Genomic DNA, 144,179 nt, shown 5'->3' with positions numbered 1-144,179 from the left:
TGTTTCTTCTTAATTTTTTTGGTAAATTCTTGAACCTGCATATTTTGTAATGAATGAAAATTTTTATACGCCGCACATGAATTAGAAATTTAACGCTGCAACATTAAGAGCAAAGTGGCGGGTGCAGTTTCCTGGTTGATTGTTGATTCCTGCTGGTAACAGGGAATTTGGTGATGTATCCTCTTTTTTTATAGTCTATTCGAACTTAGATTACACGGGTCTTACATTATTAAATACTAAATCATTTTATCGTTAGGAGCGCCTAAATATTAGTTTTTAATAAGATAAATTATTATGACCCAAGCTGAGCCTGGCTGGTCTAATATTTAGTTATAGAATAATTCAATTTAAATAATAGTTTAATTATTTAAATTGTACCTGTATATATATATGACTTCTTTCCTTAGTTTACTAGTTTTATTAAGATAACATGAGTTTAGTAAGATGGATAAGCACAGTATAGGCGGGTAGATTGCTAATACATTAATATACTGTATTATGTTTTTTTAAATTAATTAAAAAGAATTGCTTGGGTTTGATGCTTTTCGAAAATAATTCTTATTAATAATGATGAATTACATTTATAGATCGAGAATAAAATGTTGAAATAAAAGTATATGTTTTGATCATACAATAAATAGTTGTAGAAATATAGTAAAATACAATTACTCCGGCATCCCTTAAGGCGCGTGTCATCAGATGAGATCTTTCCAACCCAACGAGTCAATGCGATCGGGATTCCAGAACCTGTCAGAGTATCCTTTGTGTGCGGAAAATGATGTAGAGACCGTTAGAAGCCGACAACACTTACATATGTTAATAATATACGCAAAAAGATATTTAATACCAAAAGCTTTAAAATTATTTGTTTTCGCTACAGTACATGTTGTAAATACATAATACATCGTCTAAGAATGTACCGTTTTTATCGATAATATTTTGTAAGACTGGCATATAGACCACCTGATTAGGCCACCACCATCCATAGACTAAGTGCTGTAAGAAATATTAACTAACCCTTACAACGCGAATACACATCTTCATCTTAGTACCAATTTTGGTATACATTGGGTACTAAGGTGATATCTCCCTTGTGCCTGTGCTACACTGACTGCACTGACCCTTCTAGCTGTAACTTAAAAGTACTAAGTATTGCTGTTTTGTAGTAGAATATAATATGAAGGGATGATTTCTAATGATTATGATATGTCTGAAGTGCATAGATTACGAGTTTAGTCTACTACGGAAATGACACATTTACCCACAGCACAGTGTTTAGCCCAGCAGGGAGAGCTGGTGTGAAGCTAAACTTTGTTTTTCTATGAAGCAGATTTTTTTCGGTCGGTGAATATTAATTTTAGAACCGAGTTTTAACTGAACATTTGATAATTTAAAAATGTTACTTTTTTATTTTTTTAAATAAAAAAAAAATATATCCCTACGACTTAGTAATAAGTAGATCATAAGTAATGAAGTTTTTAATGTCGGTTACAATCCGAAAAACCTAAGACAAGTCATAAGCTAAAAGGGCCCGAGTAAATAAGGCGATATGAGCTAAAAAGTCACTGTTTGCATTCCGCTAGTGAATTTCAGGGAAGATACGGCGATTGCTTCATCTAGCATTCCCTTTGCCCTCGTCTTTAGCATCGACTACGGATGAGTACGGGCGCGTGACACGGAGGACGACGCTTGGAATTCGAGGCACACTTTATTGTATGAAGAACTCCAAAACCAAATGACTTTCATATTTTTATGTATTTTAATAACTAATGTAACAAACTTGTAAACATTATATTCCTATTCACTACGGAGTAGTTGAGTCAAAATAAACATATGATATTTGATAATATTTATGTCTATCTGACCGATTTCGGCCACAGCGGCCGATCTCAAGAGACCAGTTAACTACGCAGGACATCTTATAGTACACAAATGTGTAAGCAAACACATGTTCCCTCTCTTTTCTTTAACTCTCGTAATAATTCGATGCAACGGCAATTTCGAGACGGTAAAAGTTCAGTTCTTTACGCGCTTTCCAAGGCATCCCGTCCCTTGTTCACAATTCCAACTTTAACATTGCTAGTGAGAATTTTGCAACAGAAAAACCCATTAATGTTTTATCGGACCGACCTGTGATATGAACCCAGGACTTCGGGATGTATACTTAGCCACTAGACCGACGAGGCAGTTAATAATATTACATAATATGTATATAAGTACGAATACTATAATTCAACAAGACGACAGGATAAACATTACAATTTTATTGTTATAAGAACCTCTTCACACTTTACAAAATTTAATTAAACCAATAAATCCGTAACCCCTTTATTTATACATGCCCCCCATAAAAACTTATAACGGCCACTAAAAACTATCAAACAACTATAAATTTTACAATAACTACTTCTACAAATTTTAGCAAAGCGTCTTCAAGATCGATTCTTTATAGCTTCCCTGACGTTTCAGACGCGCAAATGCACCCCTAGTGTTACCTTCCCTCGGGATTGTCCGTCTCTTTTTCATTCATAAGAAAACATACTTCTATCCCTTACAGTGGAAACGTCATTGCGTGGCGCATTGTCTGAACCCACACCAAAATATAATTTAAAATCTAAACACATATTCCTAAAGTTGAATTTTATTTGATCAGGAACTGTTGAAAGGAAATTGGCATTTACATCGAGAGTAGAAAAGCCAGTTTTCCGCGGCAGAATTTGAAAATGGAATTCAACTGAAAACCAAAGCCACGTTACCGTTGCTTTCCTTCGTCTTATGTTTACATTTATGGCCTTTGAAATAAGGGTTATATTTGTCAAAGGTATGATTTTAATAGTGCAATTTGAAAGTGTTGCTTTGCACGCTTGGAACACAAGCCGCCGGCCGCATTCGTTGACATGTACCGGCACGCGAATGTTTTTGTTTCATTCTTTTTTCGAATATTAGTTTTTTTAATGTGACGTTGACTTTTTGAAATGATAGAAATGGAGTGGCCAGTGTTTTCCATGTGACAATAGTGCAAATAGTTTTTGTTTACAGTGTTGGGAACTATTTTTATCGGTGGCCTGTTATTTGTATACGATATATTAACTTTAGAAAACTTTTTTTAGTAAAGTTTATAATAATAAAAACGAACTATAATCAACAATACTTTGAAATATTTATAAAAATAAAATATATAGACATAGGAGAACATAAAACTCAAGGTGAGTGTTATTTGAAGTATAAGTTTCTACTTTGATAAAAACATAAAGTGTTTATTATGAAAGTGATGTGCATTAGGTTCAGGTGAAGCGTGGGTCGTTGACCCCGTCGCTATGGTTACGGCGGCCAGCGTAGAGGCCTCGTCCCTGAAATGGGGCTTATTTCTGCAATTACTTTAGGGTGCCTCACTGGGTATACATTTATATATACCTACAGTTAATAGCAATAAGCGATTAATATCGCTTCACTTCACACTTCAATAAAGTTTTAAATGTATTGTTAGTTCTGTTTGTTACTCTACTAAGACAGATATATGTATATGACAGCTAGTAAATATCAGGCACTAAACTATGTTTCATAATACATAGCTCTCCTGTAAAACATAAATAATATTGCGACACCAGCTCTTAACAATCCTAAATTGTGTGACCGTATGTGTGTGTGTGTGTAAAAGATACAATTTTTCATTGTAAACCATAGCAAAATTGTCTCAACTAATGTTCTATATTTGACTACAACCGCGGTCCTCATAATTGTTTGATTTTACTCTGATTTAATGAAAAGGTTTTACTATTTTAGGCTTTATGGCTGTATACAATACATTTACATCAGGCAAATAATTGTGTATATTGATAAAGTTAAGACATTAAGACTGTTGTGTATATACATATTAAAGTCAAGTAAAGTTTAATAAAGGTATCTTCTTCTCGTCAAGATAAGGTTTTCGGTTGTTTCCACCACGCTGGTGGATATCGTTTTCATTCGAATCGTCCAAGTGTCCTCTACACGTTATTATTCAGCGTCGAACAAGAGATGAACTATAAGTACAAACTAAGCTCATGATGTAGTGCTTGCCCGAGTCTGACCCCGCAGCCTTCGGTTTCGAATCACGTGATCTAGCCGTCGTTTGTGCCGTATAAGCCTGTTAGTAACTGTTCATTGCTTTTATTTTTTATAAAAATAGGTTGGTTTTTTGATGACATAGGTCTCTCCTAAGTTGCGCCTGAACTTCCAGTTTTCCGAATCCAGTTGGATCCGACCAGCTTCTTCAGGTCGTCGCTGGACCCCTCACGCTTTGTTTGACGATCCGCAGTTTCTACTCTATGACTCGTCTGCTTCAACATCTTCGGTCCTTCAACATACGTGCCCATTGCCAGTTCAGTTACCTAATTTTGCAAGCTGTGTTGATATCTCCGGTTATTCTCCGGATAACTTTATTTCTGATATAATTCTTCGAAGATACTTAAAGAATATTTCGCTCCATACCTGTTTCGCACACCATAGTGCATTTGGATTTCTGTACTAGTCCCTCAGTCTCTACGTTCCATATGTCATTTTTTTTGCTCAGTGGTAAAAAAGCTACAAATATTAATAATAAATATAAACTTCCAGAAACGATTTAGCGAAACGTTGTCCTTAATACGACAGGTTAAGTCAGAGACGCAAACCGACGACGCCACTTGCGGTATTCTCAATATCTCCGCGACACCTTACCCCTCGCGAGACGCGCACCCTTTACTTATCATAACTTTTATTTTCATACGTGAGGGTGAATACTTTAAATAAGAGTTATCGTGAAGGCAACCTGTTAAGTATTATGGAAGGCGTTTCATATTGCAAAGAGTGTTTATAGCGTCTTATTATTTCTCGCTCAACTATATAATGTCCTCCTGACCGAATTTAGTTATGGCCGTCAATCTCAAAGACAAGTCATCTGCGCAGAAAATATTGTAGTGAATGTTTGTTGGATCATGGGTGCTATCTCTTATCTCTATAATGATCATGCAAATGTCTTTTCTCTGTCTTATATTCCGATGAAGCTGCAATCGGAATAGCCGTGGGGCCGGGCTTGGTAAGCCAATTTGTTATATTTAAAACTTCTAACTTTTAAGCTATTGTTATTTTGAGGATGGATTCGAACTTAGGTCTAGGCTCATATTCTGTGCAAGCTCACACATACTCACAAGTCACATACTTTGGCTCTCTGATTACACTTAAATGATCTCAGCTTAGTTGGACGCTCTCATACAATCAGGCGTCGTAACAGTGCTGATGACCTTATTAAATATAAATTTTAGTTAAATTATTTATAAATCATCATTCGTTAAAGCAAATAAATAAGGTCTGCGAAACTTTTGATGAAAACCCTTGTATCTTGTAGAAAGGATCACGTTATCAAATATTGCGCAAATATAGATAATATATGATGTACCAGTACGTAGATAAGGTAAGTACAATGCTAATGTCTGATTTGATTTATCGGCAAAACTAAATCCATCATTAGATATAAGTATGTTCGATAAAGCCCTGCCCTCCAAATGCCATAATATACTTTTAAATGTTGCAATGTTTTTCGAGAGGAAAGACATTGTAACATTTAAAAGTAAAAGTAAAGGTACAAATCCTAAGTCCTGAGTTCAAATAACGGAATTTTCTGAAAATAAATTTAATTTAGCAGTTGGAGACTAAAACTTGCCTCGGAATGCACGTGGTTTCGACTCATTGGCCCTGCCCTAACTCTTTCTTATCTTGTTGGATTTTGTCTAATCCGCCGTGGATGCAACTTCGGACAAATGAATTTTTAATGGTTTTAATTTATGTTTAATCCAATACTCTGTAATAAATTACAACTTGATAAAGCCCCGGACAATTCGGCCAACATTAAGTAAAGCGGTAAATTAAGTTTGTAATCTTATACGAGAAAACAGGAAAGATATTTTTGTCCAGGATTGAATTTGTTACATAAAAGTAAAATGTCAGCGTCCTATTGCTTTGTGTTTGCTCACTGTTTATTAAGGTGAAGGTCTTTAAGATTGTAATCTTAATAAGTCTATGGTTATAGTATAGGGAATAGAGATGGCTCGATACAACTCAACTTAATCTTATTGTAATAATAAGATATAAACTCTAACACCACACCAGTCGTAACTCATAACATTTATTCTAAAAATACATTATTACCTACTTTCTGAAAACGTATTATGAATACTTACTTTATTAATTATGAAGCCTCATCCGCCCCTATTTTAAACATTTTTATTTAGCAAGCAAGGGGCGCCGCGTGTGCAATTGATCGGTAACCGGAGCCATGGGGCGTAATGTGTCTATTGCTTCACACCTCGTGATTACCGGCTCGGTTTTCGTTCGTGTTCATGTCTTTTTAACGCGAAATAAAGATGAATTTAAATGGGAAGCTCTAAGAAAAATTAAGTGTTTATAAATATATAGCGATTTCTTTAATTTTTTTAAATTAGTTTATTTTAGAGCTGAGATGGACCCAGAGGCTTTAAGAATATTAACAAGTCCTTTAATAGTGTTTTAAGCACCTGGTGTTTTCCGGTAAGGCAATATTAGGAATTTTGCATTTGTATGATTTTCTGATATGAACTCACCAACTAACAACAGGCCTTTCCCCAGCGGGAAATATATAGAATGAAAAATACTTTCTGTGGCTTTTTTTTTTAAACATATTCGGCGCTTACCTCTACACGGTTAAATATTTGATAGTTGTTTTACAATCGGACGGTTTGAAAGAAACGGCACTTCCGTCGTTCTTCCTATTATAAAGTCCTTCGTGTACTTTGATCATTATTCGCCCCTGTGTGAAAAATATCCTTGCTATGCCTTTATACGACGATAGGGTGCAATATAAAATAAAATAGAGCTGATTCAGCGCAGTGCGCTGTAAACGAACTATAAATAAAGTCTAGGATGACCGCACTAAGCCACAAGCGCTCTATAAATTATGTCCCTAGTTTTTGCAGCGCTTTATTTAAAGATAACCCTGTAATATCGCACTGAACATTTGTCTACTTCTGATCCAATCTTATTAGCTATGTACTTCAATGTAAAACATAAGCGGTGACTCATTGTAGGAGGTTAGTACAAAAAAAATATCGGGGCATGAAACGAGAAATGGTACAAATCAGAAACGTCTAAATAGATCGCCGATAAAAATATCGAAAAAATTTATAATTAAAAATAATTATATAATAAATAATTAAAAACTACTAGGTGGTAAGGCTTTTTGCAAGCCCGGCAGTGCGAGTGGGTCATCCACTTGTTATATATTCTATCGCCAAGCAGTAATACTTAGTCGTTGTGTTCCGGTTTAACTGATGAGTGAGACAGCGTAGCTACGGGCAAGATGGATATATTAACTCAGTTCCTAAGGTTGATGGCACATAGGAGATCAAAATAATTAAAATTTCTTACGGTACAAATGTCATAAAATAAAAAAGTAAATTATAATAATCGAGTAAAATAAACACAGGGCTTCGTTAGTAAAAAAAATCATTATAATAATATTAGAGGATATCTTCGCCCAGCAGTGAGATCTTACGTTTTTAAAATCAGCTTAAAGCCAAATCAATTTGCTTTGATTACAAAACAAATTAAAACATTGTTTCGTGTTTGCCGAAACTTCATATAAAGGATGCAGATGCACTAGCAAGTTGAGAGTTGTATTTGCATAATACATAATTGCATTTGAGATAAACTAATTTTATTTTGTATTCAACTGCTATGAAATAACTTTACTGGTTTTGTTTTTCAGGCCTGTGGCAATAATAACTCTAGTTCTGTTTAAAGAGTGAGTAATCTATACTATTTTTAGCCTTAGCAGCCTGTAAATTTCCCACTGCTGGGTTAAAGGCCTCCTCTCCCTTGAGGAGAAGGTTTGGAGCGTATTCAACCACGCTGCTCCAATGCGGGTTGGTGGAATACACATGTGGCAGAATTTCGTTGAAATTAGACACATGCAGGTTTCCTCACTATGTTTTTCTTCACCGCCGAGCACGAGATGAATTATAAACACAAATTAAGCACATGAAAATTCAGTGGTGCCTGCCTGGGTTTGAATCCGAAATCATCGGTTACGATGAACGCGTTCTAACCACTGGGCCATCTCGGCTCAATCTATACTATATATAATATATATAATAATATTATAAATGTGAAAGTAACTCTGTCTGTCTATTTGTCTGTCGCTCTTTCACTACCAAACCAATGAATCGAATTTGATGGAATTCGGTATGAAGCAAACCTACATTTCAAGGAAGGACATAGGTTACTTCTTTTGCCTAACACATGACTACCAACCGCCGCGGCGAAGACTATATACAGATATATACACTTTTAACACTTTACACTAGCATATCCATGAGCTGGTCGCCTTTATAAACTTTAAAAGAAAATAATTTTCATCGATATAACCTGAATGTTAGACAAGTATACAACAATATCATTATTATTACCGACGTCATTAAACATATAAATGATTTACTTCTCCCTTTTTTTGTTGAATAGTTTGTACGAATTATTGACTTAATTATTTTAATTGTTTTGGCAGAAATTAAAGGTAATAAACATTATATTTTATGTATTTGATAAAGTCGGACGGTCCCGCGTATCGCACACGTGGCTCCGCCGTCGGCCGGGGTGCGAAGTGGGTGCAATCGGTAACATTGATCGCGGTGGCCGAGGGGTGGTAATGTGTATTGCTTCACACCTAACATTCCCGGTTCGCGTTACTTCCACGAAGTGCCTTGTTACTGAGCGTGGGGCGGCTTTACCTCGACGAGTTATCCATACTTGTAAGAATTTGTAAAATCTATCTTTTCAATGTACTTTTAAAATAATAAGTGTATACGACACTTACCTTTTTGTAATATATGTGTCAACGTAGAATTATAAATACCGTTAGATCTATTATCTAACTCGTGAAATTGTAAACTTTCGAAAGCTTGAGAACTGAAACTTACTGCTTATAATTTTACGTATTATTTTTCGGTAGATTATAATCTACCTAAAAATAATGAAGCTAATTTAAGTTAAATTATAAAAACTCTAACCTAACCGAAATATTACGAACTATCGAAATTGTTTTATTGTAAGTTGAATAACCGTATAATCAGATTATAATCTAACGGTGTATAGATTTTTGCGGTGATATATATAAAGATCTAAGCAAAGTCAGCGACAGGCTTAGACAAAGGTTTCTTTAGTACTTCACTGCTAAAAAATAATTGAATTTTACGAGCCTTTGTGATGAGGTTTTTGTAACGGCTTAGGTTGATGTTCTTCAATTGTAGCATCAGTTTTCTTATTAAAATGAAAAGGAATGTATAAATAAAGAAATGTATCACAATACTAAATGAATTATTTAATGGATGTTTATATATTTTTCTACTATTTCGTGAGGCTATAATTAAGTGATAATCATAAGTGTTAATAATACAAATATACATTTTCAAAGGATATCAACCGTACTAAGTTAATTCCCTTTAATGTTTCAATCGCATTAACAAAAGCTGAGTCATGAATGCTATTGCGATATAAAGGTGTAGTCGTACAAGATAATTTTAAATGAACATTCTAAGTGAAAAAAATACTTTCATACGACCTTTTTTTATGATGATAAATATCTTTGTACATTTTAATATTGAATAATGTATAGACATTTATATTAGGTTTAACGCAATAATATCAGAAAATAACAATCCGTGTTGAATTATAATATTTAGATATCTCACCTATTGATGATAGTAGATATATTATATAAAAAATTACATGTATATATAATATGTACATGTATATATTTACGTCAGCGAATATATCATAAATGTTCATAAAATTTTGTGATGTTGCTTAGAATGAACTGGCTCGTTAATTACACATATTTTTCAACTTTCTTTTGTTAGACGTGTCTGTACAGTTTTGTCTCGAATAAAAACAATTAGTTCGAATTCGTTAAAAGTGCAAATACACGTACACGATACAGATTTATTACATTGTATTCTTGAAGCGTTTTACGCTGGAAACCATTCCAGACGTTCTGGTTGAACGGCCCTTTGCACTCCGTTCGTTTGACTTGAAAATATAAATACGCTTGGTGTCTTCTGTTTCATGAATACTACAGATTTTATTTAGATAAATTATTCAGACCAATAACGTCACGCTAATACGATTTCAAAATAGTTCACTCACTCCTCCACTGGAATCGGAAAATTATTAATCAGCTTTAATCTCTTAGCTATAGATAATGATGAATGTTAATAATTACTCTCAATAATTTGTCAAAATGAACACATAGAATATCAGCATTGCTGATAGTATCGAAACTTTGGAAATCAAATTAAAGTGGATGTCTGTGTGGAATGGCATCCGTATTTTAAATTAAGAACTATTTGTTGTGTTTAATATAGCAGAGTTATTATCAAATCGCATTGAATATGTAAATCTAAGTTCATGTTTAGTCTTCCTGCCTTCGAAATGTAATAGAATAGTATCGGAATACACGGCACAGACGTACGTTTTCTCACGTCGTATCGTTATTTCTGTGTCGATAACAATTTCCCACTTTCTTATCGGTACTGTTTCTTTACACATATCGAAACACCATTAGAACCAATTAAGAAAGTATAAAAGTGAACACGCCATCTCAATCTCTGCAAATACGACGAGCGTCACATTTTTCTTATACTTAATAATTGTAGATTATTCGCGAAGCACACGCAATGCTGAAAAACATATTCATTGTTTATTTGCAGTTACAGTGGAGGTGACTTTATATGCATTTTTGTTTCTTATAATGGCGTACAGTCGTTTCGACAACTTGTACAGTTCACAGAAATTATTTAATGTAAATATTACTCAGATATATTATTTTTATGGTTCATCTCATTAAAAATAAAAAGTGCATCAGTGTTAAAAATACCAAATTGGAATTCGATCAAGATAAACCCAAGCTGATATGAGAAATTTGTTCTGTAACTCTACTTCCTACTCTCTGTAGGTAATAAATAAACATTACACTTTCATATTTATTTATTATCAAGTCCAAAAACTATCGATTCGGAAAATAAAATACCTTGACCTGAGTAGAATCGCCGAGAGAAACTCAGCGGGTATTTTTTTGTCAGTTAATTAAGATTAGCCTGGATACAATCATTTAATTCCCAAGGTGTGATATCAACCATGAACTCGCCAAATGTATAATAAACCTTTTGCACAGAAGCGTAATTTCGTAATAACAAACATTTTGAGTAGTATGTTGCAATAATATCAGTCCTAATTTATAGTACATATGACACTATATGCTTAGCAAAGTTTGATCATTTTATTTGTATTTGGATATATAATGCCTAACTCGAATACGGAAACATTTAGTACTTTGATGACGGTTAGCGGATATATTGTATATGTGGCATATAAATTAACTCGGCGACAAGCTTAAAACTAAAAACAAAAGTCATGTAATCAAAACATATAATAAATCTATCTTAAAATATAATAGAACATATTATAATATATAACACCGTAAGCGTAAAGCTATTTGTATATTCTCGTTGAGGTTTCTTTTCCCGCCTCACTCAGCGTTATCCTGGCATTATCACGTAGTTGTGTCTCCACACGTGACAGCCAGTTGACAAGGCTCTCGATGTAACAACTTTATCAGCTGCGTGTACACCGCTTAACTCCCTCGAGTGGTCACCAAGGCATAGTGTGTTCCAAGTATTAAAACTTAGGTTGGTGTAATATTATTTTGTTTATTTTAATTTATTTTAGTCTTCATGTAAAATAATGTCGTAAATTCTATATTCTAGGGTTAAATAATTCTAGGGTTTTATATTCGTACATTTCTACTGGATGATTGGGAAATATACAAGTTAAACATTCGTTTTGAATTATATAAAATTTGGCCCAACATCATATACAAGAGTTTTGTTAGTAACATAAACATACATTATATTCATAGTTCATTAAAATAATTGCTTCGAGCTACCCTTTACGAAGCTCACTCGTAAGGAGGCAACAATGTAATGTTACTCGTGTGTTCTGTAGAGTAAGCGACCCAGTCTGCTGGCAGTAGAGAACTGATAAACGGAAACACCATTTAATGCATATTAATGACATATATTCCAATTTCAGTTAACCGTAAGTTAAACTTTACATTGAACGTCTTGTTTAAATTTATCAATTAAAGTAAAGTAAAGTAATATTCCGGAGCTGGAACGGCTTTTTTTTCTTAAGGCGAAAATTTGATACTTGTTCCGTCGTGCTTTTCAATACGCGTCGATGGATACAGATGTTTTTCGATTCCGAGTACGAAATTAATTATAAATCCGAACCGAGCTCATTGTACATCGTTTTTATTTGTCTGAATTTGAAGTCGTCACTTTCAGTTACAATCTACGTGCGGTCATCTCGACTCTCGTAAATATATATTACAATTAAAACGATAACCTTTTATTGAACGAACGCCAAGATACCATTACCATTGTTCAATGGTCCAGAGACAAACGGCTGGAGCATAAATCCTCAGACTACGACAGGCAGCTGCGAGCTTACTCCAGCGCAGACACCGATCGCGCACTCCATGGCTTAACCGTTAATTTATGATTGCATTTTGAGGCTTCGGCTCGGCGATCTTTATTAATTAGACACAACTTACTTCATAACACTCGGTCGGGCCTCGACGTTGCTTTGTTTTCATCAAGGCCACTCATTCCGCAAACGAGGAAATAAATATTTATTCGACTCTTCAATATTCCTTCTTTCACTTGTTTCTTTCGGTTCAAGATCAAAACTTTCTTTGCTCGGAGATTATGGTTCTTGTGAATTTATTCAAGTATTTTTAATTAAGTCGGACAAGTCATTAAATTGTAGTCGGTTGCCTTTGTTTACGTGAAAAGCAGTGGCGTGCACGAGGTCGGAATGTAGACGAGACAGGTCCAAACGAATTACACGAGAATTACTATACTGTATAATAAACAGAGCGTTATTATTTTACGAAAACTGTAGACATGGCAGATAACCTAATAGAAGACGAAAACAAGACTATTACTACTAATATACTAACTATTCCACTGCTATATCTAGTCTCTGACTCTCGAGGAGAAGACTTGCAGCTTATTTAAAAATGTTTTGCCATGTGATTGAGCACTGAGCACCAGATTAATTCAAATTAAATACTTGAAAACTTGGTAGTCCTTTTCCGTCGATAAGGATTCTCTTGTTCTAGCAATTAGACTATATCGGCTCAATACTATTATTTGCATTTACATATATAATATGTCTCATATGCGATGCCACGATATTAACCGAATATAAACATTACTATTTTTTTTTTTATGTCAAAATGTGGCAAACGAGCAGGAGGCTCACCTGATGGAAAGTGACTACCACCGCCCATGGACATCTGCAACACCGGGGGGCTTGCAGGTGCGTTACCGGCCTTTCAGGAAAGAGTACGCTCTTTTCTTGAAGGTTCCCAAGTCGTATCAGTTCGGAAAAACCGCCGGCGAAAGCTGGTTCCACAGAGTGGTTGTGCGAGGCAGAAAATGTCTTAAAAATCGCGCTGTTGTGGATTTTCGGACATCTAGGTGGTGCAGGTGATATTTGGAATTTTGACGAGATGTCCGAAGGTGAAATTCAGCAGCCGGGATTAATCCGAACAATTCCTCGGAACATTCCCCGTGATAAATTCTGTAGAAGATGCAGAGCGATCCAACATCTCTACGCAAAGCCAAAGGATCAAGCAGATCGGAAAGGGCTTGATCGTCGATAATTCGAGCCGCTCTACGTTGGATACGGTCAAATGGAAGGAGCTGGTACTGGGGAGCACCCGCCCAGAGGTGAGAGCAGTATTCCATGTGAGGCCGAATTTGCGCCTTGTATAGACTTAGACGATGGAGCGACGTGAAATACTGTCTTGCCTTGCTGAGCACACCGAGCTTTTTTGATGCCACCAAACTATGTACAAATCAAAGCTGAAAATATGTCCTGAACAAATTACGACCGCATGGAATAGTGGCAATAATGCTAGAAGCATATTTCCGTTAAATCGCAATTTGATTCTTTGGGCAAAATAATTAACAAGCTACTTATCTATCTACTAGTGGAGACAATTATATATTTTAAAAGTCAATTTTTTTTCTCGAATAAATAACATATTATATAATCTCACTATAGTTAAACACAAACAAGACTTTCCTTTGTTACATTTTAGTTCCATTTTAAAAATAAATAATATGTAAAGATTATCTTTTTTTTTTAAATCCCTATTATAATAGTATTATATATATATATATAACTATTATAATTATAATAGTTTTATATAAGTGTGTGCATATATTGTTATATATTGTTAATTAATTTTTAATTACTGCCTTCATGGATTTTCTGTTTGACCTAAAGGTTGACTGGCAGAGAATGCCTTCAGGCATTAAGTCAATAAACCATTTAAAAAAAAATATATAATAAATAATTATAAGATATAATTTGTAATACAAATATCCTGTCTGTTCTCTTATGGATGTCGCGTGGACTAGGTAGAGTAGGTGTGTAACTGCAGCGATAGTTTGTAGAAAGAAAAAAAAAACTTAGCGCAGAACAAGATCACAAAATATCAAAAATAAACCAACATATAAGGATACGCGCATCAAAATAGTGTGTTACTGAAAGTTGGTTTTCAACCTATCACGGTTAAGACACGAAGTTAGCTCTTACAAAGCAAATCTGCAGAATACAACTATTTATAAATAGTTACTCAGTACATATGCGTGTATATTTTTAAAAATGAGTAGGGCTCATTCAATATTAATTACACCCACGATGTTTCTTGCCTAACTTCCAGTTTCTCATAGAAAAAAAAATAAAAATTCTGTAGCGACGTTTACCGTTTGCTCGTTTTTTTTTTATTAAACTCATATTCGACGAAGTGTCGCGTTAATTTCTTGTAAGCCTAATTACACACGGGCTTATTTGCCGCCGCCTCGCCTCACCTCTCCGCCTCTCCGCCTCGCCGCCTCGCCGCCTCGCCGCGTGTGAAGTGAGATGCACTACAAAAACCTTTACTCTTTCAAGAGTGAAATTCAGGTTTTCGTGCGCTAAGGTTGCTAGTTTTTAATTTTTAATTACTAATGCTTTTAATGTAATATACAAATTACGCGATACGTTCATGCGCCTGAAACTACGCTGCACGCTGATTCAAATTTAGCGTTCAGGTTCCTTTTCATATTAGTGCGTTTTCGTTTAATAAATATTACGAGTTACTCGATATTAATCTGTACCTAACACGAATGACATATTCAATTTCAGTACATCGTTTTTCGGTATTTTGTTGCAAATCAGAAGTAAAATAATTGCAAAGTTTAACGAAACCGAAAGTGAAAAATCTGCTAACCGTCGCATGTATATGTACGTACATAATCTTCATAGTATACATGTATCGTGTGCACTTCACACGAGGATGGAGTGTTAATCCTAACATAATTAAACCGTTAGAGGATCTGTTTACAGAATATATTTGGTATACATATTCAACATTAGGTACTAAAACCGTCGCTATAGTTTTCTTGATCGTTCTTGGTAATGTCGTACTTAAGATTACCATCAATATAGTATAAGAAGTATATCTTACGATTTAGTTAGAATAAACAATATTGGCCTTTAAAACCACCTTTATCGAATTGCTTAAAATTTATTTTTAAATAAGAATATATCACTGTGTGAATCAGATCGGAAAATGCCTAAATTATGGTGAAATCGAAGTTTAAATCTGTCACGTGTTCTGAAGTCCTTCAGATGCATTAAGAGACTTTATTTCAAACTTAAACAAAGTGTAATAAAATATATCCAAAATATAATTTCGTTACCAAAGTTTTTATTATCGAGCGGGACAATGTTAAAATAATGATGTAGTATTATTAGTGAGTCATCTAAAGTGCGAAACCAAACGTAAGAGATCAAACCAAATCAAAAGAGAAAGAGATCAAATCAAATCATAATATACTTTATTCAAGTAGGCTTTTACAAGCACTTTTGAATCGTTATTTAACAAACTATTTAAAGTAAAGCTACCAAACAACTCATTTGTTACTCTTTATCAATTAAAGATCGCGGCTTAGACGACCGGTAAGCAACATTGTCATTGTTAAAATGAGTTTTATTTTACATAACTTATGCTTATAATGAACACTCGGCGTTTAAAGAAAACATTTTGCCGAGACGTATATGTGAGAAGAAATTCTACTACATGTTTCTTGATAATCCTGCATTAGAGCAGTGTGCCCGAAATGTTAAAAACCTTCTTCTTAAAAAGACAATGTCGTGATCAGCCATTGGACCTTAAGAAACCTCAATTTTATCAAGTGAGGTTTATGTTACTCATTTTTTTTGATGATTCAATAATTTTACAAAATACCTCACAGATATTCGAAGTTTAGTGAAAATATATCGGAACTCACCTGTTAAGATTATTACCAAATGTTTAATGATTTTTTAATGTAGTCTCGGTAGATATTAACGTACCGATATGATGCCGATATCCTGGTAAAAATTAAAGGGAAGATTAAAAAGGTTAGTAAAATCATTGTATCTTAATATTTAAAATCAGCCACTTAGTGTTACTTACTAAATGTAACCTATCTATGTGTATTTATTACTTAGGAGTTTGCGGTGACAAAGATTCTGTAATTAAAAGTCCATATATATTTACTATTTAAATTCAAGGCATGTTAGTATAATTCGCTGGCTTTACCTCAAGCATAAGAACAAGACGCGAGGCGTGAGTCCGCGGCCGCAAAGCGACGGGTCGCAATTACTTTACAACGACATTAATTAAAAGATCCCCCTCCGCCTCGCCTCACCTCACCGCCTCGAGAAACGCAGTCTAAACTAGCCCTTACAGCAGAAATTTGTTTTAATTAAGGAGTCTTCTATTTTTTGTTGTGGATTTCGAATTTTTAATGACTGTCCCTCAGACTGTAAACCTTTTGTATAGGAACTTTAATGAATCCGTAAATCGTCTGCGGAATAGTTTTCTTACGATTTTCGTGTTTTTAAATGAGATTTTTTTGTTAAGTTTTATTTGTGAAAAAAAAGAGTTCATTAAAATGTGAATTAAAGGTATTTTTTTTTTAATATTAAGTTTTCTTTTGTTTGGTTAAAGGTTTGTGTTTTTGTAAATAATGTCTTGTCTCAATCGGTAACTTAATAGCGGATGTACATTACGAACAAACTGCGCGAGAAGAGTTTGAACAAGTGAGCACGAAAGTATTTTTGAGGATCCCCTTGAGAATAGTTTTCCGCAGTTGAGGATTTCTATGTGTTGACTTATGAGATAAGCCAACACTACGCTTCAGTTGAATTGCTGAAAGAGTTTAATATAAACATGATTAAAACCTGTTTTTATGAATTGATAATAAATGACAAACTGCGATTCGTTTTTAATTTATTTATTAATTTAACTAACCATATTAACTCTTATAATATATGAATTAGATTGTTACGCTTACTAAAAAAAAAACACGTGGGCACGTAAAACTAACGTCAATCAACACCATGAATGACATTCAAATACAGGGACAGTTCTTCGTAGATTTTATTATTATTAATTTAAAAAGAACTTATAAAACTTAAACTAATATTTTCATATGAAATACCAGTAGATTCAAACTATTCTGTACAAATCATTTGTTAGACTTATTGTACCTGATTCATATTGTTTTAAAATTACAGTATTTGTATGTTTGAATATGCTTCGTATAGAGAGTCTTAATTTGATTAAACTTTTGATTGACGGCTTTGTTTAATTTCAAAAGTCATTAAATTTCGAGTCGAGTAGAATTTTCATAAAATATTTATATTTTTGTCGCAAAAGGAAGCGTAAGATAAAATAAGCCGAGAGCTATAAAAGGGTGAAGTTATCAATAGGAGCCGCTAGTCTGGCGCATCGCCAACAACTCAATTGACTTTGCAATGATATACACGACGTACTGAGAAACTCTCAACTCACATAATGCGACGGCGCTGTCCGCGGCGACGAGTGCGGCGTGGCACAAGGAAATACACTTTTATTGATTGTATTTGAATAACTACAAATAAATAATTTTTATTTTACTGGTAGAGCTGTAATTATTGAATATTTATGTGTTTCGCTTTGTAGGGCGAGTGAGCCAGTGTAACTACAGGAACATGGGATAATATCTTAGTACCCAAGGTTGGTGGTGCATTGACGGTGAGAGGGCTGGTTAATATTACTTGATGTGGCAATGTGTCGTCTAGTTTCAGTTTCCTACAATATCAGTACAGTAGCAGCCCGTAAATGTCCCACTGCTGGGATAAAGGCCTCCTCTCCCTTTGAGGAGAAGGTTTGGAGCGATTAATACAATAATAATGCTATAATATACATACAATAATAAAAAAAATGCCTACTAGTTTTCTCTAAGTTTTAGTCAATTAATGAATATCACTTAATAAATTGAGCGACAAATATATTTGTGTCTGGTAAAATGATTAACTGAAAATCAGGTCTATAAGTTATCCATGCAAGACTAGAAAGGCATATAACCATCAGGCACTAGATACATACGGCACTATACAATATATTTATCGGTTACACAAAGTTCTTATTCAGAAATATTCCAACATCAATTATAGATTTAAATTGCCAGACCATCACTGCCAGCTTCTCTTAAATAGTTTGAAAAACAGTTTAAAAGAATAATAAAATGACTCGTCTAGGTAGTGCCCCCGGAACTACCGTGCACCCAGATAAAATAAAATAGTTGTATTTGTTTCTTAAAATATCATTTTATAGTTTCATGTATGTTTAGTCGATTATAACTGGGCAATGGTCGAAACTCAATGCACGCAATATTAGTTAATATAAATAGAAGGCTTTTTTTATATACGGAAAGATTGCAAGAATACAAAGCTAGACTAAAACAAAGTAGAAGAAACATAATACACACATTGCCTTTGTGTGTTCTTTGTTTCTTAAAAGACTACAAGGATCTAATTCTACCAAATTAAAATAAATAATCATTACAAGTAAAGGCTACGATGTAAATAACACAAATATAAATGACATTATTCTTAAATCATTGAAACTTTCCCATTTACAGTATTAGTAGCTATTTGTATACAGTTGAGTGAAAAAAAGTATACGTCTGCAAGAAAAACAAGAGATCCTTTGTTCAGATCTCGGGGTCGCTTAATTAAACAAGCGATTGTTATAACGAGCCCGCGGCGGACAATAAGCCATTATTGTTTAAACTGACCTCCGAGAGAGGTTGTCTTTTTGGCGGTTTTTCTTCGAGCTATTTTAAATGCAATTCGCGATGAGCGGGCTCGGTAACTGAATTACTCGTTTCCTTTGTTTTCACTCTATTGTTACCAATTATTGAGCATATTAAATTACAATGTGCTTCTTAAGTTTTATCTGAGGACTCCGTCAGTCGGCTGCTCGCAGGACGTCTAATATTATTTACAATTTAACAGATCGTTTGGAGTTGTGAGAAACCTGACTTTTTTTGTCGGTTCTTGTCATAATATTGGTGGTATGATTTTATGCAAGTCCGTTTGGGTAGATACCAGCCACTATGGCCGGCGATGACCACTTACCATCAGGTGATCAATTTGTTAGTTTGCCTATATATTTAGAAAGAGAATTGGTTTTTCTTGTTTTCAAAGAGACAACTTATATAATGTTTAATATTTTTATTTTAATGCTTTATTTTCTGTTCAAGAAGGAACCTTCTTATGACTGTTATGTTCGTGTGCGAGTGTAGTTCATACTGATCTCAAACTATCAAAGGGTGCAAGCATAACTGTTAAAACAAATTACTATGAAATTTCAGTAATAGGTTTAACTGACAGATGTTCAGCTGCTGAGTGTTTGGGGCAGATGACAATATCTCTATAAAATAAAGATACTTAACTAATCGGGTTGGCTCTTTGTTACCTACATACTATTTTAAAATACTATGCAACTAGAATATTTAAGTGAATATATCAGCTTTATAAGTGGATACATGTAAACACATATAGAAACTGTTGTTTTTTGTCTAAACTGATTTATATCCTTCAGTCATCATTGATTTGGTGGTCACTTTGTGCAAGTCCGCCTTGATAGGTACCATCCTCTCATCACATATTCTACCGCCAAACAGCAATACTTTATGTTGTAGTGTTTCAGCTTGATGGGTGAGTGAGCTAGTGTAACTAACGGCACAGGGGTTATAATAACTTAATTCCCAAGGTTGGTGGCGGCTTGGGGATGTAAGAAATGATTAAAAGCGTCAATGACTACGGGCTTTGGTAATCACTTACCATCAGGTCATTTACCCAATTTGCCCCGCCGCTTAAATATTAAAGACACGGCATTATATAACTAATTTTATCCTAAAATGTAAAGCCGTTAATTCTGACTTCATTATTTTTTACTTAAAAGTTATGTCTTTAATCAAAATAAGCAAGTATTCATTAACGTTCGCTATAATTCTTAGAGTTTTATTCAGCCTCATATTCTTTTTCAAAGGTTGTCTAGAAGTCAGCGCTTTCATAGCGATTAGACTGTTTTTTGTATTATTTTTCTTAACTCTCCGTATGATACTCTATGGTTTTTGATAAACAATAAGAGTAGGTACTCATTATCTTACATACACTTTTATTATTAATCACAAATACAAATGCAGACATAACTTTAATTATTATTTATAAGTTTGGTTTATTAAATATATTCCTGATACTTTCTTACTTTATTAGAATTATTTTCAAGCAATAGTGATCACACGAAGTGTTGTTCGAAATTAACGCCAAAGACTTGTAAATAGCTCGTGTCAGAACATCTCGTTCAAACTTTATCATACTCGGGAATTGAATCGTTTTATACCTCGCAGCCTCACCGACTCCAAACTACTACCAACGAAGTTATATTGTGATGAAATTACTTATCTTGTATACATCCATTGCCTCATAACTTATTGATTCACTGTGCAAGGTTCTTTATTAACGCGTAATGAATGATTTTGTTGTGATAGTGCAGTGCATTGTAGTGCGGGGTCGGAGGCTGTAAGCGATTTTCTGTGGTTCCATTTTAAACGACGCCACCGCGTCTTTATTGTTAGTTTTTATGACGGAAGTGATATATAAAATTACCTTTTCGATGAATCATAATTTCACTGTATTTACATTTAGGCTTTTTTCCTCCGCATCTCGTTTCATTTCAAGTGTTGAATATATATTTTTTACAACAACAATAGTTGTTTGAATAAAGTTGAATTAGGTTTCGCAACCTATGTGAAGTCATGCGCATTTTTTTTCCAATTCAAATGTAAAGTAACGATATTATATTTCTGTTACAGAATAAAGGAGGTTTACTACTGCGCGCGATATTGTTAGCAATAAAGTAAGTATTGCCTTAATTTAGTGATGCTGATGTATGAATGATATTGAAGTAAACTTCGAACGTTTATTCGAACTTCTGATCCACTAAAAATTGTTTCATATGCTGAATGTAATTTTTTAATTAAGAAGTGAAACAGGATTTTAATATCACAGTTATGAGATAAATATATCATAAGTAGTTATATAAAGGCACATGTGTTACGGATCTGTGTGATGCCAGTTACCTCGACCTTGTTTACTATTAACAAGGAATTCATTATTTTTAAATAAAATATAAATATTTTATGGTATTAGAAAAGTTAAATCGTCGCTTTACCATTACAACGAGAGCCCGACCCGCACAGGGGCGCGCAACCCCACTTCATTAGTCGTCCCTCGAAATTGCAGCGCACGTATGCAGCCTGCAGAGCGGTTGGTCACCCCTGCCGGATGCCACTGATGCTATAATCCACTCAGGGTTGGCCTCCCCTGGATTTCAGATTTCGTTTCATTAGAATATAAGAAAGACAAATTTCACTGCGCTTTGTTTGAAGTTTTATGTTTTTTTTCGGTTTAAGGAGAATTTTACAAATTAAAAGGCACAGGCATTTTACATTGGGACATCCTTTCATCAATTAGAAAATTTAATTTATTTTTAAAAAAAAAAAAATTTTTTTATTTAAATTATTGTTGTATATGTACGTAAACTAATAAAGTAAAAATATTTTGTTATATCTCTCACAACTTACCAATATTTTTATACTTACTACGATTTACCTGAAACAAGTAAACGCATACCTACTTAATTAAAAAAACAGCTGCAACTAAGACCTCAGAAATTTTTCTTATCAATATCAATAAAGGACGTCTTCATGTCTATGGTGCCAGTATATCGTACAGGATTAAGATAAAGTGCTCGTTACATGACACCAGTGCCAGAGACCATCTTACACTGGGAGGATGTAAGCAATAGGGTGACAGACACTTGCTGCTAAATTACCAAAATTACGACAAAATTGACATCAAAGATTAGGTTTTTATTATTTTTTCATGAACGAAAAAATTATCTCGTAATCTGGTAATATGCTTTAAGAGAAATTTGTTGGATGGAACTATTTTATACTGTAATCTAATTTTAAATTATTTTACAGATATGATTGATGAATGACTCATAAGATGGTTAAAACAGAATAAAATATCTCTAAAAGTATTGTTTTTGTATAATATATTGTAATTTGTCATAAAAAAAAATATGATTCGATAAACACACCAGTTCGTTTTATACTAAAAACAAATAAAAAAAAAACTAAATACCTACCATATACAAAAAGACTGCCTAAAGAAAGGTTTTTGAAAATACCGCCATACAGCCGCCATATTGATTTAAAAAAATAATATATAAAAACTATTGCTCGAGATCTTGTAAGGGTTCTGACGAAAGCGTGGAGTTAATACTTGTTGACTTCCAGGCAGGATATCTTAAATACATATATTATTGTATTTAACTACCATGACTGTATTTTTATATGTTGAAAAAGAGTAACTACTGAGTTTCTTGCCGGTTCTTCTCAGTAGAAACTACACTCTGAACCGGTGGTAGCTTCACTTAATATAGTTAATCAAATGACGATTTAAAAGTGCTTATGAAAGGCTACTTGAATAAAGTATATTTTTATTTTTATTTTGAACCCAAGCAAATCTGTCCAGGCAAATGGAAGGTATAGTGGTAAAAAGAAACTCACTCATAACACTTCTTTTGAGCAGTCGTGTGAAAACGATTATATGAATTTTTCGTATGATGCTAATTGTAATGGTTTTATAATTTGTACAACATTTGTCATGTAGTTCTATCGCGAAAAGAAGCCTTGTCCGTTGTGATGGATAAGTAAGATGCGACTATGCTTATCGTATGTGTAGGTAAACTTGGTGGTAGACCTTTATGCTAACCTATCTGGATAGGTACCACCAACTCATCGGATATTCTACCGCCAAACAGCAGTACTCAGTATTGTTGTGTTCAGGCTTAAAGGGTGAGTGAGTCAGTGTAGCTACAGGTACAAGGGACATAACTTGGTTCCCACGGTCGGAGGTGCATTGGTGATGTAAGGAATGGTTAATATTTCTTACAGCACCATTGTTTATGGGCGTTGGTGACCACTAAACATCAGGTGGCCCATTTGCTCGTCTGCCCACCTATATGATAAAAAAGGTTAGTATATGTCTTATACAATAGTTAGGCGGACGCACAAATGTGTCACTCGATGGTCACAAGTGGTCCACACCGGTCATAGAAATGACATCAGAAATATTAATCAATCTTTACATCGACACCCATGGTGGTGCATAGTGTACATTTTGGCAGTAACAGAAACTCTGGATGATGGTGACCATGGCCAATTTGTACGCCCACACTTCTGAAATAAAAAATGATGTTTTTTTTTGAATTGCATTCCGTAATATTTTCATCGCTTACTTTCAACCGAATAAATAAAAGGAAAATGAAAGTAATAAACGAAAAGGACAAACTCGTTTTAACTCGAGGCTGGGAAAAGATAATTTGTAAGAAAATTCTTAACAGAGTAATTAGTGAGAATATTTTTTACACACCTTTGAAGTTATAATTGACGAGATCCCAGTTTTCGAGTTAAGTTGTTAAGGATAATCCGATAACCGCGAAAAGGTGGAACTTGTGTAAGTACTTTGGAAAAGAGAAAATACTTTTGTTGCCAAATTGTTTCTTATTTATCAATGTTTGGTGAAAATACAAATCTGGGTCTCGTAATTCCATCTACAGACACCAACGCGAAATATACAAACATGCATGGTTTCCGGCCGTGAGGAGTAGCTTACTACTCCTCATAAGCTCAATTATACCCGGGACATAAATATAAACAGCCTTTTTCGAATTAACAATTCGACCGATCATTATGAAATTTTACATACACGGGGTTACAAAAGAGGATATATTGAACCTAACACCCCGCCCCTCACACGCCGGCGAAGTCAGTCTCAGGTGGAAACTAGTAATCAGGTATATATGATTATAATATTAATTAACGATCCCAAAATCCGTCTCTTATTCCAAATGATGTCTTAGTCCTATTTGCCGTTGAAACACTTGGAAACACTCCAAGGGGAGTAGTAGTGAAAAACCTTTATTCAAAGTATAACCTTGTTGGCTCTACTGGAGAATTTTTTAATTTTTTATTTGTAAATGGTTAAACCCTATTGTTAATAATTCATTTATCAATAAGGTTTTAACTAAAACACTATAAAAACATACTAAAAATGGGTGTATAAGTTTCAATGTAAATAGTAAAAGTAGGATGGCTTTAGTAAAAAAAAAAAAATCAATGAACTTTTTTTTTAATTCCTCGCCTATTATATGTATTTAATAAATAACATAATAATATAAATAACATAGATACATATATTATATTTAATGTTATAATGTAATATTCTGATCGCTGAAATCTGATAAAATGACGCTTTCCTCGTATCACTCCGCGGTTAAATTTTTAAACTCCCACTGCGTTAACAATACGGGGATCGTATTTAATATGTAAATATCTTAAGTAAAATTACGTACTGCGTTCTGGTCTGAAGTTGCAGTAGGAAATTAACGTGAAGTTAGCAATCCGTGCCTCTGGGGCGCTCTGACTCGAAAAAACTCTGCGACAATTTACATAATATTTGCATTGTTTTGTACATTCCTTTATCTCCGCGTTTCGAGAGCGTTTTTCTTTTTGACTTTACTTTATAATATTTTTTGTACACTTGACAATTTCACGTGAAATGGCTTTTCTCTCGTATTTTCTCTGGTATTCAGTATACCAGAGAATGTTAATTTGTTTTTAAATATTTCTGTAACTATTGTACAAAATTCGAATTCATTTTAGGTGTCGTCGGTGATTACTCGCCGTTAGTATTAAGTGAACTGGCAAACCTGATAGTACGTGTCACCACCGCCCATAGACATTGGCAACGTAAGAATTTTTAACCATCCTTCGGCAACAACCCTGTTAACTGGCTGTGGCTCCCGCACCATCAAACTGGAAAACAACCATACTAAGTTTCCCTGTATAATGTATATGTATAGATGTCAGCTTAGCCAACTGGGTCAGTAATTTTCTACTTGTTATTTTGTAAAAACTTGTTTGTACTACAGCGAATTTATTATATTATAAAATATATTATATATCGTGTAGAAACGCAGTCAGCTCATATGAACTTTAATATATTTATATCATATGAGTATTATATTGGCATAGGAGACATTTTCGGGCATGAGTTTCAAAATTGGGCAATATCGCATTTCGTGTAATGGTAATGCATCGGTGGTTCATTACACGAAATATTATTTTTTTATCTCAGTCAGTAGTATCTAGCTTTTAAGGATGCAAATCCCGACATTATAGATTTATATCCCAGGTCAAGTTTGAAAAAGGGATTTCTTTGCTAATAAATTTTCAGTAAAATCTCTGAAGTACGGAATTTGGCAGTATTTATGACTCCGTGCCTCAGAAAGCGCTTAAAGTCGTCAGTTCTGCACCTGAACTCTTTTCTGTTGGTTCGAATTCGCCATCCTGTCAAATAAAAAGTGCAATTGTGTTTATACACACAGTCGTGCTCTACAGTATGTAGTCTGTACTGCATAGTTGGATAGTCTCCTTCAATATTGAGACTTATTGCAAACATGACTGTATAATGTCACCAAATTATTTTTTGATACTGTCATTTATATTCATATAACAATAAAGAAATTTTGGGTATCAATCAACGAGATACTTTTCAGTCAAAGTTACAAAATATAAGCGTGTAATTGTATATTAAATCTAATTGATGTCTCTATGAAAAAATAAACTATTTATAGAATAAATATTAACAAATAATGATAATAATAAGTATTTACTAGAGCATAGACAACATAAACTTACTTAAATTATATCAAAACGTTTGTTATAATAAAAAGTCTGTCCCTTCATTTACGTTCTTTATATAAAGTATTAAAATAACATGAAAATTCTAGAACATTTTAAAAGTATTTAAGTCACGTAGAAGGCATCTATCGTGAGCTTTAATTCGCTAAGACGTGTATGCACGGTAATTGAAGCGAGCTCATGTCATTCATCAAGGTTGCGAGCAGCTCACGTAAGTAAAGACGCGAATTTTGACGCTTTCCCGTCAAACTCCAAGGGCTCTTTATACCCACGTTATACGCTTCGACACCTCCGCTAAGGTCGATGTCTCACAGTATAGCAGGCATCCGTTCGTTCTGTAGGATTTTAATACTATTTTTTATAAAAAATCCAGTGTTTTTACATTTCGCACTTTATAATATTTTCTATAAAGTCCTATATATTAAAAATTGAAATAAACATTCAATCTATATCTTCAAAGTCGTATAACGCACGTTGAAAGATTTCAATCACACAGCCAGCCAGCATTCCTGTAATATATGCTGCATGGTGTCGGTATAATAAAGACAAAATAAAAATAGCCTTGTAATAAATGGTCACGAGTTTCGTATCGTGAGAAGCATTTGTATTAAAATGTATCTATCCTTCCTGGGAATGTTCCGATTAAATGTGTGACATTGTCGATTTTATTTAGACGTGAAAATAACAGCCTTGTGCAAAAAAAAAAACAATATATACTAATCTGTACTGTAGCATACATATATATTTTCTATTAAAATAGAAGCGGGACTAAAAAACCTTTGACATTGAATGTGCCTAATGACAATGTTCGAGAAAAAAAATGGCGTTTTGAATTCTGAATTGCTGATCTTGAATGTTGAAATAGTTATCGGAACTCTACGTCGATATGTGTAAGTAGTTAAGTGTAAATGTTTTTTCTTATAATTAAAATATTAGTCGAGAAATGTTTGTGGTATAGAATAAAGGACAGGTATTAATAAAGCAAACCATTGCCCAATAGATACTAAACTCAAAAGAAATTTTGACAATTCCTATCAATAACAGTACCAATTCGCCATCAACCCTGGGAACTGAGATGTTGTCCCTTGATGTCCCTTGTGCCCTACATAACATTACTTAATTTTATAGTTTTCCAGTTTGAATATCACCACGTCACGGAAAACAACAAAATTAGGTACTGCTATTTTCGGTAGAATAGACCGTGGTACCTACCCAGACTGACTTGAAAATAAATATAACCCTTGTTAATGTTAAATTGTATATCTTTGTATATTAGAGCACTGCGAAGTGACGCCTTAAAACTAAGTGATGTATGATGTAAGTACAAAAACTACATTGTCATTCATAATCAATTTGTGCGAGTATTAATTTTATATTGAATACAGCTGCTGCCAAATAGTTCAAATTTAGGGTATCGCTGATTTACATACTGCTTGTCACGACTATGATTAATGTTTCAATAAAGTGCTTACGATCCCGGCCATGTTAAATGATATAGTTGTTTGTAATGTTGGCAAATAGACAAGTAATTATATGTGTAAATACTATTTGTTTAAATATATTTGCTATCTTTAACACTTATTTATGTCCTTATGCAAGCCTGCCTGGGTGGGTGTCACCCACTCATAGTTTATTCATCGCCAAACAATGATGATGTTGTGTTTCGATGTGAAGTAGGACTGAGCCAGTGTATCTACATGCACAATAGACATAAGATCTTGGGAATGTAAGATTGGTTAAAATTTCTAACAGTGTCGATGTCTATGGGCAGTAGTGATCACTGACTAACAGGTAGCCCCTTTTGCAAATCTGCCGATCTACCTGAGCGTCTGATTATGGCGATATAATTACAGATACAGGAGACGTAACATCTTAGTTCTTATACTTGTTGGCGTATCGGGAAATAGCTTATGTTTCTTACTTAACAATCTTGAACGAGTAGTTAGTTTGTAAGGCCGCAGATCTTGAGGTATTTGGTTCAAACATCGACTCGGGTCCACTGTTATCACATTTAAAAAATATATCAGATATAGACAGATAAGATGACTTTTAGTATGAAACTATAAAAATTACATAATTAAGTACATGAAACCACATAATGTTTGTTCGGATATTTTCTGTCTATCGGCTCCAGCACATAATACAATATCCACCTGATAAGTAAGGAATATCTCGCGGGCTTATCAGAGAAGTGAAGTCGTGCGAGTTTTTCCTTGACTGTTCACGTAACAAGTACTCCATCATAGGTATTGGTGCTACCTGGCGCTATCATCCGCCCCGGATGTGAGAAGTGTGCGTGCTGTCTGTGGATGCGGCATAAATTTGCCTTAAAACATTTGGAGATTCTTATGTAAGTTAAAGTTTTACATCTTTGGTGGTGTTACGAACAAAATATAATTAAGAAAAATTTAGTATTCTTATATAATATAGACATAATTTGACGCATATTATTTAAAAAAAAATGTGTTGTCAATGTATACTCGTGAATATTATCAGCTGATATCGTTTCTTAGCCATCTGCAGTCGTTTTTCTTTCGGTGTTAGATCTGAGTACACTATCAGCTTTTGCTTGCGATAATAGTATAACGCTTATACCAGTACAGAATATTGTTCTTTTACGATTAAGTAATCAAAATTTTACGAAAACTAAGACATGTATTTTTATTAAAAAAGTGCACATATATTTAATATACGTTTGGCCACCTCAATAGTATTATGTTTTCGTGTTCCGTAGCGGCTCTACGTAAAAGCCTACGCAGCGACGCTGCGGCCCGAGGGAACGGCGCATTGAAAAACATCGCGTGAAATATGACATGTACATGTTCATGCACAAGTGTAGGAAACTCGCATGGAAAGTGTATTAAAGTGTTTTACTCGGTAAACATTTAATTTACGTTTGTGTAACAGCTTCGGATTATTAATTTGTAAAGTTTAACGGAACGCGTTTAAGATTTTACTTCTATTAAAAGTTGGGTTATTTTATTTGCGAGATTAATCTTTGCAGTAATTAAAGTAGTTTTTGCTTTGCATTATTAAGTAATAATAAGATTTTGTACTGTTGGTGATTGACGCTGTATAGTATTTGTAAATAATACAATAAATTAAAAAAATAATTGAGCACGTTATACATGAAAAAATATTTAAACGCAACCCTTGTTCTCGTTATGATTACCAGGCGATATATCTTTGCATATAATAAAATTGGAGTGTCTGTTTGTAATATAAAAATAACCCATTTTTACTGAATGCATATGTATGTATACACGGTACATATACCAAAATAACATTTTTTAAAATTTTTGTCCGTCGGTCTGTCTGTCTGTCTGTCGGTCTGTCTGTCTGTCTGTCGGTCTGTCTGTCTGTCTGTCTGTCTGTCTATTTGTTCCGGCTAATCTCTGGAACGGCTGAACTGATTTCGACGGGACTTTCACTGGCAGATAGCGGATGTAATAAGGAGTAACTTAGGCTATTTTAGAATTATATATAGAATAAAAATAAAATCACCCTACAAGAAGTCGCGGGCACAACTCATATTGATATAATTTTCATCTTGTTTACGACACAAATGACAAACTTTAAACTAAAATATAGACACGATCCGTCAAGAATAGCTCAGCCTCATTGTTGCATTTACATTTTGTATGTAAATATTTCGCAAATATTATATAAATTTTTGATTTTTATTCATATTCAATAAATCAATTCTTTAATAAACGATTTCACACTAGCTACTGTCAGGTTTCATAAAGCCTTGACGGCACTATACTAGAAGTTTCAGTAGGCATACGCGACAAAAAAAGGACAATGTTCATTAAATTTTATTAAGTTATCTCATTAAAGTGAACGATATTGAAATACAGAAATAAGGATAACAAATGAAACAAAAAATCAAGCTGACGTCATAAATCGTCTTAATCATAACTTAAATGGTTTAAAAAAAAAATGTTTTATGTGTACTACAAAGCAGTTTTTGTACATTTACATATCTTATCAGATTAACTCGCCACAATATCATCATTAATATTCAATTTGTATATTTCCTTTTTAAGTATATTCGCAGGAACTACCTGAATAGAATAAAGTTTCACATCGTCCAAATAGGTCCAGCCGTTACCGAATAATACGTGAAAAAAGTAATCTTCAAACATATACCGACTCCTTTTTAAATTCAGTAGAAACAAGCATTAATATTTATATATAAGATTTGTAAAATTAAAACGAAAATGACGAAGTTTCATTGTCACGGAAGTATATTAGCTCGGAACAATTCGTTTTTCAAATTTCGCGTTTCCGACGCACACTTATGTAGCTCTTATTGAAATGCTATAAGAGCTCTTTTAACGGAATTCGGATAAAGCAATACATTTGAATTGTAAACTAGTTGCGTTCATTTTAAAAGCGTCACAATATTGTAAATGCAGTTTTGTTCTTTATAATTACGAGAGCATAAAGTTCAAATTTGTATGATTTTAACATAAAAATGTTGGGAGTTAATATAAAGCAGGCTTTGTGGCGGTCAGCAATAAGAGGAGAGGCGCCATCTGTCGGCCGCTTTCGCTTCCGACCGGCGACTTCCGGACTGACTGAAATTTTGAATGGTATTATGATGTGGTATATTACTACTCCGCTTATCTCTTTATGTTCATTGTGTCCGAAATAAGTCTCGGATTTATTTTATTTTATTTTACAATCAACGTAAATTTTAAGAGAAATGTTACAATTTTCATTGTTTTTATACCACAACATTATTATCAGTCATTCATATTTTTAATTCAATAATTTAAATATTCCAATAATATAATTATTTAAGAGTCATGTAACCTATTGCTAAGTCTCGGTTACCCAATAAATGTTTATTAAAACTATAATACTATTTAGTAATTATTTTTCTTGAGAAAACATTTTATTTCGCTATATAATGTTATCATCCTAGTCATATAGTTGTTCGTCTCTGATTGTGGAGACTGATTGTAAGACATACTTGTAGGTAAAACTATTCCAGACGTTATTGCCATGAAAAATAATCTTCAATCAGAAAATAACTCGTAAAACTGTAATCCGATTAACTTAACTAGCAAGAAGTCAGTCGATCGAATGATTTCGATTTGAACTTTCTTATTTCCCTGTTAAGATTGAAATTCCTAAAACGGAAGTGATCAAAGGGTGTGCATAATATTGTTGAGTGGTAATTGAATTACGAGCAGGTGAGTGCCTCCAATCTGAAAAGATAACTCGATTGTCTCTTCTCGCCTTCCGCAGGCATGTAGCCTTACCTTTCTACAACTTTTACAAGTATGATAAATTAAAATAATACAATATTCTTACTTACTTTATTAAAAAGTCTTACTTTTTCCTTCGCTTCGACTTTATTTTTGTATTTAATAACATGACTGTCAATATTTAGTCGATATCTGTGTATTTATATATTGCATTGGCATTTTTTCTACCTAAAAACTATTTAAAGGTGATGATGATGTCCACCTGATTGATATTGGCCATGGCTATCATACTCATGGCTAGGATATATCGTAGAGAATAAATGAATCTCTATTCCAAAACTACCATATTCCGAAGGGACAACAAATGCAACACGAACAGAAAGAGTTCAATCACATAAAAACGGGTTTAAATGCTTTCCCAGGCACAGAAGTGTAAGTAGCAATGCCGACTTCTATTCTTCTGAAAAACCCAATAACTTCTTATCCAACTCACAAGAGCAAAGATGCAGCAAAAATGCAAATATGATTTAGTAGCAAATATGTAGATGCAGTCGACTGTGTAGGTGTTGTCTACAAACAACGGAGTCACAATAAGCGGCCGCCGCGGGCTGTCATATAATGTGTTTGTAGAGCGAAAGTATTTGCAGTTTCTGCTCGTAATAAAAGGCGACTCGGTCTGCGCCGCGGTCAACAACTATGTTCTGCGTGTGGCAAATATTTGTTTCAAAAGTCATACGTATTGGTGCCAGACGACAGTATTGAAAGCTTTATATATTAACTCACTTTAACATGTTTTAGATTACAAATACATATTACTGTTACTTTACAAAAGTCTGGACTTCATCTATAAGCAAAAAAAAAAAAATATTTGGAAAAGTTATTTAACAAAATATACACATATTATTAATACTTTAAAACGGACTTCATTTTATAGTACTAAGCTTAGATTGGTGCTACACGCGGACTAGACGTAGGACTTAGGTGCTAGACATAGGACTTTATCCAGTACATGTAGGTTTCCTCAGAATGTTTTTTTTTTCACGTTGGACACGGAATTAACTACAAAAACAAATTAAGCGCTTGAAAACTCAATCGCGCTGGCACGAATTTTAACACGCGATCCACGCATTCTATGTATACTGTTATTTGTTATATTTAATTAATGTATTTTCTAATTATTAGTAACAGAGGAAAATAACCCATAATGACGTTTTGCAAAGCCCAAAACACACACGTAAAAACGTACGTAGCCAATAATAATCTTCAATTATCGTCATACTTATTTTGTGACTTTACATAATATAAGCTTCTTCAACCTCTTATATCATTTATTCTAGCTCTAGTTTGTAATTAGTAACTAAGAAGAATGAGCAATGTTTGAACAAACTACATTTTAGAGTAAGCGACTAAATTCTAGACAATTTATTGGTAAAGAAATAAAAAACCATCTCTATCGGCCCATCTCTGTTATTTCGTTTAAATTAAATATTCTAAAAACATAAAAAGCAAGTCATTAACTTGAGAGGATATTTAAATGTATTTTTTATTCTTGATACTTTACTTCTATAAAGCCTGTCCTATATTTTCTTTCTGTTATTACATTATTTACAGGGAGTATTGTCGCAATCACTTTATATAGTAAAACATATTCTCACCTCATATAATCTTAATCCACTATCGCTATTGCATTATAGGTCTTATAACAATTTACGATAACAGTCAAAATTCCATAAAACTATAAATAATATCAACTTAAAGAAAATATTCAGCGTCGGACATCGCGCGGTAAACGAACTACAAAGTAAATATACTCCGAAACAGGATCTCTTTGTCGAGTCACTCTGAAAACGTCTTCCAACTTATAACTTATTAGAAGTATGGACGTCGGGAACACAAGACATTTAAAATTACGATTGTCTGATTAAAGGTTCGAATAGTCAAAGGGTCATCGGCCTTTCGTCGTTTCAAAGTTGTGGTTATATACAATATATAATAATATCGCTGATCGGTATGTCAATATTGAAGACTGTAAACAAATTATAAAATTTGATAAAAATAACCAATAAGGGTTTCTTTCAGTTTTTCTTTGTCAAATTCGTGTAAATTTAATTATCACTATCAATAAATATGTGTAATATCGATTAATGGAATTAGAATATATTTTTAGGTTTCTTTAAGTAACTGTGATGCAAAACGACACCTGGTATAATTTATTACAATAGTTCTATTTGCATTTCTGTTAAAGAATAAATATCTGTAAGTAAGCCATGAATAAGATAGTATTAGCTTTATTTCACCTTCGACTTCAGTGTTTATACATTAAGTATTGATTATAGTGGAGAAATAACTAACGAAACCAAAAATAAAATACAATTATTGTCCGATCTATTTCTACTAGATTATACTCTATATTTCAAATTTTTCTTGGTGGTAGGGCTTTGTGCAAGCCCGTCTGGGTAGGTACCGCCCACTCATCGTATATTCTACCTCCAAACAGCAGTACTCAGTATTGTTGTGTTCCGGTTTGAAAGGTGAGTGAGCCAGTGTAACTAAAGGTACAAGTAGTTAGTTTCCAAAATCTTAGATCCCATGGTTGGTGGAGCATTGGTGATGTAAGGAATGGTTAATATTTCTTACAGCGCCATTGTCTATGGGCGGTGGTGACCACTTACCACCGGGTGGCCTATTTGGTGGGCCGCCTACCAGTATTATAAAAAAAAAGTCACAAAGATACTCATCTAATAATAAAGTTTAAGTATTATATACTCTATGTATGTATATGTATATGTGTATAGTCGTGTAGATTATATTCGCCAAACTCGATATAATCGAGAAAGTTAACGATGGAATTGTGAAATGCAGTGAGCGTGGCGTCAATATTGGTTATTTACCGACTGCGACAAACGGGTCTTGGAGTCCTTTCATCGTCGCAATTGGATTTACAGCTGTCTATCAGGTGGAGGCTTCAATCTTCCGTATTTAATTTCCAACTAGACTGCACACTAATAATGGCTCGGTATATTTCACTACTTACTTCATTTCCGCAGTTGAAATATATTCTATGGAAATTATTTTATACGATGTCTTACAATAGTGTTAGTGCCGGTGATGACACACACATACATAACAATTCAATTGTTTTTTATTACTTATGTAATATAACTGTCTGAAAAGAACCGGCTTATAACTCAGTAGTTACGAGTTTCATGTTGGTACTACTTAGAGGTTCTCTACTTACAATTTAATTTAGTCGTGTAAAAATATATTAGATTACTTGTTTATTTGAATACTGTTTTTGGCCAACAAAAACGAATGAATTTTAAGACTTACAAACAATCGGATTATAATGAATTATAAATTTAGCGCATCAATGTATTGCTAATTATATTAAAACAATTAGAAATTGCATTGCATTGACCGTAAAGGAAGCTCTTGCTGGAGACGAAAGGCTCTCAGCCATGTTAAAATCGTCATCAAAAATGTATATATATATAGTAATGAAAAATGTACAAGGTCACGGGAACTAAGTCTGTGCGGATTAAAAATTAGGAACGGGTTACTGTTTTTAAATATGTAGTCAATATGATGTCACAAGCACTAAGTAAAGACCATTTAATCCACAGCCGTGACACTCGTAACATTCTCAGACACGCAGTGAAATAAAAGTTGTAGACACAGCTCCCAACACCACACTTCAGTCGATATTGGCGCAGACAAACAGCCAAATATTGACAGGAGCTCGGCCCCTCAATCGAGGCTGTTTCTGAAAATCGTATGTGCAGTTATACTGAATTCGTCAGGCTCGTTCGTACGTTGAACTCTATAGTGCTATGTGCAAGTTGTACCTGAATATCCATATATCTAATAAAAAAAAGTAAATCTGACTATGAAAGAAATTAGATTAGAAGATTATTCAAATCACACCCAGCAAGATTAAGAAACATGCACAAATTGTTAGCGATTCTTGCGTTAGTAGAAATGTACCAGTACCTCGTGGTGGGAATGAAAAAGTTGACAAAGCAAGGTCTTTTTTAATTCACTTTTTTTTATTGGGTACGTATTTTTATTGTGTATTATAGATATGTATTGTAGATTAACGAGCGGATACTACATACAGATATTTATCTTCATGTCATTACGTCATTGTCCTGAAATAATAGTAAATCTACCCACAATCCGAGCCTGCATTGTCAGACGGTTTATGATAACAGATAGACATGTCATCTGGACGGATGACTTGGCAACCTTTGATATTTATCTCAGCAAACTCAATAATGTAACGGCTGTGTTTAGCATCATAAAATGAGAGATACATAAAGAACACTCTTCAAAAATCTCACATTTATATGTAAAATATATTTACATTTTAAAAATGTATCACACTGTAAAAAGCCTTTAGGCGACCCACTGTTGGGCTAAGGCCTCCTCTTCCATTGTGGAGAAAGTTTGAAGCTAATTCCACCACACTACTCCAACGCGGGATGGTGGATGCACATATGACAGAATTAGATACATGTAGGTTTCCTCACGATGCTTTCCTTTACCGCTGAGCACGAGATGAATTATAAACACAAATTGAGCACATGAAAATTTAGTGGTCTTGCCCTGGTTTGAATCTGTTAAGATGCACGCGTTATATCCGCTTGGCCATCTCGGCTTTCGGCAAAAATGTATCACATAAGAATAGAAGATAAGAACAAAAGAATATTACTCATGCAAAAATAAAGTCAAAACTTAAATTAAATATGGCGTTATTTGAAAATGAAGTTTCTGTGTAAAATATAGGCATATTTCATATCTTTGTTGGCGTGGGACAAAGAACAGCGCTGATGTATGGATATTGCTTTTGGTGTTAAATGTTAGCAGTTTAATGGGTTTAAATCATTCCTAATTGCTTTGTAGAGCTAATAAAGATTTTGTGTGTGATCATAGTGCACTGGACTACAAGAGAACCGGTTCAACCGATAAGCCTTATATTTAATACATGCTGTTTCGTTCATTATTTGTAAAAACTAAATTTAAGTTTATTATAACGTTAAAATCACTTTTATTTCGGGTTTTATCACTTTTGAATCATAATTTTGCATGATTTTCTTAAATGTATCAGCTCGGAAAACACAGCTTCTTCCTTAAAGAATCGACAAAAACTCGCAAGCTATTTTATCGATTATAATATAGATATTCTAATTATTTAAAAGTGGTCAACACCGTCCATAGACAATGGCACTGTAAGAAACATTAGTCATTCCTTACATCGCCAATGCGCCGCCAACCTTGGGAAATAGGATGCTATAACCCTTGTGCCTGTAGTTACACTGGATCATTCACCCTTCAAACGGGAACACAACAATACTGAATATTTTGAATTGAAAATCAACATATTATACTAATATGTACTTACATGATTGTAATTTGAGAAATGTGAGTTTGTATATTTTTTTTTAAATAAAAAACATAACTATAATAATCAAATATTATCAACTGAAGTGGAGTCTGATACTGCATTATAATTTGTGGTGTTCTGCTGGTTTTTAATGACGTATTTGAAAACGTTTAGCGTATTAATTTAATGGCAAATAATTGACTCGGAATTGTTATCTGACAAAATGCCTAAATACTGGTCTAGTTAACGGCCACAGCATGGTATAAATGTGGTACAAATTACAATTTGTCATGGTTCATAAAATGGCTTTATTGTTGTACGTACAAATCATAGATGATTTATCACACGTGTATTGTTTATTAAATATTTTCATATAGTACTGGTTAAGTTTATTAAAAACTACTGGCCATAGTATACATTGAATTCGAAACTCAAAATAATTTTGTAATAGGTCTTTATACAAGCCCGTCTGAATAGGTACTACCAACTCATTTTATAATATTCTATCGCAAAACTATAATTGGTATTGTTATGCTCTAGTTTAAAGTAGTAGTAAGCCAGTGTAACTACAGGCACAAAGGACATACGTCTTCGTTCCTAAGGTTGTTCTTGCATTGGCGATGTGAGGAATGGTTTTATTTCCAACAGCGTCTTTTGGTTGTGTGCAGGTAGGATAAAGAAAGCAGTTGTTTTTGTCGCCGCTAGTTTTTAATTCGACATCGGTTTTATGTACCAAAGATCGAAATTGCGTGTTATTTTTTGATATAAATATAAGATATTTTTACAAATACGAAATACATATCTGGATCTGAACCAAAGACCACAATTCCGTATTCATCGTGATTATTTTGGACTCAGTGATAAAGGAGACATCGTGAGGAAACTAATGTGTCGGATAAAATTCTGTTATACATACATATATCAACCAATCAGCATTAGAGCAGCTTTGTGGAATAATCCAGTCTGCTTCTTAAACCAGTCCGTTCTTCTACTATGGGACTATTTACGGATTACGCTTATTTTTTTTTTAATAATATAAACACTAAAATAATAATATGTCATTCTCTGCTTAATTATAGTTAGTTAGTTCTGTAATATAATACTTAAACAAACTAACCGCTTGTCATGACCAAAACGGTCCAAACGACCGGGACCAGCGAATACATTTAAAAGGTTTCCCTTAAAGGGTTAAGTGAAAAGTTAATTACATAACAGAGGCAGGGGTCATGCAGACCGGTAATTAGGATTGTTAATCGTATCACAGTAAAAGAGACAGATATAACTTACTGAACGAGAGGAAGGGAGATATCATTTGGAAATGATGATGGGACACGACAGTTGAATTAAAATGTTTTCTTTGTACACAAACTTAGGTGGGGTTTATTTTAAAATTACTATATAAGTACATATACTAAGAACTAAGTTTGTTTAATAAATATAATAACAACAAATCAATACGATTGGTAACAATCATTTAAGGAATTAATTTAAATTTGAGACTATACATAAATTTTATTTTCCCGGCCATAATTTGATCTTAACCTGCAGTTCTATTTTTAAAAAATATTTTTTTGTTTATGATATCATGCCCGACTTTTTTGTTGACATTTTCATTTAGTTTAATCTAAAAACTTTGCTAACTTATTAAAAATATTAATTCGAAAGTAATCCTGAACTTTGATGCAGTTTACGAGTCCGCCAGTGTAGTTGCAAGACTTGCCTTACACGTACTAATAGTTTTAATTAAAGAAAATCTGAAAAAATATATTAAATTTTATTAAGACCTCTTTCCTATAAAATCGCTATTGCTCATTATTATCGGATTGTTTTTGAGTTACGAGTTCAGAATATTTAAAGTCATTTGTAATTTATACGTCAAACACACGCGACTCCGACATTTAGGAAATGATATTTTATTGACAGGTTTTTTTAATTACTTCTCGGCGACAATATAAACATACGTACGTAAAACTAATTGTCTCCTTAACATAGTAACCGGACATAATTAGCAACTCGTCTTCGAGTCATACTAAAACGTCATAGTTTTTTGTTTTCTTGTGTGTAAATATAGTGAATATTCAATTACATAGTTAAATTACTACTTAAAACTTCTTAGTTATGACTACTACATAAAAACATTAAAAACGAGTCCTACTTTATATAGATTCAGTTTCAAAAAATGAACATGGAATTTCAAAAAAAAAATCAATGAAACGGCATTATTTCCCATAACAATGTACGTTCCAGAAAAAAAAAAGTTAAATCAGATTCGATAATCAAGCGTTTTACAAAAAGGCCTCAAAAATGGAACGCCATCGTGAAAAATAATTATGCATTAAAATTCAAAGGCCGCCGCTAGCTGACAGCGCTCTGGCGACTGGTCCACTATAAAATGCAGCATGTTAATTAGTCCATGCATAATGCTAGAGGGTCCTCTATCGAGTGCTCATACATCAAAACGGGGCCCATTAATGGCTAAAATTATTCAGGCTAATAAGTACCACTGGGTCTATTAAGCCCACCGCGTTTGACGGTTATTGAACTGCTATCGAGTGCTACTGTCTGCAGAGCTCTGTTTTATATAAGAAATATATTTAATGTTATGTAATAATAATAATATGTATCGATTCATATCTCATGTACATATATTTCTATCCGTCTTGTAAATCGATGTTGGTATATCAGTATGAGATTTATAGTCCAGAATGGAGTTTCTTTTCTTCGTTTTGTGGCATTTCTTTTTTCATTTTAAATAGCGAGGCGGATCTGTTGATAAGTTGTCACTACCGCCCTTAGACATTAGCACCGTAATAAATAATATAAACTATTCCTCACAGTGCCAACAATCTTGGGAACTAAGATTTTATTATGTCCCTTGTGCTCGTAGTTAAACTGTTGAAAATATGTTTTATTGTACAACAATGAAGAAAATTTAACGAAAAGATTAAATAAAACTTTAAATAAAACCGTACAAAATGCGGTCTTATAGTTTAGAGCGATCTCTCCCAGACATGGCGTAGACGTCTCTCGTCTATCCGTCACGAATCGTTCTATATATCTTTTCTAATGCTAGACTACCGTTACAAGAATTATTTCATAAAACAAATAAAATTAAAGGTAACGACAAATGTCCAACACCTGGGCAAACTCCATCAATTGACAAGGTTTCCGCTTAGAAAACAGGCGACAGAATTTCATCCGGTTCGTGTAGATTTCCTTACGCCATTTGCCTTTAATAAAAATAAAATTCAAATCACAAATTAAGCTCATGAAAACTCAGTGATACGTGTTGATGTTTGATTTGAATCGCGATTTTCGTTTAAGACCACGTGTTCTCTCCCCAGCTATTTAAGCTCTCATCTAATATTATGTATACTAATAATTTACTCTTTTAGTTTCACTTCTATGTAACTACAGCGCTATTTATTATTTTTAAACAAATGAGTTCTAAGCCGATATATAGCTGAGCGAGAAGTAGTCGCTATCGTTTCATGTTTAAATTAACTTGACTTGATTTATCAGGACTAATGTCAGTACAAGTACTACGTTTTAAGAATGTAATATGAATTTAAATATTATTTAAAATAAAAATACGAAGTAACTGTAGTTCTTTCATTCGACTGCGGATTCCTAAAAAATCCAATCAATCGCGTCTTCCCTTACCCATGACTTATTGCCTTTTTTTACAATCCCCGAACACGGCGCGCCCGGAGAACGCAGAGAACTCCCTACGCTTTTTGTATAAATGGAGATCGCCTAATGATTGCCAAGCCATTGCAAAAAGAAGATAGAAATGCTAACACACGGAACATACAAGTACGTATGTACGTCCATACAAAGAACTCTTTCAGCCCGCCATCGGCGCAATTAAAGACAGGTTGGATGCATTAGGTGCATTCTAGCGAAATGTAGGGGGGAGAGTGGAGGTGGCTACTAACTCGCTTATGCACAGTGCGCTGCCGTTGCTCTGATTCAATTTGTACCGTTTTATTGAGTGTAAATTGCTACAGACGGTCGGTCCTGACGTCTATGGACATCGCGCCACCTATAAAGGCAAATTCTGTTAGATTAAAAGGTTGACGCGGAAGCACGAAGTGAATTATTGGTTGCGTGGGTTGGATAGTTGCATGGAGTTAGTCGATAGAATTTACAGGAAAATTTAAATCTAAATCTGTTGCTTGAAGAGTTGGGTGGATTTAAGATATAAAGGTTATTCTTAAAATATGCGTTAAACGTAGTTTGTCATAAACGTAGTTGTACATTACTACTACTCGACATTGTTGGCGAAGAAAATTTAAGAAATACAAAAACATTTTAAGAAAATTCTATACGTAAATTTTGTAGATATACAAAAATACACAGATCTTCCAAAAATAAGTATAAGTACTAAAAGTAAGTAAACATGTATGTATATCTTCAATAAAAAGTCGATATAAATATTAACGAAATAAAAAAAGAATTAACAATAACATTAATGATTATGTGTTAGTCACACAGTATTAATTCCAATCAATACACTGAACATATTAATATCAATCGTTATGTGTAAATTTTTTCTACGCAGTAATAATACTTTATCATTATATAACTATATACTACTCTATCATTACTAAAAAATAATCCAAAAGAAACCGTTCATTTGTTCCGTGTGAAAGAAATACCCGCACTTATATTTCTAGCAGAATGTGTTTAATCTTACAAATCAATTAAATCGTAAAAATATTTCTAAACGTGTCCACGGTCCGATGGAGCTCATTGAAGAGAATTTATACGTTGCTGGAATCGTTCCGACTGCGTGTTAGGGAAAGGGCGTAAAATACGAACTTAAATATAAATACGGGCTCATATTACGCATCGACTCGCCTTGTACTATTATTATGAGAAAATATCAAAGTAATCAAATCGTAAGAATTAACAAAAATTACACGGCTATATTTTTTTTTGATGGTAAGTGGTCACCATGGCCTATAGATATTGGCGTCGTCAGAAATATTAACAACATTATGCATTTATATATTTAATATGTTCTGTATAAATTATCTGTTTGACAGTAGACTATATATTGAGTGGGCGGCACATACACAGACAGCTTGAAAACAGCCCTACCACCAATATTTAAATGTATTAATTGTCACAAAAAAAAACGTATAAAACATATACAATTATAAGCAAGCATTTATTAATTTAATACGGATTAAGTAAAAATTATATAAGTAAAAAACGATGGCAATTTGCCTCACATGTATTATGTGAGGCAAATTGCCTTAATGTTGTCTGATCTATATGAACTCTGTATATGTTTTCATGGCCCCATACATACAAAATATATACGTTTTTATAGCAATATATATAAACGCGGTTTTAATGGAATTCAAGTTATCGCCCTTAAGTTGGTAGTCGGTAAAATAATGACTGTGTCAATCGGGGTTGAAGACAAATGGGGTTCGGCCCTTCCAATGTCGACTGATCTCGGGAACGAATAGTTTTACAAATTGCTTTATGCATTTATATTTTAATATAGTCGAGGAGTCTTTTAAAAGTACGCCATTTGATATTTACAGCTATAGATCTTTGGTTACATGGTTTTTAATAATCTTTTGTTACATCTTTATATTGCATCTTTATCCGTTCCTCAATTTTACATATATTTACACGGACAATCATGAGGATAAAGTTTTGTGAAAACAACAATTTTTTATTATTATACATAAAGCGGATTATTTTGTGCTATTTATTTTGATTTCATCAAGCATATATTACTTACTATCGTAGAAGAAGTTTCGAATATTGTAATTAATAATTAATGATAACTATGATGTGATTAGCAGAGACGTACGCGACTACACGAAATAAACATTAGTAAAGTAATTTATTTACAGCGTTATCTAGTTAAAGTAATAGGGCCCATAAAGCCATTACAGTTTATTAGCTTTTTATGTGTAAAAACTACACTTCGACTTCTGTTACACTTGAGTCTTATTAACGCAATAAAAATATACTGTACGGGCACGGAACTGTACTTGCGACTCCGTGCGCCCGGAATTACAAACTTTATTAGCATATTGTTTTATTTAAGTAGATTATGTAACTTCGATGGGTGTTATGGGGACTCGAATTTTAAAATGAGACTGCTACGTTCATATTATAGGAAAGTTTCTGACGTCAACACTTTCTATTTCTTATTTTTTTTTCTTTTTAATTATTTTTAAATGTATATAGTATATGATTTTTTTTAATTTATAACGTCACATAGTTCAAAGTATTTGGTATACGGGCCCTCTAAATATTAAACTCAGAGGTTCGATCCTTAAGCATCGGGCTACTCACTGCTAATACAAATTAAAGCCTAACTGCAACGGGGGATTAGGACGATGAGAAATTTATCCTATAACAAGTTTTCCATAATATTAAAAAAAAAATCCACAGAATAGTATTTGAATAAGGATGATAATTATTTTAACGATAAAGTACATAATACTAAGTTGTTCTAAAAGGGCTTAATACATTATTATGTATTAAGCCCAGTACAGCACACGTAGCATTCTGAACTTCGAAAATTATACACATATTAAATTTGCGTTTCTAGAAAGCATTCAACTCTATATAATTATAATTTAACAGTACCTAAAGTTACCGCTAGTTTGAAATGTAGGATCCACTGAAATAACGAAACCGAGCAATTAAAAACGTTACATATAGAAATGTGGTATTTGAGTCATTGTTTCCAAAGAGGTTTCACTTCAATTTCATGACGATTTCTTCGTGACATTGAAATTATACAGAATCGTATACAACGAAATATCAAAACGGATTGAATCAATAAATAACGACGGAGCGAAGGTTACGAGGTGGCAAGATAAATTATAAATTAGACCCTCGCGCTAGTTGCGACCCCACGCGTCGCCCGACTCACGAACCATAAAACGATACTGGTTTACACCCTTACGGTAGTTAGATGTTTATACGTGGTGTATTTTTATTACAATCGTTATGCGACTCATTTGTCTATTATGTATTTATGGCTTAACTATTAAGTTTTCTGAAAACGTGTAGATAGCCGTTTGTGGCGCTTAAAATATATAGAAATATTTGGTTTAACTTTGGTTTGTTGAGTATTAAATAAACTAACGTTAACTCTTAGCGTATACGTTTTAGTTATTTTATGTATTTCTACATTAATAACATTTCAGTTTTGTAATGAAATAAAATTACAAGTTTTTTGACTTATGATCACAATGATATATGCTCCTAGTTCAATCAATTGACTACCTCCGTGGTCGAGTAGTGTGTACACCGGTTTCATGGGTACGCCACTCCGAGGTCCCGGGTTCGATTCCCGGCCGAGTCGATGTAGAAAAAGTTCATTAGTTTTCTATGTTGTCTTGGGTCTGGGTGTCTGTGGTACCGTCGTTACTTCTGATTTCCATAACACAAGTGCTTTAGCTACTTACATTGGGATCAGAGTAATGTATGTGATGTTGTCCAATATAATAATAATAAAAATCATCATTAGGAATTCTAAGTTTTGTACCACTTTTTTTTTATTATATATACATTTTCTTTCTCTCACCAAATTTAAAACGAAGGAATCTCAACATTCGATAAATCGGTTATATGTTCAAACATCGTTCATTCATTAATGTTTTTGTATTATTATTATGCTTCCTCGAAGGAATATAATAAACATACTTTAACTCAATCCGTGAATGTTTGAGAATATTTTCAGCGATGTACGAGTGATGTCCGTTGATACATATGCCAATCGAATCTATGCTTCATGACACATTTAATATGCGCATGCTGTATCCATATTGTTTATACTGTAATTAGTAAGCCAATATAATTTATCAAATAGATTTATGTTCTTTGCTAGTAATGAAATAAAAAAAAAAAAAAAAAACTTAAAACAAATTGTGTATTTTTGCTAGTGTACTGATAAACTTGCGGTTATCCCTTCGGTCTGTAATGAGCTTACTCGCCTCTCAGCACGAAATAAAACAACCAGATTATATATATGCTCAAAGTGGATCTTCAAATTAAAAGTCGAAATATTTATTCCATATAAATGCTCACTTGTTGACTGTCAAAAATCTGCCGCCGTCGTGTCGGAAAGAAATGCAGCTGAGAAGAACCGACGAAATGTCCTCGGCCGTCTGTATTTTCAAACTCTTCACTAGTCGAGTCATCATTAGCCGCTATACATGTAAATGCGATTAATATTATAATGTACGGTAATAACTAAGCCATGTTTAACATAAATTTGCTCAATCACGACATCACTCGAGACAGCTCGAGCTATGCACCGAAAGAACTAGAACATTCTCCGGGGGATCTCGAGCTCAATTGTGAATTTTGGTAAAGTTTAGGAACTCCGAGGCACACAACTAACTTACTCCAAGACGCAGGTAACTTACTCCGACTCAGCAACGATGCCAACAAGTTTTTGAAATACCTGAGTTTTGCAAATGGAATTTTAAGTCTGAATAATTTCATTCGAATTTAGGAAGCGCAGTATTTTATTTATGTCCGAATGGAATGCAGTCAAACAACAAGTTTTGACAATGTCTGGGTGTTGCGGGATAGAAACTGATTGTTATTTATACTAACTACCCGTCCCGACTTCGAACGGATGAAATAAAATATTTTTAAACCGAATCCATATTAGTACTTACTTAAATACACACTAAAATAATATTTAATTCGGTCCAAACGTTTAGGAGTTCAGTAATATGCACGCGTATAGAATTAGACTATATGTAGATTAGAAAATATTTCATAAATTAAGAGCATATACATTTTTACACTTTATACTTTATTGTACAATTTTGGTACATAGCGATCTCTTCCAGGCAACCAACGGTATAGCTTAGGATAGCTCATAGAATATGGGGGTTTTCTTAAATTAAGATATGAAAATTGAATATAAATAATTATCTTGCACAGTAAAATATTATACTGAACGTATTTCGGGAAGCAGGTTCGCGTGGTTTTAATATAATTGTAATCAAAATGTCAAAAAAATATATTAAAGCGTTGTGTACCATTTTTACGAAATATTATTGCTGCTGACCGAATAAAATGATATCTTTTTTACACTTTTACCACAGAACTGCGAGGCATCGACAAGATCTGTACCCGTACGTAGTTGACGTACTTAAAAAACTGTACGAAACGATTTGCTACCTAAGGTCTGGAATACCTTCCCGACCTTCGTATTCCCCACCTACAATATGGGTATCACCACCTTAGGCTGTATCGTCGCTTTCCATCAGTCGTGACAACAGTCAAGCGCTACTTATTAAAAAAAAGTTAAATAATTGATCAATTTTTTTATTTTTAAAATGTGAATATATTTGACTAAAACTAATATAAAACACGTGAAGCCATAGGCGAGTAATAGTATCACAAAGACAGACAGTCAGACGAAAGTTAAGGCGGCAATGGCTTATACTTGAATTAAAGATGCGGTTTTTATTTACAATTTAATCGTTTTCATGTTTGAATGCTTAATGAGCTCGTTCAGATGAAGTACTTTGTTGTGTACTTGATTTGTATATTTTATGAAGGAAAATATTTTCGTAATGAAGGATTGGAGAATTAATTCACGGTGTTTCAAAAATAAGCTTTGTCTGATAAAATGGCAGAAAAATGTACGATTTGTTATTTCATACAAAATTACTTGTAATATTCATAGTCGTAATATACATATATTGATAGGATCTTTAGCGTCGGCAAACAAACGTTCGTACGTCTTTAAACTACAACTTACTGTAACTAATTATAATTTATTGTATTATGTGTATCCTTTATATTCATACATCAACGTTATAGCGTGAACAATACAACTATAATATGTAATATATTTTAAACATTATATAAAAACTAGCGCCCGCCCCGACTTCGCACGGGTGCAATGCTGATACTAAATAAACTACAGAATATCTTTATATACAACGTTCACAGCTTTTTTGTCATTAGACAATACTAACTATGTATTTGCATTATAAATCTGTAATATGTTCGAAAATATTCATTTAAATTACATATTGTAAAGGGCCATATTGATCTATATTAAATGCACAATGTATTTAAGCTACTTACAAGGAAAAAATGCTTGAAACAGCTTCCTAAAAACCCCATTATTTCTTGTTAGTACAGTGTTTCAGTCGTTAAATTGTACAAGACAAGCAATTATTTTAGCATTTTTATGTTATCAAGGATATTTAAACAAATCTTAGTCAAGTAAAGTCAGTCGAACAAAATGCGTTCAATAGTTATTGTGAGTTACTCCACCGTACAAATTTTCATATTGGAACAGATTAAAAATATTACAAAAAATAAAATGAATATTGATATTTCAGCTCGAAATAATGCGATGAACTATAAACAACAAGACCCTTCTGTCCGTATCTTATCGAGCAATCGCAACGATACCGAATAACTCGGATGGCGAAAATGCATCGGAGTGAAAAGCATGAAATCCGTATCGGACAAAATCGTCGAGCGAATCGATTCGAATCGGAATAACCGTCGAAATATTCGCCTCGACCGTATTTTATTTCTATTCGAAATTCGAACGCCACGATTCATTGGACAGTCATAATAAAATAACTAAGTTTCGTCTTTACTTCGCTGCGTTTTAACATTTCACGGAAAATTTTGTTTCATTAAGTTCGAATGGAGTTGAAATTTTTCGAACTTAGTCGACGGTGTTTGTTTTAAACATTCAGTAAGATTCAATGAAACAGGAAAGGTGGTCGCGAACTTCAGTTTTCTATTTAACTAATTGAAGTATTACTGAAGATTTTGTTTTATGCTTTTTAGATGACATTTTTGTTTACCCTCGTCTATACGTTCAGCAGTTGACGTTAGAGAATTATTCAAAGAGTTTTCTTAAATAAAAATATTACTATTTTTATTTTTAATGTTTTAATTACCAATTTTAGAAACCAATAACTATGACATGTAATTAATAACTAGTTTGTAATTTGATCAACTTCACCTTAATAATAAATTTCCTTTAGCACGTTTAATTAACGACTAAACTACAATAAAACAAATATCATAAAAAAAAAAAAAACAAAAAAAAAGTACGAAAAAGAATGAATATAGCTGCTAATCTACACCTACTAGTCCAAATGCTAACATAATATTATTCATACAAGTGTACATTTTCTTAACAACATAAATATATATCTATGTACAACAGTAAGTTCACAAGATATTTGACAGTTATTCTGTATTGGTTTGGTGCACTTTGTGTTCCCACAGAGGTAATAGAATGAGCTCGACGTTTCTTGCTGCCGTGTACCGGGGAAAGATGGACCGTCAAAAGACAATAAGAACTATAGAAACAGTAACTCTTCTGTACTTTGAGATCGGTTAAGCAAAGTAAAACTGAGTACCTGTCCTAAAATATCATTGACGATATTTTACTCCAACTCCAAGCACGAGTTGAATTTGGTTGTGAAATACTAACCAATCAAGCGCGTTGACCTTTCATGAAGCAAATAAATTCAATGTTTTGAAATCAATGAATATATAATTAACTTAAGTACAGAAAATGTTGAAGTCGTTTTATGAAGGTGAAAATCCTAATAAGTTCAATGAAGTAGCTGGTTATTGTCGTAGCGACGATTTTATTTATCGGTGTATAAAATAAAAAAAATGAATTCAGCGTTCGCGTTCGAGTATTCTTATCAGCATAAAGGTTCATCAGCATCAGCCTTTTGTTCCAACTAACAATTTTGGACAAAAAATGTATATTTTTAAATAATGCCAACTAACTATTAATTCAATAAGTTAATTACACATGCAATATTGAATTAATTTCGATAATTAATAATAATAAACATATTTGTAATTTTTTTTTAAGTTAATTTAAATATAAACTAAGTTTGAATCACTTAAAGTTATGGAAAACTACTTTGTATTGTATTCAATGGCACTCAAAACGCGATCAGTGGTCACGACGACTGCGAGGGTCGGGCATAGGGGCGTCGTAATGGGATTATAGCGGCTATCAGCTTTACTGATGGACGATGCGATCCTGCGAACTTTTGCCTCTCTATTAAATAACACCGAAGTTACGATATGACCGGACTGTTTATAGTTTTTTTTATATTTATTTATAATAGATGTAGTGAACTTCAAATGATTTTTCAATGATTTTTTTTTATTGAATTCCCAGCAACTACACATATAACTGAATTACTCTCGCAAAATTAAAAAAAAAAAAAAAAATGTTCTTTATTCAAATAGGCTCAAAAAAGCACTTTGAATCGTCATGTTACAGTGTTAAATTAAATGTAAAGCTACCACCGGTATAGAAAGTAGATTCTACCGAGAAGAACCGGCAAGAATTTCAGTTACTCTTGTCCACCATTTTAATTACAGAGTACGTCAATAGAGTACAATTATATTTTACATATCCTGTCTAGAAATCAATAAATACCAAGTCCAAGCTTTTAATCTTTAATATCTTGTATTGAGTGATATGCCTCTGTATATGATATAAAAATATATATAAAATAAATCTTTAGAAGTATTCTAAGTTTCTTTGCATTTGCAAGGATCAATTTTATATAAAATTATATTCCCTTACCAATCAATATGTCAGTTACTGAAACATATTATATTAGCAACTATTCAGAAAATGTATACATTGATTATAATGAATTTTCTATGCAGTTAATAATGAGTACAGCTACAATAACGCAAGTGACATAGCGCTACGTAGCTAGTCACAAATGCCTCTGACCGTGCACCGCTCTAAGCGGATTTGTTTTACCTGTAGGTAAGTTAATACACAATTAGTCAGGGGATTACTCTGCGAAGGCTGCGCTGCATAGATTAATAATTTATCTCATAAAATTCTATATTATATACATAAATGCTATATAATATTAACCATATATTGCATATATCTGTCTATGGCATATTTTTTCTATTCGTGTATAGTTTGAGATTTAAATAACCGCTTTGAATTTACATTAAATCGATTCTTTTGTTTCGTTTAATGCGCGTTCACGCGAATCGATTTTGTTCGAGCAAATGCGAAATCGAAAGGGATTTAAATTGTATGAAAATACTTTCAATAAAATCGAAGTAATAAAAAATAATTCAAAGGCAATTTACTAATTACAATTATTTATTTATTATCGGATATCAAAATAGTAAAGGAAAATGCTAATAATAGTCGAGTAAAGTTAATCAACCAATTACTCGTTTGACTCTACCTGTCTTATTACTACAGATTAGTTAACACATTTAAAAAATATATAGTTTGTTAACATCTTATAGTGTCAACTAATATCATACTTTTTAAGTCTCTAGCAAATGAACACATTTTTATAGATTTTGTTTAAATTAAACAGCAGGACAGTGTTCACACCACCCGTAGACATTAGGTATTATACTTGGCTTTAAAATCAAAACTTCTATTAATGTTCGTATAAATAAAGTAAATAATGAAATGACTTCAGTGTGAAAATATATATTTCTATGTAAATAGTTACCTACCGGAGCGAGGTGCATGACAGTAGACACCCTCGTTCAATCGAAACGGTCTCCAAATGGAATTAGAGTTGGCGTGCGGCCGGCGGCGATCCCGCGGGATTCGACGGGATCCGACAACGCCGGGATAGTCGGTGATTGCTTTACTGTTTACACTGCCACGATTGCAGATAGAATTGAAACTGGTGTGTAAGCGGGTTTAGAATCAAAAAGGGTTTAGAAAGTCTCTTTTAATGGTATGGTGAATATCGGTTTACTACGAGAAAAAAGTCGAATCCAATATGGGTACCGATTAAAAATTGCCAACGTTGTAGCTCGTTGCAATGTTCGGTGATCGCGTCACAAAGCACACTTTTACGTCGTATCATTTTTAAAATATAATCATTAAATTCGAATAAAAACTTTTTTTAGTGTAGTTTTTTAAATCCCTGCATACAAATATTTTAAAAATGTTTTTAAAAATTGATATATTTTAAAATTGATACATTTTTTAATATATACATTTTATCGAACAAATACCTTTATAAATACTTAAATAAGTGTATATAAGAAAGCATAAATTACGTTTGCCACAAAAAAAAAGTGATTAATATAGAATTATTTAAAACGATCTTTATACCTACAACATCTCACTGAATTCATATAATTTAAAACGAAATTGGAAACAATAAACGACCTGCGTCACGTAAATCATAAAAACAAAGGTAATCATATGATCTAGATTGTAATATTTGCTGAGTTTAGTCCTTGATAATCCCATGCACACAAGACGTCTTGTGAGCACAAGTGTCAATCGAGTTTCACTCAATTCTAATGACAGCCGGTAATTTAACTAGGTGGGCGCGCCTTCGCGAATGAACAGATTTATAGCTAGTATGGATAATGCTGGATAAAAGATAAAAACAATTACATAATGATTCAATTGTCGAGAGTTCAGTTCAATGAAATAATTTAACTAGATTGGAACAGTTCTATCGATATTTCCGATTTCCCCGACTCGTAACGAGTGCAGGTCTTCGGGTCCACCCGCAGGCTGTAATCAATCAGTTGGATCCCGGATCCCGGTGATCCTTCTTTGTGAGGATTACCTTTCACCCCGCGATGGGGCTTCGCTAATCAACCGATATTTATTACAGTGCACTGCGGATACTTACATCGTCAAGAAATCGTTCAATCCTTTCTGGTGATTTAATCGATTTCATTTTATTAAAAGTATTTTTCAATATATAACTTTTCAAATTATCTATGCATGTCAATATTTAAATGATATTTTAGTGTCATTATATGTATATGTATTAGTAATTTAGTCATACTCTCTATTTTGAGCCACATAACATTAATTTCAATATGATTAATCGAGGAATCACTTACTAGCGATTCTTCAAGTCACAAAATTTCATAAATACATAAAAAGACAAATATAACACCACATATAACAGATACAGTAAAATATACATTATATATAACATAGTTTATGATATACATATGTATATCATAAACTATGTTACCTAAGGTAGACGTGTTCGCAGAAGATATATCTCATATTGAGATTAACGATTGCGTCGTTGATATCATTAATGCCGCTTCGCCGTCCCCGTGAGTATCTCACGAGACGGTCGACTGGGAACCATTGAAATGGAATTATAAAAGATTTTTCGGTAGTCACGCCAACATAATGCAGGGGGTCACAGAACCATTCAGAGCCGGTGCTGGAAGCGACCCATTCAAACACCTACGTTAAAATTGTAAAGAGGCGAAAATAAAAAAGGCAGTCGCAGTACAATGCGGGAAACTCATTTTGTAATGTTTTTTCACTTTTTATCCGCAAAAGGGCATGTGGGTGATGAATCGTTAGTTTTTTGTTGCTATTACGCCGTGTAATTTATTCCTACGCAGACTTGAAAGGATTATTGTATAAGATTTTATGATGAACTTGCTCATGACGCTACGCCGTTTCAATAGAACCGCGCTGCTATGTTATTATCTGTAGGTTTTATTTTATTTTAAGAGCGATATAGTATTAGCTTTGTACATGTGTGAATAGCTGGATAGCATGGATAAAGAGTATGTTTCAATTACAACTAAGGTGTTATGTCCCGTGTGCTTGTAGTTACACTGAATCACTTATCATTCGAACCGCAATATAATAATACGTATTGATGATTGGTTGTAGATTATATGATTAGTGCGTGATATCTACCCAATAGGGTTGCACAAAGTATATATCGTGAAAACCACGTTTTTTAAGTACTTTTTTTTAGTTTCTTTTGCCACAATCCCGTGCGGTCACGATTTGTAGAGTAACTATTTCTAATTTTTATTTATATATAACTAAGACTTAAATGTAAATAATTATTTTCATATTGGAATGACATGATATATAACTAATTTTGATATCTTCAATTAAATGTTGCCTTCTCCTCAAAGGGAGAGGAGGCCTTAGCCCAGCAGTGGGAAATTTACAGGCTGCTAATGTAAAATGTAATGTAATAATGTAAGTAAATGTGGAACTTAGAGGTACTTTTACACGGAACTTATTATTTTCAATTGAACAGTGTTTAAGGCTATTAAAAATTATTAGATAACAAATTGGACAACCGATGTTTCAAGTGAAAATAAGAAAATGTCCTAATATTAAAACCAGCCACTGGCATCTTACATAAATGTATTATGGGGCAGGTTACGTGAATATAAAACATGTTTTGTTGCAAATATTCTTGAATAAAGCTAAAGCGCTCAAAAAGGCTCGTGATCGAGTGTCGGGCTTTTAATTACTGTAAACATCCACGATGTTTGTGTGATGATCAGTGAATCATAAAATGCAAATCAAATGCACAGGATAAGAAAAAAATTTAAAAGATGAAGAAAAACAAAATCATAATACATCTTGAAATTTTTACATTTTTGTTTACGGCATACGTATGCGGACTTGCAAATGGACCGACTGATGGTAAGTGGTCATCAACATCGTCAATGCCAATCAGCCGTGGGAAATGGGTTGTTATATTGTAACTGTAGTTATACTGGTTCACACACTCACTCTCAAACCGAGACACAGCGATTCTAAATAGTTCAAACGCGCTTGTTTGAGATCACGAATGAAATATATTTCTGATTTTGCTTTTGATATTTGTCCTTTCGTTCTGTTATCATTATAAATAAGTTTATAAATATGTTGTCATTTTAAACTTTCTGGACAAAAGTAAACCTATGGCATTAGAACAGTCTCGAAAAACTTACCTATATAAATATCGAAGCATTAAAAAAGTTTAATTAGGATTTATTTATTTTTTCCCGTACATGCTGGCAACGTCAGTATGACGTAGAGGAACACGTGACAATCGAAAAGTGTAATAGTTGATGTGAATATCGAAAATAAATTAAGAACTAGAATGACTACATAGACTTACATTTCGAATATCATCATGTCTGATAATGAGTTGACCTCAACTCCCCATCAAATATATACATAATAAATAGAAATTAATAACGTATAATAACTAAAATGAAAACATATATCTAAAACCATGTTAAAATCTAATTTTAACTGCACATTATTAACGAAATGTAATTGTTATAATCCCCAGCGACACGTATGGACCCGGTACAATCCGCCTAAGCGATTTATGGCTGCTTCACACGACACGACGTGGCGCATAATCACCATTAACTATGCGATGACCTTTAAATCATCTTACGTGTGTATTCAATTTACATTAGTTGTATCACATGTTTTTTGTTTATACGCAAACAGATTTCGTTAACATTGTAGTTATCACATATAATTCGTTTATTATAAATAATTACAATTCTCAACGATAACATAACAATTATTTGATACGTATAATGCTGATAAAATTAATAGCCATTCCGTAAAAGGAAGATCTAGTTCTTAAAGGTTTTAGATATTATGTGTTTTATAAAATGTAATAGAAAAGTATTAAAAACGGAACGTTGAAAATCTTATCCGTACGAGAACACATATCAGATTTCTTTATCCGTTTTGGTAATAAACTTGTAACCCCTACTTTCCGTTTGCATGCGGTACAGAGAACGTTTATTGACAATGGTATACGCATATATAATAAGATACCGGGAAATATAATCAATCTACCGTTTAAATTATTTTAAATTAATAAATAAATCTTAGTAATTAAAAAGATACTCTTTAGACAAAAACGACTGGATTAAGGCTCCATCAAAGGACTCTAATTGTGAATAACAGTAAATCTGTTAATTTGAAAAGAGCAACTATGCGAGTTTCTTTCCGTTTCTTCTCGCTGGAGGTTGCTTTCCGAAACGGTGGTAGTGTTTAAATATTGACGATTCAAAAACGCATCGTTGTGAAGTTTACTTGAATAAAATACATTTGATGTGATTTGATTTATTATTAAATGCTTACATTAGCAGCCTGTAAATTTCCCACTGCTGGGCTAAGGCCTCCTTTCTCTTTGAGGGAATAAATAATTGGAGAATAAGAATAACAAAATTGGAGAAAAATTGTGTCAGAAGCGGTTATTTATTGTGTGGGTTTGTAGTGGATAAGTATTGCTTTTCTTTGTCTAAAGAAACAATAATTCAAATAAAAAGTATCGGATAATCAATTATTGCACCTTATACTATGTCATATGGAATATTCTATAAATATAGTTCCGAGGAAAAAGTGAGCACGAGCATTGGCATCACATCTGTCTGATGTTTTTTATTCATACGGCTGAGTCCTCACACTGAGTACAACGACAACCTCCTTATATAGCGAACTAATAATTCGTTCACAGAATTACGTACATTAAACGTACTGTTAAGTATATTAGAAAATACTCTACTATATACACCTTGACTATAGTTCTAGTGTATGTACATATATATAATAATGACGACAATACACGATACTCATAATGTTTGCCTAATTTATTCACCAAATAAATCCATTTTATAATAAATTCATGAATCACCTTTTTTTTTGTTGTGGAATTACAAGTCTTTCAATGTTCAAATACGTCGCATCATTTTTTTTTTAACATATATTCGAAAATTAATAATTTAAAAAACATTAAAGATTTCACATTTATATTTTACATATAAGTTTGAATCTCGTTTAAATACAAAACTTTAAAGATTTTAATGCACTAATTTATGACGATGTACAGTGCCGTAAACTATTTATCCCGTAATCCATAGCACGAGCTGGAGTGGGATTACGACGCGCGCGCCGCTAATCCCGTGCGAGGCAGCGCATCTGCGATCCCGGACCCCGGGAGTGTTTACACTGCATATTGGGTGCTGGGAACATCACCAGCCGGTGTTTGTTCTAGTGAATCCCGTGATTGCTTTTCTTGGATGATTTTGCATTGTGACGCATTCATTATTAAGATGATCGATACACGCTTTAAAAACTTCTTAGTTGTTATAGTGAAAAGAAACTAAAAGTTTAGGCGATTCTATAAAATTATATATAACTTAGAGCATTTCAAGATTCTAGCCAAAAAGCAGTCAACAAAGATCGTGGCTTCTGATCCGAGCAAGCACAACAGACCTTCCGCGTGCTTATTTTGTGTTCATACACTAATTTTAAACCAACTTATGTTAGCGCATTACGGAGAATAATTCCTATTACTTATGTTTATCTCAGTACCAATAGCGTAGCGTTATATATCCGGTTTCAAATAGATCTTTGCCCAGCTGTGGGAAATTTACATTAAATTACTGTAATCAGACGCTAACTTAAGATTCTTAAATGAGTAATTTTATTTATTATAGATTGATCTGTTATCATTTAAAAGAGTTCGCAGTTGTTGCAATTCATTAAAAAAAATATATGTTAAATTATAATATTAATAACATATTACTTTTTGTTAGATGTCAGCATCTTAAGCAAACTATTGTATTAAAATTATTTATTTAGATCAAACTCCTAAATATTTGCCTTCCGAGAACATTTCTACAAAATTTACAATTATTATTATTATTTAATTATTAGGTATGCTAGCAGTTGTTACATTTTGATGATACAATTTATTAATTTACATACTAATTACTTTCTAAATGTACAACTATATTAAAGCAAACACGGCCTGTTACGATTAATATATACATTCTGTTTAAGTGGTTCTTATTTGACAAAAATGTAAAAAATGATCACATGGTAGGAAAAATTAATAATATTACAATTGTAACAATTAAAATAAAGTTAAAACGATTTCTTACAATTTAAAATTTAAAATAAATTGGTTATTTAGATTACAATATATATATAATATAATGTAGTAGACCAAGGCTTCTAAATACTGAAATCAACCATCGTTCAAATGATCAGACTAGACTAGTGCGAGCGAGTCAGCGACGCGTAGGTACTTCCGGTCGCTTATCACCACTTCCTGCACTCAGCGGTCCGTGATCACGATACAGCCTCCAGTCTAACAATGTACTGAAGCTACATTATAAGGCGCCGTTCACTTGTGTTTTAGATGTACGATGTGTTCTGTTAATTACCGTCTAGGAAGCTTATTTTTAACTTTGTGACAAATACACTATTTTTATCTTATGAGTTCACTGCGCGCACAACTTATTATCTATTCTATACAGAGCTCCATGGTGGAATTAGCTCCTTATTATTATTATTATATTAACTTATTTTATTCGTATGTCTTTATTTCTTTTATTCTGTTATCGATGACAATAAAATAAAATAATAAAACACAGCTAATATAATGGCTGTGGTATGTTTTTCATCAATATTTCAATGTACTTCGGCACTTGAAGAGCTTTTAGTACTTCTATTTGTGATGAAAATATTTTAAGAACTCACATACCACCCCCTCATCAAAACATCTACAACTTTACCCCCTAGAAGGAAATAAAAGTAGCCTATTTCTGTCCTTGGGGTTCTAGTTTGCGTAGTAGCAAATTTCATCGACGATGGTACATTATTTTAGCCATGTAAGCCTAACAGATACGGATAAAGAAGAGATACGGACAGAGCTACTTTCTCATTTATAATAATAATATAGATTAAAGGGTTCAATTGCAATCAAACAGATGTTAAATTGTAAAATATTTAAGTGCTCCTATTTTACCAATTTTGTTTAGGAACAAATGCCTAGATTAAAAATAATGACTGTCGTATGTAATCTAAATGGCACCTATATAACTGGTGCGGGAGTGTCCGCCTTGCAGTCGATGGCTAAAGCCACAGAGGCGAAGCGTCTAAGTGGCATTAATTAAAAACATGTCAGACGCCAGCAAGAGATTATTGCAGTGGGATTCAGTGTTACGGGACTTTAGACCTGGGGTTACTTGTCTCAAATGTGTTTTCTAATACAAGTTCATTAAAATTACATTTTAATCCTTTAGCTCCTCTGTATTCTAATCGTCAATAAATCAATTTACTTATGATATATAGAAGTACAACATTACCATTATGGTCGATATTAAGCAATTTAATTTGGTTATTTATTTATTTAATTCACGAGTCTCCAACAAAAGATACACCCTAAATACACATTTTTAAAATTAAACAATATAAGGGTTAGAAGTTGTGTGCTCCTTCAATTGTCACATTAAATTGAAATAAATTAATTAAATTAAAGTCTATTTAAATTGATTTAAAAGTAATAAAGATCACTCAAGAAAATAAATCTAATAAAAGTTATGCAAACTTAACTTCCAGTAATAATAGCTGGGATCTCTAAAATCTGAATTCGCTTAACAGCAACTTGAAGGGTTCGTATCGTAACTTAACGATCAATATATAACGTTAACAAGGTAATTAAATAAAAATTTAATACACGCATAAGTAGTTAAGTTTATAACACTGTATCAACGAATTAGCAATAAAACTTCGCCTAAACTTGTCCAGCCCGATTAACAAATCAGCCCGACAAAGAAATCATTTTTATATCGGCCATAAAACGAAGGGTGAAGGGCGCTTACGAAGTTAGTCCTTCATTGCATGCAATAAAACTACCGTTTAGATCCCGAATCGAATTAAAACGTTGTTATGGCTTGTATTCCCTATGATTTCACCATTACCGCCCTTCAATTAACGTAATAATCGACACTGACATCGAATATTTGACGCGAAGACTTACGGGCTATAAAAAGGAAATAAATATATTCATCATCTATGCTACAAATCTCTTGGAGTATTATTCAGCTATTTATTTTTTAAGGTAAAATGTAATAAAAGGAAAACTTAAAGTCATACTTCAAGTCTGGGTTTACAACAGTTACGATGATGATGATAGAGTATATAAGATATAGGAGATGCAGAGGATAAGAGTGAGTATTTGAGTTACTTGTCGGTTCGTCTCTTTAAAATATACATGTGCTAAATTTATTTAGCTTTTGTCTATCTTTTGTTCGAGACGTAATCATTTTATCAGCAACAAATTGCAACACGCCTAAGAATCTAAATCAGTGATCTCGTTGTGAAATCATTCGTAGCTCCTCTACAAATCTCTACATATCTACAACCGCTATTCGTAATACAGCCTTCTATTCGCAAAGTGCCGTAGTACGATCCCGGCGTCACTCGCTAGGCGAACAGCGAGCGCGCCGCCCGCCTTACGAGGCGCCAGTACATCGGAACTTTACGGTGTAATGTAATCTTAAACTTTTCATAATTCGTTATAGGTTTTAGGACATTTACGTATTTAAATGTGAATTTTAATACTTGATAATACTTTATTCTAAGTGTATTCAAATAGGCAATAGCGTGACGTTAATTATTAATCAATTTATAAAATATACTAATTATTAAATTTACTCGTAACATAAATATATGTAGGTTTCATGTTCAACTTGTAACTTTATCTTGCACTTAAACTTAAACCTTTGTAGAGTGAAACCAACCCAATAAAGTAGTCGACTTAAGTAATAATAAATATAAAAATAGCATTAACAGAACGTTAAAAATAACTATCAAGTTAAACAATCGTTAACCAGTAGTTCGTATGTTCGAACAAAACAAACAGGACAGGGGAATGGACTTACCGCCATCGCATTTACGACAATAGACTTAATGTAAACGGGATAAGGATTACTTTCGATTAGCCGGTCGCGTGTAATAAACAATTTGGAAGGTGTTCGGGTGGTAAATATTTACACTGGAGACTGAAATCGATGAGGTGCACGACATCTGGCTGCAAGGTAAGATTTTAGTTGAGATTTATATTTAAAGTATAATTTTACAAAAGGTCATTAACATTTGCTGATAATTATATTATTATTAGTTCTTCTCGTGTCATTTGTAATTAATGGAGAAATAATTGACATATTTAGTATGTCAAGTTTAAGATTGACAACTTGCTTCAAGAAGAAGTTTGCTCATTTAGTAGATTTGTTTTGTTAAATATTTAATTATAAAATAAGATTTTACAAAGATTTTAAATGAATATATACATTTACTTTAAATATTAATGTTTAACACGTAATAAGATATTTCATTAATAAAATTTCGAAATACTCACTTAAAACAAAATAAATCATAACTGTAATATTTACACGATACAATTTCGTACAAGTTAATAACAGAAAGATTTTTACAAGATACTTTGCGGATTCACATTTCGACAGATGCGTTGCAAGTCGTTGCTTGCATCCACTTTGTGAATGTCTGATTCGGAGTAATTTTTCGTTTTCTAGACGTGCCTCGAATGTTTAGTGGGTGATCTACGGCGTGATGTGTGGCCGGTGGATTGCTTTTATTACAAACGCTTGCATGTTATACTCGCACAGCGCATAGCTACCTAACATTTTACAAATATAGTATTTTCTGAATGTTACGGGTATGGCTTTGTAACCCACATTTTTGCATACAAGGATACAAGTAACACTTGCGTTATAAATATAAGTCACCCCACGTTATTCGCGCGTACTTGTATACGAAGATAAGAAAACAACCTGCCAAGTACGTGATGGATCCGCATTAAAGCAGGGTTCAGTAAGCAAGCGCGCTCGTGTCTCGCCCGGATAAAATATTGCTTGTAATATGTTATAGATACGTTCAGATCTCAAAAGATGTGTTTGTACAACCGTATGCATGTATTGTAGTCTTGATGGCTAGTCGATTGAGCACGAATTTAAATCGAAGGAGTTCTTACCCAAATAAAGATAACTCAACTGCCACCTACTACTGTATACTTGGTAGTAGGGCTCCGTGCAAACCGGTCTGGGTAGGTACCACCCACTCATCATATTCTACCGCTAAGCAGCAGTACTCTGTTTTTTTGAGTTCCGGCTTAAAGGATGAGTGAGCCAGTGTAACCACAGACGCAAGGGACATAAAAACTTAGTTCCCAAGATTTGTGGCGCTTTGGAGATGGAAGAAATGATTAAAATTTCTTACGGCGCTAATGTCTATGGGCAGCGTTGACCACTTACCGTTCGCTTACCTTTTCCATAAAAAAAGCTTTATTTGTGCTTATATTTCAAATCGCACTGTATTGTTATGGAAAATAATTAAAAGGAACTTGCATGTATAATCTGCCATAATCCACCTACGTCTGGCTGAGGTACATCTTTGTATGTGCTGTGGACATATTATGTACGTTCAATCCACCTATGTTACATTCTTGTAAGCAACTTCAAATATTTTTCTTAATCGCTATGAAAACTTTGTAATGTCCTTTTAAGGAACCGTTCCAATAGAATGGACAAGATTTCGTACCAATACGATGCTGAATAAAAAGTGAGTATTAATAGTCGCTTTTCGTAAATATTTTTATATACAATACAGTCTTCGAGCAATAAGCTCAGACCCTGAGATATGGTTATCCTAAGAAGATTTCGTTTTTTCATCAGACGTAAGAAACCCTAAAATACGTATAGATTTATTATATCTAAATATTTTTTTAAAGAAATGATTGTCATTAAAAATTCCCTTTATATAGTTTTCCACGGGGTTCATGACAGATTTCCATCTTATTCATGCGCACGAACAAGGGCATTTTTCATTCGTTTTTTGTTTTTGTTGAGCTCTAAGTGGAGATAGACTAGAATTTTGAACCGGGTTCGGCGACCCGCCTCACGTGACTAATTAGCCAAACTAAATGACTGCTTAGTCATTTAAAACCTTTTTAAGTATACGCTTAAAGAGCACATTATACATTCGTATTGAATGTATTCCTCTTAAGCTTTACAAAATATTTTCAACTTAATTCAAAAATAAATGACGATAAACTAGGAATGTATCGCATTTGTAACAAATCTTGTTTATATATATTTATTTCGTATTTATTACATCAGTTAACGCCTAAATTATTAACGTACTTTAGTTAACGGTATTTAGTGAAATACTAATCTCTCTTTCCCTCAACTTTGATTTGACCTTCAAAAGAAGAAGAAAGATGATTGTTTCATTAGTCACATTCTAAATAATTATAATATTGGAAAAGAGTGATAAGTAATAACTGAGTTTCCAGCCAGTTCTTCTTGGGACCATGTTACATTAAATATAATTGTATAATATGACAATTTAAAAATGCTCGCATATGCCTTCTTTAGTAATGTAAAGTCGTAAGTTGTAATGCTTATAAAATGAATCACATAACTTAACGCTAGTTTTTGAAACTGTTATGAAAATTATAGTCCTATAAGATCCAATAGGACGGCCGAGGAGAATTCAGGCCCAGGACTAACGACTGTACGTGCTTGCCAAGGCACGATAGTGGCACAACACTGCCAGTTTCTGAACTCCAAGTTGCTCCTGCGAATTTCTTGAGAAAAAAACATCAATAAGTTTCTTTCATCCAGACTTGGGGCTTGGAAACCTTCGAGATTTTCCTTCTCCACTTTGCGTGCAATCAATAAAACCGATATAGATAAAATTTAATTTAATATCAGGATAATGTTATTCCTTTGAACAGGCGATGGAGTTTTCATCTAATAGAAATCCCACAACAGAACTCATCATTCTTTCGTCCCAAGCATTCAATACAAGCTGTAAGACTTGGAAAACTCGGAATTAGGATTCCGCCCGTGGTCCAATCACGCGGTATTGTGGCTCATAATTAAGTTACGCGGGTTCCGTACGAGCAGGGAATGTGTAGTGAGGGTACACTTTGTATATGGAATTAATTCGTGACTTTACGATTTATATTCGGACCGTCTTAATAAATGGAGGAAAAGAAACACTGTCTCTTTCACGCTTAATTAATTATCGTGTATGTGAGACAGAGAGTGGCAATCGTGGTTGTGCTGTCGTCTAAACACATCTTTAAGCGACGTATAATATGTTGGGTCTAATTGATTAATAAATTTAAATAATATTACTCAACACAAGATTATGTAGACGATAGAAAAAATGGAGCTAGTATTCGTTGACTTTGATTGACATAACTTTGTATTTAAAATGTTGGATAAGACTAGCTACTGAGTTTGTTGCCAGTTTTTGGGAATGTTATCAAAGTAAGAATACTGACACACAATTGTGTTACAATCTGTTTAAAATAATATTTATATTCACAATAATATAAATCAATTTGATATTCTCAGCGACAATATAATATAATAATATAATATAATCATAATCAAGACGAGTAAATATAATCTTACTCTACCAAGCTTCCGATCTTAAAGTAAATTCATCCTTCATAGTACCTTTTTATTTCTATATTAAAATTCCGTAGACATTTTCCAATTAATAGATGTAAGTCTTATAAAAAAACATTATTAGATATTATGGCTCATTACATATTACAATAATATATAGGTAGATATCCAACAATTGTGGAATAAGTGCTCTAAAATTTCATTACACGATATATGAATGATACGTATATGCACATAAGTTGTCTCTACAATCTCATTTGGGTGAAGGAGTAACTTCTAAGTACGGCCTGTTCTTCTAGTTAGAAACTACTTTCCCAGCGTGTGGCTACTTTCAAAAGTGCTATTTAGATTATTTTTAATTAAATTTAATTTTGATTTAATTTGTTTATCATTCTGATTTAACAAAGTATGTTTAGATATTGAACTTCTAAAAATTAGAACTCACACACAAATGTAAACAATTTCACTGACATTATTCATATTATTTACAAAGTAAATAATTCTTGGTGAATAACTTTATGAAATTATAACAATATTTATAATATTTACACACAATACGATTCCGACATCTGCTAAACGTGCTATATTTATACAATAAATTCGTATTAAATGCACCCACTATAATATAACCGATAGATCAATACATCTGCGAATGTTGAACATAATGTTACAAATATTAGTGCCGAAGCAAAATCACCTTTATGTTTCACATTTTAGAAATCCTTTTAATCTTTCAATGGTATTGGTTACAATGCAGTTTTTGTTATCACTACATTAAAGGAAAGTAGTTCTTATTGTATAAGCAATACGTGTCATGTAAAATGCATTATAGAATTTGGTAATTTTAGACGTGTCTGACAAACGAGTCTCATCAGCACAGATGTTCACATCTCGTCAATCATATTTTGCAAATGTTGTGAATTGTATTCACATATATAAAAGGTATGTCCTGTTCGTCTGGTTGTCAACGCACAAAATAAACTACAAGAAATAAAACTCAGAGACCAAGTGACTAGACTAGTGAATGTGAAAATTGGACAAATTTTAAAATTTAAAACCATTAATAAATCAACTCGATTACATTCGTACAAGAAGCTGAACTACATATTGCGTAGGTCATGGGCAGTTTTGGAATGATACCTACCAATGGGCCTCGACGCGGCGGGTAATGCTAGTTCAGTCTTATGGATTATTTTCAAAATAATAAGTCACCGATCACATTTTTAAAATTGATAGAGGTGCAATAAAAATTGTATTTTTATTGATTTTATATCGAGTTTTATTCGCTATTTCTTGACACTAATCGTTTAGACAGAATAGTTGGCAATTAAAATATCCTGTAAAGTTTCTGAGAATAAGATATTCAAGCAAACCAAACGAGTACCACATTTATACTTAATTATATCGATATTTCCTTCAATTTATATCCTTATTACTTCCCTGAAGAAGTATTTTTATAGTAGGTATAGGTTGGCAGACTTGGAAATGAGCTCTCTGATAGTAAATGGACACCACCACCTATAAACGTTGTTGTTGTAAGAAATATCACCATTGCTTAGATTACTAGTGCACCACTAACCTTGGGAACTAAGATATAACGTTCTTTGTGTCAGTAGTTCCATTAGCTCACTCACTTCAAAACCGTAACACGACTATAGCGGGCTCGCACACCGCCCACAAAATACACTCATTTTTGAAGAAAAGAAAAACTGACCAGTCCCTAGATAAAGTTAGCTAGTCAACCGCTAAAATATATACCAAAGGAATAGAATTTATTTTTCACTTATAAAATATATAAACAAGAAAATAGTTATAAGAAATGAACTTATCGCTTGCACGACGAATAAACTAAATAAAACTCAAAACAAATATTTAATGGAAGTAGCTGCATTATTTATTATTGAAAAATATAAGGTTAAAATATACAAATGTCTATATTTATGCATTGTTTTCATAATTATTATTATACTAAATAATTCATTAATATTATTCCTATAGAAGGCGTCCCAATTCCTTTTATGGCTTCAATTATAGTTTAAGTATTTAAAACGGAATGTATCATCGTAATAAAAAATACGATTAAAACGACCATCTCGTTAATACAAAAATTATCATTTTAAATTATCATTACAGAAGATAATAATGCATTAATTACATGAGTAAATGTCACCTGCACGAAACGCTTCGTACGAAAACATTGAGCACTTTATCAATTAAATTCCGAATTGCACCCCTAAAAATTCATTCATACAAAAGTCGTATAATGAAATGCATAAGCAAGGGTCCGATGCCTTTATTAAACGTCAAGAAATACGAAAGACAATTATTTCTTATCGCTTTACAATTTCACGGGAATACGGCGCTTATTGAAAGACAATACGGGCGAAAATTAAAGGCTATCGCATTTTTGTTGCTGACCGTACTCGAAGTAAATCGAACTTATTATAATATAGATCGAAAATGAAATACCCCGTGACTGACGTACATCCACGCCGGCAATTAAAAGGGGTGGCTGTCATCCATCACGAGGGATTACTGGGGACACTATTATTATTAGCGGCCGCCGATAACCGGTTTAATCCGGTTTTTGTTCGGCAATTTTCGCCGAATCTCGGATTGGGTATTGTTATACAAATACGCGTGATTTGAGATATAAATTAGCTACGGCAGCTTTTGTTTGGTTTTGTTTAATAAAAGAGCCATTATTCATTTATAAACGCTGAATATTTATGATGAGTAGACTAAATGCTTTCAGTTACAATATGATAGATTGAACTTTTAAATACTGCCGTTTACACAATTAAAACCATTCATGATTAAGGCGTACGTATTACACGAAATGTCGCGTGGATTTTCGGGCAGGATTTTATAATAATTGAATTGATAATTTACTTACCTAATTTGATTGATTGAAAAGAGTAATAAATGAGTTTGTTACTGGTTCTTTTCGTTAGAATATACATTCTGAATTTTTAGTCAATGAAATATTTATTTTGACCTTGTGATATGAAGATCCAAAATTCTCGAAAGAACCAACTCGACGAGAGTATATTTCGATATAATTGAATAAAGTATTATGAAACTAATTTTATCGAATAGAAGTAGTCAGCTAATGCGGTTTCATTGGGAAATAAGATAGAATTGTTGTTTTTTATAAGATCCTGAAGGAGACGTAACAAAATTGAACCATTTCCTGCCTCTTCCCGAAGGTAATCCGTATACATGAGGAAGCGAGTCCAAATTAGATATTTCAATAAGAAAACGTCGTTTATTTCACGTAATTTTTTGTATTTCGCTAAAATTGCCAATTCTATTCCTTCCTTTTCTTGTTTTCATTTATTTCGTTTTAATATTTTTTTGTACAATATTTTGTTTTAAATTTTTCAAGGTTTAGTTTGTGAACAGCTATTTAAGATTAGAAAATATATGTTTTGCCTGTTAAATTATTAATCGTGTAAGGGATTAGTAAATAAAGAATGGCGCTAATATACATTTTACGTGTACTTTTTCAAATAGGATTCAACGAAATCACGGGCTGAATCATCTCTGAGCGCGAAGCGGAATAAGAGCTGGGAAAATAAAATAGAATACGCTACTCAGTAATATTTCGGTGTCCTTGTCTCTAAGTCAAGTGCGATAATATCAGTTACGAATACTAAATTACAATGTTAAATTAAAATCTATTAATAATATCAGAAATCAAAATCCTTAATCAATATTGAACCGTTAAACTTGTCTAAAAAGTGTCAAAAATCTACAAACGGTTTCGAAATAAACACCTTGTACCTGAGAAGAACCGGCGAAAGAAACTCAGCGAGTTTTATATAATTTTTTTCAACTCAAACATAACAATTGTAAATAAGAATAACAAAAACCTTTTTTTTAACTAGACAGGATGCGATCGTTTTATTCCCAAGGTGTGCCATCGTCTAAAAAATAATTAGTTTTATAATATCCTTTGGCACACGAACGTTCCTTAACGATTCTTTTAAACTTAAGAATTGAATACGTTAATTTAAGTTTTAATTTTCTGGAATTTAAAACACTGATCACGGTGGAAGGCCTTCAAATATATTTTATTTAGTTGCTATTTATTTTTCTTATTTATTTAATTATAACGAAATCGTTATCGATGAAAATATTTATATTAAGATTTTAATTTGTTTGTACAAGAATTTTCTATTCATATTTAGTTTTTACTTTGTCTGCCTTTTGGCTTGGATAAAGTATTTCTTAATTTCCAATATAAATAAAAACAATACAAAGATTTTTACACGTTCCAATTTACTGACAAGACGTTGTGTATCTCATGAATCGTCATTTCACGAAGTTAATCTAATATTAAGCTACCGTTTCGGAATGTAGATTTTACTGAAAAGAGGTAAGAAAATCAGGATTTACTCTCCTTCAACAACATAAGCGTTATCATTTACAATTCATATAAATGTACTGATACCGTATATAATAAGGCTACTAAGCCTAAACTTCACTAAGTTTCAATATAATATAGGTAGATAGTAAAATGGGCCGTCGGATGGTAAATAATTGGCTTTGTAAGAAATATTAACCATTCTTTACATCGCCAATGCACCTCCACCGCCTCGGCAACGAGATATCAGGTCCCTCGTGTCTGAAGGAACACTGGATCCTTCGTTAATCGCCGTTCAAGAAATTTATAATTTTAATTAATATTGAAAATTCGTATCGCCTTTAGTTTTGAGTTAAGCCTTTATAATGCGTTTATGTAACGGAGCACAACGATACTGAGAATTGCTTTTGGCTTTAGAAATAGTTTTAATTGATATTCAAATATACTAAATTTCCATTAATAATGAATGCATCTTCTCGGAGCTTTTGTCTAAATAGAACGCTCCGTTCAACTGTCAGACCGGCCACCAATCCGTCCATATAATCATATGGTCAAAGATGTCTCATCAGTTGTAATTAAACTAATATTTATAATTTTGTCATTAAGGCATATTCGCTCGGTTCGCTTACGTTTAACTGTAATTGGAGCGTAAATAAAGTGTTACGCTTACGAGCGCATGAATATCACTTAACACCCGACGTTCCGACACTCGGTTGAATTTTTCTTCATTTATATGTAGGAGAGGATTTTTCATGTTTATGGCCGCTGTTTCAAACTCGTTCCCCGGTGATATATTCGAGACGAGCTCTTGGGTTCACAACTTATTCTCTTGACTTTTTCCAAGGAACTCCTTCTTATCACTGAATAAGATATTTATATATACTCTACTTTATACGTACCGTCTACTTACGTACCGCTGATAACTTATTCTACCGCTAAGTAGTTATACAGTGTACGTACAGGTACATCGGACGTTTCTCAAGGTTGGTGGAATATTGGGGAAGTAAGGAATGTTTCACCATTAGGTGCCCCATTAGCCCGACCACTAACTACGTATAATATTATATATGTATGTGTACATACGTATTTGGTTCAATATGTTAGTATAGGAATTCAAATAATTAATTGTTCTCCAATTCTTTTAGACATTTTAAGCTAGATTAAATATGATATAAGTAAATTCCTCTTTTAATTATTCTTGGTTCTGAACAACTTTATTTGATATATCAGAAGTACCTAGAACCAGCTTTTAGATCATAACATTTTATGTACATGAATTATCATAAAATAACTATACCGAACTTATTTAATCGTGGTCTCTTAAAGTATGAATTTATTCTTGTCAACATTTAACTACAAACCGGATTAAGAACAGTCAGCAGGATATGAATAGGTCGACTTTAACTTTGTATGCGAGTTATTTGCTCGTGAAACATAGAATTATATATAAATACTGACCGAACAGACGTTGTCTCCGAATTTATATCAAAAAAGTATTGTTTATTGTCATAATGCTTTATTATACAAAACATTATTTTTTGAACAGTTTTGTTGGTATTACGACGACATACAACTGGCCTTGCGAAAAACATAAAATTTCAAGATCGACGCCACAAACACTTAGCGACTGTCCTTATTCATCGACATTGCAAATGGTTGCCGGCTATGAAACGTGTACCAAGAATCGATAAATTAATAATTTTATTACTACAATTCAAACCGAAGCATCTCTTTTACATCATTTCAATTGTACTAACTGTCAAATAACTGTCAGTTAAATCAAAAGGTTACATTAACGGTGGCGTAAGGTTACTTTAGAAAAGTTAATATCATTCTCTTCTTAAATTTTCTGATGTTCCGAGCCGCTTTCTTAATTTTTTCTATTGTACGAAAATACTCCTGGCAATAATAAATATAAAAAATCATTACATACATTTATACCGTGTACGTGTATACTATTTAACAATAGTAAGTTTAAAAAAAGAAGTACAAGAAAATAGAAGCAAATCATCTCAAATGAAGCAATTTTCATCCGTGAACGCTCTATCGCACATCAAAAGCCGGTAATACTTAAGGCCAGTAAGAAGATAACGTCCATAACTATGTATGTGTACATATATATTGAGAACCGTTTTGTCTTTGAACGGATATAATTAAGGTTACACTTGGTAGGGCTTTGTGCAAGCCCTTATGTGCAGATACAAGCAACTTATCATTTATGTATTATACCGCCAAACAACAATGCTTTGTGTTACCGTATCACTGTGTTCCGGTATATAACGTGACTGACCCAGTGTCACAGGCACAAGGAATAAATATAACATTTATTTATGTTGAAGCTGCACATTTAGTTTTATTTTATCTGTCCGCTAACAAGAAATCACTGTCGTAGGCTCCTGAAAATGTTTTTCTCTATACGTTTAAGACTAAGATTTTATTAAAGACAGAAATCACAGAATATATCGGAAGTAAATGTAAGTGAGTAGTTACATTAAATTTTATTCAATGCAATATTTTTTATGTAAACACATATTACATAATAATGTTGCATAGTATAATAAACTTTGGTACGTAAATAATAGGTAAAGAATTTATTTACATATTTCCTTATTTTATGATTAGAATTCCTTCTTCACATAACATTGGTGTCCATGTATGGTGACGTTGATGGTGTTAGGTATGGTTTTATAGTGTGGATGGCAGTGACCGCAAAACAGCAGGTGACCCATTTTCTAACACAATACTTTTTTTTATATAACAGAGGAACATGCTGTGCATGACGCGAGCGTTTATACCTTGGACAATGACTATGTAAGTAATGGTTAAATGAGAATATATAAGTTTATAGCCCGAGAGAAGAGCGTGTTAGAGTTTTAATAGAGAGTTCATACATTATGTCAGGATATTTTAAGATAATTCCTATTTCTTTATTATACTTTAAAGTTTTAAGACGATAAATATATATGAAATACAAATAATTATTTAACCATTATAATAGCTGTAGTAATCGTAATATTGTATCAATTAATGTTAAAATTAAAATCAATTACCTTAATACTAACTTTGTATCTTCATAATTGCATCAATAATTTAACAAGCAATGACAATTATACCACACAAAATTATATCGTACCTTAAATGTTAGCACCTTGCTGCTCCAGAAAGAGTAAAGTGTAAAGTATTCTGTACGGAGCTTCCATCACTTACATAACCCTCACTACAAATCACGTGACTCACAATATTGAACAGAAAAGTCAAATTGCCCTCTTATTTAATATCAATACAATTAAAAAATAACTTAAATTCAATTATTATTATTACAGAATTGATTAAAACATACAATACATAGTGTAAGCCTTGTTTGTAATCGTCTAATTATTTATTTATTTCTTACTTAATCTGTCAAGCGCTTATTCACAATTACACCTTGATAAATTTAAATTTAATTTATATACATATGTAATTATTATTACATATATAAATTATGTTCCTCTATTTAAACATAGAGGAACATATAATTATGTCGAATATTAGGTTAAACAAAAATAATATTCGTATATAAATTATAGATAATACTCACCGTCCAAGTGATTGTCCTGTGACGGACGCGCACGCTGTTGCTTTCCTACTAAGAATTCCTTGAGTTGAGTAGGTCTCCAGAAGTGAAAATTAAAGAATCAGATGTTAATCCATAATTGGACGTCGGCTTTTACTCACTTACTTATAATTTGAAAACATGTGTTTACTGTTAGAATGAAAACAATACATTATTTTATTGATACTTCTTATTATTATTCTTATTTATCCCATGTTAGTGTCACAAAACAACCTAACACAACTAAAGATAAAAATCATCATCCTCCTCCTGCCCTTATCCCAATTTTACTTGGGGTCGGCGCAGCATGTCTTCTTCTTCCATACTTCTCTGTCAGACGTCATCTCACAAGTAACATTCTTTCTAACCATATCGTCTTTCACACAATCCATCCATCGTTTCTTGGGTCGTCCCCTACCTCTATATTCATCCACATATAATCAATATATAACACGTAAAATAAATATTTTACGGACTAATTCGAATGAATTTGCGTACATAAATTCAAAAGTCCGCTTATAAATCTTTTACAGCGAGACTTAATCTGACCAAAGCCGTAACGAGTTTGTATCTATCAGCTTGACTAAGCATTTCGTTATAAGGCCGATTTCAAACTAACGACAGCGTTTACCTTCATTTAAAAAGGATATAATATCTTGTTACCTTGTCGAATAATCGTTATAAAATCAGACACATGAAGACTAAAAGTTAATAATAATATTAATACTTCCATGCTAGTGAAACCGTTGGCTAAATCTACTAAAGCAAATATTTTTTTTACGTCTGTGAGAGTCCTTAGTGTTTTTTATCGGCGCTTCGCAGCAGAAGGGAAGGTTTGGGTCCATTTTTCAGCGGCCGCAAAGGACGCAAGCTAAATTATTCACGTTCAAGGGAGATGAAAAAACGCGGAAACAGCATCCCGTGCCGAGACATATGACTGCGCCCGGCACCGCTATGAATCTGAAACGGGTTTGCCGGTTTTAAGATACATATATTCGTGTGTTTTGATTTAGGTTTTATTCTATTTATTACGACTTTACTTGGTGGTGGTGCTTTGTGCAACTCTTTGTGCTTTGTGTGCCCGTCTGGGTAGGTACCCAAACATTTTGTATTCTACCTCCAAACAGCAATACTTAGTGCTGTTGTGGTCAGGTTTGATGGGTGAGTGAGCCAGTGTAACTACAGGACAAGTGACACAACATCTTAGTTCCTAAAGTTGTGTAACATTAGCGAAGTAATGTATGGTTAAAATTTCTGGCACCAATGTCCAAGGCTGTAGTGACATACCATCGGGTGGCTCATTTGCTCCTCCAACCAAATTAAACAAACCAAAAAAACTGTAATGTTATGTAAGGTATAATTTTACTTACCTACAATTTTGGCTAACACTCTTACTGTCCTGGTGGAACAGATAAAGATGAGCAGCTCTGAACACTGTGACGGAAACAACGTACAAAAAATATAATTATGTTGAAGTTTAAAACCGAATATATGTAGGTAATGTGATTTTATTACGACCTCAAACGAATTACGCTTTATTTTACTATTAGAACCATATTATCGCAAATATTTTATATCCTGCATTCAGATTCGAAAGTTGAATAAGCAATATTTGAAACGTGGATGGCGATTGCAGAATAGTTTTAGCGTTTGAACACTTTGAAAACTGTTAAGAAAGAAGTACATAATAATGGCTCATTTTTCTTTTTTTATTGAGTATGTACGAAATAAGAAAAACACGTTGTCAAAACATACCCAAACCATGTGATAGACAGTGGCCGAATAGTTCCGTAGAATGTGATATGTATTTGTAGCATTCTATATAAAATTTACCAATTATTTTTCATCTTTCGAACAAGCAGGTTTTTAATTATAGAGCCGCACACGAAGCATCAGTTTTCCACAGACGTCCAACTAGCGGAGTATATATTCTATTTCATTATACCACACCCTGAATATAATAATTTCCTCTCTAAATTCATACGGTTTTAATTACAGCACGTAAAGCTACCCTACAGGCGTTTCCTTGATTTATGACGTCCCTGTAAATTATTCCCTTCATCTGATTTACTACATATTTACCTGTAATATTTAATTCATGCGATTTTAACACGTATCTGTTATATGTTAGGTGCAAAGTTGCTTGCGGCGTTATCGCGTGCGAGGACCTCCGATTCGGTAATTTTATTTTTAATTTGTTGGATGGTCCAATACTCCTACAAACTGTTTTAGCTTAGCTGCATTAATTATTACACTTAAGTATTATTAAATTAATTGCAATGAAATACTAGTAAGACTTAGAAGAGAAATAAAAAAAGCGTGATAGAATATTCGATTGAACACGTGGAGCTAAATTGAAGAGCGCTGGTCTAAAATCAGCTGGTACCACTTAGTTTGCCTTTCCTTAATTGTGTTTATAAATCATCTCGTCCTCTTTGTGTAGGGAAATCTCAGCGAGTAAGTAAGCGTTGATCAGCGCGGTGGAATAAGTTCAAAGCCTCGAGAAAAGAGGAGACTTTTCCCAGCAGTGGAAAATATAACTTTACTATATCAAACTACTAACGGACTAAAAGGTAAATAGATTGCTAAATAAATTAATATTTAATAAATAAAAAACGATTTGACATAATTTTATATACAAGCAAAATAAAATAGAAATGTTATATCTATATATTATAACAATAACATAGTTTATGCTATCTCTCTATAAGTATATATATGTATGACTTGTTAATCGGTCAACGTTTTAAAAATCCATTGAATCCAGCAACCAACGATTATATCTAGTAATCTTACAAATACCTTAAAGTTTAAACTGACATACGAGATTCCTGTTTAGGGGAAAAGAAAATGTTTTCACAGATGCTAGACGTGAGAAATACTGAAATGGACACGTCACAACCTTAAAGACTTATAGGTTGTCCATGTGAGAATATAGTTTCGATAGCGTTACAAAATTATATACATTAAACGAAAATAATTTAACAAATTTAAATTTAATCGAACGTAATAGAGTTCAAATAATTGGGAATTGTAAAAATCACTGTGTTTAATTTGCATAAAGTCGTTACTTTAAGTCGTATAAATACATTCTTACAAATATTAATTTCTCATAAGATTCCAAGACAAGAGTATGAGTCGGTTAGAGATGGCAGAGTTCTTCCCAGATGTGTCTAAATACACATGAAACATTTTCGAGATTATCGATTTATTAGGAAGATAAGTTTCAAACTAATGAGAGTTGAAATAGAGCATATTATTGGAGAATAAAACGTACGCAAAAAGAAAAATGGAGTAAAATTAATAACAGCCCAGTTTCATTAACAAAATAAAGTAAATATTTATTCTTATACGCGCTCACACGAAGGAGTTCACTCCGAGCGACGTTGTAGGGAATCAGAATCAAAGAGCATCATGCCATTTCACGTCACGGCTCACGAGTCTTACGCTCATAAAATCTATGACTTGATTGTCTTAGAATATGCAATAATCTAATCTAGAAAAAACACCGCGAATATAATCGGCAAGCGGATATTTGCTTCACAGTTTTTACGTGACCTCTTTTCAATTTCTCCTTTTTATTTAAGTTACACGTTCAATGAAATAGCGAATATAGGTAACCGAGATTTTTGTTAAATAGGAAATACAGTACATTGTATAAAACATCGTGTGTTAACGTGGATGTATCGGATGATCCGCCATAGGTGTCTATACCGAATTGTGTCATGGTGAAATAAACTTCTTCACAAGAGGAAGCTGTTGCAATGAACACAGTGTTAGCGCGATTTAGAATTCGGGTATACGATTTAAGGAATTCAACTTACATAGAAAAAAATGTTTATTATCTTTTTGGATATCATATACACATATGTACATATTGTTATTTAAATAATATTATATTGTAAATTCGCAGCTGTCTTTGATATTAGCATCGAGTTCTAAGTTTATTTTTTCCGTCTTTCTGATTAAGGTCCATACGAGGTACTCATGAACGCTGCTCGCGATAAAATAAAAACGAATATTAAAGTAAGAGATATAAAGAGTGAAAAAAAAGAGTAACAAGTGGAAGTTTGACTTTAAACACCTAAATGTCTTCCATCTCAACGTCTCGAAAAATGAAGAAAAAATACTCCTCGCCCTCGTAACGACTTGAGATGCGACGCTATGTACCTCGTGTGAAGGTTCACATTCCGTTTTATTGTCAAATAGATGTTCTTTCATTTAATTTATCATGAGATATAAAATATTTTATAGTAAAAGCTTTGCTTTTATGTTTGGTAATTTAGATTTTTGCGGTTTTTTTTTTTATTTATGTCGTGTAGTTTCCCAAGTGAGTTAAATATTCTGCTAATGGCAGTAAAGAAGAATGAAGATATCGAAATCGTCACTTGAAAAAGATAAAGCTATTACCGTTTCGGAATTAAGATTCTACCGCGATAAACAACGGAGATGGCATAGTGAAACGATGGTTGCGGGTTCAAACCCAAGGAAGTACTGAATTCTTATTCTCGGCAGTGAAAGAAATCATCGCGAGGACACCTGCATGTATCTAATTTTGATGAAATTCTGCCCTTATGAGTATCCACTAGTATGCATTGGTGCAGCAAGGTGGAGTAGACTCCAATCCTTCACCTCAAAAGGGAGAGGACGCCTTAGCTCAGCAGTGGGACATTTACAGGCTGTTACTTCACATACAGTAAAATCTTTATATCTTCAGCAAATCAACGAGTACAATTTGCTCTTATATCGTCTATATAACGACCTCCGTGGTCGAGTAGTGTGTACACCGGTTTTCAAGGGTACGCCACTCCGAGGTCCCGGGTTCGATTCCCGGCCGAGTCGATGTAGAAAAAGTTCATTAGTTTTCTTTGTTGTCTCGGGTCTGGGTGTATGTGGTACCGTCGTTACTTCTGATTTTCCATAACACAAGTGCTTAAGCTACTTACATTGGAATCAGAGTAATATATGTCATGTTGTTCTCTATATATTTATATAAGTTTGTTCAGTATATGCCTTGTTTACTATGAGAAGATGAACTTAAAATTTATTTAACACCTGACGTTCTTGCCAGTTCTTCTCGAAAGGATCTACATTCCGAGTGGGCGGTAGGTTTACATTTAACACAACCCTGTAAAATGACGAATACTTGTAAAAGCCAACTTGAATAAATTATATTGTGAATTTATTGGTAAAAGCAAAACGTAGGAAATCAGTTTTATATTTTGGAGTATTTAAGTGAACATGTACGTACAGCTAATGCCACACAACAATATATTATCCGGGAGAGTCTTCTACGACTCGCCCACCCGCCCGGCGACGCTGTAGAGGCCACTATGGCCAACAGCTCTATCAGTTCAGAAAAAAGCAGTACATATCTGAAACAATATAATAATAACAAAATTAAAATCTGTACACATATGTTTTTATATTTCCACTGTCATATGTATTTTTTATGAAATTTATTTGTGCCAAAAAGGCACAGATTATTTCGCCAATGTCACGTGCGATGGAGAAGACACGAAGGAAATTGATCGGTACATATGTATTTTAAAGATCGTAATTTTATATGTGACATTAACAGAATATTTTGTGTTTAACTAGTGTATATAAAGACCATACGAGAAATTAAAAAAGGCTCGTTTAAAGGTAATGCTAAGAGCCCTGACAGGTAAATTGTATATATTTTACATTTACGAAACGTCTGTGAACAGAAACAGTCACATAAAAACCGAAACCACAGACCACAAGCACTCACAATCGTATTTTACATTTAAAACGAACCTCAAAATTAAAACCGGCACAATGCTAATTGTTCGTATTGCAACAAAAATACACTTTTCGTGAAACGTTATTGTTAATTTTTTTCTCAAAAATAACATTTTTGATGTGTTTTAACGAGTAGTGGAAACTGGAACAATTGTCGTAAGTTTATGACGTGTTTTGTTCCAGGATACCTTTATAAAGGATTCGTATCGTCTCCTCTTTTATTCGAGCTTTCCTGCTTTCAGACAGACAGACGGTAAAAACGTGTCGTTTTTCAAAAGATCATAAGGTTATTGATATGTACCGAGCGCTCTTTGGTTATGCCTCTTTGTAAAGTTAATGTTTTTGAATGTAGTATTCGCCTTAAAAACATTGTTTTGGGAAAACAGTCTTTTAGATTTTTTGGACAAGCAAGTTCGGGCTCATCCACTCATCTACCACAATAGAATGGTATAATACCATTCTATTGTGGTTTGGTTTATGAGCTAATGTAGACAAAGGCGCGAGGGACATAACGATTAAGTTGCCAAAGCTAGTGGCGTATTGGCGGTGTATGAAATGATTACTTACATCAGCTAGACACGTTTGACTGTCTCCATAAATATGTTATAATAAAAAGAATTATTGACTGATTTTTAATATTTTATACTTGGTGGTGGGGCTTTGTGCAAGCCCGTCTATGTAGGTACCACCCACTCAACTCCCGTCAACTAGCAGTACTCAGTATTGTTGTGTTCCGGTTTGAGGGGTGAGTGAGCCAATGTAACTACAGGCACAAGCAACACTTAACATATTTGTTCCCAAAGTTGGTAGCGCATTGATGTAAGCAATGGTTAATATTTCTTACAACGACAGTGTCTTTGGACGGTGGTGACCACTTACCATCAGATGGCCCATTTGTTCTATGTTCTATATCATAAAAAAAAATTAAATGACTTAAAAGAGTAAGGTAACAGTCTGTTTTCCCACTTTTGGGGTAAGGTCTCCGCTCTTCTTGAGTATATCATTTAAGCTTATTCTACTATGCTGCTCTAAATTTCAGCTGCTAAATAACATTGTTTTTTTTTATTTAATTTTTTTAATTATTATTTAATAACATTGTTAATATTTATTTACATATTTTTATTCTAGTAAGTTCTTAAAGACGAGAAAACTGTGTCGTATAAGGACACATAAAAAGGTTTAGGTATTTAGCCCAGTTCAAACGAGTTTTAATTATTATTACGTCATTTAGTTTCAATTTCATTTAATACATTATTATATACATTACTAAAAATGTAACATGAAAATGTACTTTTTTCAAGTCAAGTTTGAATTATTTTACTACAAGCTTAAAATGTAATGGAATATCTCTTAAAATAATAACATATTATTGTACATTAGCAGCCCGTAAATGTCCCACTGCTGGGATAAAGGCTTCCTCTCCCTTTGAGGAGAAGGTTTGGAGCATATTCCACCACGCTGCTCCAATGCGGGTTGGCGGAATACACATGTGGCTGAATTTCGTTGAAATTAGACACATGCAGGTTTCCTCACGATGTTTTCCTTCACCGCCGAGCACGAGATGAATTATAAACACAAATTAAGCACATGAAATTTCAGTGGTGCCTGCCTGGGTTTGAACCCGAAATCATCGGTTAAGATGCACGCGTTCTAACCACTGGGCCATCTCGGCTCTGTTATTATTATTATTGTAATGAAGTCCTTATTTTTAACCCATATCGTATGAATTGAAAGAAGTGAGAAATTGTTAATGTATAATATAAAAAGAATTTAGTGGCCCTAGGACTTTAGACTTTTTGAATACTGAAGTGAACGTGGGTTGAACAACTTTAGAGCGTGAAAGAAATGGATAAAATTGCTCTACCAAAATACTCTCTATTTTCATAAGCTTAAGAGGTAAAATATCCTGTATAATATTGTACATTTTTGATTCTATCGTGTAAACAGAATAAATATTTCATGGTTACGTCGGTGAAAAGATATATTTTAGATCTTATATGGCATTTGACTTTTTAGGTTTTCTCGTAAACAAATATGAAATCGTTTTGTTTTTCTTCACTGAGATTAATCAATATTAATACTCTATAATTAGAGTCTTTAACTAACAATACGATTTTAAAATATGATTACATCTTTGTTTGTCTGTGTTTTATTTTGTACATTTACATTTTTTGCCAAATTGAAGCAAATATTACTACTATTTTCATAAGGGAATAATAAAAGAAATGCCTGTGTAGCTTGATGTTATACAGCCTGTCACAGATGTTATATAACCATATCATTATGGGATTATGGTATACACATGCTACAACTACATGGTAAATACGATAAAACAAACGTACCAGAAATGTCCACTCTGTATTTAAGAAGTTGAGACACCAGCGTTTAATTGTACTGTTTTCCATAAAATTCATACAAATTTAAAATACAATTTGTAACATTTTTTATGGATTAACGGCAAAATAGTTGCTCAAATCGAACTTGTAGTTCAGAGATTTTAACCATGCAAGCTAACCAGTTTTACAATTATTATTTTTTTTAATAATAAATATTGGACAACATCACATACATTAATCTGATCCCAATGTAAGTAGCTAAAGCACTTGTGTTATGGAAAATCAGAAGTAACGACGGTACCACAAATACCCAGACCCAAGACAACATAGAAAATTAATGAAATTTTTCTACATTGACTCGGCCGGGAATCGAACCCGGGACCTCAGAGTAGCGTACCCATGAAAACCTACATACTACTTGACTACGGAGGTCGTCTTTATATAATATATTATATAAATTAAAAGTTGTAACTAAATAATGGATTTTACTAAGATTTAGTCCAAAACTACATTCATAAAGATACAGTATTTGTCATTGTTTTATGTAAAAAAAAAACACCTAATGAATATGTTATGAGCAGAAATAAAATACAGAACGCGACACAGACGGTCATTCGCACAAGCTTGTCATTTATTCAGGATGGGGCGCCATAAGTTGCCACACGTAGAGCACACACGATGTACACTCTTAACGATCGTTGTTTTATTTTTATAAAAGTAAACCTACGTTGTCGGTATAATAAGGAAATAAGAAACATCCGACTTTTATCTGAGCATGTAAAAGTGTAACGACGATGCTTTTTGCTGAAATAACTTAAAATTTTACATTTTGTTACGTCTATACCGATATGAGGAATTATAAGAAGGTAGAATCCAGTCTAATCTTGTTTCTCTGGTTAAGAGCTACATTATTGCACCCGTGCAAAGCCGGGGCACGTCGATGGTTTTGGATATTATCGATAAAGAATATATAATACTATAAATATTCTGTTAGCTATTGTGGTTGCGAGCCGATAACTGTTATATAATATGATATTTCTCATTTTATTTGTTAAGAAAACCATCACATATACAGACGCTTTTATTTCATAGGTGGTTTTCGTCTAATTATGACAGCGTTTAAATATAATTAATATTTAAAATATCTTTAGATATGTAAACAAAAGTCTTTGTATATATTTTTTTTAATTTACAGGAAATAACGCTATTTAGTCCTTATTTTATCAATCAAATAGAAAATGAACATATTATTATCTAATATATAAATCTATAAATCTCAATGTAAGTATCTAAAGTACTTGTATGGAAAATCAGAAGTAACGACGGTACCACAAAAACACCCAGACCCAAGACAACATAGAAAACTAATGAACTCTTTCTCCATCGACTCGGCCGGGAATCGAACCCGGGACCTCGGAGTGGCGTACTCATGAATACCGGTGTAGACTACTCGAGCACGGACGTCGTTAAAAATCATCGTTTAAACATATATTTTAAAATAATGACTGGAATCTTTATAAAGACATTACACTATCATGACATGATATTGTGGTATCAATATACAATAGATGGCGTGGAAGGAGCGTTGCAATGCATGCAGGCATTAGCTGGTTATAAATAAAACACATAGACAACGATTAGACGGCGGAGGCGCGCGCTCGTCATTTATTCAACGTGCAGCGGACACGCGCGATGTGCATTGCCTTCACATATCGAATCGTAAGCAGGTAATACATTATTTAATCCCATATTTATATTAAGAACGCACAATTTAATACTTTTATGTAGGATATTAGTTTTTGCCAAAATACAACAGTTTTATTATCTCAGTGTCGTAATATCTTGTTATATATTAATGCACGTTGCGTGTGCACTTCGGTTACTTTTTAGATGATACATAAAATTATCTGTAATTGTTTAATATACAATTATGATAGAAGGGTTCATTTACAGAGACGGGGAGGGTGCCCGATGGTAAAGCGGAACATATTCGTCAATTATTACTAAGTCAGCACGTGTTCCGTTCACATAGTTTACATTTTGTTTACATTTTAAATAGTATGTAGAAAGTTTTAGACGTAACGCCGTTTTACTGTAATCTGACAGTCTTTACGTTCCAGTTAATATTTCACTGCTTGGCTAATCTTACCAATCCTGTAAATGGGAAGGATTCGAAGCTTATCACCAAAGGATATGTCGTAGTTGACAGGTGGATTAAGGTATCTTAAATATTTTATTCATCTTAACTATAGTATCGTATTATCCATATATGCAACTACAATTAATTTCAAGTTAAAACTTAGTAGGCAGCGATGTAAATGTTCTGGCGTCAATAGAGTACTACAATGACGTTTCGCGTTCGAAGTGAGCAATATTTTTGTATTATACAATTTTTTCTCGTGTATTCGTTAAATTACTCTTTGTGTGAGCGAGCATGTAATCTATGAACGTTGATTACGACAAGGTATAAGAATATTACAGGCCGAAGTCGGAGTAATACTTTTAATTAAACACACGGTCACAATAGCAGGTATATTTCGGATTACCCAAGCAATATTTCGTAGCGGCTACGGCGTAGCACAATAGCGTAGCTCGTAGCCACAATACGTGAAAGGCTTGTTTGGAGCGTCGCCAGATCGATGTGAAATGGACGGCTTAGAAAAGGCTTCGTGGACCAAATTCTTTGTTTGGTTGATAAATTTATAACAAATAAAGAATATTTTTGGAGCGGATTTGTAATACGAGCTCGACCACCTCCCACTGTTTAAAAATTAAATTATTTTTATGAGGTTTAGAATTTACTCATTTATACAAGAAGGAACATAGAAATATATCACGATTAAATATTGTTACACTTTTGTTTTGAAATAAACAAATAAAAATATCATTTTTCTTTTTTTTATTAGAAATAGTTTGATAGACTAGCAAGGGGGTCATCTAATGGTAAGTGATCAACACTGCTCATAGCATTGGCACTGTAAGAAGTAAAGCCCATTATGCGCCATGAACCTTAGAACCGAAGATGTTATTTCGGAAGAACCAAGTGTGTTGCTGTTTGTGGTAGAAAATGAATATTAAAAAATCTAGCGTATTTTTATTTTAACCTACTTCTAAATGTCGTTTCGATTTGACGTATTCATTTAGCTCCGAAAACAAAACACGAATTAAATCGCATTTCAAATAATTTGACTATTTTTATGGAATTCCGTAACTTATACCATTAAATGTGTAAATTTGATTTTGAACCGTAAGTAATTTTAAATACGAAATAGAGAGAGTTGTTAACGCGACGACTATTATTTCTATTAAAATATATTATTTGAGTAACATTAATTTCATGACAAAATGACATTCACGTTCAAAACATTAGCACTATTTGAATTTGTATTGAAATAAGTATTTTTGTAATAATCCAAATTAGAATTAAAAAAAATATATTATAGTATTTTTTTTTATTATACTATGTAATCGCTCTAAAGATCGTTAGTTTAGTTATATACCTAAGAAATAAGGCACACAAATAGAGAAGGACAATGTGTCGTGTCGTTGCCAACTTATTTAAAAAAATACGCTTATAAATAGTGTCATTGAAATTTTAAGATTATTTCACAGTAAATATATTTTATACGTTAATCTTACCGAAGCCAAACAAAGTAAATTTCTGGCGGCGTCGATAACCTCTGCGGTATTCAAAGACTGCCCCCCGAGGAGCCCTTCGATTTTCCGCGATAAAAAATATCACTACTCTATATCGAGACAGAACAAATGGTTTTATTATATAAAGTCCAAAAAAATAGGACTACAGATAAAATATCTTTATTTATACGTGCGTCTTATTATTAAACTTATGACTTCATATACATGAAACAAGTATTTATAATGTTAAGGCTTATTTCAAAATTATACGTAGTCAAAGTATATAGATCTTTATATGTATAGATTATTTAATGTGATAATAAATTTGCGTATAATTCGAATGACAATACTTAAAATGTAATGACAAAATTATTACAGTCGTACCAGTTTCTTAAACGCTGATTAAAGTCAGATTTATTAATGTGATTCAATATAAAAATATTAAGCGCTCACTGATCATTATTGTGTCATCGGCAGCCATAAAACATATAATATGTATATTGTACATATATATTTATTATTTATGAGATGGATTGTTTTTTATTTGTCCGGTGTACGTTTTGCCATCGTAAATATTCTAAAATAATTATATAAGTAATAATATCCTGATAATGACGTACAGCTAGGCTAGGCTCCAGTCGCCTTTGAAGAAGTGGTGGATAAACATGACGTGGCAGATTTTAATCCGTTACTTGCATGTTTTCTCACGATGTTTTCCTTAAACGCCGCGCATGAGATGAACTGTAAATACAAATTGGGAACATGTAAATTCAGTGATGCGTGCCTGCGTGCGTTTTGAACCTGCAATCATTGATTAAGAGTCACGTACATATATGTGTATTTACCAATAATAATTCCTATTAAAATAATGTTTTTAAATTTTCAATTTGACTTCGATCAGCGTTTCAGGAAGTGGAGGTAATAACCATTTGTTATTCTAAGCGACATGCACGCGGAGCGCGGCCGAAGTGTTTATCTTACTGTTTATCTCTCTACGTGAAATGATTTCGGTAATAGCGCTGCCGAGACGTATTTTGAACATCTTTATTTCTTTGTTTTCTTTTGAAATTTTACGAGGCATATAATTTTAGACAAGATTATTCTTAGACTACCTTATACGGTGTTAGTTAAGTTTATTTGTTAATTTTTTTTTCAATAAATTGTACAATCTATAATATTCGTTTTAACGATTATAAGGATGCTGTGTCCCTTTTTTGCCTGTTTTTTTTCTCACTCGCACAACTTCAAACTTGAACACATCAATGCTAAGTATAACTGTGTGATGGTAATTAAATTACACTTTATTTTAAAAAGCACTTCTGATCATTTTCTTTTTCAGGTTCAATGAAATCTAATAATTAGATACTCTCTTTCACAAATCATCATCAACTTTATGCAACTTAATTAATTTAATTTTTAAATATAATTTAATTTAATTTTTAATTAAAAATCCTATACGAGTGTTATTGTGCGCCACATGAAGCTACAATTAATTTGAACTATTCGTTGACTCACTGAATAATCTTCACCGGTATCCAATCCATTCTATGACATTCGTCTCAATGTAATAAGTCGCTAATGATAGCTTGAATCGAGGCGGGTATTAAAGTCATACCGAGGCATTGTTATTGAGAATTGAAAATTCCGTTCGATATTGATGCTTAAGTAGTTTGCGCTGGCTTTGTTTCGCTTTCGAATGAGGCTGTACGAACTTGTAGCGTTACAAGACATCGTTTGCCCTTTCGAGGGTTTTTCTTTTGTATTGTTTGTTTAAGTTGGAATATTTTAATGAATGTTATACATTAGTAGAGGAATTAATTGCTTGTCAAATATTTTTTCGAAAGCTTGTTAGTAGAAAATGTTCAGACTACCATGAGCTGCACGTAGTATTCTTTCCGGATATGGTTGTATTAAATGAAAAGTTAAGTGCGTAGAAGTTGTGTTCTTAAGGGACATAAAATATCATATAAAATACCATTATATGTTTTAAATTCAATTTGAATGAAAGAGATGATTGGTTCTCTGTTTTTATTTTACAAAAGATAGCAGTCCGTTCTGTACATAATTTTGGGATTAGAAACACCCTTCGGGATGTTTTTAACAAAATAGGAATATTCACTGTTGCGTCAAAATATATTTACAACAATATTATGTATATTCACAGTAACATTGCGAGTAAGATTTGGTCAATTTGGTAGAGTCAGTGATAATAATCATTGTTTGTACACGAGAAGTAAGAATAAGCTTAGAACGCCAAGTTTCCGACTCCGCAAAGTCAATAAATCATTCTTGGGACAAGGTATCCTTTTCTATAATAATATTCCGCAGACATTTTTAACTTTGCCGTTTCATAGATTCAAATCATTTGTAAAAAATACATTGGAAGGCATATTATTCGATACAAGATTATATAGATGATAAAAAAGCGTGGAGTTAATGCTTGTTGACTTCCAGGCAGGAGACATAACATACATATATAATTGTATTTAACTAACATGACTGTATTTTTAGACTTATTATTATCATTAGACGATATTTTAAAAAATAGTAACTACTCAGTTCTTCTCGGTAGAATCTACATTTCGAACCGGTTAACTTAAAATAGTTTGTTAAATGACGATTCAAAAGTGCTTGTCTTCAAAAGCCTACTTGAATAAAGTATATTTAAATTTGATTTGATTTGATTATATCTTAGAACAGATGGAAGGATGTGGATTTGAAATGGCTTTGGTCTCACCGATCTTTTATCGCCATTAAAGTTTTTGGAAACGCCCAAACTTATATTTTTATATCAAATATATCTTATATGAAGCAGTTTGCTGTTATTACCAAATACTATGATGTTAGTAGTTGTATGTTATATTGTGGTAAGCTACAGGTCAAACCCAGATTTGTAAATAATGTATTTAATTTTTTTAATTTAAAGAGTGGCCGAACACTGAAAAATTATTTATTTTACGAAAAAGAAAGTACATTTGGAAAAAAACATGTCTAGCAGTACAACAAAAACATTAGTTGTACTGTGTACAACAAACATATAAGTTGTTTGAAAGTTTTTATTTCTGTTGTTTATGATCATATTGTAATTTTAATGTTATACTCACAATACAATAAACAGCTTTTATTAAAGTTTTATCTATACGAATAATATTGCAGGTAAAGGCTAAGCAGGATCATCCTAGTTAAGTAATCGATTCTGCCCAAAACATTTGGACACAAAAGTAACGGCAATCTAGGAAGTTGTATAATTTCCCGCCGACGAAAATACTAGCAAATATTGTCCATGTCCATTGCAATTCACGTGCAATAAATACGAGAATTCTAGACGGTTCATTGACCTTATCACTCAGACGGTTCTTCAATTGAAAAATATATATACAGTTTAAGCGTGTAAAAATGAAAATCTTTCTAAAAGCAATCAATCAGGCGCTCTCCGCTTTGGGACACCGCACGAATATCTAATTTTGTTTGTTAACCCCTCCGCACCCTCCTTACCCCTAGTTTTACCCCCAGGCTACCGCGCAGGCGTCGAACACCCTAAATCCTAGCGGACGTTTTGATGGATCACCCTTAATGACAAGCACTGAAGGGGCGACGTAGGGTTGTGATGGATATCGATGTTTTATGTCGATGGAATGCACTACTATTGAAGAAAATTGACGCGATAACATCTAATGGTAGGGTCGCGGTGTATTACTTATTCAATGTAATTATATTTTATGTTTTACAATAGCAGGGAAGAATACCAAGTACCTATAAATGATTTGATGCAATGTATCGCAGTGCGCAATATAGATATAAAATTTGAGATTTACATGACATTGCATTTAGATGGATATAATTTACAATAACAAATAACTTTATAAGTTTGATATATCACAATACACAAATAGTGTACAAATAAATTGATACACTCAGAGTACAACGATGGTAGATAGTGTAATCATAAAAATTAAATCCAAAAAACACTATAAAATAATATTTATTTATTTATTTATTTTCGGGAAACAAACAGTACAATAGAACAGTAACATGAAAAAAACAATAACATAATTCATAAACCAATCAAGTTTACAAATCAGAAGCAGGAAGTAATAAGGACTAGAATAGTTTTCGCGACATTTTTACGACGGGCATCGTTTACCTATAACATAATTATTAATGAAACGCAATAATTATTCGTGTTGTTTTATTTTATAATATTTAGGCAAATTAAATTAAGGAATATTTCTATGAGTGACATTAAATGTCTCGACAAAACGTTCGATAAGTATATTGACATCACTAGTCTCTCCGGCATACGCCCTCCGCTATATGAACAGCACTCGCTACAATTGTATTAGACATTAGCGATGCTGCTTGCTTTTATTGTGGCTTACCCGACGGCGGCGAGAGGTGTTGTGTGTTTTAATTGTCTTCACTCGACGCTATTGCATTGATTCTATTGAATCCTCATCCACTGGCTCAAATCTATTGTTGTTCTATCTTATCGTGATTTTTTTATTCTATTTTCGTCACCCCTTTTGTTTTAAGTGCTTTTGTTTAGTTTTGCGTTTAACTTTTCATTTGCTTTTTACAATATTAGCACTTAGTGAGGAAATTATTTACGATTCAATGAACAATTTTATTGTTCTGCGCTTACAGTCTTGGTGAGAATTGTTTTAATGGACGTTGACGCTTATATGAAGTAAATAAATATTTATTTTAATGTTATTTTCGATTTAATAAATTATTTAAATTTAAAAAATACTAAATTTAACCAATTAGTATATTACACTGTTATGTATATACGCTTGTGAATATATAAACTCATCTACAGCAAAAGTGTCGTGACGGTCGAACTTCGAATCTTATTTTAGGCTTATTTTAAGTGCGCGATTACGAACTCAAAAATACAAACTAAAACATTAAAATTACGCACATGAAAAATATATCCGCTCATAAGAAATGTCAATCGTCTATCGAAAATAAAAATCTACTGTAACAATTGTTTCACAATTCACATTATTCCAACACTCGATAGACAAATCGACCACGGTGGGATCTAACATAAAGTACGCTGGAATATTTGAAATACAAAGCAATAATGGCATGAGTCACGACATCGACTCATCAATGGGACAACCATTACGTGTGTTGGTACCTCTATCGATTCCGGGAAAACAACCGTTTTAATAATAGAAAGCTTCGAACATTATGTCAGAATTATAAGTTGAATGCATTTGCACCGTAAATTAAATATTAATAAAAGACTGATATAACTGATATATTAAACAATTCAGTATTGATTTATCTTCATCTCAGTATATAATATCAATTAATTGATTATTTATATGCCGGTAATGTAAGATTTATAAAAAATAAACATGCTCAAATCTATTGTGACATACATTGCTATATACTGGTGTGATACACATTTTTAGGGTTAGAAATGATACCCTTTTTTCTGTTACCGTAATAACTATTTCAAATGTTAGTAAAATCGATTTCAATTAATTAAAGAAAGAGACAACGAAAGATGAAACTAAAATGACAATAATATCTAATAAAACTGTCTAAACTAGTATAACTAATTTTAAAAAGAAACTAAAAAAAATTATAAAGGAAAATATATATTAATAAAATTAGTAAATATCTTTCATGTATTAAAAACACAAATTTAATATTGTTGAAATTTAAAATTTTTACATTCTTTTTTTTTAATTTTTTATTAATTTTGTTTTTTCTTTTATTTTTTGGGTCAATGTGAATACTGCCACAGATTCTACCACTAAAACAAATTTTATTTATAAGTTATATGTATTGCTCATTGTAAAGTGAACTGTAAGGTTCTTTATGAGTAATAAAGTTCTTTAACCTGAAATTATTTTTTAGGTATTTCTCGTCTAAAACGTTTTATAAAGATTCTTTCAACTCTAAGGTTTTCCGCACGTCCTTTGATTACATTCTTAATAAAATCAACCAAAAAAAAAATTGGCTGATGTAAACTTATTTTTAAAATGTTAAAGAAAAATTTACATGTGTTATTTATTCATATTACACGCTGCTCAAGTTTATTATTCCACACGGTATGATCGTTACATAACATACTTGTGGTACAATATATAAAATAACTGTGATTTAATTTTTAAAAAAATTTAACTCATTTTTGTAGTCCGCGTCAGCCAATGCGAGGCGCTACAAATTTATTCGTATATGAACGCAATAGAATAGGGTTCGTATATAAATAATGAACTACATATTCATATATCATATAAATTTCATGTTAAGTTTCAATATTACTTTAAAGATAAACTAAAACAGAAATTCTAACTGTTAAATTATATGGCAAACGGATGACTATTAAAAAACCTACCGCTCAAATAAGATACGCTCTTGACGATTTATTTTTTCTGTCCAGTACCAATTTCTGCTGAATTTATATGTGAGATAGTTCTAATAACGTGATACACACATACATATTGGATATTTTAGTTGAGAATGAATGCCATTTCATATACAATGTCGTAACATTGTGACGGAGATGCATCTCCGTGAACACTTGCTCATTCCACGAGGTAGAGTACTCGGGTAAATTGAAGGCGTGCGAGTGGCGACGTCTAGGGACTTTGACAATTATTCTAAAACCGTCCTCGAGGTATCACCCGACGGGATCCGTTGGCTTCAGACCAACATCGTCTGCCGTTTATATCGGACTGACAGTTTGATCATACCTCAACTAATGCATTTGTGTATAGGGTTTTTGTGATTCATAGCTATTTAAAATCAAATTGAAAAGAGAGAGTAAGCTGCTTCATACCAGATGTTTATAACATACTGAAAATGTAAATTTTTAAACTTGAATTACGAAATTAAATTTACGTAAATTCTTCCTATGATAAGATATTTTAAGTATCTTAGGTATCTGAATTTAAGCAAAATAACACTTTTAATTTGGCAAACGAAAATATGCGGTATTATAGTATATAACTTATAGGGTTGGATGTACAATTATTTATGTCATATAAATTAGAAACTTTCCTAGGTTTATATAAATAAAACAGGAATTGATTATATATTTTAATGGTGAATTTGATATATTAGATGTACCACCAACGATAATAACAGAACAGATATAATTATATTTATATAACCGTGTAGGAAATCAGGGCAAAAAGTTGCATGGATATAATGTGTTTCTTCTAATACGTAATACGGGAGCGTAACGTTTTTTCCTTACGTTTAACGTTTTTGCCAATTGTAAGCTACGTAAAATATTCCAATCCAATAAAAAAATCTGGCTTGTGTATTAAAATGATAACCTCAAGATCATCTTTTACCAAATATACTGACTCACATATTGTTTAATTCAACGAATCTAAGCTAAATCTAAAGCGACCTCAAACTTGTAATCTTTGATGTTGCCTCAGCGAGAGATAATTCCTGTCTCAGAATATCACATTATTTCCCTTTGTCCTTTAGAACTATAAATATTAAAACAATCACTAGACTAATGTACTATTAACAATAATACGGATGCAAAATTAAAATGTATGTTACGTATTTATATTCTCCTCTTGTTACAGAATACGAAAGTCATCTTGTAAAGCCGTCGGTGAGTATGATCTTTGATTCACGTTTGCTTACAAATGCAAAATGTATGCATCTTAACATTCAACGCACTCACACATCAACCTTCATATACACTACCAAAAAAGGCGACGGAAATTCTTAGGCCGATTCTAAAACTTACAAATATATACATGTAATGTGGTAAATGCTTTGACTCCTATTATGATCGGGGTAAAGTTCAAAATGAGACACCAATACAAAGTATACTTAGCACCGCAGTAAATCGATCGTCGCACGCATTTCGCTGTCATCGCAAACGCATGCGCACGCCTCGTCCGTAGTACTGTGACAACGGATCGCGGAATTTTTAGAGACGAAATTTTACACTTATTATTTTTTTTACGATTCATGCAAAGATACATTTAATGTTTAAATATATAAAAAAACATACAAAAACTCGACAAGTTTTACTTTATTCCAAGATCATTCATATTATATACACTAGTCTCGTATAAGGTGTATGCTATTCCCTAATATTTTGTGTAATTTAGTAATGAGATTATAATTTCCAATTCTTTTTATTAGCTTTACGATTTGTTTATTAAAATTTTACCCATTATTAAACAAATTGGATCGGAATAATTGACTCATAATTATACATCTATAAAAACATTTCTCTTGTTATTAATAAAGTTAAAAAATATAAAAGGTATTTAAATACGATTATTCAAATTTTTTGCATAAAATGATTAATTGAAATGTATTTATTCAACAATGTCCCACCTAAGCCATGTATATTCTACACGCGCACTCCAACCAAAAGCGTCCGTCGCAACTTACTGCGCGCGCGCACTGAACAAATTTACAACCGGACAACTTGAGTTATTTCCACGTGGGTGGTCACCACCCCGCTACCATTTAGCAACAATGATGTAAGAAAGTAATCATCATAAATATGTGAGCACAGAACACAATTAAATGTATTTTCTAAAACTTTAATGGTACTTTAATGGTTAGCATTCAGTAATACTTCATGTATCTCTGATTGTTTTTTATAAACATTTCTAAAAAGTTATAGCTTTTATTAAAAATAAAAGTTTAGTAATATTTTAAATTTTTAATGATTAAAGTAAAAAAAATCTTGCATGCAGTTCAGTGCACGTGACAGGAGTGAGTTACGTCACATATTTCTTTTACGTTGCACTCCAATTCGATATTGCTCTCATCATGTACCAAGAACTCATTTTAAAATATCGTTTCTTACTTTGTCAATATAAAGTGAAAATTCTTACTAAATGCAACTATTTTTTAATGGTTACAACGTTTCAAAAAAAAAGTATATTAAAATAACAATAGTTCGAATAAATTAATTACTTTATGCAATAAATTGTTTGGTAATTTATATTTACACATATACTTGTGTTCATTACGTCTCAAATTAAACGGATGTTACTGCGGTGCGGCGAGTCATGCGACATATCCTATCTGATTCAGACTTGCTTACAATCAGAAAGCAATTAAGACCTTTTAATCGGTTGACAATAACTGAACTCAGACGTTAACTGTTATATAAGTATTTATTTTAATTAATCTTTGATAAATCGTGCAATGAAGAAACAAAACACGTCTAAATAATTTTAAACAGATTAGTATTAATTGAGATGATGTAGTACGCAAGAACCTCGTAAATAAATTTAAAAACAAAAATTTAAAAATAGATGAACAATGAACATATTATTAAGATTTTTAGTATCACTGTTTGTTGTTACGCTTAAAGTGATACCCACAAGCCCTTTCCCATAGATTGATGTAATTAACGTTCAATACAAAGCTATCTGCGTATACTCATCGAAACTCAATGTCCATTCATCGTAGTACCTTGCGCAAGCGCATGAGTAAGACCACGTGCTAAGTGCCTTAATCATAGTCTCTACTAATTAAACTTGCCTTAAATAAAGTTCTTCATTTTGTTTTCAATTGCATACTAACGTAATATATGCAACATTTATAATATTTAATTCAATTAATACTCGGAAAATGACCTTAAAAATAGTCTTTGAATTGCTAAGAAAGGGAAATTGATCGTATGATACACATCCAAGGAGCTTTATAGCGTATCTTTTCGCCTTTGGCTGCCAAGACTAGACCTTAAATTTACTTAGAATAACTTAATAAAACTTTTAACTTGAATATATATTTTAATTAATTTAATTGGTATTTCTAAATATATGCTTATTAATGAACTTGTGATAAAATCTAATTCCCTCAAATCAAAACTAAGATCTATAGATACGGCCTATAAAGCGTGCGCGTACGCAGCGTGTAATCCGATCCACACGCTGCAGTGTTCTATGAAAACATTGAGATGTTCTATCTGTTCTCTATCTTTCTTATCTTTATTGGATCATTGTAATTGATACGGGGCGTTAACAAACCATACTTAACATATTTTAAAGTTACAGACGCTTGTACGCTTGACTGTTTGTCCGTACACTTGCTAGATATACAACAATACTTACATTTGTCAAGTGTAATTACCAACACTTCTAAAAACAAACAATGTAACTTCGTATTAAGTTACATAAAATTTCCATTAAATATTCTAAATAAAGCACAAAATACAACTTCGTAGATATATTTAAATAAAAACATAAATGTACAAGATTAGTATAAAATTACGGTTCCACACGAACGTAGTCCCAATTTGTATCGTTGTCTGTCGTTAAGTCTATTTGCCTGCCCCGGACACGAGACACTCAAACAAATAAGATGTTCCCTTTTTCAATAAGGATTGATAAAATACAGATAGCCACTAGTGAAGCACCACAGCACAAAATATCGATATGACGATATTATTAAAATTTTAATCGGTAAGTTAATAATGATATTATTGTGTCTTTGCGATCTATTTTTATTTCATCGATATATCTGTCTGTTGGTCTTGAATTATTTTCATGTAATAATTTATGCTTATAATAACTATTCATCTAGTTCTCGGTGATTAAAGAATACGTCAGATACATACTTACGTCAGATTGGCAAACTATCAAGGTCCTCATCTGATGTAAAGTGACTATCTGAGGCTTGCAGGTGCGTTGCCAATATTCGGCCACATGGACGTATATCTAATTCTCCTTCTCTTTAAGAATATAGTTATATTTGCCCAGCTTTGGGCTGTGTTAATATGATAGAAAACCCTCACCAATATCGTAATATTTAATTTTATAACTTGTACCCTACCCTTTTGTACATACTTCTTTTTATTTCTGCCCATCTTTTACAACACACACATACATACATTAACAGCCTGCAAATTTACCACTGCTGAGCTAAAGCCTCCTCTCCCTTTGAGGAGACAAACCTTCTCCTAGGAGCATATTCTACCATGCTGCTTCAATGCGGGTTGGTGGAATACAGATGTGACCGAATTTCATTGAAATTAGACACATGCAGGTTCCTCCTCACGACCTCACGATGTTTTCCTTCACCGCCGAACACGAGATGAATTATTACGGATACAAATTAAGCACATGAAAATTTAGTGGGTTTGAACCCGAAATCATCGGTTAAATACTATAGATTGTATATTATCTTGCTAGTTCAATACAACACTATCGGCTACCTGAATTCGTCGCCGTGCGTCGCCGTCTCGTCGCTTAACTGTCGTTCACTTGAATTTGTCTCCTACGTAAAAAAATTAATGGTCTACTGATTGATTTGTTGCGCACTCGGTGGTACTTGACTCGTAGTCAAGTAGAACCATAGGACATGTGGCGTTTGAGTAGTATTTAATAAAAAAAATATGATAAATTTCTTTAGTTAGTAGCAAAGCATTTTAGATGCATAGTTGTGGTGACTCTATTTCTACAATTTTATCTACTACTTACTTATTTGTTTATTTCATTTTTTTAGTCTTTCAATAAACAAACTTTTCGAAATAAATCGCGGGCATTTTAATTGTTAGATTTAATTGTACAAACCAAGATATCAATAATAATATTGTAGAAACTAAAAATGAAATACCTTACCGGTGCAAGGACTTCGTGCATAAATTTTTACCATCTTTTTCTATCAGATAAAGCAATACTCGTATCAAAATGTATAAGAATTATAACATCTTAGCGCCCTTGGTTTGGTATAAAAATAGGTTTATATTTCTTAGAAGGCAAGTTTCCTAACCCGGTGATTCCGAGTTCGAACTCGGGCAAGGAATAAATGTGCTTAATTAGTGTTTATAATCCATCTAGTGTTCGGCGGTCGTGGTTGAGAATCTGTCACGCGTATCCACCATCCCAACATGGAGCAACGTACTGAAGTAAGCTGCAAACCTTCCCCTTAAAGGGGAGAGGAGGCATTTGCCTGGCAGTAAGACGTTGACAGGTTGTTATATGTATATAAATAAAAATACTTATGTTCTTATCTTAAAAACATCAACCAAAACAATAAATAATATATAATATTAACACCAACTTAGTCACCAAATGTTAAGGCCATCTCATATCCCGATAACAATTTCTCCATCCAACAGTTACTTATCGTAACAAAACAATCTACAAATTATATCCTGTATTTTTCGAACCTTATCTCAGTTGAGATCATGGGAATATTCCAGAGCGTTATGGTTGAGGCGACACTTTAAGATATTGAAGAAAAAAATTGACGTCGCAAAAAACTTGGGACCAAATTTTTATCATGAGGTTTAAGACGCATACCAGAGGTTGATAAGAGTTCCAGAATGTTTGCCTTTTAAAGCTTGAATAAGTATGACAAACATTAGTATTTGGTTAATATTTATGTATGAATATATTTTTCAATTAGTATTAGAAATATTTAAAGGTATCTTATTTAGAGCTGTTTAACTATTACATATAAAATATATGTACATATATAGTAGATAAGTAACAGTAGAGAGGATTAGAGTGGACTATCTTACTATCATACTCGTATATAGTATCGTAAAAGCAATGAACTTAGCTGAGGAAATACACTAGTATTACTATGTATATAATTAAAAATATGTATATGATTATTGGGTTGAAATGTTAACATATATGTATATGTAACAAAACGTGATTTATATTCAGATTAATTTGGTAAAAGTTTTTGTTAAAATCAGTAAAATTTATTTAAACGATGATACGTTACTCATATCATATCTGTTAAGGCGGATAATTTTGGACTTAGTATTTACTGACACAGATCATCCTTTAGAATCTCTCCATGTTTATTTTTAATTTAATTACACTATTAATAATAACTACACAATAACATAAATTTCCGATTCTAACCAAAATACTCTCAGATTTAGCGTTAAATCAGCTTTTAATTAGGACTTGTTTGTACGAAATTTACTTATTAAAATGTGAACAGTATTCTTTAATCTACACATATCGGTAAAGTATTACTTATAATTATAAAAGTGTTTGGTTTCAAATTTATCGATATCGATATTAAGTGCTATTTTACTATCATTATGATAAGTTTATGATCAAAGTGACCTTGAAATGCCAATTATGTAGGTATATTAGATTGCTCACCTTCGCCGTACTTCTCTACTCCTCTAAGTTTGGTGAGTTCGAAACAATACAAAATGTGTAACATACGTTACCTTTAGGTAATCCATGATTAGTAACACAAAATGTAATTTTAAATACATACTATGTTTAGCGAACTAAATATTGTACATTAGTAACCGATAATTTTTAGTTACAAATAACAAAGTGTTTAATTCGAGTCTATAAATCAATATATTTGTACATATAAGCGAAATAACACAGACGAATTAATTAATCACGAAATCTCAGAAACTACTTACGAATACTTACAAACTTGAAATTTGGCAGGTAGGTTCCTTATAGGGTGTAGACATCCGCTAAGATTTTATGAAACTCCACCCCTAAGGTGGTATAACGGGAGTTAGAAGTTTGTGTTTTATACATTTTACGCGGGTAAAGCCGCAGGTTCAACTAGTCATCTATTTGTGTTTTTGTTATTTATGAAGACGCCTTTGAATTAAATTCCGTTTATTATTCTATTATCCGTAAGCAAAATGAATACTTCATCGAAAATTACACCAATATTCATAAGTGCTTCAAAGAGTCCACTAAAATAATATTTTAAACTAATTTTATTGAATTGAAAATTGGTAAATACTAAATTAGAGTGCATTACTTTGATTACTCGTGAAATTCAACATAAATAGAAAATAAATACATAAGAGTTTTTATGGATCTTTGGACTCTGTAAAGGAGATCCGTTTCGAATCACAATGGACTTCAGATAGCCCGTAGGAAACAGGTCAAGAAATCAACGACTCCGAGAGCACTTGACACGGCAATAAATTAAGAGAAATGGGGATGAATCGTCCTTTAATATAAACAGCCTCCCTTTACGACTGTAATGGGATTCTTTTGAATCTTGAGATGCGATTTTGTGATTGGGTCCGGATGATGCCGATTTCGACTGTAGCGTTGTTTAATTGACTTAAATTCCCTTCAATAACAACTAGAGTATAAAAATCGTTTAACGATAAAATAAGTTTAAAAAATAAATATACCCAAAGTTTATTTAGATAATTATTTAAATGTACTATTTATGAAATTTATGAATCATAGCTTCACTTAATATAATTTGATAAATGGCGATTCAAAAATGCTTGTTAAAGCCTATTTGAATAAAGTATTATTTGATTTGATTGTACTAAATATATTGATAATCAAATGGCTCTTGATATTGTTAATCTTTCGCTTTGACTCGGAATGAATTTGATTTCATAACACTGAATAATATTAATGTTATTTATCTAAATAAAAGTATAAGCCATCATTCATTCAATTACGTTGAAATTCCAGTTGTTGATAACACACTCGTGAAGTTGGCGCGCGAAATTCATGGTATATATGACGTTCAACTGGTTCATTTATATAATAGTGTGTTTAATTCACTGGATATTTATTGAATTTATTATTTACTTTCATTATTTAGATATTTTATTTTAATATACACTCTGTACATAAGTGTAACTAAATTAATTCTCTTTGTTTAAACTTTTAAGAAAAACTCAAAATGTATAAACATAGATCTAAATAATATCAAAGATCAGATAAACAATACATACATCTGTCTCGGTGACTTTCAATAGTTCATGATGGTGTTTCAGAAATCTCAGATTTTTTTGTTCTCGACATCTCCTTAACGAAGCGGGGGCAAATTAACAATCAATCAAGTCGAGCACCTCCTTAAGTGCTTCTGCCCCCGATGTGAGCCGGCCCCATTTTCTTGCGATACGTTCACATTATTGTTGTTTTTGAAGCGACATTTTCTTCGTCTTTATTTCTTTTTAATATCGAAGACAAACGAATTTTTTAAAACTCCATTCGTTATAAAACATGAAATGACTACATTGCGGATCGTCTTTTTATAAAGATTTTTTTTTCTTTAACTTGCCTTTGTATGTAACGGTATTTTGGTATTATATATAAGGTTTACTTTTTCAATTCTTATCCAAGATACACACTGCAAGCATACAACTCCAGATTACCTCTAAAAAATTTAGAGAGAATAACTCATTAACTTTTATTAGTTCGGAACAGCAACGACCAGCCTGCGACTGCACCAACGAGGTGAAATTCGAGATTTAAATTTAGCTGTGATTTTTTAAATTTCCAAATCAATTTTGTCGTATCGTTTATAAACGAACCCAAACTTATCGGAGCGCGCTACAACTCGTCTCAAGTCAATTTGCCGAAATAAGTCCTCCCTCGTCGGCAATTGTACATTGTTCTACAACATTTATTTGTATAATTAATTGTATTATGAGCGGACCTACTTTTAGTTTTCAATCATTTTACTTTTCCACATAAAACATTTAGAATATTTTGACCCACTTTTTAAACTCACTTATTGTGTTTAGGTTAGGCGAATACGAGTTCATTTAATATGAATTAATCAACGGAGAATTTAAATGATTATAGCTTAAGCGATATATATTTAGTAAACACTTACAAATAAAAGAAAAAATACCAATTTTTACATAAAATGAAATAGAATACGAATGTTTCGAAATGTAATTTTATTTCAAGCTTCGAGTGATAAAGTCTTGAGACATCATACGCCGGTCCAGGTCGCATGTTTCCAATTGTATATTCAGATATGTGCGAGCCCCCGCACGTATCGCTACGGGATAGTTGTCGTGTGGCCCAAGTGGCAATGCTATTTTTTTTTCACAACGTTTTCTTATCAAGTAAAGTTATAAAAGCATATTTAACGATATTCTTCGCTTCGCACCCAGTCATTCTGACTTAAGTCATAGAGCTTACGTCAGCTACGGAGCCACGAATAACGTGGATATTAATGTTACTTGGATGACGAACAATCTAGGATGAACTCTGATGAGGCAAAATGCAGTAGATAAATATTACCCATAAAATATTTAGGATTTTATTAACCATGTCTCACTGCTAGAATATAATCTCGTGTGCCTTTTAGTGAGGAGGTTTTGGAGGTTATTCTAATCAAATACAAGCAGATTTCTTCACGATGGTTTCCTTCACAGCATAAAATAATGAGTATAAGATTTATATAAATATATAAATTAAGCATATTTAAATTCAGTGATTCTTTCCCCGGTTATTATCGATATATACCAAAATTATCGATAAAGATTCACGCGTTCTAGCGACTGTGCTATCTGGGCTCATACTCTTTTTAAAGGTAAATATAATATAATATTATTCAATTATTTATAATATTTATCAAAATTGTATTCAAATTTTTGTCATTTAATTTTAAATACAGGTTAAAAACACGTGAAAAATTCGCGGCGCACTTGTAACACTACTCTCTTAATTCAGTTTAAACACGCTTTTTATGAAACTCGGCGGTTGGACTGAAGCCAGAAAAAACAAGTCAAATAAATGTTCACATTTGGCATGTAAAGTTTGAGAGTCACTGAAAACTATTCAACTGCGTTTTATCGAATCGCACATGACTGCGGGATGAGTTAAGTATGATGCAATAGAAAACATACTCGAGAATCGCGAGTATTTAACGAAGTATTATAATTGCAGAACGATTTTATTCTGACGTCCCTTTCTGAAGTGTTCTATCAATATTCTAACAAAATAAAATTCATAAACAATTGTACTTGTAAAAAAATTCCCGCTGAAATATTATAAGGTACAATAGTATTTGCTGAAATTTAATATAGGTATTCTGGCTTACAAATAGCTAAATAGTTGGTAAGTAGTCAATGAGAAAATTTTCAGCCCTTTTTTACATGTACACCACTAATCACGAGATTCAAGACGTTACGTAACTACCTTTACACTCACACAGAAACAAAAAATCTTTTGCGCAGCTGGTGTCCTCACTCACCCAGATGGGACTGTATTAAACCCTAATATTTTTCTTTGTGAAATGTGACAAATCTATGAAAAAAAGTAAACTGTAGTAGTCAATTAGTGTGTTGTTCGTAAGACATGCCGTCGCTTACAACTTGACCCACGTAATAAAATATTGTACCAACATTTTCTTCGTTTTGCTTCACACTGTATCGACGTAAAATGATACAAAAATTACCAACACATATTTGCCTCTGTTGAAACAAAATTCATTGCAAAATTAAACCTTAACGCTATGCATCTTAGGTCTATATTTAAAGCAGCTATATACATAGGTCATACTTGTTTTCTTGTATACCGTGAAACTCTGAATTTTAGTCTTTATTTTCTTAGTCACCATCAATTTATGGCGTCATTTGATATTTGTGGTGTGAAAGAGGAAACAAGTTTTAATATTTGTTTACGATATTGAGCGGTGTGGGTTCCAGTGTAAATGAGCTTTGCCAACAATATAATCGGAATACTCATACAAAGTAGAAAGACACCATATACACGTATTGAATAAGAATAACATTTTTTTGTTTAATTTGTTTTAATTTTATATAAATAATATATGATTATAAAAACGATACAGAGGCACAACATAGGACGAAATGAGGAAGTATAACTTCTTAACAAAAGTGCAATTAATAATAAATGACAGAAATTAAACAAATTATTCTGATGATGAGCATATTTATGGCCATAGTTTTATCGAAATTCAATGCTAGTTAATATTTCTGACGGTACCAATGGTACGAGTGGTGGGTACTTGACTTTCTGTCAAGTGTCTCATTTACCTTAAATAATTTCCTTCTTATTATATTAAAAAGCAATAAATACAAAAAAAAAAAAAAAAATTGGTGTAATTTCTGATTCTAAAAACCTAAAGCCTAATAGGATCAATGTTTGTTAAAACTGATCATATTCTTGCGGTAAAATTGAATCAATATTTGAAAAAACGTACAAAATGTCTGTCTAGTCTCCCGTGTGCGAGTCGTAGACAAACATTGAGTAAGGTAGCAATACATTGCGGAAATAGCCGCGCCGGAAGCGACGGTCTGCAGGAAGTACACCTCATTTCCGCCGTTACACAAAGCCTTCGATCGCGTGGAAAAATTCGGAAAATATTCGCCCGGATATTTGAAAGATAAGTGTTATTTATGACGCGTCGCTGCGATTCGACAGTTTCACTGAAATATTAGAATAATAAAGAATTTTTACTCACAAATTGCTCTTTCACGGGCAACTTTATTACATTTTAATAAATGGTTTAAGAAAATTTTAGTTGCAATATAAACTGGGTAAATAAATTTGACTAAGAAACTGGCACGGATAACTGAAACTAGATACGGAAGACAGGGACAGGCCTTTGTCTATCAGTTAACTACGATTGCATATGTGATGCGAATTGATGAAATGAAACTCGTTAAAAACATTTTATAACGCATTATGTAGATAAACTTCAAGTGAATTTACCTATAACATTCCTTTAAATATTACAAAAGTAAAATACTGAAAACAGCCAATATATTTCGTGCAAAATATTCATAAATTCGGAGAAGAGTCGAGGGCCCTTCACAGTCTTCACTCTTTAGTTCAGATTAAAAGTGTGCGACCCTCGACTAAAAGTTAACTCCGAAAGAGAAAACAAATTGGCAATTCACATTGAAGCCCCGCAATCTGTTACCAGACCTCGATTTATCAGCACTTAAATATTTCGGATATCCTCGTAGTAGTGAGAAATAGACACTAATAGCAAGCAAGCCCTGGTCGAAAATCACTCGTTCCAAATGCATTCACGAATCACAGCGATTTCGACCTTATTTCCATATAAGTTAGAGTTTAAACTACCTGTAAGCTAAAAAAAAGCAATGAAAATATTCAAATAGAAATGTTTTTTCTATGAATTTGTAAAATATCCGCCGATGGACAAATATTTAAATTCATATTCACGATGTTGGCGTCCAATTAGAGCGATTTTATTTTGTTAGTCATCACACGGGCGGGTCGCTCGTATTAAAAATAATAGATAAAATCGTTCTGTGGACAAAGCTCCTCGCTCCAAATTCAATCATTCGACGAACTAATATTGTAATACATCATGGGGTCATTTCAATATTTGACGACTGCCGATAAACTTATTTTAAGGGAAAAAGTGAAAAATAAATTTTTATAATTGGAATCCGTTTATTCCAATTTTTTTAGCTTTATACAATGTTTCTATAACAACAGTCCATTTTTTTAATGCATTTTGTTGTACGTAAAGATGTGTCGGGTCTACATGTCTAAATCTTTGGCAACAACGTTCAGACAAGTTGAAAATAAATCAAGTTCGAGCGGGTCACGTCCGAACATTGGTTTTGGGAGAGTATGAAACGAACTCGTAACTTTCGGGCATTCCGGTGAGTAGCGCAGTGGGTATCATTCTTCGTTATATATTGTGATGTGGTGTGTAATTGACTGCCTCGAAGTTGTTGCAAATCTCGAGGTCCTTGTATTAAATTCTGAACCGGGACACAACAAATTTTCTTAGGCTTGATATTCTATCAATACGAGTCAGGTCATAAGGGTTCATACATAAATGTTATGGAGTTCAAATTAATTAACTATATTTAAAAAAAGTCAATATTTTTTTTATAATATTTGAACACAATGTCAGTGAAATTATTGTAAGTTCCTAAGCGTAATGTTTCTGACGTAAAAAGGACTTTTATTTCTGTGACATATACTAAAGTGGACGTCTAAGTCGTGCTCTATTTGAAAGCTTAATCCGACGAATATCCTTTGACAACGGTGGTACTAAAATTTATTACGAAGTTCTGCCTGTATTTGAATTAGAAATTTAAAAATAAAATTGTGGAACTAATAATATTATTTAATTAAATAACTTCTTTCAGGGTGAAGGTGCATATATTCGATACATTGTTTTAGGATAAAGAGTAACCGATGTTCTATTCCAGACGATAATATATCTCCGTGCCATATTTCATTCAGGCCCAGTTCAGCCGTTCTGGCTCAATTGAGTAACATTGACCCGTCAAATCTTTCGCATTTATAATATTCATAAGATATTTGGATTCTCACCAAGCTCAAGTAGAACAATCCAAAAGGTTTCGAGACTCTAGCAACAAGTACTACGCGTTTATATTATTATTCTTGACAAATATAATTTAATTCGACATTTAATCTGTCTGCCCGTTTTCTCATTACGACTAAAGAAATAAATTTAACTAAACTACATAAATCAATATCATTATTATGAAATTTGACTTAGCCTGACACGTTCCTGTCGGTTCGTTATCTCATTTTTATGCTTTTTCTATCGACAATGACCGGGTATATTTTATTCAATGATTTACAATAATTACGGTAGAGTTCTTTTGCCCTAAGAGGGCATTTCAAGCGGCAAGATACTCGCATAGTTGCTCTTTTCAAATAAACAGATTTACAATGCTGTTTTTTACAATAATTACTGTCCTATGATGGAAGCCGAGCCTATATCCAGGCGTTTTTTTCTAAAAAGTATTTCTAAACTTCATTTTCCTTTTTTTAAATTGATATATTTTAATTCTTCTATTTAATCCTTAAGTAGCAATTGAAAATATAAAGTATGTAAATCCAGTTTGGATTTACCCACACAAAAACAAATAAAAGACGATCCATTTTACTTTATACCCTCTTAAATATAAAACAACGACCCATCAATTCGGAATATAGGTTCAACACAGAACAGCCAGAAACTCAACGAAAGCAACAGTGTTTTATCTGTCACGTCTGTAAACATATTCTTTGACCCAGTATACGTAAATACATCCCGAAATAAATCAAGATCGGGTCGGTCACGTGCCTACTTTGGTGCAAGTTCAACTATCCAACTCGACCAACTTTGGACAGGTATTTGGCGTATTAAACTACGCATCCCGTATTAATTAGAACTATTTGAACGAGAATATCTTTAGAGAGTACTATTGGTATATAGTTGACAAAGGAATTAGTACAACTATTCCAAATTTATACGCGTTATTAGTATAAAAGTTAATATGTCACCGCTAAATAAAAGTTTAATCACAGAAGCATGTTTTTTTTTAAATATTGTTAGGCAGACGTTGATATGGACCAACTGATGGTAAATGGCCACCAGCGCATATAGACATTGGGTCTGTTAGAAATAATAAGAATTTTCCACATCACCAATACGTCACCAACTGGCGCTCTGTTTATTGTTTATTAACAGAGAAAAATGCTAATCTATATATATATTATAGATTATAACATATATAGCAATTTTCAAGCGACGATTACAACTTGTGATTAGTGAGAGCTTCACTTGTTATGACTACTGAATTTTTTTTTTACTCCGAATGTGATAGAGTAAAAACAATAAAATAATTGTTATTGCAACACAATGGTAACGATGGAATAATATTATGAGGCTCCTAGACTAGATTTATTCTATTTAGGAGCCAACGTATAATTAAAATGCATCTTGACGGTCAAACATTAAAATATATTATGAATAGTTCAATATTAAATGCAATAGATTGCACGTCTAGTATATTTTCAACAAGGTTTTCATTTTATATTAGAATAAAATCATTTTCGTTGCCGTTTAGTATGTAGTATGCCATATCTATGTATTCTAATCTATGGTACCTGCTTGAGTAAATACTTTGAACATATCAAGATCGTCCAAGTCACGTGTTAATTTTAACTACAGTTTACCAACTACCGATCACAGTAAACATATTTGTTTTATCTGTATCTATAAGCCCGTAAAACCTTAAATCCTTGTTGCTTTATGGGTACGAAACTTCGAAGATTACAAAGGACATCTCACGCCAAATCCAAGTTTTCGTCAACCGCTGTCTTCGTCGCATTCTTAGTATTTACTGGCCCGAGACCATCTCAAACGTGGAGCTGATGGAGAAATGCCATGAGAGCCCGATCGACAGTCAGATGAACCGTCGCAAGTGGTTTGGCCACACGCTCCGAAGGGACCCCGACCATTTTGCCAAACAAGCTTTGAACTGGAATCCCCAAGGGAAAAGAAAGCGTGGCCATCCCCGTCAAACCTGGCGACGCTCTGTATTGGCAGAGGCGGCGAACATCGGAATGACGTGGAGCGAGGTGAAGCGTGAAGCTATCGTGATGGAGGACATCTGTAGACGCCCTCTGCCCCATCTAAGGCACATAGGACATTTATCATCTTCATCATCACCATAAACCCGCAATAGAGCAGATTCGTGGAATACGCTCAGCCCAACCGTGGGACATTTGATAATTGTTATTGTGCGATCTTAGGCGTATGTAACTAGACCTTGGTCTCGTTCGATTTTATATCAAGATATGCAGCATTTTGGTAATGTTTCAACACTGTGATTATGACGACGTCATCGGAAAATCGATAGTTTGGTGTCTATACTCGCTGATTACATTAATGATATATTTTTTTTATATCTTGTCGAATTTGTTCTTTTCACAGAAAACAAACGAACATTATCAAACTCTAATTCGCTATACGCACTTCAACTACGAACTAAAGTAACAATCGTCTACAGAAGTACTTAAATATATAAGAAATATATTATACAATGTACTAAGTCGATGCGCAACTCAGAAGTTGATATTAGGCCGGCTCTCCACAGACCTTATGATATAGCTAGTAAATATATGTATTTCACTGGACCAAGTAAATGTAGTCGAGTTAAATAAATCTCAAATCCACATAAGCCTTTATAGGGGATATAAAGTAGTGTTCCATGTTTAAATATTTTTTTTTAAATAGAAAAAAATATATATAAAATTATAAATGCGAAATTTTTGAGCTTATATCGATAAATCAACCAATTATAATCTTCTAAAATGTTCAAAAACATACAACAATTTTGTCTAGCTCCTCGTATTACGTAGACGAATAGCCTTATCCGGTTTTAACTGGAATTTACCAGCCACCTGTAACCAGAGCCGATTAAATTTTCAAAAGCCCTCGGGGCAAAGACTTGGAACTGTTATTTTATGCTGAGGACGTTGCGTAAAGCTAACGTTCTCGCGGTGTTATGATGATAACGATTCCGAAGTTTTTCGGAGATAGGCATTATACAGGGCGGGGATTTGATATGAATTCAACGTTTTCTTAAACCGTCGAGGACGAATATCTTTACTTTTTTTGACAAATAATTAATATAATATTTCTTTATGCTTAATAACCACATGCTAATGAAAAATCAATATCAATCGACTTTTGAATCGACATTTTGAAAGATTAATTTGAGAACTTAGTTTATACCAAGAATAAACAGTCGTAGACAAACATTGAGTAAGGTAGCAATACATTGCGGAAATAGCCGCGCCGGAAGCGACGGTCTGCAGGAAGTACACCTCATTTCCGCCGTTACACAAAGCCTTCGATCGCGTGGAAAAATTCGGAAAATATTCGCCCGGATATTTGAAAGATAAGTGTTATTTATGACGCGTCGCTGCGATTCGACAGTTTCACTGAAATATTAGAATAATAAAGAATTTTTACTCACAAATTGCTCTTTCACGGGCAACTTTATTACATTTTAATAAATGGTTTAAGAAAATTTTAGTTGCAATATAAACTGGGTAAATAAATTTGACTAAGAAACTGGCACGGATAACTGAAACTAGATACGGAAGACAGGGACAGGCCTTTGTCTATCAGTTAACTACGATTGCATATGTGATGCGAATTGATGAAATGAAACTCGTTAAAAACATTTTATAACGCATTATGTAGATAAACTTCAAGTGAATTTACCTATAACATTCCTTTAAATATTACAAAAGTAAAATACTGAAAACAGCCAATATATTTCGTGCAAAATATTCATAAATTCGGAGAAGAGTCGAGGGCCCTTCACAGTCTTCACTCTTTAGTTCAGATTAAAAGTGTGCGACCCTCGACTAAAAGTTAACTCCGAAAGAGAAAACAAATTGGCAATTCACATTGAAGCCCCGCAATCTGTTACCAGACCTCGATTTATCAGCACTTAAATATTTCGGATATCCTCGTAGTAGTGAGAAATAGACACTAATAGCAAGCAAGCCCTGGTCGAAAATCACTCGTTCCAAATGCATTCACGAATCACAGCGATTTCGACCTTATTTCCATATAAGTTAGAGTTTAAACTACCTGTAAGCTAAAAAAAGCAATGAAAATATTCAAATAGAAATGTTTTTTCTATGAATTTGTAAAATATCCGCCGATGGACAAATATTTAAATTCATATTCACGATGTTGGCGTCCAATTAGAGCGATTTTATTTTGTTAGTCATCACACGGGCGGGTCGCTCGTATTAAAAATAATAGATAAAATCGTTCTGTGGACAAAGCTCCTCGCTCCAAATTCAATCATTCGACGAACTAATATTGTAATACATCATGGGGTCATTTCAATATTTGACGACTGCCGATAAACTTATTTTAAGGGAAAAAGTGAAAAATAAATTTTTATAATTGGAATCCGTTTATTCCAATTTTTTATCTTTTTACAATGTTTCTATAACAACAGTCCATTTTTTTAATGCATTTTGTTGTACGTAAAGATGTGTCGGGTCTACATGTCTAAATCTTTGGCAACAACGTTCAGACAAGTTGAAAATAAATCAAGTTCGAGCGGGTCACGTCCGAACATTGGTTTTGGGAGAGTATGAAACGAACTCGTAACTTTCGGGCATTCCGGTGAGTAGCGCAGTGGGTATCATTCTTCGTTATATATTGTGATGTGGTGTGTAATTGACTGCCTCGAAGTTGTTGCAAATTTCGAGGTCCGTGTATTAAATTCTGAACCGGGACACAACAAATTTTCTTAGGCTTGATATTCTATCAATACGAGTCAGGTCATAAGGGTTCATACATAAATGTTATGGAGTTCAAATTAATTAACTATATTTAAAAAAAGTCAATATTTTTTTTATAATATTTGAACACAATGAAAGTGAAATTATTGTAAGTTCCTAAGCGTAATGTTTCCGACGTAAAAAGGACTTTTATTTCTGTGACATATACTAAAGTGGACGTCTAAGTCGTGCTCTATTTGAAAGCTTAATCCGACGAATATCCTTTGACAACGGTGGTACTAAAATTTATTACGAAGCTGTGCCTGTATTTGAATTAGAAATTTAAAAATAAAATTGTGGAACTAATAATATTATTTAATTAAATAACTTCTTTCAGGGGGAAGGTGCATATATTCGATATTTTTTTTTAGGGTAAAGAGAAACCGATGTTCTATTCCAGACGATAATATATCTCCGTGCCATATTTCATTCAGATCCAGTTCAGACGTTCTGGCTCAATTGAGTAACATTGACCCGTCCAATCTTTCGCATTTATAATATTCATAAGATATTTGGATTCTCACCAAGCACAAGTAGAACAATCCAAAAGGTTTCGAGACTCTAGCAACAAGTACTACGCGTTTATATTATTATTCTTGACAAATATAATTTAATTCGAAATTCAATCTGTCTGCCCGTTTTCTCATTACGACTAAAGAAATAAATTTAACTAAACTACATAAATCAATATCATTATTATGAAATTTGACTTAGCCTGACACGTTCCTCTCGGTTTGTTATCTCATTTTTATCGACATATCGACATATATTGCTTTTTCTATCGACAATGACCGGGAATTTTTGGAAATTATTCAATGATTTACAGTAATTACGGTACAGTTCTTTTGCCCTAATAGAAAATTTCAAGCGGCAAGATACTCGCATAGTTGCTCTTTTCAAATAAACAGATTTACAATGCTGTTTTTTACAATAATTACTGTCCTATGATGGAAGCCGAGCCTATATCCAAGCGTTTTTTTCTAAAAAGTATTTCTAAACTTCATTTTCCTTTTTTTAAATTGATATATTTTTATTCTTTTATTCAATCCTGCAATAGCAATTGAAAATATAAAGTATGTAAATCCAGTTTGGATTTACCCACACAAAAACAAATAAAAGACGATCAATTTTACTTTATACCCTCTTAAATTTAAATTAAAACAACGACCCATCAATTCGGAATATAGGTTCAACACAGAACAGCCAGAAACTCAACGAAAGCAACAGTGTTTTATCTGCTACATCTGTAAGCATATTCTTTGACCCGGTATACGTAAATACATCCCGAAATAAATCAAGATCGGGTCGGTCACGTGCCTACTTTGGTGCAAGTTCAACTATCCAACTCGACCAACTTTGGACAGGTATTTGGGGTATTAAACTACGCATCCCGTATTAATTAGAACTATTTGAACGAGAATATCTTTAGAGAGTACTATTGGTATATAGTTGACAAAGGAATTAGTACAACTATTCCAAATTTATACGCGTTATTAGTATAAAAGTTAATATGTCACCGCTAAATAAAAGTTTAATCACAGAAGCATGTTTTTTTTTAAATATTGTTAGGCAGACGTTGATATGGGCCAACTGATGGTAAATGGCCACCAGCGCATATAGACATTGGCACCAATACGTCACCAACTGGCGCTCTGTTTATTGTTTATTAACAGAGAAAAATGCTAATCTATATATATATTATAGATTATAACATATATAGCAATTTTCAAGCGACGATTACAACTTGTGATTAGTGAGAGCTTCACTTGTTATGACTACTGAATTTTTTTTTTACTCCGAATGTGATAGAGTAAAAACAATAAAATAATTGTTATTGCAACACAATGGTAACGATGGAATAATATTATGAGGCTCCTAGACTAGATTTATTCTATTTAGGAGCCAACGTATAATTAAAATGCATCTTGATGGTCAAACATTAAAATATATTATGAATAGTTCAATATTAAATGCAATAGATTGCACGTCTAGTATATTTTTAACAAGGTTTTCATTTTATATTAGAATAAAATCATTTTCGTTGCCGTTTAGTATGTAGTATGCCATATCTATGTATTCTAATCTATGGTACCTGCTTGAGTAAATACTTTGATCATATCAAGATCGTCCAAGTCACGTGTTAATTTTAACTACAGTTTACCAACTACCGATTACAGTAAACATATTTGTTTTATCTGTATCCATAAGCCCGTAAAACGTTAAATCCTTGTTGGTTTATGGGTACGAAACGTCGAAGATTACAAAGGACACCTCACGCCAAATCCAAGTTTTCGTCAACCGCTGTCTTCGTCGCATTCTTAGTGTTTACTGGCCCGAGACCATCTCAAACGTGGAGCTGATGGAGAAATGCCATGAGAGCCCGATCGACAGTCAGATGAACCGTCGCAAGTGGTTTGGCCACACGCTCCGAAGGGACCCCGACCATTTTGCCAAACAAGCTTTGAACTGGAATCCCCAAGGGAAAAGAAAGCGTGGCCATCCCCGTCAAACCTGGCGACGCTCCGCATTGGCAGAGGCGGCGGACATCAGAATGACGTGGAGCGAGGTGAAACGTGAAGCTCAAGACCTATCGTGATAGAGGACATCTGTAGACGCCTTCTGCCCCATCTAGGGCACATAGGACATTCATCATCTTCATCATCACCATAAACCCGCAATGGAGCAGATTCGTGGAATACGCTCAGCCCAACCGTGGGACATTTGATAATTGTTAGTGTGCGATCTTAGGCGTATGTAACTAGACCTTGGTCTCGTTCAATTTTATAGAAAGATATGCAGCATTGTGGTAATGTTTCAACTCTGCGATTATGACGACGTCATCGGAAAATCGATAGTTTGGTGTCTATACTCGCTGATAACATTAATGGTATTTTTTTATTGATTTACAATATGGTACATAAAAATCAAAGGCGGCCCTTCACTACCCTACACCTAGGGTATTCTACCCTGTATCTTGGGGGCCAGAGACTTTCCAATCAATGTTAATTTGTTAGACTTATTATTTGGTTTAAATTCTATGTTTAAATAAAATATGCCGAACTAATTTTGTAAGGTGTTATGTATTATATTTATATAAAACATCTTCCACGTATTTTATTCGTACCATTGCACCATAGAAACAAAAGCTTACTATATATTTTGCCCATTTATTTATTTTTCGAAGATTATATGAATGCTATATTTATATCTTGTCGAATTTGTTCTTTTCACAGAAAACCAACGAACATTATCAAACTCTAATTCGCTATACGCACTATAACTACGAACTAAAATAACAATCGTCTACAGAAGTACTTAAATATATATGAAATATATTATACAATGTACTAAGTCGATGCGCAACTCAGAAGTTGATATTAGGTCGGCTCTCCACAGACCTTAGCTATAGCAGATATTATGTATTTATGTATTTCACTGGACCAAGTAAATGTAGTCGAGTTAAATAAATCTCAAATCCACATAAGCCTTTATATGGGATATAAAGTAGTGTTCTATTTTTAATTTTTTTTTTTAAATAGAAAAAAATATATATAAAATTATAAATGCGAATTTTTTTAACTTATATCGATAAATCAACAAATTATAATCTTCTAAAATGTTCAAAAACATACAACAATTTTGTCTAGCTCCTCGTATTACGTAGACGAATAGCCTTATCCGGTTTTAACTGGAATTTACCAGCCACCTGTAACCAGAGCCGATTAAATTTTCAAAAGCCCTCGGGGCAAAGACTTGGAACTGTTATTTTATGCTGAGGACGTTGCGTAAAGCTAACGTTCTCGCGGTGTTATGATGATAACGATTCCGAAGTTTTTCGGAGATAGGCATTATACAGGGCGGGGATTTTTATTTATTATCCTTTTTGATATGAATTCAACGTTTTCTTAAACCGTCGAGGACGAATATCTTTACTTTTTTCGACAAATAATTAATATAATATTGAAATAAAACTAGTTTTTAACGGATTTAATCGCGTATATTAATTTTATTTCAATGTGTAATAATCGCGAAAATCTAAGACAACATAATATAATATTTCTTTATAACCAAATGCTAATGAAAAATCAATATCAATCTACTTTTGAATAGTCATTTTGAAAGATTAAATTGAGAACTTAGTTTATACCAAGAGTATAACAGCATAAAAAATGAGTACTCTTAGTTGACAATTAAATAACAAATATTGCAATAAAATGTATTAAATTCCACTCAATATATATATTTTTAAATCATTTAAATGTATTAACTGGCAAAGCTAAGTACTCGAGGAATTTTCTAACAGAAGCACTCACTTTCGCCTTGGAAGGAAGAATTGGACTTTAAGATGAGAAAATTACGATTTATAAATTAAAACAAGATTCTTTTAACGAGCCTTTATTGATTTATTACAATATTATTACCCATTGAGTCCGGTCCGGCATACATTACTAAACAAACATTCATTTCACTAAAGCGCGTTCACAAGAAATAATTTCTATCGATATTATTATTTACGTTTATGATCAAAATTATAATCCGCATGGCTCTGAAAGCTGAATATAATATATGTATTTAATATTTAATATAGAGACAACGTACAAAAGAATGAAATGTAAAAGAGCGTACTCCTTCCTAAAAGGCCGGCAATGCACCTGCAAACCCCCGGTCTTGCAAATGTCCATGGGCGGTGGTACTCACTTTCCATCAGGTGAGCCTCCTATAACATAAAAATAAAAAAAGATGCTTTTATCCCTCTATTCTATGCGTTCATTAAAAATACATCCGATCGTATTGAAACTTTGATGAGATTTCCTATATACCCCAAAGAAAAAAAAAACAATTTTTTATTCGATTATCTGTTTTTCAATATAAAAGTTAGTACACCCTTATTCTACCCGAGCGAAACCAGAACGGTTTTCTACTATACTAATAAATATAATCAGAGAAATAAAGTGTAATACGTAACGTGTCGCAACGTACACCGCACGTAACAATCAAAATACCTTTTCCAGTAATCGTATCGTTCGCAAGTGGGCCCTAAACATAACGTGAGGCCCGCATAACGCGCGCCTGGGGCTCCGGTAACAGTTTATTTACCGCTGTTGGCTCTGTGGCGCGCACTTTGGGTTTAGATAGATGCTTAGTTACGGCCAAATGTAACAAACGGTGAAAACATACGATTTTATAATGACGGCGCCAGTGTTAGCCCATCTTATGTGTCGCTTACCGTTTGTGAACCAAATATAAAACTATTCCGGTCAGTTTACAATTTCTCTTATCAAAATCAAAATATACTTTATTCAAGTAGGCTTTTACATGCATTTTTGAAACGTCATTTAACAAACTATTTAAAGTAAAGCTACCACCGGTTCGGAATGTAGATTCTACCGAGAAGAACCGGCAAGAAACTGAGTTACTCTTTTTCAACATCTCAAAATACAATCATGTTAGTTAAATACAATCATATATGTATGTTATGTCTGCTGTCTGGAAGTCAACTAGCATTAACTCCACGCTTTTTTAATTTTATATATTATTATCGTTAATTTTATATATCATTTATTTTGACATGCTTAGCTTAGCGCATCACATTACATTACATTACAAATTTGTTTTTATCTCTTTTACTTTCACACTTCAAAAATCGTCACGGATGTAACTACAATTTTTATTTATCATTACATAATCTAATTAATTCACTTGTAATATTACCCTAGGCTTACAATTTTAATTTAATCGCTTATTTATATTTTATTTTAACACACACAAGTACAACGCTACAAGTATTTAGACTAAATTTTAGGCTCATTTATATTATAAATATAAATATAAATATTGGACAACATCACATACATTACTCTGATCCCAATGTAAGTAGCTAAAGCACTTGTGTTATGGAAATCAGAAGTAACGACGGTACCACAAACACCCAGACCCAAGAAAACATAGAAAACTAATGAACTTTTTCTACATCGACTCGGCCGGGAATCGAACCCGGGACCTCGGAGTGGCGTACCCATGAAAACTGGTGTACACACTACTCGACCACGAAGGTCGTCGAATTATATTATGTATATATTAATATTACACAAAGTTTATATATTAATTTTGTTTATATATTAATATTACACAAAGTTTATAGCACGTTTATAAATACACAATATCGACATAGGATTGAATAATAGTCTCTCCTAGTCATGGCCAAGGGGGCCATACTTTGCTTGCATTTTAGGAGATAAAATAAATTTAATCAATTTAGGTTCAGTGGTTTGGCCGTGAAAGAGCAACAGACGGACAGACAGACAGAGTAATATTTATAATATTAATATAGATATATAGATGTAGTAATATATCGTATGATGATCCTCAAATTAAATGAACTCAACGTCACTGGTTCTTATTAAGTTCGTTAAACGTCGCTACTAGTCATACATAGTCATAGTCTACATAGTCCATGAAATGGCGATGAAATCAATCACAATTACGGTTCAAAGGGAACATTTTGCTAGCATTCCATTCACAATTCCATGCCATTATTAATATTGTTGACATATTTAAGTATTCGATGTATTGGTTAATAAATTATACATAAAATAAAGGCTTATAATATACAATGATTAAATTACCTTAAACAAGTTTTGTCACCAGAACTCCATATAATATCCATAGAATCGCATCCGACTATTGTATAAATACAAGACTTATTAAAACGCGTTTACAATAAATTATATGAAACAACTCATATGAATATAAATATACTATGTATAATGTATATATACTTAAATTGTATATTATATCCAATTAAGGAATTACGGCAATTAATGCAGTGTGTAATACTGAAATTTATAAAATATTTCTTTGCCTTTCAACTCCTCAGAACCATTGAGTATATAATTCACAAAATGTTAAGTCTGTTGCCAAGTTACTCTGCGGTGAGGAAGACATCTCACTTTGGAGGGAAATCAATGGGGCGTTTTATGTAGCCATATAAAATACGAGCACAACTTGCCACAGTCTGCCGTATAACTGTATATTTAACAATCTAATAATGTAAGTAAAACCTTAGTAATTTGATTAGTGGAACAGTAAATAAGTGAAGCCCCTTCCGGTCTATCTGTCTGTCTAAACACGATTGAGAACAGATTTTCATAGGGTTTACAGCACTGTAAAATAGTACGAATTCATGAAGAGGGGGTACTAAAGAACATAATAACTTATTAAAAATAAATACATCAAACAACGAAACATCGAAAAAGGAAAAGAAGTATACATTTATAATGATTATACAATTATGTATAATTGTGTATCCACGGGAGCATCTTGGTCGAATTGTAACCAGTCGGTAGACGCCATACGAATGGCTATAACGTATTAGTTATGCCAGACAGACCCACGTGTACTCCAGTAATAATTTATCGATAATTAATTCAAAATTAATAACTCGAAAATAAAGAACATCGACCGTTATAAAATGAACATTATCTACCCACGCTCGGGTTTTATGTGTCGTTATGTTACCGTCGCCGTATATAAACATAACGAGATGGGAACAAATTGGTGGTATAACGATTTGTTTTTTCACAGCTGTCATGTCGCCATTAATTAGGAGGTGTCCGTCGAGAACAAACTGGTTCTTTATAAGACGATATCGTTTTAAATGTATTATTTTTACCTTTTCGCCTTTTATAATACTACGCCTTTGATCGACAACATTTTTCCGGGATACAAACTTTGGATTCATTTTATAGAGTTGTATGCTCTAGGTTTGTATAATTGACTATATCCCGTGATATAAACGATATCCTCATAAATTATTTCGTATACCTTTTTTTCCAGTAAAATGAGTAGAATTTGTATGGTCAGTATCCATTGACATATCTGTGGTGGACACGTAGTAAGGCGGCGCGAACCCATAAAAAGGCAAGCGGGTTACGTCAACTTTGAAGCGATATCTTTACATAGAAAAGATAACAAAATCACTTTTGCTACAGACTGCATGTACAGAGAATTTATAATCGATTTTGCGGATTCCATCATAAGCAGTTATTCAAGAGTTTTCTCTTAATAAATTAATTTATTTATATGTCCATACATGCACGTTACAGTAGAGACAAGCCGAAATTTCAACTCTCATAGCCGAAAAAAAACAAGATATTCTTGTGGTTTTTTTTTTTTTATACACGTTGAATCTCCATAGACTAAAAGTGCCCGTGATAAACTTAATTGCTTAATATATATTTTTCTCATTATTGGCAACTATGTAAAATAAGGTAAGAATTAATGGAAATAACAATTATTGCCAGCTCGAATGAGTCTCTCTATCGGTCTAGTCTATATGTTGTCATGTTATCTAGTTCACGCAGTCGCAGCCAGCAAGTGCAGTACAAACGCATTCTGTAACTGAAACGTTTGTAATAACGCACTGCGAGTTTAGATTAAAAGTCATCGATATAAAATATTTTGGTTGCGAACATGAAAAGATTTTAAGGTCAAATTTGAAAGTTTTTTATCTATTTCTTTGTACACCTGCCTATTAATAAATTAAAATATCGTGTTGTGAAAACATTGATTGATTAGCCAGGCATGTTTCTCGATTAAAGATTATCTAGATGATAAGAGAGCGTGAAGTAAGCGTTCGGTCGATATAATGCAGTATAAACAATTATTATATTACATAAATTCAATATGATTAACATATCTACGTCATTACATTAGCAGCCTGTAAATTTCCCACTGCTGGGCTAAGGCCCCCTCTATCTATCAGGGGAAGGTTTGGAGCATATTCCACCACGCTGCTCCAGTGCGTGTTGGTGGAAATTACGCCATTAAACTGTTGTAAGAGTAATTGCTGAATTTCTTGCCGATTCTACACAGATTCTACATTCTTCGTCGGTGCTTACTTTAAACTAATCTTATGCAATGTCAGTTCACAATTGCTTTTTAATCTACTTGAACGATAATTTGAATTCAATTTTGTTTGTTTTTTTTTTCTGGTAATTAGATTCCTAAGCGTTGATTATATTTTCGCTTGTCGTTTTCAAAAGTGACATAAAACACTCGTTAAGTGACAGCGGCACTTGTACTTAATTGCGTTCTGTAATCAACTATAGTGATTAATTGGGCTGGATGTGTGTATCAACAAGTACATTTGGACCAATAAATTCTCTCTCTCGTCAGTCGGTTGCCGAGTTATAAATCAGCAAAACGCAAACAGCAATATTTCTTTGTCTTCGAACATTTTCCGAGTAACGAGTGGGCGAAAACATTCAAATATGTAATTATAACATAATCCCGGTTAAACCAAGATGTTAACGTCCCTGCCAACATTATAGACGCGAAAGTAACTCTGTCTGTCACCTCTTCGTGCTTAAACCGCTGTACCGATTTAAATGAAATTTGTTATGGATATAGTTTGAGTCCAGGAGAAGGTCATCATAGGTTAATTTTATCACGAAAAAGAGAAGTGAAAATTTGTATGGGGAATTGATCAATGCATGTATGGGAGTTAAATGGGGGCAAGGTTTGCTTGCAAGTTTTTCTCTAGTTACGTATATGTATGTATATATTACTTTCTACCAACAAAACCTCTAACTGATGATAAAGAATACTTCCGACATTCACTGAAGGATCAATTCAAATATAATAACGAATTATTCTTCGTTCAAGTAGACTGAGCGCTTTTGAATTGTCATACTACATGATTAAATTAAACGTTAAGCTCTCAGGACTTAGAAAATTATCGACAAGTAACTCAACAATTAAATATAATTTTAGTAATAGCAAACCCGGTACTTTTTCATTAAAAACATTAGCTTAATCTAAATAATATTCTACTACACGACGATAGAATCGAATTCGAGTTTAATATAGTGGTAATATAGTGGGCGCGCGATGTCCAGTCAACAAAGGACCACGCAGAGGCAAGACTGTCGAATTGTTGGGCGAAATAAAAACAAAACAAGGTGTGATCGCGGTCACGACCTAAACAAACAAAACCGAATCAATACTAAATCCAATATACTTTTACACAAATAAAATGGTATAGATTATAGCTTAAAATTTATATATTTTTTTTATTCTGTATTTATCTCCGTATGTGCAACCTTGTCAAAGTTAATAGACTGTGGTAGAATATTAAATATAGTAGCAAATAGTAACCAGCGTCTATGAAAAACTAAAACTTCCGGCGTTTTCCGCATGTCACACAGGCACAAGGGAAAGGATTATTCGAGTTTAATCCCAACAGACTTCCAAACTTCGTAGAACTTTGTTGAGAATAAAGTTGAGGACGAATTTGTCGGCGATGCATTCATCACTGTTCAAAGTTGAGAATTTATCTCGCGTTTCTTTTACCTCAACTGAAGGATCGCTGACACCATTATTTGTGAAGAGTCGGATCACCGTTCTTTGTACTTTTGTGACATATTTATTAAAACTTCGCATGCGAACATTTCGTATTGCTTCAAAAATGTTTTTACATTATGTATAAATATATAAACGTTCGAAAACTCGTTAATATGTTTTAATTATGTGTATTTCTGATTCAATAGATCTTTTAAATCTCGGTTTATTCATTCAATATACCTATATACTTTCCTTGAACTATAAAATGCTTTACTGAATAAAAGTAATACATAAATAAATACAAGTATGTTCAAATAATGTGTTTATATTTTTTTGAGGAGGTCTTTTGTCATATAAATATAATTTAATAATATCGAATAGATTAAGTATAAAATTCTAGAAATATTTTTTTATATTGAATTAATGTTAATAATTTTTCATTTATATTATACAGATTTATAATATGAAATTCCTCGAAAAAGTCTCGAATAAAGTTTATTTTTAAATAAATAATTAGCTAATGTTACTAAAATACAAGCGGTAGCCAGCGTACAATTAATAACGCGAATTCATAATTATTCAACGCCGGGCAACGTGTCGCGTTATTTTCATATAAAAGAACTAGAATAATTACTGGCATAAAATACTTAATTAATCTTAGCGATTTAATTGTTCGTGTGCGAAGATTGTTAATTGCATTTAGTTTGACCTGACTCTCTTTTATCTTTTATCTGGATAGTCGCCAATTGACTCTATCCTATAAATTAACAAGTACATAAAAATCACGCATCTCACGTAAATAATATATATTTGAAGCGGCGGAAATTGCGAAGTGCACCGATTTTTATTAAATAGAATACTATAACTAAGTGCTAATAATAATAATAATTGATCGATTAACGCCTCTCATTCAAATAATTTTCCTCCGAGACCATGAACCAATTGAGGTCCAATCTAAATCACTTTACAATGGCCACAAGGTCACTATTACGCCACGCGTCAACTAGAATCAAGTATTGTTTATGTGCCTGGATTGATGGTGGGGTCCTATGAGCAACCGATAAATTATATGTTAAGTATGCGTACAGTGAGCCGTATTATTATCACGTATAGAACGATATTTGCTTAACAACGTGATAGGTATTATATTACCTTTTCATTGCTACCTTTTATAAAATTCACCTAAATTCGTATGTGGATATTAATTCGCACAGCTTTGTGATTATGACAATACTCGAACTAAAAAACTAAATTGTATTCTGAATTATTTTTAATACAATACAGATACAAAATTGAGCTTGTTCTCAAATCAAGGACTATTATATGATGATATAACAACTACTCGTAAATCAAATAAAATAATCTGCCTCGAATTTGTAGGTATTCTCGGGAAATTAGAGAAGTATTCATTTCACTTTCAAACTTATGAATTAAGCTGCCGTCTCGATCTATTTACTGTAGATAAATATATAATAACACAGCCATATAACAAATAATCCCTACAATTTAGCGTAAAGCCGATGTACTTAGTAATCAAAGATATACAATGAATATAAAAATATATATGTATGTATGTCAATATATTTATATACTCAATAAATATATTTACATACATACATACATAACATACATAAACAACCTGTAAATTTCCCACTGCTGAGCTAAGGCCTCCTCTCCCTTTGACGAGAAGGTATGAACCATATTCCACCACGTTGCTCCAATGCGGGTTGGTGGAATACACATGTGGCAGAATTTTGTTGAAATTAAACACATGCAGGTTTTCTCACGATTTTTTTCTTCACCGCCGAGCACGAGATGAAACTAAATAGAGCTGTAATGGCTCATTGAATAGCAGATCTTAACTCGAATTAATTAAGAAGATCGCGGGTAGCCCAGCTAAACAAAAATAAAAGCAATCACAAAATTAAAAATACATGTCATTATTTTCTGGGGAGTTTGATGTGTCCCTTAGAAAACAATAAAACTATCAAAACGTTTCTTAATAATCACACTTTGATATTTAACGTCAGACAATAATGTGAAACAACAAATATTTACATTTTAAATAATGTCCCTAAATGACTGGGCATGTATTTGATAGGCTATTAACCCATATAGCCTTAAAAAGGAAAGGCGTATTGTATATAAAAGGTTGGTCTTTTTCAATACCTGTAGCACGGTAATGCCATTAAGGCTTAATGAATAAATCCCATTTACTGTATGATCCGGGGAGCCCTTCTCTCGTAATATGACATGATGTGGGTCCGTCGTGTGACGTGTGACGGTTCGCAGCCAAATTGAATATTTCACGTGACGTCCGGACGTATTACCGACAGCCGGTGTCGCCGTCGTATCAATTTTTACGGCAAATTTCCTATTTTTCGCCTGATCTTTTTTCGTATTAAGAACATTTTTATTGCTTGTTAATACAAGAATTTACTTTATACGTCAAAGAAAACGGAGATATCTCAGGAGCAAAATAAATTCTTAGTGAGTCTATCATATTTGATATATTCTTATTTTTATTTGAATGTAATTGATCTCAAACGGATATTACAATACATGTAGTATTTACTTCAATGTGGTTTTACGTTAAAAAACTAATTATTATGAAACATGATAAAACAATACCTAACATGTATAACAAGCAAATATAAATAAATTTAAATAAAATAATTTCAAGTGCTCGAGTGTTATTATGTATATTATTGATCAAATGAATACTTTCATATTTTTAATAATTAGAGACGCAAATGAACACTTTCAACTAAAGTTTTTTTCCTATCTTTGCATGTGTTTAGTTTACTGAGATAAAGAGTACTTTGCGCATCTTATCATCAAACAAAGGTGGAATAAATACATTGAATTATCAGCACCAAATGCGGACACAGACAGACAGAAGTAAAGATACTGGCATCTTATGCTGTATTTTAAATTAAAAACTCTTTTTTGCGAATTTATTTTAAAATTTCAACGAAAGCTAAAAGCAACGACATAATAGCACAATAAAAAATTTAATTTTCTATTCAAATATTATATATCATATTTTTTGAATAATTAAATTTTAAAATATAACTTAAATAGGAACGTTCAAGTGTAGTGCCACCCTTAAATAATGTCACTCTCTACTAATATTTTAACAAAATGCTCAGTACATATACCAACACGACCCGCAGATTACAATCTCCACAACATACTTGCAGCCAGAAACATGCAGCTCAGTAAAGGTCAGTTAGCTGGAGAGGTCAGTGATCACACACGGCGTTAGCCACATATGTGCGTTGCTAACGAACGTCCGTATTTACTAACACATGGTAATGCAATCAGCAATCAGCTTGCAACCTTCGAATGTTTGGATCTGACATTAAATGAACGTTAATCGAAGTATTGATGGCTGCTTTGACAAACTAAGCATTTTAGAATTATTCTCCTTTAACCGACTACTATAATTAGTTTTATTTAAAGAGTATTCTATATTATTTATGTTATGATCACTCGCATAGAGATGAATATTTAATGCAGAACAAAAGCCTCCTCCGCTAAAGAAAGGTTAATCTACCACACTGGTAGGTAAACATACGCGTCACATTGTTCCATCCGAGCGCAAGTCTCTTGTTTTGTCATGATGTTTGCATTACCGCAGCGCCCGAGATGAATATTTAATTTGAATTGAGAATTTATTTCAGTCTAATTAAAAATATAAATGTAAACTTTGTGTTCTCGAAACTTCTGAACTAGTTATTGTGACTCATAATTAAATAACCAACGAATTGTGTATTTGGAAAAACGTACGACTTTTTAATGATATTTGTTTGTGTGTGTGTGTATCTCAAAGTATTTTTTAATTTAACTCAAATTCACTTCGATAGATAACTATATTTTTGTAAGTAAAGTGCATTGTTATCAGTGTTGTTTTCTTTAAAATTAAGCGGTTATGATTCCGTAGTTCTCTGATAAGACCTGCTATACACTATAGACACTAGACCACAATATAGTTGGAAGGTAAACTTTGTAATCTAAATAGAGAGAAAAATATATATCTTAATTAAATTTAGAACCTACTATCCATTTAAACTCTTAAAAATAACATTTAGTATTTTTACATTTTGTATATGTCATGTTTTAAGAGGTGCTTGAAGGCGAACTTTTTACTCGCGTCGAGACAGCACGGTGTGTCATCTGAACAAACAGCGCACGCGCATGTAGCTAATATTGATTTACTGCTCTTAAAATAACACTCGTTGTAGTCTCGAATAATTTTAAACTGTAGCATAAATTCTATAACTGGGTATTTTTGATTAGCATAGATTTGTAAAAGGATTTGCCATAAAAACGTGATATTTTTATCAGTAAAAATAATCACTATTGTTATGAAATATTTTAAAGAAGAGTCTATTTTACGGATCTTATTTATTTGGATAATATTGAATACATATAATCGGACAATCGCATTTTTTAAATTCATGGATTTCATAATTTTAGAGATATGATGCCTGTAATTATTAAAATGATGTATGATTTTTGAATTTAAAATTATTGATTATTTTAGTGAGGATTATTACATTATTATTTACAAACGGACAAACAAAGAAGTTCGATCTTGTAGTCAACTATGCGTTGGTAATGTAGGAAATAGCAATTGCACGTTACAATGCCGCTTCAAAGGACAATGACTTGTCTAATTATTTATATCGTCGTTTATTCAGACGCACAAAATATATTTAAGAAATACTAAGTCAAATCTTCGTGACGAAAAAACTCGTCAAGTTGTATTCAAAAATCAATCAAAATGAAGAAAAATATCAATCGTTATAACCTTTTTATATTCAGTTTTCTAGGAGTTTTAAGACAAAAGATTGACTTGAGCAATTCGTTGATCGAAAACCCACCACCAGTTTTAAAAGAATTGTTATACCTCAGAAGCGAGAAAAACAAGCGAAAGAAACGACTTAAGCGAGTATTTGTTTACGATTACACGATAAGTGCGTTATATTTCAACGTAAAGTAATTGTATCTCAATTATATGAATCGACTTTACACCTTTATGTAAGCAAATAATGTATTAAGACTTCCTGACCCAATTTTTGCAGTAGCGGGCAGTCTCTCAATTGTTTTTATAAAAATAAACATTGATTTCCTCATTCTCATAGTCTCAGGTAAGATCAAGCGATATTTCAATTAATTTACGTGCTTTCTTAGAAGAACAAATCGCTAGTTTCCTAACTCCAGGATGCTACTAAGAACGTTTTCACAGAAAACAACACAATATATTTCATTCGAACCGGGACTCACTATCAGGCGCCTCACGATATATCACCAGTAGATCGATGGGGCAATTGTCTCATGTACATCGGGAGGTCTATTAAATAAAACGGAAAAGTCCGAACCTACTTGATATAATCACAATAAGTCCGGACTTCGCCCTCCATCATTCCATTCTCACACCGCTACAGCTGTCGCCGCTACACTAATCGGGCTTGATGGATGAGCAGAGCTCGTATCACGCGAGGATGCTGTGTCCAGGTTTTCACACCAATCATATATCCGACTTACGATAATTTATCAAAACCGCTCACATAAATTGGGCAACTTGGAATAAGTTGCCCAATTTATGTGAGCGGTTTTGATTTGCTTTTAGTATTTTTTTAAAATACTGTGTTTGAATATACACAACGTGGTAAGGCAAATACTCAAATCTCGAAGAAAATCTTAGAAACTATCAGGGTCAAAGACAAATACTGAAGAAACGAAAGGTCCATTAATATGTTTATACAATAGTCCAATGAAATCAATATTCGCGTTGTACAAGTAGAGTTTTTTTCGAAACAACAATTCCTCTATCTATGCGTTACCAAAACTGAATTTATTCGAGAGGCAATTTCGCAAACAATATTCAACTAAGTGAGAATTCAGTATCACATGGCAGGACCGTCTGGACGACATGGCCACTTCCCTCCGTACATTTTGATTGGGTCCACAGTTTACACCGAGCACTCGCTTCGTTATTTCGACACCTCAAACTTTTATCTTACGCGTCTAAACAGCTTATAGTACGGACAAACTACAATCCAAATTAAGCCATAAATCGTGATGCTTTAGATTGAATTTAGAATACAGAAGCTGACTGTTTGTTCAAGCAAGCGGCCGGTTATATTTGACAGGTTTATCGACTCCTGTGCGGGGCGACGTTTACTTCTGTTGCGTTAACTTGATATCGAGTTACAGGAATAAAATAGAAGAGTTAATAACGCAGCTCGTTCTACAACAGGCGAAATGTTTCCTATCGAAACAACTTTATTGGAACAGTTTGAATAAATTTCAATCGACGATAAAGTTTAACTATAAAAGGTTACAATGGTACATGTTATAATTATGTAAATAGTTCTCATCCAAACTTACTTTAGGTGAGCAATAGAAAACGGTTGAACTAATCAAAAACAATGTATAAAATGATGAATGACAAAACAAACAATACTAAATTAGGAAGTACTTGGTGCTGTTGAGCCAAATTACTTTAATGCGAGTAAAACAAGCGAGCAGCGATCCATCATGCGCCCGCGCTGCGCTGACACTTCTGAGAAAAAACAGGGCGATTGATCTTAATTTAATACGTCTTGTTAGCGGTGGACATTGGCCGTTAAGGGTTGGAACCTGGTGTGATAAAAATCATCACTAAAAACATAGCAAATCAAATCAAATACCTCTATTCATTACACATATCTATTGATTGCTACTACCACTAGTAACCAACCAACCAACTGTCACTGAGGCTGATCCTGAATTTAGTTTGATGTCGAATTAGATAGTACAACGGGTATATACTTTGTAGATAACTAAACCTATAACAAAACTTTGGTGAAGGTCAAAATGTCGGCTGGCGGTTTTAATTTTGAAATTAGAAGGTTCCGGGAATATGGCCGATACATTACGAATACAATTGCATTGTATGTAATGTAATGTTTTAAATATAATATTTGCTGTTACATTTAATTTCTCCTATAAAAGAACCTTTATTTTTAGACAGCAAAAATAAAATTTTATGGTGAGATTAGTGTTTACGTGAGATCCTTGAGTTCAACGGATCGTTGACTGTAATTAATTATATGATATGGATTACAAATGAAATAAAGTAATACTTAATAAGAATTAAACTGCTGTTAAATTTATGTATTTGTATTTTATAAAAATAATGAAAACGTGTTCTTTATTCTAGCTGATCGTCCGAGATCCATACTAACATACTGTTGTAAATAATGTCACGCCTGAACTTAAGTCTGTGTACATAATCGATGATCGTAACAATCCAAACTAAATCAGATAACAGGATAATGTCACACGATTCGAAATTATTCAAGTGATTTAAATTCAACAGAAATCAGTTTAAAATATCCATCAATCTGACAGTCGAATGCGCGTACGCATACGTTTGCATACAAACAGATAAATTTGTCCATCGACGCTCGTTGCTGCCTCGTTCAAATAAACACGGCGACCGCACGCCATGCAATATTGTATTCTATTTTCTCTTAATTCGGTTTTATTTTCTTCGACTGGATTCCGGATTATAGCAACATTATTTTCGAGTGATATTTCAATTTCGAACAGTTTATTTCTTTTTTTAAATCTGTAATCATGTTGTTCTGCTTCTGGAATCACTTCATAAATACGGATTTAAGCTACGTGAAATTGAACTTAACGATGTTTTGGTTAGGGTCGCGTTTAATGCGAGATGAGATCTGTTTTGTTAGAGTTGGGCTCATATTGCATGGGCCGGGCGGATGCTGCGGCTGGTATTTTTAGAATAGAACGTATTGGACGGATGCATGAGGTGTAATATTGCAACAAGCTAATGTGAGTTTATTTTTTTGGTCTGGTGACTGTCCCTTGCGGACTAATTAAAAGTACATTAACCATCTTTTGGCATTTCGTTGCTATGAGGTATGCCATCTAAGCATTAAGTTAACGACGACTTAAATTCCAAATATTGTAATTATAGTTTTTCGTCTTCGTCACCATAACACCTTCTTTATCACATTATTGTTTAAAAACAACTTTTTTATCAACAACGTTTAGTTTTATTTTTGCTAATTTTTTTTTAATTTAATATTGGTAGGCAGAGGTCCGAATGAGACGTCAGGCTGTAAATGAGCTACTAATCGTGGAATTTAATATTCTTATGTTTGACGTTTTATTCATTAAAAAGTGATCTAAAAAGAAAAATATGTGGAACATATTCCGTACGCAAACAAATTCCATCCAAACACAGCTTAAAAGTGATACGGGCTCTTGACAATCTCGACACTCTGTCGAGTCCACAAATTGTTAAAGATGGTACTTACTTGATACATTTCAAACCAAAGATAGTTTGATACGAGAAGAGATAACAGAATGTAGCATCGCTATTTTTTCGTAAATGAATTAACAAGAATGTTCGAATAAATGAAATAAAATAGTATTCTCGCAGAATGTAAAATTTTTAATAATATATTAATATAAATAGATGTACATACAAACCGCTTAAAATTATTACACTAACCTTATCTTCTTCTACTCAATTTTCACTCCTCTGCCTTTTATTATTAATTTTACTCATTTTTTTTTCTTTTAATATTTTTTTTTTTTTATGGTATAGGGGGCAAACGAGCAGGAGGCTCACCTGATGGAAAGTGACTACCACCGCCCATGGACATCCGCAACACCAGGGGGGTTACAGGTGCGTTGCCGGCCTTTAAGAAATAAGTACGCTCTTTTCTTGAAGGTTCCCAAGTCGTATCGGTTCGGAAAAACCGCCGGCGAAAGCTGGTTCCACAGAGTGGTTGTGCGAGGTAGAAAATGCCTTAAAAATCGCGCTGTTGTGGATTTACGGACATCTAAGTGGTGCGGGTGATATTTAGAATTTTGTCGAGATGTCCGAAGGTGGAATTCAGCTGCCGGGATTAATCCAAACAATTCCTCGGAACACTCCCCGTGGAAAATTCGGTAGAAGATGCAGAGTGATCCAACATCTCTACGCAATGCCAAAGGATCGAGCAGAACAGAAAGGGCTTGATCGTCGATAATTCGAGCTGCTCTACGTTGGATACGGTCAAATGGAAGGAGCTGGTACTGGGGAGCACCCGCCCAGAGGTGAGAGCAGTATTCCATGTGAGGCCGAATTTGCGCCTTGTATAGTCTTAGGCGATGGGCCGACGTGAAATACTGTCTTGCCTTGCTGAGCACACCAAGCTTTTTTGATGCCAATTTGGCTTTGCCTTCCAGTTCACCGCGGAACTGAACGAGGCTCGAAACATCGACGCCAAGTATGCCGATACTAGCTGTGGCGGCTAACGGAATGTTCTCGAATCGTGGAGATACGACGAATGGTGTTTTTTTAGCGGTTAACGCGCAAACTTGCGTCTTTTTGGGGTTGAAATGGACTAGGTTTAGCCGGCCCCAGTTCGAGACTTCGTTTAACGAAGACTCGATTTCAGACACAAGTTTGTTCCGGTTTTCCAAGCCATTCGGCATGGTGGGCATTAAAATCACCAAGAACCACGATCTCTGCGGATGGGATCTGCTGCAGTACGGAATCTGTAGCCATTTGGACGTGCTCAACCAGTCGGTCGGTTTCGGCATTACCGCTATGGGACCTGTAAAGGCAAGCGTAGATTCGCGGATGGTCGTCACAATCTACACGCAGCCAGATAATTGATAGATCCTGTCCTTCAAGGCTGCCGAGGCGTCGAGAGCAGATATCATCTCTGACGTAAACGCACACCCCAGCTCGTGGTACAAAGGAATGTTCCAATTTATACCCGGGGTAGGAAAGAAAAGTCGTATCGGCAGGAGAAGATATCTGAGTCTCGGTAAGAAAGAGCAAGGCCGGCTTCGCTGTCTCAAGGTGAAAGTGGACGGCGTTCAAGTTCGAGTTGAGTCCCCTAATGTTGCAGAAGTCCACAGTGAGGGTGGTAGGGGTTGCCTTATGATGCCTGCTCCGCTTGCCCCGAACAGTGGCGAGCGCAAAATTGCCCCCCCCCCAGAATTCGGAGGGCAGCCTGGGCATCCCTGCTCAGGTGGTGTATGTCCTGAGCATGGATGCCCAGAGAGGGATTCTCCACCGCAGTCGCTGATGGTACCCTCCTGGAGTAATGTAACCTGGACTCTCACATACCAGACGAAACGCGGTAACATAGCTACCACTTCACGCCGATTTTAAGTGAGAGAGTGGTACTTCAGTGTTAAATAAATAAATAAATAATATATACTTAGTGGTACGGCTTTGTGTAAGCCTGGCTGGGTAGGTTGGGTATTCATCGCATATTCTACCGCCAAGCAGCAATTCTTAGTAGTATTGTCATATAGGCATATAGCCATTAAAATCTTGCTAATATTATAAATTCCAAAGTTTAACTGAATCAACGTTTGTTACTCAATCACGCCAGAACGGCTGAAAGGATCTGAATAGTCTCGAATAGACTTAGGCGATCCCGGTGAAATGTATGGTTCCCGCGTTTGTTTTTGTTTTTTCACAGAGTAAGAAATCGACATGATTTTTTTTTGCACAGGGCTTGAGTTTGAGGGCCATGTGATATTTTAAATGTGAAGTTAAGAACGAACGTGAGTTACGAAAGTGAGTTTATTAGTTTGTTAACACATACAGAAACCTGTACAACACCCACATAGTCACATACAATGAAACCGCGTTCAGAAACTAATATAGACATGAAAAGAAGTAATTAATTAAGTCTTTATCTTATTATATTGTTGAGAGATACTTTTATATATTTTTAATTATATTATATTTAAGTCTATGGGTACTGACAATGCTGGGTATGCTTCGTTCAAATGTCAATTAATGACGTCAGAAAGAAAAAAATCGGTTCTACTAAACAATTCCTAAACAAAGATTATTAAGTAAGGCCGTAAATATCTAGATTGAGATATTCTATATTAGGTATAGAAAATGTTTTTCTCTATATTGTATAGCATTCTCAGGTCTTAATCCTTCATACGCTTCAGCATATTCTATCTTCGGATGAAACGTATTCCATAATATAATGTATAGTAACAGCGGCCGCCCCAATTCCAATCCCGAATTTCTCTAATCAAGAGTATTTGATGTCTCTGACGCGTCACATCTGACGAGCGCAGTTCCGCAGCGCTCACGCACAATTTCACACATTTACATTTGACGGGTAAACGCCGGAAACATTTTGAGCAGCGTTTACTTATTGTTTTAGATTTATGTAGTTGTCAAAGCGGTTCAATTTGTGCTAGGGTTGTTGCTCATTTGATTTCAATCGATACAAAGAAAACGCTATGTGGATACGATAATCTCTATATAGTATAAAACAAAGTACCTAGCTTAACGCCTCCTTCGCGACGGATTTTAATGTAGATTTTACGTATAAGCATAGTGGTTCAAGAGAAAGGTTTATACGTATAATACATTCATATTATAGAAGAGAAAAACCGAGAATTTTAACTTTCCTGGCCAAAAAAATAGTTTTTATTTTTAAGTTGGTCCTTTAATCTAAGCGTTGTATAGAGATCCTTATTGTACACGTGTGAACAGAGACGGATAGCAGTTAGTAATAAAGAAAGAAAGTCTTCAAAATTATAATATTTAAACCATTAGATTTTACTGTGCATTTTGTTGAGATTAGTATACATGGGTACTTTTGAATTGTAATTGAACAAAATTGTAAGTTACCACGAGTTCGGAATACAGAAAGCAAAATAAATTCGGAAACTCAGTTTTTCATTTCCGAAACTTATACCACACACGTACGTTTTTTGAAAATGACATTAAAATGTATTATACAACATAAATGTATTAAACAACGATAAAACCGGTATAGAATGTAGATTCAACCGAGAAGACACTCGGTGGTTAATTTTTTCTCAATTGTAATACAAAGTCAACTAGAATTTAAGCTACATAGGAAGTAATGCTTCACCTTCACCTTTGCTGTCGTCTGAAAGTTGTCAACTCGTGGCACTCACAACGCATACTGATCAAATATCGTATCAATACCATAATTAAGTTTCCTCAAAGATCAGGGCTAGAGTTCTACTAACAAGTTGACAGTAACTACATGTACAAGGGACATAACATCTTAGGGCCCGAGTTTGGTGGCGTATTAGCCATGTAAGGAATGGTTATATTTCTTACAGCGGCATTGTCTATGGTTGGTGGTGACCACTTATCAGGTAAAATTGCTCATCCGCCAACCTATATGATATTCATAAAAAGTTTATCGTAATCGAATCGAAACATAATTGTTGCCGTTTAGCCGAGTACTTATTCTACAAACGCAACGATAGTTGATATTCGGTCAAAGTTGAATCGGAATAATTAGGATCGTATCGTGACTGATAAATAAGTAGAATTGTTCGCCAGTTACGATTAAGCTGAGGTTAATTGTGAGGAATAGTCGAAGTTGGATCGGAATATAATCGGACAAGTTAGTAGAATTGTCCCCCAGTATAGTTTCACTCTTAAAACCCGCGTCACGTAAATGTAGTGTTCAGGTGTTCACAGTGAATAATGAATAATCTGATACAATTCTTATCTGTTAAAAAGTATTGTTGTTCGGTGTTGGAATAACTGATGACAGATTTATACACCGTAGTGTACTATCGTGTCTAGTAAGCATACATCTACTAGGCTATTGTATCTTGACCTTGTAAGAATGTTAGCTGAACCACCACCTGCTCCAATGTATACAGATACGGTACCTTACCGTATCTATATCCTATTCTAATCAAGGAAGGAATAAAAATTAACAAACGTTACGTTCGCATATTCACACGTGCTACAGACAGTTCTTAATTCATATATTTTAAATGTTTTAACAACTTTAATTCTACTTCCAAGGTAATATCAAGGTAATATAATTTCCGATGACAACTCGCCTAATCAATACGACATATTTACGCGAAAACGTAATAAATATCATATATTATTTAATCTCGATCAATGACATCGCGTCAAATCAAAGTCCAAAATGTTTGTTTCGCATTATAGCTCTCGTGATTGGAATAGACGATATAATTTAGTTTGGCTACTCGTAAAACTGAATTTTAAACAAGAATATCTAACCGAATGAGCTGTGATGTTTCACAAGCTTTTGATGCTCGTGACGCTAAAATACAAAATGGCCGCTTTTTAGTTTTACACTGCAAGTTAAATTAAATTTTATAGAATTAAATAAATAGTAACATAGTACTAATTGTGTTATGACTGCTCAGTTTGTTGATTCAAGCGCTGGGCGGTGGATGTAAACCAATAAAAACGCTGTTTAAATATAATTTCTTGATATAGTAAGAATTTATTTGTTATCATTGCTGCACTGCTGATATATTTTATTGAGTTACGATGGTTCATCTTTCAGAATTTCGAAAATGTGAGTTTAGGTATTCCTTTGAAACATTTATAATAACTTAATGAAGTTTATAGATTTTAGATCAATCTTCTCGTACTCCTGTCTACTAGCACGAAAGCAGTTTAATACTTTTTATTCGTTATAGAAAGAGAGTCAGATACCATATGGTGCTAAACGGTTACCATCGCAAAAAAACATAGGCACATAAAATTAAATAAAACTAATTAATAAAAATACCTCACATTGCTTGGTAAATAATTAATTGTTCAACAAAGAATTCAACTTTAATAATAGTTCCGCTGATACATTTACTTCCTGTAAATATATTATTTATTGGATAGAACGAGATCATAATAGGGCGAGCGGTCCATAAACTTACTCGTGCGTACAATCGTCACAATATTGTGATTAAGGGCGGCGGACATTGTTAGCGAACAATCGCTGCATTAGTTCACCATTCACACCGCGATCGTCTTAAACGCTGCTTACTGTCGGGATTTTTTGTTCGGTGCGTGTTCGCATTCAAGCATCCGTTACGGCGTCACGTTTAATATACTTTATATAAACTGTTTCTCTCTCTCTTTCGTCTCATACTCGATAAAACTTTATATAAAATATCTTGTTATAAATGGATAGAAGTCTATCATATAGAAGAAGACATACGTGGGTATCGTGCAAAATGAGACAAGAACAAAATCGCTTTATTTTTAAATAGTCACAAATCTTAATAAGTCACTAGACACCGAATGTTGATATACTGAGTAATTCCAACTATAACAACAACAACTAAACAAACAAGGCATTTACAACTTAACTTAATAACTAGAGCAGGTAGTGTCACAGCCTCTGTTCAGTAAATAACAGAATGGAAAGGACTCCGACTCGCCCCCTCAGATTTCACAGCGCCATCTGGAGGTAGTAGTGCTTCGAATGATAAAATATAGAGGACACCTTACAATGTCCGTATACATATAATAAATAGGTATATGAAATTCTTGGAATAGATTTCATCACGTACATTAGGACACCGTGACATGTGCATTAACTAAAACGCACTGGCTGATGCACACATGTAAATTTTCTCACAATGTTTTCCTTCACCGCCGAGCACAAGATGAATTATAAATACAAATTAAACGCACATGAAATCTGAGTGATGCTTTCTCGGACTTAGTGTATAGTGTCCATTTAGTCTATATATTGCAATTTATATTTATAAAACATGTATAAATATTTTAAACAAGTATATATGTTACTGTAAAAGCTCGAACTTCGGTAAATCCTAAGATTTTCCAGTAAAATATAAAATTTACCAATTCTTGATGATAAATAAGGAAGGAATAAGGTTTGCGATTCGAACTTTTACCACAGGATTTACTTTAAAGGCACGGTAAATCTTGAAAAAAATAATTCCTGTCCATTTATACCTATATAATAATATGTACCTAAGGTTTTGATTAATACTTAATTGAAATAATTGATTAAGTTGGTAGAGGTTGGTTTTATAAACAATTACTCAAAAGGCCGAAAAAATCGTCAGATTTTCAGAAATACTTACATTTACCAACTCATGTCGGTAAATCCTAAGACTTACTTTTAAATCTTAAGATTTACCGGAGTGCGAGCTTTAACAGAAACATATATGTAATAAAACGTGTAATACATTTAACCAAACTATACTAATAAAAACAGACACATTCATGTTATTTTTTGTGGTAAGTTAAATTACATCGAACAAAAACCTACACACTGTCACAGTTCCTTAGGACCATATGCTGCGTTCGGAGTATTGTTTGCGTCACAATAGTAATACAATTTGGAAGTGGGAAGTGGGAGGGGTCATTTAATTGTAATTTGATACTGTGCTTTCATTGCTTACTCTTGTAGGGCGCTTTGAGGAGGGAGCAAGTAATATTACTGAAGTGTGGCGTTACCTTTCATATTATTATTCGTTTGAAATTATTATTTATCAAGAATCATTCTTCGTTTTAACGAAATATATTCGCAAATTAGAAATTATTAAATAAAGAACCATTAATATATATATTGTAACAAAAACAATAGTAGATTAATGATTGAAGAACTTACTTTCATAACGCAGAGAAGCACTCGAAGCGGATTTTGTGAAATTTTGATATTAACAGGACATTGCAACTTAGACCATCGATCTTTAAATTTATCCAATTGGGACGCGTTCAGGGTGCCATTAACTCTAGCACATCAGACAAATAAAGCTATTTATAGGAGTATATATTGAAATCTTCACGTCGACGACATAGCGACGAGTAGTGCCAGTTACATTAAAGCTAATAATATAATTATAGCAAACCCTTAATATATATAAGTGACATTTACTAAATCGTAATACTCAATCGCTAATAACTTGAATTTCGAACCCAAACAAGCGTTTCAATTCAACAATCAGCTCCTACTGCGACCAGCAGCGTTGAAATAATAGCTATTAATATAAGTCGAGCGATATTTACGAGTCGATAAATTGTGACTCGATGACGACACTGCAATGCGTGAATCATTAACTTTTGTTGTTTCAAAATATTATAATCATATTATATATTTTACACAAGTTCGCATATTTATTCTTTTATATGACTCCTATTTGACGACCTCCGTGGTCGAGTCGTGTGTACACCGGTTTTCATGGGCACGCCACTCCGAAGTCTCGGGTTCGATTCCCGGCCAAGTCGATGTAGAAAAAGTTCATTAGTTTTCTATGTTGTCTTGGGTCTGTGTGTTGTGGTACTCTCGTTACTTCTGTACTATTTGTACCAGTAGTACATCTGCTATGGTCAGCGCGCCAGAACCTAGTTAGACAGCTACTAAATTTATTGAATGGCTGCACTTATAATGTTTATGGAACTAGTTTCTTGATGGGCTCCGTGCAAGCCCCTCTGGGTAGGTACCACTCATTCTTCAGATATTCTAACGCCAAACAGCAATACTTAGTATTGAGTTGTTTCGGTTTGAAGGGTGAGTGAGCCAGTGTCTACGGGCATAAGGCACACGTAGCCCATTTGTCCATAAAAAAAAATCAATTAATAACCCTACACCCAATTATCTGATCCTTATGTGAACTCTGTATAACATAACGATATCGTTTATTGTAGCCCAGTATAATAGAAGACGCGTTGACAGTACTAACGCAGCCTCGCAATCAAGCCATTAACACGAATAATCAACGAAGCCTTTTTACTCATCAATTCAACAATCATTGTAACACTTTTTCATTTTTATCCTATTGCGCAGTCCATTCATTTAAAGATCGATTAAATTATGTCGTAATACAACAGGAAATCTTGTATTGGATAGCCTATGGCCGCTATGCACTTCGAGTATCACTTAATGTCACTACGAGACCACTATTACGGGCAAATTCCCGTGTCTCAGCTCAACTGAGTAGCACATGCTAATCTACGTGAGACTCGAGCATCTCATACCTCTGCGAGATTAGAGACGATCCTGTCCATTCATTAGCCAGAGCTAAACGTTCGAGTCCTTTATACGAGTGAATGGCGTGAACCCTTCCCTAATGCACGTTAAACGCTAAAATAAATTACGGTCCTAACTGTCCTTCGACCCTTCGTAATCACTTCATCCTGGTAAGCGACTACACCGTTTGAGAATGGCACGGTTCTAACGATATATAGGAAACCAATATAACCAGTTTTTTTTCTTCAAACGCTTCTTGTACCGGAGTTTGATCATTATCTTTTATATTTCAATCATTTACAAGAACCTTATCAAAGTAAAAAATCTCAGCTTCAAAGAGAGCCGCGTTGGATTACACTAAGAATATTTTTTCATGTCCCGTCTACCGTCAACATAACAGTAAGGAAAGCGCGTCTTTATCTTAGAAAAATATTATTTGTTGATGACATTTCATTTTATTTCAAATATCTTTCAAATTAATAGTCTAAAGAATGTCTGAATATATCTCCTGTCTGTGTATGTCTGTCCGTCTGAACACCACTAAATGGCATTTAATAATTCGTAGTCTAATGACGCTACGGTAACAAGAGTACGGATGCAAGTGTTCATTGTGTGATGTTGACTTAACATATTGTAAACTTAAAGTTCTAAATTTGAATGATATATCTATATTAACACTATAAATGTGAAAGAAACTCTCTGTTACCTCTTCACGTTTATCCGAACCGCTGAACCGATTTAGATCAAATTTGGTATTGAGATAGTCTGTGACCCCGACATAGGATAATCTGATTAATCCACCCCTCACAGGGGTCTAATGGGGGTGACGGTTTGTGTACTATATGTAAAGTTTCATAAATTTCGTGCAGTAAAGCCGCAGGTTGTAAGTAAAAAGTAACTCTGTCTGTTACGCTATCCCGGTCAAGCCATTGAACTAAATGGAATTCGATGTGAAGCAAGCTTGAACTTTAAGGAAGGACAATTCTACTCTAACCCCTGCCAAGGGGGGCAAGTATTAGTAAAATTTTTAAAACGGTTTAAATAAATTATTATATTCATTTTCTGTGTAAAAGTTTTATTCATCATTATTTGATTCCCAGATAGTATTTCAGTAAACAATATTATTAACAATTATATTTACGACAGTTCCTTTTCTTGTTATTTGTTTGTAATTTAGTATTAGTGAATATGCATATACTTGGTGGTACAGCTTTGTGTAGCTCGTCTGAGCAGGTACCACCCACACATCACATATTCTACCGCCAAGCAGCAATACTTAGTATAGTTGTGTTCTAACTACAGGCACAGAACAATTTTAGCTCCCAGTGTTGGCGGCGCATTGGTGTTATAAAGAATGGTTTATATTTTTACATTTCTTTGACCTCTATGTGTATGGATGATGCTGACCACTTACCAGCAGGTGACAAGTTAGCCCATCCGCTAACCAATATCATAAATAAATATATTATGAAACATTGCGTTTTGATTTTATATAAAAATATAAAACGCTGATGAAATACGCTGCGTCTCGCATAGTTTATGACGGCTTAGTACTTTTTCCGGCTAGGCAATACAAAAACTGTTCCTCATTCACAAATGATTAAAACGTGATCTAAAATTAACGCAACAATTTAAAATAAAGTGATCAAGGGAAGCGTATTTCAGTATAACGTTCAACGCTTAATGCGCGGCGGTCGGGGGACATTAATTCGATTATATACGAACATGTCTGCGATACCCGCCGCTTAAATATACACGAATAGGCGAGAGTACCTGCTGAAAAAATGTATTTTAAACGGTACAAGCGTCGCTGAGGAAATTCCTTAGTAATTTGACAAAGTTTTCGGAATTATTAAACCAATCTAATTTTTACAAAGCCATCTAATATTATTATGGATAAGATTATTTGATTCGGGTTACTACTGACTTGGTATAGTATAATACTGGTAGCTACCCGCGTCTTCGTTCCCCATTATTTTTCCGCATTTTTAATAAATGTAACCTATATAACATTCCATAAGAACCAATAGTCAATACAATGACCATTTTTATCGATGTACAAACAAGTCAGATGTACTGTTCCTTGTCTCTCTTTATGTCTGTTACGAATTATACAAAAAGAACGGGATGAAATTTAATAATGTGAAAATAAATAAAAATAATATATAGGCTTAATCTATGTATTGGACCTAGTCCTCCTAGGAAATTATATCGCAATGCTATGTCTATTAAAGGTGATTTATCATCAGATAGCCCATAAACTCCGTCACTGACACTATAATTAACATTCAGAAACAAAAACAATCCGGAAACATATAAAAACATTTACAACATATATTCAAGGCTTAAGCAGAAAATTTCCGTAAAATGTTTTAATTAAACAGTTATGGCAACACTCGCAGACACTAAGCACTAATTAGCAATAGTGATAATTAGCGGGAGAGGACGTATACGGGAATTTATTAAATCGCCCGATGGTTGTTGCGGTGAGAGCTTTCAAACTCTTACGGAAACGAGGGAATTTCAGTAAAAAACCAACGTTGATAGTTTTTAAATTAATTTATGTAAAGGGTACGTCGAGTGCAAATCACTCGTTAAATGAGAGGTTTTGAGCACTTTAAACGTAATCGTCTGTTACAAGTAACTCATAAACTCTAGCAACATCCTTATGGATGTTTATAAATTTTTTTTTTTAACAAATATAACTCGTAATTTAATTATATTGAAATATTTCAATAGTTCAGCTGGTCGGCTCTGTGTTAACTCAAGTTCACTCATATACACAAAGCGAACCGAAAATTACTTCTCATATTTTCTGCATTTGTAAATTGTAAATATTTCACTGAAAGACTAGCATCCCTTTAAAACGCAGTTTCGGTGCGTGTCTAATGTGATCTTCAATCGACACATGTAGCTTACTCATAATATTTTCTTAAACTGAGAAACACGAAATTAATTGTAAAAACAAAATAAGTACATGTGAATTTGGTGGTACTTGACTTTGAACCCAGAATCATCGGCTAAAATTCACTTAGTCAAACCAGTGAGCCATCACGAACACATGTCTAATACTCAACGTCTACAATGTGAGGATGCAATTCAATATGAGGTCGATCTTTGTACTCATCATTTGCATTCGAATACCAGTAATCGACAACTTTGTAAGCGTTTCCACGAAGTATAAAATCTTAACATATTAAGCAAATAAGCAAGGGAACTATAGTTTACGACGCACTGTCAACGCATCGACGCGCTACTCAATGCAGCGTTGTGCAGCGCTGCGCAGCGCAGTCAGGATGCGGTTAACGCCCGTTTATGTTTTAACGACAATTATATGATCACTTTGCACACTGGTGTTCCGTTCAGACAACTTTTACCAGAGCCACGATATTTATTTTATTTATTTATTGAAAAAGTTACACCATCAACTTGTCACTAAGCACTTAGAATTAATAACTGTTGTGGGTGACATTCAAATTGATACGTCTTTAAAGGTGTTTCTTTATAATATCAATTTCATAGTAATTTAAGTACCTATATTTTAAAAAACCAAAGTTAAATATTGTTATATAGTATATATGTATTTCAAATATATCTTACTGAATGCCAACAGTAAAACATTCTAACTAAGCTCCGGGCATCTACTGAAAAGAATCTGACAGAAAAATCCAGTTACTTTTAATATTTAGTACAGGTGATTTTATTCCAAAGTGTTGGTTTTTCGAATATAAGATGCACCTCTGTAGGTATTTATCTTTAGGTCAGGACGTCGAGCTTGATGCGTTTGAGTTCTTCAAACACAACTCCCGTGTGTCACCAACGAGCCGTGAACTTAACACTATATGTGTAATTACAACAAACCAATATAAAAACTTGTAAACAGAGAGTAATCGACCGTCGACCATCGCAGGATGTCGTAAACGTCGCGACGGCGCGGCATCACGAGAAGACCACCGTGATTTATATCCTAAACTTGACTATGAGATCTCTCGCCCACTAATATGTATGATTGTAATGTTTTTACAATAATATTTATACTTTAGTGCATAACAGGTTGAGAATACTGGAAAAAAATTGCGCATAGGCAGTCTTATAGCTTTTTTAGCTTGGTGATCTATTACAGATATGTTTTTACGAAAGCAGTTTGGTAAGATATTGTTTATAACTAAGTTATATCTGCATATCCCAATAGTATACATATAACGAGTGCTACATTACGTAAAAATAATTATTAATAATTGTAGTCAACATTTTCAAAGCCTCGTACGAATAAATAGTAAACCACTTCACGGATTTATTAAACATTTGACTTTTTTTAAAAATGATGTCTTCGAGCTTTTTCTGAAGAATACTCAATTTTTCAATCACCGAGTAATAGTATAATACACACTCTTCTTAGACGCGGTACGGGAGACACAGGCTAGGGACATTTCTAGTCGTAAAAAATATTTGACTACAAATTATTATAAAAATTATAAAGGATTAAATTTTACTTAGTATTTTTTACTTTTTATTTTTTATTATATCTTACAGTACATTTTTTATGGATAGTGCTGAACACTTACAAATCGGTGGTCCATTTGCCATTCGACCTACTTATATGATACAAAAAATATATTTATAAAATGTATGTTTGTTACAGATAGCTGCTGTTATTTGAAAAGGCGACAGTACGAGTAAGTTTCAATTTTATTTTATCGAGCTTAAAGTATAACAAAAAATAATAGTATTTTTTTATCTTCTTATAAATAGTACTTTTATATAAAAAGATTAAGGTTTGGTTCTTGACCTAGTTAAGTCGCCTAGCGCTTGATTATATTCAGGACTTATCGGATAACTATATCTTCTTGCGCGCTCAGACAGAAGTGAGATAAAGGGAACCTGGAATACTGGCCTCCTCATAAGGAAGAAATTTTCGGGGAGGACGATGTACTGTCAAAATAATGAGTCAAAAATACTGTCAGCTGTATCCCATTGAATGACCAATTCTCTTGCTATTGTGCAATTGTCTCCTATTAAGATATATCAGTGCAATTATTATGTAGTGCCCCATTTGGGACCAGGTCTCGACATGTTATTACCGCCCACACAATCGTTAAACAGAGACCTTAACCAACACTTAATAATTACATGCGCCATGAAATCATTGTGACAGCTGTGTTGATCAGTTTAATTGACATTCATGTCAAAGATTATGGAATGATGTAGATTGAGAGGCTACTTTATTTTTTATTAATTTAATACATAAACATCGAAAGACTCTAGGAGTTAGATAAAGTTTTTAAAGTTATTTTAAATCATTATTTATCTTTAACTACCAAAGCGCTGTATTAATTCACTCGCTTTTTCAATGCAACTGAATGTATCACAAGCCCTGGCCAGTAGATATAATATTATGAGTAGAACTATAGCGGCTTATTAACCTCAGCGTTAGTATTATAAACACTGTTGACCAATAAGTCTATTGCACACCACGATCACAAAGCAAATGTGCTCTATATTACCATAAAAAATAAACAGAGGTCCTCACAGTTTCATTTATTTCCACTAAGTTTATATAGTGATTTTATGATAAAGAAGTACCTATCTGCAGTAATGACAAGATTACATTGCGTTAAAAAGTCCCAGGTTACTTACTCCATTTGGGTTTTTGTATTTTCAGTTCAATTAATTCACATATTATAGTGAGCATGAGGATGTGATAATTTAATTTAAAAAAAAAGGGTTAGATCCATATTACAAGCTTTTATTAAGTTTAATCTACCTCAGTGTGTATAACCAAATGTGACAAATTAAATTTGTCTTCCTTCCCCTTATCCTATGAATTTTAAATTTTACATATTAGTTCATTTCTGATGGCGATTAAATTTCATGGAAACATCATACACCCAGGATTGCCTCCTAACTCAACGTTAACAATATAGAGACAAAACTTTGCAAAAATATTTCCGATATAATATTTTGATACCCGTTCTCATATGTTCCTTTTTTATATTCGGTCTTATATGTAAATAATATTTTCTAGTTTCTAGTATATTTAAATAAAGGCTAGTTTTTACTATTATTGTATAACATATTTGGTTCAGTACATAAGTATTCGGAATTTTGTCATTTGTTTTTTATACATACTAATAATTCTTCATTAGCTGTAATTATGATTCAAGTATTTTTATATGAAGTATGTAGCGTCTGTTTGATTGAATCTTTGGCTAAGTTGTGAGCATTGAGTGTGTGTAACGCGCAGGCGCCGGTGTGGGCCGAACAATGCCGCAGTGTCCACGCGAATTCTTACACGCTAATCAAACGCATACTTAACAGTTGATTGTGTAAGTTATGACTTAAGCAATTAACGCTGAGGTTAACGTGTATTCATTATTATGATTTTAGGTATTGATTGAGAAAGGTCATTCCAACGGAATTTGATTTTCTATTGCGATATATAACAATTCGATTTATAAAATTAAAAAGGCAACTTGAATGAAATAATAAGAAATGAAGTTTGGCTTCAAGCTAATTTCTCACTGTCATCATATACTGTTCACGCTTATTAATATTTAGTTTTACATCCATAATATATTTTTTATAGTCATTATTCAAATGTATTGCTGAACAACAGCGCTTGTTTGTGTACAGCTAGTATAAGCTGAGGAATTTAACTCATGGAGTTCATCATAAAGACTCGTCACATTGACTATGAAAATTGATATATGTATTTAAATTCGAAAATTCGAAAACTTTTGGTAAATTGCTGATTTTCTTGCAAGTTCGTCTCCGTATAATCTACTTTCTGAATCGTTGGTAACTTTACATTTAATATAATTTTGAAAAACATACACATAACATACATGTCATGTGTATGTTTAAATAATAATAAAATATATTTTAATTTGATTTGATATAATTATCCTCTTTAATATTATCAATGTTAGGGAATTATCGCAGACTATCTCTCAAATAAAGTATATTTGCCAGTGGAATACGAAATAGATAAGGGATATGCGTGTCTGGGCTTTAAAATATAACAAAGGAACTTCACAGCCTGCCCTAATAGTTTTTCATATCTATTAATTTATTTCCAACAATATTACAGACAGTGCGTTTACATCCTTACAGCGTTACTGAAACTTATTATAACGCCTTTACTTAATACAAAATTACAATTTTAAATCAAATTACTTTAACAATGAAAGTTTCTGAATTATCTATACATATGCGTATGATTGCGTATTTGCGTGGGTGGGTGTTGTGAACACTGCATACACCTCTATGTGTGTTTGTGTAATTCAATAGACTCTTACAAGAAATTGTGCAAATAATTTTACGAAATTACTTTAAATGAAAATGTTGATTTGCTTTTATAGTAAATATAAAGTAAAAATCCTATTCGATGCTTGTATCGTTTCGAATTTTATATATAATATACCGACCTGAAGAACCGACAAAAAACTCACTGCTCTTTTCAACAAATTAAATAACGTAGGTATGTTAATTTAATGTTTTTAAATTGCACGTTTGACAAATGGATCAGATTACTATACTTTACATTGTACCAATTGAATAGGTCATTATATTTAAATACATGATATCACCTCAAAGACCTTCAAATCTCGATTCAACTCAGGAATCGAATGGACGTTTAAAACCGAATCGATCGTGGGACTTATCGATAAATGTGTTCGTGGGCAGAATACGCTGCTCACTTTGCATGCGAATTATAAGAAAAAAAAACAGCCGGATGACGATGGAATTCCTAAACGTGGATCATGTAGGTAATGTTTAATTATCGATTTCTAAATATTAATCGATTTGAATGTGGAAAATTCGATGTCTTATTTAATGTTTAAATCGGATTTAACTTTTTTAAATTGCCTTCTAATGTATGCATACATACATAACTTTTTATTTATCACCGAGCATGAATTCGATTATAAATGTCGGAGACTTCATATAATCATTTCACCATTAGCTTTATATTCACTGGATTTAATATATAACAATATCATGGGCTTAGTTTAGTTACAATGCTCGTCAATTGTTTTACGACAAATTCACAATGAGCATAACTTATCACCTTTCACGTTTAAAATTCCACTAAGCGTTGCGTTCAATAATTTGGCCAAACCCGCGCGGCCACAACTTGTGTTACATAATGTATTAAAATCACAAAATAAGGTTCTTTATAATGTCACTAATTGATTTCAGTTAATATTCCCTAAAATTAAATTTATGATAAAAAATATGATGATATCTCTGCTTGGACAGTAGATAAAGTTTAACCGAAAATAAGGATTAAATAAAGCCATATAAATTTAGGCGTTTTAATATTCTCATTTTCGTTCTGTTTAACTTTTTATGTATAAATATCATTATTACCCCGGCCTGGCTCAGCTAGACATCATTAAGAGCGTTACACTTATTATTATTCAGAACTGTTTGATTGGTATAACCCACCATACCTTATTTGATTGTCTATTGGAGAAAACGTAACCAAAATCCTCATAGTAGTTTCTACGATTATCGCAAACATACATATAGATAGATGCGGCGCGGGGCTTTAATTAACAATATTCTATTATACGGATAAACGTAAAGACACATGACGCAAATTCTCCAAGCACATAGTTCCTCGTCATACATCACAAGTTGCCGAGCGACAAGACGTAACATTATCCTAAAAGATTATGCATTCAGATAAGCGCGGTACATAAATTAACGTGATGTTAATACATATATATCTATATAAGCCATTGTCTCGGCTAATATTCGAGTAGTAAACAAAATAACCGCCTCCTGCGTGGGAGTGCGTACGTACAGACAAGCACGCAATACGATATATTTGTTTGTTTATAACTTCTAAAAGGTTGAGTATAAAAAAAAAACATTTATAGAAACAATTATTTTTGTCGTGTATAATCAATAGAGTTTTTTAAATGTATTTGAAACCCAGGTCAATAAGACACGTCTAATTTATTTGTGTAACTTCTCGGTCGCCTTTGATGTATTGTTTTTAATAGATTAAATCCTGAAAATATATATAAGTTACGACTCTATAAGCGACACACATTCTAAAGCTTTCGCGTCAGCCCGAACGTTTGCACTTTATTTATCTTATGCGTATTCGTGGTTTCATTTCTAGAATCAAAATATTCTTCATTCATGTAAGATTAGAAGCACTTTTGAGTCACCGGTTCGGACTGGAGATTCTAGAGAGATAGATAAACAACTCGGCTATTGAGATATTCTTTTGGTCAAATGATATGCGTTGACAACTATACAATGAAATTTATATTTTTTCAGTAAGAATTCTGAAATTAAATTTACTCACACGGAATGTTAGTACAGGAACCCTTTTTTATAATAATCAACAGAACCAAGGTAGTGTACGACCGTTTCGAGGCATTCTTGTGAACGTCGTACCTTAGAAACAAAAGTGGCACATTTTAAAATGACCGATTTTACAGATAAACGAATTAAACGATTTGCCTGTTGCCAATTTGTTCAATAACATTAAGCAAACAGTCAGGGCCAGAGGTCA

This window comes from Vanessa atalanta, chromosome 15 (assembly GCF_905147765.1).
Source record: "Vanessa atalanta chromosome 15, ilVanAtal1.2, whole genome shotgun sequence".
Lineage (NCBI taxonomy): Eukaryota > Metazoa > Arthropoda > Insecta > Lepidoptera > Nymphalidae > Vanessa > Vanessa atalanta.
The sequence above is the reverse complement of the archived record's forward strand: the minus strand, read 5'-3'. Positions refer to the sequence as shown.